Genomic DNA, 144,179 nt, shown 5'->3' on the forward strand with positions numbered 1-144,179 from the left:
CCTCATCCCCACAAACTTCACCACCACGGCCACTGCTGGTACTGCTACTGCTACGTTTAGTGGTTCTCTCTGCCACCAATTGGAACTCAGTTTAGTCGTCCTTCCATAGGCTCAAACCGGGTCCTTCAAATTACAACACCATCAGCAGCAGAGGCGTTCTTTTCCCTTCTTTCTAGCTTAGAGGTAACCATCTTCAAAAGCATGCCTAAACAGTAACACAAAAAACAACGATGAAACATATTAGAAAACAGAAATGGATAGTTTAATTACAATTACAGAGAAAACGTTACAATTACAATTAAGCTCTATAAAGCAAAATAGGATTGCTCAAGTGTGGGAAAGAAGCTGCTAGAATCAAGTGTGGGCAAAACCCCCATTGAAACGTTTATGTCAGGCAAAAAAAAAAGAAAAAAATCAAAGACAATTGCAAATGGCAATTCAACATCAAAGCAGATTATAAAAAAATTTATTTATTCAAAACATTTAAATAAAAGCTAAAGAAAGATGTGTCTTCTTCCCTTAAAGGGTGTAATTATAGGAGCAGAGAGCAGTACCGAGCGTGATGGTCTCTTGTTCTTTGATATTTTCTTCCCTGCTATGTATCCTTTCTTAACAAAAGAAGGAATATCCAGCTACTGCTATCCTCCCACAAAAAGATGCAAAAGAAAACAAAGTTAGACTAAGGATAACCAATATATGTAAGCAGGATTTAGATTAAAGTTTTTTCTCCAGCTAGCTGCTTAGTACTTTATGACCACCATGGTATTATAAAGATAGAGGATAATCTTCTGATTGGCGAGAATAATATACTTGTAACAATAATGGGTCATTCTCGTCGACAAAGTCATAAATATAGCTTGAGTTTGGGAAAATATAATCTTCTGATTGCCAAGAACTAGCTTTGCAAGTATCATGTCATGTACATAGCGCAAATAAATACATAATCATGGAGATAGGAATTAACATTATGTTGCAGCAGTCTATGATGTCATCCACGCATGCAGGAAAAAGTGACAAGCACATTAGATCTGTATTTATGATCTAAATTAAAGTAAGTTTACCAGATAACACAGCAGACTATCCTCACAGGCATTTTATATACATGCATGTATGCATGCATATGTAGTCTTTGTGACCAGAGTAAAGGGAGGGGGTTTCTTTCAGTTGCAGCAGGAATATGGAGGATGAACTTGAGGGGCTGTGGAAACATCTAAACTTAACAGAAGAAGAGAAAGACAGGGTTGTGTCAGAGAAATCAAAAACGGGGGTCATGGCTGAGGCTGAGAGAAATTGGCTAGTAGGGAACTACTTACAAAGCGCTCTGTCAACAAAGAGGCCATGAAGGGACCTTGAAGGTGATATCGAGGCTAGCCCATGCAGTAGAAGTTTTAGATCTAGAGGAAAATCTCTTTCTTTTTAAGATTCAAACGCTGGCAGACAAGAAAAGAATCATTGATGGTTCACCATGGTCTTTTGCTAAAAAGATGATACTGTTTCAAGATTTCAATGGGGATCTAAGACTAGAAGACTAAGTTTTCAATAAAGCATTATTCTCGGTGCGTGTCTATGGCTTACCACTTGGCATGAGAAACCAGGAGAATGCCATACGTATTGGGGAGAAAGTGGATTCTCTTAAAGCCGTAGATGCTAGCCTTGAGACGGGCGGTTGGTCAAGATTCCTGCGTGTGAGGGTCGAGGTTGATATAACAAAACCGCTACGCAGAGCTGTATTAATGGCATCTGGGAATGAGAGAAAAGATGTATGGGGCAGACTGTGCTACGAAAGGTTACCAACTTTCTGCTATGTATGTGGGATGCTATACTGAAGATGAATGTGAAACGTAGGGATCAGAAACCGATAACCAACTGGTAAAGCAATACGGCGACTGGCTGCCGGACAATGGCGGAAAATGAGGTCAAATTATTAATATGGAAAACACGATAACTCATTCTCAAAAGGGTAGTTTCAGCCGTGGAGGCAGCAGGGTGCGACGATCCACGGCAAGGGTAATGCAAGGAAACTGCCTATGGATGACGATATGGATAAGGAAACTATGCTGGAAAAGGGGAAGGAAACAGATTATGGGTCCGGACTATCCATAACAAATTTGATTGAGGCTCAATATATGGCGAGATTACAGGCCAGCTGAATAAGGAAGACAGGATATACCACATCTAAAATCCAGTTATTTTCATGCGGGCATGGGTGCCACTAGAAATAATCTAGAAGGGACAAATCAGCTCATTAAAACTGGTGGTAAGGTGGGATCAGGGGCAATAAGTGAGGTACCAATACAAGGAATATTTGATAAGTTAGTAAGTACTTTAAAGTCAAATCATGGAATGGAAGTGGTGATATGGCCAAGAGTGAGAATGAACTTGGCAGGAAAGATGATACAACAAATCATCTGATAGCGGGGTATGTCATGATAGAAAATTAAGGAGAGGATGAATCAAACGGAAGGAATGGACAAGAGAGGCTAAATGGGAGAGAGAGGATTTAAGGGGAGGGGAAATAATGGGCAGGAGGGTGAACTTGGGAACAAGACAGGTTCAAAAAACAAAATGGAAGAAATTGGCTTGGGAGAATATCGGGGTAACACAAGAAGAGGTGGTGGATTTTTGGAAACGAAAAGCTGGAGCTGGAGATGGATATCACAAGGTGGAAATGAGATCTATACAAAGGCAGTTTTGCAATCAATGTCCTCATATGCAATGTCATGCTTTCTTCTCTCAAAAAGGCTGTGCCATGTGTAGCTATTGGCGGAAACAAAGTGGTGCTAGTAGGGGTATACACTGGATAAGTTGGAAACAAATGTGTAAAGGGAAACGGTATGGAGGTATGGGCTTCAGAGTTATGGAACTGTTTAATAAAGCTCTAATAGCCAAACAGGGATGGAGACTCACGCTGAACACATCCTCCTTAGTCTATAAAGTTCTGAAGGCCAAATACTTCTCGAACAGCACGTTCCTTATTGCATCAAAACTGGGTTCCCAGCCGTCGTACTCGTGGCGTTGCATTTATTCAAGGAAAAAGGTGCTGAAAGAGGGATTGAGATGGAGAGTTACCAATGGTCAACATATAAGGGTGTGGAAAAATAAGTGGATACCAACGTCAGAAAGATTCATACCAGCTCCAAAGGGTACATCACTGACCCTGACCTTAAGGTAAGTGATTTAATGAATGAGCATACGATGCAATGGGACTTGGAGAAGTTAGGACTTTTATTTCCTCCTAAAGTAAGGACATCAGAGCTATACCAATCAGTAGACTCGGCTTACAAGATGTGTTGATATGGCACTATTCCAAGAATAGCTCCTACAGTGTGCGATGTGGTTATCATTCGACAATTAATAGATGGCTGCATGTGGAAAGTGACCAAGATGACAGACTGCATGGAAGCATGTCCACTGGCATAGCATGGAACAGATTATGGAAGGCGAATATTCCCAACAAAGTCAAAGTGTTTGGTTGGAGGCTTTGTCATGATATTCTCTCGGTGTATAAGAATCTGAACAAAAGGAAAATGGTGAAACAAGCTACTTCTCCACGCTGCAAGCAAGAAGACGAATCCTCCTTGCATGCAATAAAGGATTGCATATTTCCAGCAGAAGTACGGAAAAGTGCAAAGCAAAAGAAAGACTGAGAGGGAGACAATCTACAGGATGTTAGGACCTGGATTCACGGTGTGGTCTGTTGATAACAAAACTTTCGAAGAGGGGGTGATAATTTGTTGGGCTATCTGGAATAAGCCGTAATGAGGTGGTAAAAAACAGTGTGCATAAAAGCAGTCAAATGATAGCTTCCTCTGGAAAGGCATACTTGGAGGAATATCACCAGTGTCAAGGGGAGACGGTAAAAAGGAACAACACAGAGAAGATGAAATGGAAAAGGCCTATAGGAAACCATGTGAAAATAAACTTCGATGGCGCTAAATAGTCGAGAGGTGGTAGGAGGAATCGGGATCGTAATTCGGGACAGAACAAGGGCTGTTCGTGGAGAATTTATCTATGAGAGTTAATAGCTATGTGGATCCAGCAAATATTAGAGGCATTAGAAGCAAGCAGGGCTTTAGAATTTGCAGCTGATAGAGGATTTAGCCAGATTGTTTTGAAGGGAGATGCCTTAGGGGTCTTCCAGTAGATACATAATAGGGAAGCAGACCTTTCACCAATAGTCAATCTGACCGAAGAAAAGATTTAGACGAAGTTTCTAAGTAAAATTTGTAAAATTTTTTATTAAAAATATTAAATAAAAATTAAAAAATTTGGTTACATAAATCAAGTATGTAAATTTTGAATAAATTTTAATAAATTTTGATATATATATATTTAAATAAATATTTTTCGTAAAAATATGGAGTTAAATAAATACCGTCAAAATTTAAATTATAAATAATATTATTAAGTTAAAATTATCTTGAAAATGCATATGATTTAAAATCAAATAGTTTTAAAACTTTATAATGCACAGTTACATAATTATGTATAAAAGTGAATTTAATTTTAATATAATTAATAAACTTTATAAAAATTCAAGATTATGTAACAATAATAAAATTTATAAAAAAAAAAAAAACTTTTAGATCATATCTCAAAGATATTGAAGCAACATTTAATAATATCTTTAATTTTAAACAATTTGAATTTACTCCTCTTAAAATCAATCAATTCTATCTACAAACTTTTTTCATTATTCTTCCACGATAGATTATTTTATAATTTTATATATTGTAATTTTTTTTATTTATCTTAAATGAACAAATTAGGCTCTAATATAAAATTCCATATAAAATTTTTTAGTTCCCACAGAGCAGATTGCATGTTTGTCTGTTAATATGACCATTACTTTCCGGACAAACATGCTATCTAATTTTTTTTTTAAATAAGTTGTTCAATTTATCATATCATAATAAAATATATTATATTTAATAATTTAAAATAAATTATCATAAATTATATATGATTTTAACAAACGAATATCGATAAAATTCAAAAATACAATCTTAATTGTACTATAGAATTCATGGATAAATAAACTACAGACAAAGTAACCATTAGATGCTTGATATGATTTATATATTTATATTATATTTATTTTATATTAAATATATATAAGATATAAAAATTATTATATTATAATTTATATTAATATATCAGACACAATTTAATTTTTTTATTTTTTCAAATTTATCTATAATTTATATTAAAATTTTAATTCATATTATACTCATATCATTTTTCACATTATTTTTATATTATATATTTAAAATTTTCAAATCTACCTTATAATGGCTTCTCTCACCAACCACAATGGTAGTCATATTTTTCACTTCTTCCGGCGGATGGCTTGTTAGAAGGGGCCATGTTGCCCCAAAAATTTTTAGAGTCTGGAGCGCGCGCGCGCGCGTGAATATATATATATATATATATATATATATATGTTAATTTTTTTAATTTTAATAAAAATTATAGCATTTAACAAATTAACTATCATTAATTTTTTTTAATTAAAATGAGAGAGTGATAACATGCAAAAAGAGTTCAGAAATTTCTCCTTAATTTATTGAAAGAATACGAAAGTAACAGTAAATTATATATTATTTTTAAATTTATTGATTCCATTTTATGATCTTTTAAAAATTTAATATTGTACCAATGAAACTTTAATTTAGTGGTAAATAAGAGATTTTAGAATCATGTGTTCTAAATTTAAGTATTATTGTGTATAAATTTGTTTTAATTTATGTTGAATTTTTTTTATATTTTAATTTATTAATTGATTTGTTTGTTTGATCATTCAACTACGTAATATTTGTTTATGATTATAACCTATACTTATAATTTCATTAAAAAATCTTAACATCATAAAATGATATTATTTTAATCTTATTATTTATATGATCTATTGTTACGATACGGGATATGTCATGTATATTTTTTTCTTAGTTCATTTTAAACCTAGAATTATGTGATTTTATCGATTTATTTTTGTATTTTTTTACTGCATTCTTTTTTTTATAGAATAAATTCTATTGCATTTACTAATTAAAAAATAAAATTTATTTTATAAAAAAATAATACACTAACATGGCTGCCCTGCTTTTGAATAATTCATCACTTAGGAGAGGCAAAATTTTTTATCTTTTTTTATAACAAATTGGAAGTGTCATAAAATTAAGTGATGCTTATTCAAAAATCCTATAAGATCAGTAAAATATTAAACTTTTAATTTCGATGATCAAAATTTAAATCTTACTAAATTTAAATAAATTATGCTTAAAATTGAAAAATGACACAAAGCATAAATAAACCTTTGTCATGACTTGCAATCCCAATTGTTTTTTTTCTTTTTTTTTTTTGGAAGCAAGCTGAGGAGTACAATGGATACATTGAACTCAACTTGATCAAAGAAAAATAATGAAAATTGTTTTAGTACTCTCAATTCTAACAAATAATACAAAAATGATAACATTTGGAAAGGAACTTGTGTGAAATAGGCTTCATTTATTAAGGCAAAATAGAAGACATGAGATGATGATGTCTCTCTCTCTCTATTGCCATAAACTTTTGCATAATTCAAATAGAGAAAAAAAAAAAAGGAATTAATCATATTATTAACATTCACATGCTTTGCTCTTCCAACTTTAAATGTTTACAATCTTTTTTTTATTCAAAATAAAAAAAAAAGTTAGAAAAATACTCTTTTGACCTTGAATTGCTTTTTAATAGATTTGGTGATTCATATATTTATGTCATATAAAATATTAAAATTTATGTATTTGTATCATATTTTATACGAAAATTGTATATTACAAATTATACCAACACAAAAATATGAAATATATTTTTTAGTTTTGTTAAGTTCATATAATGTTATTATTAAAATTTTAAATCGTATTACTTTTGTATTATATTTTAATATCATATTCATATTATATTTTAAATTGACAGACATACTTTTGAATAAACCAACACTTTAACAAACTTGCCAATATACATAATTGATTACATTGGCAAAATAAACTTATAATCAAATAAAATTTTATATTTAACTTAGTTGGTTCACGTAGATATTTTTAAGATGTAACATCTCAATAAATTTAAAATTTAAATATCAATATTTATAACTTTTTTTCATATTTTCGAGCTTTGTTTTATAAAAATAAAATAAAATTTGTTTAATAGACTACAAAAGAATAAGTCCTTTTCATATACAAAGATAATAAACAAAATTAAAATTGGAGCAATTGGATAGTAGACATGGATAAAACTTTTAGTAACATGAATGGTCACCCTTTGCTATGTAAAGGAAAGACATTGGCTTTTAATAGAAAAAAATGATAAACTTTCTCATGATTTGACAGTCTCTTGTTTAAGTATTGGTTGGCTAAATGCATTGCATGTCATGTGACTCTGATCATGATATTCAAAAAAATATTTATGATTTTTTTCTTTTTATAATTTTGTGATATTGGTTCCATTTCATACATAGATTCAAAAAATATTTGATCATATATTATTTGATACTTTGACCATAAAGTATATACTTTCTCTATCCCATTTTCTTTATCAATCTTTTTTTTTTAGGGTATCTTAAAATTATGTGATATTTTCTTTTTTGATCAACTAAAACTTACTTTTTTATATTTTAAAATTATTTTTACTTATTTATATTTTAAAATTATATTTTAATTTTTTTTACTTTTTAATATTAAAAATCATGAAACGTTAATTTTATAAAAAAATTTTAAATTTTAATATTAAATATATTAAAATTATTATTTTTTTAATTCTACAAAAATCAATACATAATAAACAATATAAGATGAAAGAAGTATATAATTGCAAGTAATATGAATATTCGAGCCGTTAAATTTTAGTATGAACATCTAACTTAAAATAATTGATAATAAAATTAAAAGAATCAGATGAAATGTTTCATTCCAAAGAACACAAAAAGGAAATGTTATCAAAATTCTCATTCAAACATGTAAGCTATGAAAATATGCCTAATTTGAAAAAAAAATCCATTGATGCTTTTTGTTATAAGGGAAAAATATAAAAATAAAAATCTTATACCCTTTTTTGGTGTCCTTTGGAGTAGTCATTGGGATTATAACTTTTGTCACAATCAATCCCATGATATTGATACATGCATGAACCTTGGCATTGATTGTTAAACAGAAGATGTATGGGTCAACAATCAAAATCCAACAAGTAGAATCTGTCAATCAAATACCAATCTTTTTTTTTTTTTTCAAAGTGCCATCACATTCGTAACAATGACGTTTCTCTTTTTAAAATTAATATATACAGATGATAAATTAAATAATATTATTTTATTAATAATAATTTTTTAAAATTTAATATATATTTATTAATAAAATAATAATATATGATTTAGTAACTGTATATAAATTTATACATTAATAATGTATCAAATATAAATTTATATGTTTATATATACGTATTTTTATATTAATTAAAATTTATGAAAACTTTAAGTATGGATTTTAAAATTCAATTCAAAATTTGATTTGAAGATATTACATTAAATAATAATAATATATTATTTAGTTTTAATTATAAAATATATTTAAAAATATTTTTATACTAATATTTTAATAATAAAATATAAAATAAATAGTTGGATTGGATCAAAGTGTGAATAAAAGCTTAAATATTTAAAGTGCCAACTGAGTCTCTTAGTCCATAAACATTTATATTATATGGTACATTCATAAAGTTACTTATTTTAATTATATTTATAATATTATAGGGATTCATAAGACAAAAATGAAAAGAAACACTAATTGAGAAAACAATGACAGCATTTTTATTTTTTAAAATAAATTTAATAATTTATATTATATAAAATATTAATAGTTATATATTCATTCATATTTTATATAAAAATTACGTATTATAATTTATATCGATATAAAAATAAAAAAATATATTTTTATAATTTTATTAAATTTATTTATAATTTTTATTAAAATTTTAAATTATTTTATTTTCGTATATTTCTATACATATATCAATCGTGTTATCTTTTAAATTAGTAAGTCTATTAGAAATCGCCAATGTAATAGCAAGGGGGACGTTTTGATCATATAGATTGCTTGAATGGGACTTGGCCACTGGGGAACGAGGCTTACCGCATCAAAGAAGATTTGGGTTCCAAGTTTTGAGATGAAAAGATGAGATGACGTGGCTTGTTGCAGAGCTTGGAGGGAAATGGTAAATACGTCTGTCCCTGGCATTCCTCAACTACTCGGGAGTTTCGAAGGGAAAAGAGCAGCAAACCTCGCATTGGGAAGCGGACAATATCCTTGGAAACGTGAAAAAACAAAACAAATCCCACCCAGACACCTTGCATCACGACTGTGCAAGAAGACCATGCAAAATCTTGTCACTATCACTTGATCCACACCATTCTCTGCCATGTTTTCATTTCCCCTTACCCCTCCTCCCTTCTCTTCTCTTCCTTCCCTCCTTCACTTCTCTCTTGGTTTAAGAATGGTTCCTCTCATTTCCTTCTCTCATAAGACCCTTTCCACATTTTCATTTGCATTTTAATGTAAAAACTAAGACAAAACACCTTTTAAGTATTTCCTTTTTCTTTTCCAAGATTATATATGTGCTTTGCTAGTGTTTTTAATTCAGCTGCAAATGCAAAATTTTGCATTTTTTTCCTTTGTTTTTTAGTTTTAAGTTAAAGAAAAAAAAAAAAAAAACCTTTTCCTTGAGCCTGAAACAAAAGAAAATCTTCATGTTCTGTTGTTAAGTTTTCCTTTTACTCCTTTGATACTGGAAAGCACAAAAAAAAAAAAGAAGAAAAACCCATGTTTTCTTAGCTCAAGAGGAGCCAAGAAAGCTGTAGAAAAACAAAAGTTCCGTTCTTTTTGGAGAAAGTGAAGGAAAAGAATGGCAGGGAACGAGTGGATAAACGGGTACTTGGAAGCAATATTAGACAGTGGAGCAGCAGCTATCGAGGAGCAAAAGCCAGCAACCGTGAATTTGAGAGACAGAGGTCATTTCAATCCAACAAAGTACTTCGTTGAAGAGGTGGTGACAGGTGTGGATGAGACTGATTTACATAGGACATGGATCAAGGTTGTTGCCACCCGGAATACCAGGGAACGTAGTTCCAGGCTAGAGAACATGTGCTGGCGCATTTGGCACCTTACCCGTAAAAAGAAACAGGTCCTCCTCTATCTTACACTCCTGTATTTTTGTATTTCTATTATGCATTTATACATCCATCATATGTAAACTATGAGCTTGTCTATGTATATGTGAAATTGGGTTAATTGAAATTTTGATAAAACTGATGGCATTTTGGCAATCATTTCTTAGTTTTCAAATTCAAGTGTTCAAGGACATAGTACATTTGGCCTTCGTGGTTCCTGAAGGAAAAAGTATATGTATAAATAAATATTTGAAATGGCCAAAGTATGGATGAATTAATAAGGATCGAATCCTTTTCTGAGGCTTAGATTCGAGTTCTTTAATGAACGATTCGTAAATCTACATGTAAGTCCTTGCGAGGCAATCCATATAATATGAAGAAAACAGTGCTTTGAATCTTTCAATTTCTTGCAGTTCGAGTTTTTCTATTTCTGTCATAATTCATGTTTTAGAACACAATTTATGTTTATAACAAAAGTTAAATTAAGCTTTCTTTGATACTATTTTTCGATAAAAAGTGATGAGTTATTAGTAAAGTTTTCGTTTACATCATTTCCATCTCTTCTTATAATGTAAATAGTTGGAATGGGAAGAACTGCAAAGAATGGCGAAACGGAGATGGGAACGGGAACAAGTGCGCAGGGATGAAACGGAGGACTTGTCCGAAGACTTGTCAGAAGGAGAGAAGGGAGATGCTCTTGGTGAGATGATGCAACCTGAGACCCCAAGGAAAACATTCCAGCGAAACTTTTCCAACTTGGAAGTGTGGTCAGATGACAAGATGGAAAAAAAACTTTACATTGTACTTATCAGGTATCAGTCTCCCTAACATGCTTGAACTCATATTAAAATTTGTATATTAATTTAAGCATTTCTTTTTTCTAAACAGTTTGCATGGTTTAGTCCGAGGGGATAACATGGAGCTTGGCCGAGATTCTGACACTGGTGGACAGGTAAATGCTGTATTCTACCTCAACAAAGTTGTTGCTCACATTTTTTCCTCATTTCATTTATTTTCTGTTTTTATGATATAAAATACTCCTTAGGTCAAATATGTAGTAGAGCTTTCTAGGGCTCTTGCAAAGATGCCGGGAGTGTACAGAGTAGATCTTTTTACTCGACAAATCTCATCACCTGATGTTGATTGGAGCTATGGTGAGCCTACAGAAATGCTAACGACTGCTGTTGAAGATGCAGATGGCAATGATGTTGGAGAGAGTGGTGGTGCATACATTATAAGGATTCCTTTTGGTCCGCGTGATCAGTACCTTCGTAAAGAATTACTATGGCCATATATTCAGGAATTTGTCGATGGTGCTCTTGCTCATATTCTAAATATGTCAAAAGTTCTAGGTGAACAAATTGGTGGGGGCCAACCTGTGTGGCCATATGTTATCCATGGCCATTATGCTGATGCAGGAGACAGTGCTGCTCTTCTTTCAGGTGCTTTAAATGTTCCAATGGTTTTAACAGGACACTCTCTTGGGAGAAACAAGCTTGAGCAGCTGCTTAAACAGGGACGACAGTCAAAGGAAGATATCAATTCAACATACAAGATTATGAGAAGAATTGAAGGAGAAGAACTTTCTCTTGATGCTGCGGAACTAGTAATCACTAGTACCAAGCAGGAGATTGAAGAGCAATGGGGACTTTATGATGGGTTTGATGTGAAGCTTGAAAAAGTTTTACGTGCACGTGCTAGACGTGGGGTAAACTGTCATGGTCGATATATGCCAAGGATGGTGGTAAGTATGTTTCTCTCTTTTTCCTCTCTCTCTTTTCCCCTATTTGGAGCTGTTTTATTGAATTATTCTTCTTAGTCATGGGTGTTAGAGATAAGGTGAAGAGAATTAAGAAAAAGTATATTTGTCCTTGCTTCTTAACCTGAAACATATTTTAAACCATGTCACATTTTGTCTTTTTTCGTATTGTTTTCATGTTGTGTCATCATGCCGTATTTTGAATTGCCAAGTCTTTATATGCTTCATATTATTCCTCCTGTGTTGAGACATATTGTTAACTCTTCTACATACAAGTTGATTTTCTATGTGGACTAACATAAGGATCAAATTAGTTAGGGGCTACTTGAATGAATTCATGTTTTGTGATAAGTTTGAAAAGATAAATAGGAAAATATTTGAATCATATTGTTTGCTCCTATTCTTTTAGCTATGAAGTAAAATTTATTTGCAGGTTATTCCTCCTGGCATGGACTTCAGCAGTGTTGTAGTTCAAGAAGATGCCCCTGAGGTTGATGGAGAACTAACCACACTTATTGGTGGTACTAATGGGTCATCTCCGAAGGCAATTCCTGAAATATGGTCAGAGGTAAGTGTGTCATCTATGTTTTACATTCATTGTTCAGAAGTCCCAATATAGTTGTTATTGATTCTTCCTAATATTTTTGGCAGGTCATGCGGTTTCTTACAAATCCCCACAAGCCTATGATCTTGGCCTTATCTAGACCTGATCCAAAGAAGAACATAACCACTCTTTTGAAAGCCTTTGGAGAGTGTCGTCCTTTACGAGAACTTGCTAATCTTGTAAGTTGGTTTGTGCAACAATTTTGATTTACAATGAAGAAGAAAGAATAATAATGCTAATTGCCTTTTGCGCAGACACTTATAATGGGGAACAGGGATGATATTGATGAAATGTCTAGTGGGAATGCTAGTGTGCTTATAACAGTATTGAAACTCATTGATAAGTATGATCTCTATGGGCTGGTGGCCTATCCAAAGCATCACAAACAATCTGATGTTCCAGATATTTATCGACTTGCAGCAAACACAAAGGTTAATTCGAGTTCATAATTGTTGCAGCTAGCTTTATGTGCTTTTGCTTTTATAATTAACCAACTGGATGTCAATATGGCAGGGAGTTTTCATCAATCCTGCTCTGGTTGAGCCTTTTGGACTTACCTTAATAGAGGTTGGTTCCTAGTGATTGGGATTTGCCTAGATGCCATCTTTTTAAGCGCAATGAAACAAGATTTTAATATCTATGTATTTGATATAATGTAGGCAGCAGCTCATGGACTTCCAATGGTGGCAACAAAAAATGGCGGACCAGTTGACATCCAACAGGTAAGAACAATGAATATATCTCCTGATCATAAGATATTGCAATGTAGACTTTCCAGAGCTTCAAGTATTAACATTGACCTGGAAGGTTGAGTGGCAACCATTTGATGAAAATGTTATTATAAATTCGGAAGATCTCCTTGCTTTCTGTCTATATGTTGACTTATACAAATGTTATAATGGTTCTAATTCTTGATATTTCTTTTTATGAAATTTAGGCACTAAATAATGGCCTTCTTGTGGACCCCCATGATCAACAAGCAATTGCTGATGCCCTGCTTAAGTTGGTATCAGAGAAAAACTTATGGCATGAATGCAGAAAGAATGGTTGGAAGAATATACACCTATACTCATGGCCCGAACACTGCCGTACTTACTTGACCAGGGTGGCGGCTTGTCGAATGAGACATCCTCAGTGGCAAACAGATACACCGGGAGATGACATTGCTGCTGAAGAATCATCTTTAAATGACTCACTTAAAGACGTGCATGACATGTCCCTTAGGCTCTCGGTTGATGGAGACAAATCTTCACTGAATGGATTCCTGGACCCTTCAGCTGCATCTTCTGGTGACCCTGAGCTGCAAGACCAAGTGAAAAGAGTCCTAAGCAAGATAAAAAAGCCAGAAACAAACTCAAAAGACTCTGAAGAAGGGAAGCTTGAAAATGTGGCAAGCAAGTATCCAATTTTGAGGAGGCGGCGTAGATTGATTGTTGTAACACTTGACTGCTATGACAGCCAGGGGGTCCCTGAGAAGAAGATGGCTCAAATTGTACAAGAAATACTTAAGGCTGTTCGGCTGGACACTCAAACTGCAAGAGTCACAGGATTTGCTATGTTAACAGCTATGCCAGTCTCAGAAACAATAGAGTTCTTGAAATCAGCAAAGATTCAAGTAAATGATTTTGATGCTCTGATCTGTAGCAGTGGCAGTGAGGTTTATTACCCTGGAACTTACACAGAAGAAGATGGAAAGCTTTTTCCAGATCCTGATTATGCATCTCATATTGCCTACCGATGGGGCTATGAGGGTCTAAAGAAGACAATTTGGAAGTTGATGAACCCTGAAGGAGAAGAAAAATCCACATGTTCTGCTAGCCCCATTGAGGAAGATGTGACATCGAGCAACGCCCACTGTGTTGCATACTTTGTAAAGGATCTGAGTAAGGTAGATATATCAATTTGACTATTGGTAACAAAATAAGTAATTGCATTTCTTATTTGGATTTTATGCTGGCTTGCTTTTACAGGCTAAGAGAGTGGATGATTTGAGGCAGAAGCTTAGGATGCGAGGTATCCGTTGCCATCCAATGTATTGCAGGAACTCAACTAGACTGCAAGTTGTTCCTTTCCTTGCATCCCGAGTACAGGCACTCAGGTACTGTTCTGTAAAGTTAAGCGAATTGTTACTTTTTATTAAGAAACCTTGATTCTTAGGCAGGAAATGAAACACCCTTCATGTTTAAATGCTTTAAAGATCCTTCTGTTAGCCATCTTTTGAGGTAGTGTTTTTGTGCTTCCACCCTTTTTTCCACTTAATATCATTTGGAAGGAAAGATTTGGGCTTGCTGCTTTTTATGTCATCCCGGGATTTTGATAGGGGAGTCTTTAGATAACAACTTTGAGTAATAACGGTTTTTGTGAGTGTTTCATGGACCAAAAGCATAGGACTAAAGGCTTGGTATCTTTTTTTTTAAAGAACTTTTTAATTAGTTTCTTGCCTGTCATCAATGTCATCTTTTTTATACATGGAGGAATGGTAACATTCATATCTTATAAGATCCTCATTTGGAAGACTGTGTATAAACAAGCAAAGATAAATCTGGACATCTGTAACAGGCACAATGATTTCCATGTCAATCTCAAGACAATTGCATGAATAGCATGCTCGAAGCTAGCAAGAATAAGGATTGTAATTTATTCATTTGATTAACCTGTTGCTTCTGGTAATCAGGTACCTTTTTGTGCGTTGGAGACTGAATGTTGCAAACATGTTTGTCATTGCTGGCGAAAACGGAGACTCTGATTATGAAGAATTGATATCCGGGGCACATAAGACTTTGATCATGAAAGAAGTAGTGACTAAAGGTTCTGAAGGATTGCTCAGAAGAACTGACATGAGAGATGATATTGTTCCTGTCAATAGCCCCTTGATCACCAGTGTTAAAGGTGGAGGAACAGCAGATGACATTGCCAATTCTTTAAAAATATTATCCAAAGCAAGCCTCTAGAAGCTGCTGTTAGAGCATCAGATGGTAGTCTACATTCCTTATTCCAATAAAAATTCTTGTCACAACCCTTTTTTTGAATACAATAGAAGAATGGGAAATTTCCTTTCCTAGAGCACTCTAACGTTTTTGCCAAATGTAGCTAGATAAGTTCCAAACTGATCTACAATGGCCAGTTTCTATCTGATGTAGATACAATTCTACTACCATTACTAAAGTTATCTGCATATATTAATAGCAAGGTGAAAGTATTCAACTATTATTGTACAGAAGAAAAGATTGAAGTATACATGTAGCAAAGTTGGTGGCGATTTTTTTTTTTTTGGGGTATTTGAGACTGTTATCACTGAAACTAAGAGTCCAATATTTTACTAACAGACCGCGTAACTGTTGGCAGTGGTGATGTTATCGGGCTGCTGTACTGAGGTCCAGCTGCCATATTATTCTCCTCAACTTCTCTGCAACTTTTTCATAGGATAAATTCTGTCATATTATGCTAAGTTCTTACCATGGATGAGAACATTCCAATCTTGTTGGAACCAACCAAATCCTTTAAACATGCTGTAGATTGGGACAGCCACTTGACTTTGCAGACATTGATAAAGCCAAAAGCATCAAGCTTCATGCAAGGATTAAAATCTATCAAATGAGATGCATTGTTGAGCACAAAAGCAAGGTAATGTGAAGCTTAAAGGGAAGAAACAGCCAATATTCTTTTGTGCAAGTGACTGATATTTTTATTAGCTATTGCCATTGTGCTCATTGCTCAAGCGTCAAATGCTTGTCAATTGGTTTAGCCTGAGTTGCACGCTGAGTTGTGCTAGCATTTGAATCTTGCCAAGTTGATTAATGAAAGTTCATTTATTCTTTTACAAAGAAAAGAAAGATACCGTATTATTATTTTCACAGTTAATATTATTAGTTAAAAATATACATGTTATTTATTGGGAAAAAATACATTTAAAGTAGCATTTGGTATATTTTTAAAATTGTCACAATGATTTAATTATCATGATGATAAGATCACTAAGTTGATTTGATTACCTTTGATCTTAGATTACTATATTGGATACAATATTATAAATTATTGGTCTTTTTAAATAATTCAATATTATATAAAAAATAAATTATATAATATAAAATATCCAAAATAACTTTATAAAAAAGTAAAATATTTAATATTTATTGAATCAATAATTTATAAAATAATTAAATGTTATTTTATAAAAAATTACACGGTATAAATCAATTTTGATAAAAATAAATTCTAAAAAAATTTATTAAATAAATTCATTATATTTTTTCTAATCCATATAAATTGATAACAAAAAACTTTTTTTAGAATAAATGATTAAAAAATCGATTTTTTTAAAAAAATTTAGTAGCCAATTTTTTGAGATGATGCTAACTATATTTTTGATAAAGGTAAATTAATCAAAAAATAATATTGAAAATTATTTTGTTATAGTTATAAAACATTTCCATTGTTTAAGTTGAAAATCAAATCATTTTTCAAGATATTGATTTTATCACCGTAATGATTTAAGATCATCAAAATATAAAAATTTTAAATTATTATCAAATAAAATAATATAATTATTGAGTACAAATTACTATAATTTTTAAATAAATCACCCCATATAAAATATTTTCTAATAATACATTTGATGTTTATAATTTCAACATATTCGGTTGAATTAAACGTAAAAGACACTTATGATATATTAATACATCGACATTTATATCATTTTTAAGATTAAAAAAAATAAGTTAATCTTAAATCATAAAATCATAATATTTGATTTGGAACGATTTAAATCAAATATTAAATCTTTTAATTCAATTCAGATCGATTTTTTATTTATTAAATTAATCTGATTGATCAATTGTTATTTTGTTAATTTTTAACAAAAATTCATATGATGATATAAATACGGGTTTAATCAGAAAAATTAATTTAATAAAATTTAATTTTTAAGGGAATATTTCATAAATAAATTTTCCTAAATTATTCATAAGTAAAAATTTGAATGTACAAAATAAATGTACACATGTGTTCATAAAATCACTAGGATAAAAAATTAGATTAATGTATAACCTTACTAAAAAAAATTTGATATCAATAAATTTTTGTATATTTTGGTACAACAAAGAAATCTTCTTGACCAAATTTTAATTCATACGTCAAAATATTCGGGAAAAAGGCAATAGAAACATACCCAATCACATATCGCCACGTATACTTGACCTTTTCTGGTCAATCTTAGTCTTTCTTTGCGTGCACCTCAACTACCTGATTCTAATCTCCAGTCACCCTTCATTCTCCCCAGAATTAAAATCTGGTGGCAAAAGTCGTCCCACTGCCTCTCTCTGCTCCCATACTTTCCTTTCTGAAACGTTTCCAGTCGCAAAACGCCAAACGCTGAACGTAAAACGCGAAGTAGAAAAAGCTCGGACTTCAATTCCAAGCGCAACGGCAGTAGCGAAATAGACCAATCAAAGCCAATGGGAGACCCAAGTCAGACGGCTCCGAAGCTACCAGTCCCAGGGAAACGCAACATCCTCATCACCAGCGCGTTACCGTACGTCAACAACGTTCCGCATCTCGGCAACATCATAGGCTGTATGTTCAAACCTTCGTCTCCATTTCTAGATTTCATTTTCTTCTTTTCGCGTTTGTGATGATTTTGAAGCTCTTTTTTTTTTTTTTTTTCTGTTAAAGCTGTCTTAAGCGCCGATGTTTTCGCTCGCTATTGCCGGTTGCGAGGGTACAATGCAATATACATTTGCGGAACCGATGAGTACGGAACGACGACGGAGACTAAAGCCATAGAAGAGAACTGTACTCCTCAAGAGATCTGTGACAAGTAATTCGTTTTTTTATGAAAATTTATTGTGAAAATCTGCTTTTTTATTTGGTTGTTTGTTTCAGTTTATGAATTGATTTTATTTTTTAGGTATCATGTGCTTCATAAGGAAGTTTATGATTGGTTCGATATAAGTTTTGATAAATTTGGAAGAACATCGACTCCAGAACAAACTGAAGTTTGCCAAGCAATTTTCAAGAAGCTATGGGAGAACAATTGGCTTTCGGAGAAACCAATGCAACAGGTATGTAGGCCTTATTTTGCGAAAGACTTCATTTGTGTGTCATATTTTTACTTGGTTTTTTTGTTATTCTTCACAAGTTGATAGTGTAATTGTATAAAGCAGAAGCAAATGTGGAAATCTAATCATAATTGATTGAAAATAAGTCGAAAGTTAAAATATAATATTAATTCTAACATAAATGAACAGGTATGTAGGCTATATTTCGCAAAAGTCTTCTTTTTGTGTGTTGTATTTTTTCCTGGTTTTTTTTGTTATTCTTCAAAAGTTGATAGTGTAATTGTATAAAGCAGAAGCAAATGTGGAAAGCAAATTATAATTGATTGAAAATAAGCTGAAAGTTAAAATATAATTGTAACTGTGTGTTGAAAATAAAATAAGCCGACAGTTAAAATATAAATGCACAGGTATGTAGGCTATATTTTGCAAAAGTCTTCTTTTTGTGTGTTGTATTTTTACTTGGTTTTTTGTTATTCTTCAAAAGTTGATAGTGTAATTGTATAAAGCAGAAGCAAATCTGGAAAGCAAATCATAATCGATTGAAAATAAGCTGACAGTTAAAATATAATATTAATTCAAACATAAATGCAACAGGTATGTAGGCTATATTTCGTGAAAGTCTTCTTTTTGTGTGTTGTATTTTTAACTTTTTTTTGTTGTTCTTCACAAGTTGATATTGTAATTGTGTAAAGCAGAAGCAAATGTGGAAATCAAATCATAATTGATTGAAAATAAGCCGACGGTTAAAATATAATATTAATTCAAACGTAAATGCTTCATGGAAAAGTAAAATCATGTATCTTGTTACAAAATAAAGGTTTTAATTTTAATTCTTGAAAATATTGTTTGCACACTTTTTGCAAATTTCTTCCTTCTAGAAGTGAAAAAATTAGTAGCCTTAGACTTTGTTTTGTTGCTAGTTTTCTTTGTTACTAGCCTAGTTAGATGTTTGTGCCTAGTGTAAACAAATGTAACAAAATATAAAGTCTTGTTTTAGGTGGAATGATCAAGGGAAAAAAAAAGGGGACAAAACATGATAAATGCACATTGAAGTAAAATAATAATTTTGACTATCTGTTAAAAGTGATTTTTTTATTAAAAAAAAATCTATTTTAGGTTTGTGTGTGATGTCTTTGTTTTTCTTTGGGGGTGAGATAAGCAAATTGATAAAGTATCAATAAGTGGAGCTAAAGTTCATTGCTGTGCTAAATATTCTGTTTTTCAGTTTGTCTTTTTTGACTTGAATTCCTCTTGGCATCTAGCTTTTCTGCGACACGTGCCAACGGTTCCTAGCTGATCGACTTGTGGAAGGCAGCTGTCCAAATGAAGGGTGTAACTATGATTCTGCTCGGGGAGATCAATGTGAAAAGTGTGGAAAGCTTTTGAATCCTACTGAACTAAAAGATCCTAGGTGCAAGGTACAGTTAGATTAATAACTAAATTGACTTTTTTTTATCATTTATCAATAATTGGGACTCTTTTTTTTTTTTTTTTTCTGCTCAAGGCATTGTAATGAGTATTGCTTTTCTAATTATGGAAGAGATATTATTTCTGGAGATGTGCATATAGCCTGTTGCTGAGCTTGATTGTTGTTTGATGAGGCTAGCAAATGAAATATCAAAATTTAAGTGCTATCATATTGTATCTTTTTTTTCCCCCCTTTAATCATGAAGTTTGATAAGAGATTTGTGAAGAAATAAAAATTATTGCAACTGATGATGTTGATATTTGGGCTTTGATTACAGGCATGCCAAAATACTCCTCGTATTCGTGACACAAGGCACTTGTTTCTCGAACTGCCATTGTTAAAGGATAAATTAGTTGAGTACATCAACAAAATGTCAGTTGATGGTTCTTGGAGCCAAAATGCTATTAATACAACACAGGCCTGGCTTACTGAAGGACTTAAAGCACGATGTATTACTAGAGATTTGAAGTGGGGAGTTCCTGTACCACATGAGAATTTTAAGGACAAGGTAAGATAAAGTTTCAATAAATGATGGTACTTTTAGTGCTTCTTGTTATTAAAAGTAAGTTTGGAACTTATTTATGTTCAGTCTATAATTAAACCTTGAGGTGATAGGTTTTCTATGTCTGGTTTGATGCACCTATTGGATATGTCTCAATTGCTTCATGCTACACTCCTGATTGGGAGAAATGGTGGAAAAATCCTGAAAATGTGGAGCTATTTCAGTTCATGGGAAAAGATAATGTACCATTTCACACTGTAAGTATAATGCTCAAATTGCCTTCACTATTTTGAATGACAAAGAAAGGATGATACATCATTTTATACTTCTGCATTTCAACTGCAGTTGTGTGTTCCATCCGCATTGTCGCTGATAAATGGATATCTTTTCTCCTTTACCGTCTGGATGAATTCATGCAACATTCACTTGTGCTTCATCTTCATTTTTCTGCTAGTATTTGTGAAACCCTTTTAAATGTCATTGCTTCATGGAAATCCAATTACAATAGTAGTTGAAGATGATTTATGGCTAAGTTGGATTCTGAGTTTGATGGGACACAATTTTACTTATCCATCTTTTTATGCCCTTTATTCATCGTACTTGTGAGCCTTTTTTCCAGTTAAATGAATTATTTATTGTTGGACGTTGGATGCCATTTTTGAAAATTAAGACCATGCTTGGTGTATGTTGTATTAATGTTTTTAACTGTTGCCCTATGACTCAACTTGGTTAGACTTGGCCATGTGAAATTTTTTAATGGCATGCCTGGAATTGAGGTTGATCAACGTTTCTTCAACAAGTATCATCTAGAAGTTTCTTTTTTATTTCATATTTTCCTTGGCACTTTGTTTTTGCTCTCTTTTGCCTAGCCTTAAGATATTGCTACATCTTAATGAATAGTTGTTAGAGCACCATTTGGATAGGATAGAGTACTTTCATTATCTATAAGGCTCAGCTAAGTTACTTTGATACCGCACGTGTAAAGTTTTTTCCAAAGGCAGTGAGTTCAGGGCATGATCTTAGTGCAACACTTTGTAGTCTTCTACGGTTAGGCTCAAGCATAAAATTACGGATGGTTATGGTAGATCCCTTTGATTGTGTTTCTCTCTTCCATTGTTTATTGAAGAAGGAAGCTGTGTGGTGTCAGTGAAAGAAAATGGTTTTTTTATGTTTCCATCCTCATTGATAAGACTTTTGGTTCAAAATGAAAGAAATGGAACGGTGTAACACTGATCAAGGGAATTTTATGGTTATTTTTGCTTTCTGTCCAGTCCATTTAGATGCATTGAGCAATAATCAAACTTTTCAAGTTTAGCTCATATTATTGGCAATTAGGCAAGATTGTATTGGATCAGTGTAGATTTAGGGTCACCCAAATTAAGGTTTTTTAGGTTTTGGGTTGATCAAGTTGCTTTTAATTGTTTCAGTTGTTAAGACATTTTGGTTTGATCACTTTTGGGTTTCTAGTTGCTGTTGATCTTGGTTGAGTTTCATATTCACTCAACAGATTTTATAGATAGTATCATTATTAAAAATAAATCATGGAGATATTTTTATTAGACGCTAAATAAAAACTAAAAAAGTGAGATAAAATTTTTACTCCACTGACGTACACACAGGTTGTTTTTATAATTCTCAATTCACTATGAATGTTTTTGTAAAAAATAGATATAAAATCAATTTGACTCGATTTTTGCTTGCAGTCCAGTCCATTTAGATGCATTGAGCGATAATCAAACTTTTCAAGTTTAGGTCATATGTTGGCTATGGTTTTATTTGTGTCGGTTGTTCTATGACAATTTATTGAATGCTGTAGGTGAAATATTCTTAGAGGTAAATTTTCTCTGACAATTTATGGTATCATTATGTGGTATTGTTTAGTTCATCTATCTTATATTTCCTATTCCAGTGTTGGATGTCAATCAACTACAGCTTGCTTTATTTTCCTTTCACTACACGGTGGTATTGCCTGCTGCACACTCCATAAATTCATTGTCTTACTGGAGAAAGTAGTGAAAGAAATATATTTCAAATGTCTTCATTTTTTTGACTTATGAAATTTTATTCATTTTTTAAGTTTTAAATGAAATATATTTCTATTCAGGTGATGTTTCCGTCAACTCTTCTTGGGACTGGTGAAAACTGGACTTTAATGAAGAGCATCAGTGTCACAGAGTATTTAAATTATGAAGCTGGTCAGTAACCATTTGACTAATTTGGACCATAAACTGGAGACATGAATTTATTTGAGTTGGGATTAGTGAATGCTAGATAAGTGAAATCATGAAATTTCCAATAGCTTGATGTACTTAATATTTTATTTGCTTGGTTTCTGTAGGGAAGTTCTCCAAGAGTAAAGGCATAGGAGTTTTTGGCAATGATGCAAAGGATACAAATATACCTGTAGAAGTTTGGAGATATTATTTGTTAACCAATAGACCTGAGGTATCCTTGCTCACTTAACACCATTTATAACTGTTTTGTTTGGTCTTGGATTGTACTTACTGCTTTCTGGTATTTTATTGTTTACAAAAAACTAGGTTTCTGACACCTTGTTTACATGGGATGACTTGCAAGCAAAACTTAACAACGAGTTACTTAGTAATTTGGGCAACTTCATCAATCGAGTTTTGAGTTTTATTGCAAAACCTCCAGGTTAGTAAGCAGGTTGACTTGAATCCTTTTGTTTTTTAGAGGTTGGCTATTGGCCTTGCATTGAGAGTTACAAATTTGATAATATATTCAAGGTGGGAAAAGAATTATATTGTGTGTGATAGGATGTGGAGGTTTAGTTCATGGCAGTGATGCTTTTAAGTTGACAGGATTTTTCTTCATGATTTTGCTTAAGCTACAGTTTAAGTGTTGATTGATAAAGGGGCAGGTGGCATATATCCCCTAAGTCCTGATATTAAGAAATTGCCCATCAAACTTTGTTTTACATATCATTGGCTGTGAATTCACATGTTACTTGTGGAATAGTCTATATGGTTGAGAACTGGTCTTTAAGCTAGGTACTTCATTGAGTAACTGTAACTTTTTGTTTCCCTTGTCATTTGTTTTGGGAAAAGGATACATATTTAGCAACCTGTTTTTGTCTGCTTCACATAATCAACAATATGCCAACTGGATTTAACTAACGCTTGCTGACTAAAGGTCAAGGATATGGTTCCATTATTCCTGATGCTCCTGCTGCTGAGTCACATCCCTTGACGAATGCTTTGAGTGAGAAAGTTGGTAAACATGTGGAGCAATATATAGAAGCCATGGAGAAGGTTCCTGGTGTTAAACTTTGATAGCATTTTCACATATGACTAGAACCCTGTCACCCTTTGCTTCCTCATATTGTCATAACTGCTTTTTCAAATGTTTGGAATTTGTGCAGGTGAAACTAAAGCAAGGATTAAGAACTGCAATGAGCCTCTCAAGCGAAGGAAATGCATATCTGCAAGTAAGTTGGAAAAACTTCTAGTTCTAGAAATTAACTCTGTTATAGATATGTTACTTGGTCTGGGTAAACTTTCTCTGCTGTGATAATTTCCATTCAGGAAAGCCAATTTTGGAAGCTTTACAAAGAAGACGAACCTTCTTGTTCAATTGTTATTAAAACTACAGTTGGGCTAGTGCATATTCTCGCATGTCTGTTGGAACCTTTTATTCCATCTTTTTCTGTTGAGGTAATCTAATAGGTTTACAGATTTCCTACTGGCGTGATTGGAAATAATTTTGTTACATATAATGCTAGCTTTTTAACTTGATTTCTCACGCTATGAGCCCTTTTTTTTTTTTGGTGTGCTTAAAGGTATTTAAGCAGCTTAATTTGCCTCCACAAGCACAAATTTCACTTTGTGATGAGAAAGAAGATGTTGATAGGGCTAGAAGACCATGGGAGATAATACCTGCTGGTCATAAAATTGGAGATCCAAAACCTTTGTTTGAGGAACTGGTATCATTATCTCTTCAATGCTGTATGCCAATATGTCATATTCTCCTTTATTTGTTTAGTGTTTTTGGTGGCTTTGGGTTGAAGGATTAACAGTGCGCTTCCTTTTCCTCTTCTTTGATACTTATACTGTAAAAATTAATTAATGACAGAAAACTGAAAGAGTTGAAGAACTGAGGCAGCAATATGCCGGAAGTCAAGCTGATAGACGTGCTAGGGCAGAAGCAGATGCTGCGAAGACTGCTGAGCAACTGAAGAAAACAAAAATTTCAGGTTGATTATGTTTCCTTTGTTTAAATCATGCTTCCAATTCCTTCAATGATTTGCGGTTTACTAATGTTTGAGGACGTCTACATAGATGTGTTCTATGGTTTCTTGTGTCGGCTATCTGTTTGTGGACTCATTACTCATATTATACAGCACTAGATTATTTTTTCTAACTTCTATTAATGAGTAATTGAGGGAATGTATGCAAGGGTTGTGTTTACTTTTTGTATGCTATCTGTTTGTGGATTCATTACTTGTATTTTAGAGCACTAGTTTTTTTTTTTTTTTTTAAACTTTTATAAATGACTAATTGAGGGAACGTATACAAGGGATGTGTTTACTTTATGCTTAACTTTCTTAAAATTTTTTTTTATTTTCACTTGAATTAAAAAAAAAAAGTTATAGATACCAACTCCCCAGTTTCTCTCTGGGGTTTTGATAAGTTTTTGCTGCTTTTCTCTGTCTATGTCTCTTTCTCTTCTTCTTCTCTTTTCCCTCTTATTTTTCCACCATAGTTTTGTTAGAATTAGGGTTTTGGAGAACAACACGCTAATCCCTTAGATTAGCCTTTCATTATATAGATAATACTAAGAAAAGAGAACCAATTACAAATTACAAATTAATGCTCCCAATTAATCCCTCTTTCCTAAACCGTTTCTCCCATGGAGCATTCCCATAATATTCCAATTCACACACATACGCTAACACTCCTCCTCAAGCTGGAGCATATATATCAGTAATGCTCAGCTTGTTACATATATAGTCAATTTGAGCTCCTGGAAGTGATTTCATAAGAATATCAGCTACTTGTTCCCCTGTGCACACATGCTTAAATAAAATCGTTCCACTCTGCAGCTTCTCCCTAATTAAATGACAATTAACTTCTATATGCTTGGTTCTTTCATGAAATATTGGATTGGAAGCAATATGAATTGCCACCAAATTATCACACCATAGCTTTGTAGGAGTTCGAACCAGAAAGCCCAATCGCATCTAAGAACTGAACCAACCATAGTACCTCTGTTGTAGCCAAAGTCAGGGCTCTATACTTTGCTTTTGCTCTAAATCTAGCAATTACTTGCTGCTTCTTGCACTTCTAGGACACTAAATTACTCCCAAGTCAGATAGCATAACCCGATGTAGACTTCCTACCTGTGGGAGAGCCTGCCCAATCTGCATCTGCATAGGCTTGAATACCTCCATAACTAGTAGAATTATAGAGTACCCCTTTTTCAAGATTTCTCAACAAATATCGGAGGATGCGCATTGCTGCTCTCTAGTGTCTCTGGGAGCTGCCTTGAACTAACCACACTCACTGGAAACGATATATTAGGTCTTGTCATGGTTAGGAATTCAATTTTCCCACTAGTCTCCTGTAAGGTGTGGGATCATCAAGTAATGTGCCATCTTCTACAGAAAGCTTGATACCTGGATCCATTGGTATGTCACTTGGCTTGGCATGGAACAAGCCTACATCTCTCAAAATATCCAGCACATACTTCCTCTGAGTTACAAAGATTCTTTTTCTACACCTTGCCACTTCAATACCCAGAAAATATTTTAAATGACCGAGATCCTTGTTTCCAAACTGGGACTTAAGATACATCTTAAGTCTGTCTATCCCTGCACTGTCATTGCCAATGATGATGATATCATCTATATACACTCCCAACAATATAAGGCCACTACTCTGAGATATATAAAATACTAAATAATCCTTATCACTTTGCTGCATGCCATATTGAACAAGAGCTGCACTAAATTTGCCAAACCATGAGTGTGGAGATTGCTTCAGGCCATACAAACACCTACGCAAATGGCACTCCTTCCCAGACTCGCCCTAAGTAACAAACCATGGTGGATGCTCTATATATACCTCCTCAGCCAAGTCACCATGTAAAAAGGCATTCTTCACATCCAACTGATGTAATGCCCATCTATGTAAAGCAGCAAAACTAAGAAATAGGTGAATTAGTGCGACCCAGACGTTTGTCACGAACAAAACATGTGCACCCAGACACCTTGAGTGAGATTGGAAATAAGGGACGATCAGGACACAATACTTGAAGAGATTTTTCCTTCAAGGATTGAGGACTGCAAACGATTTGTAAGATAGCATGTCATGAGGACAGCTTCACTCTAGAATACCTTAGAGACCTTCATTTGAAACAAAAGAGTCTAGCCACTTCCAACAAATAACGATTCTTCTTGGTATCTAAACACGAGGACTGATGAGCAATACCTTTTGCATTTAGGAATCGAACAAACTCTGTAGAAAAATAATCTCCCCCATTATCACTCTGTAAAATTTTGATAGACTTACCAAATTGATTCTCTATTACTGCATGAAATGTAGTGAAGAAAGAATAATTTGGAACAGCTCTGCAACAAGTACAACCAACAAACTCGTGAATAATCATCAACAAATGTCACAAAGTATATATAACCAGATTTCAAAATAATAAGGCAAGGCCCTTTAATGTCAGAATGACTCATAGCAAAAGGAAACTTTTCTCTTTTATTAAGTCAAGGTTGATAGGACACTCTGTGCAATTTGGCAACTTGCACGATTCACAATCAAAACTAAAAGACGATAAATGGGAACCCATTGCTCATAAAGTTGACATGGATGGATGACCAAAATGACAGTGAGACTTATAAGCTGTTGATAGTTCCCTTGAGTATGCCATTAGTCTAGATTGTATCTTCAGTATGTCTTCAAGCACACAAAGGCCTCCTTCGATCCTTCCCCTGCCAATAGTCTACTTCGTCAACCGATCCTGAAATGTACAATAAGTAGAAAAAATAAGACCCTACAATTCAAATTCCTTGTAATCTAACTGACTGGAAGTAAATTAAAAACAGAAAAAGGTACATGCAATACAGAATGTAAAGGTAACGTAGATATAGGTTGAGCCTGCCACTTCCCATAATATCTATAGAGTTCCCGTTCCCATCAGCAACCAAAACAGATTGTTTCCCCATCATATGAGCTTATGAATAAAGAGTACCTGCAATACCTGTCATGTGATCTGGAGCTCCTGAATCAATCACCCAAGTCCTAGAAAGGGACAACTAGGTATGTAGTAAATGTACCTTGCATAAAAGTTGCTATCTAGGAAGAGGTTAAAGTCTGATTTTGAAGCATCTGAATAAGTTTGTCATACTCATCCTGGGATAACTGGACTCTCTTCTCTTTCTGTTGGGGTTGAAACGCAGCATCAGTCACATGCTGCCAGTGGGCTAGAATGTCCCGTAGTTGCAGACAAAAATTTCATAAGTGTCCTGGCTTTCCATAATGATAGCAGGACCATGGGTCTTCTCTACCACCCCCACGTCCTCTACCTCATCCACCATGTCTTCCACATGGTTCTCACCCTTCACGTTGTGAACACAAAAATACTGCCTTTTCTTTCTGTGGATGATCATGCTAGGTGACCCCCGCTTAAGCACTTATAAGCATCCAGTAAAGAAAGAAAGAAAGTGAACTTCCACTTGCTAACATCTAAGTATTAGCATTGACATACTCCTTTCTCAATCCTGCGACAAAAAACACTATAGCTAGAGCCTCTCGTGGCTCTTGGTTCGTTTTCAAATCAGTAGACAAGGGCATGAGTTCATTAAACTCGTTATAGATCTCCTTGAGTGCTGCAAAATATTCCCTCATGCTCTTATTGGACTATTCCATTCTAGTCCATGCCCTGGTAACATTTGAGATCCTCTGCCAATTCTCAGAATTTGCATAAACAAGTTTTAAAGCATCGCAAAGTTCCTTGTGAGGTATTGATTGAACATCACCTTGACTCGTTGTTCCATCGAGTTTAACAATTGTCTAAGTATTCAGTTGTCCTCCTGCTCCCACACTGGATACTCTGAGTTATCCTTTGCTGGCAGCTCACTTTTTAGAAACTGAGCTTTTCCAAGACCTCACAAGGTCACCAATATAGTCTTGCTCCATGGCAAGTAGTTGGAGCCATCAAGTTTCTCATCTGACAACTGTGAGCCCATGATAATCTCTTGAGCTATCACTTTCGATGCGGTTGCCTCTTCCTTGGCCATGGCCATAGAACCTTCTTCCTCTGGAACACAACTGGTAATCCTTCAATCAAGGAACACAAAACCTAATCAACAACAAGGAACTTCGTCCTAGTTCTGCAAGCATGCTCTATACTGGGAAGAACCTATCTCCCTTAATCTATCATTCATGAAAAGGTTGCAACCACTTCTTCTTGCCGCCTTTGAAAACAAGTGGGCGGCCGCCTTCCAACTGATGACGGACTGCTAAAAGGGAATGAAAGGCTTTAATTACTCAGCTCTAGGATTGTGAGATCAAAGTTTGCTGTAGGCTTGGGCGACGGCACAGTGGCTATCGCAGAGGGGTGTGGATAGAGAAAGAGGGGGATGGTAGCGGCTAGGGTTGTGTTGCCAGCTCTAATACCATGTTAGAATTAGGGTTTTGGAGAACAACATGCTAATTCTTAAGATTAGCCTTTCATTATAAAGACAATACTAAGGAAAGAGAATTAATTGCAAATTAATACTCCTAATTAGACCCTCTTTCCTAAACCGTTTCTTCCATCGAATATTCTCATAATATTCCAACTCACACACACATACACTAACAAGTTTGTTTTCTCCCCTTTATTAAACCTACCTTTCTTTCCATAAATCTAACCAAGAACTTTACCCTCCTCTCATCTCAAGTCAAAAGGATCAAACTCTAAAGTCTTATTTCATAAATGTTATCTATTAATATTTCGGTGGTATAAAATCTTGGAGAATAGATTATCTCTCCTTCCCTTCTTTCAATGGTCCGTGCTTGCTCAGGCCCTAACTGCGAAGGCTCAATGAGGTCCTTGAGTTTGTTTTTTTTTCAACTTGTCGAGGATCAAGGGTCCTTGTTTCCTTTTCATATATGATATGTCTCAATCGATGTTTGACTTGGCGTAGTTGTTCAACAAAAAAGCTTTGACTTTAGTATATTTGATATTATTATTTTAAAATCTTTTCATAATATTGATGTTTTTAAAGTTTTTACTGCCAAAAAGTTTTTAAAAAAAAGTTAATACAGAATATAGAAAAAAAGTGAGAGTTTTTGGTGTTCATAGAAGGAAAGTGAGCATAGTTTTTGGACAGCCCCAAATGGGAAAGTGAACATTTCCTAAAATAAATAAATAATTTTAGATTGAAATTACTTGAAATAACTAAAGTTGTTTTGTACATTCTAAATTTTTATTAAATCTATAAATCAGCTTATTACTGCTGCTCTTCCCAGAAATACTTTTTGGACCTTTAACTTTTGGTCTGTAGAAACTCATTTTGAGCTTTTATCTGAGCCAAAAGATGTTCTGTAAGCAATGGGCTAACAATTCTTGGTTCTTCATTGCTTTTTGTTAGATATGTTTAAACCTGTTATGTGGTGGAGGTTTTAAATGTGTTTGCTTAGGAAGTAAGCTGTTATTTATGACAGATGGCAAGAAAGAAAAGCCAACAAAATCTGCAGCTGACTCTAAAGCAAAGCCTACTACTGAACCAGAAATTTCCATTACAAGACTTGATATCCGGGTTGGCAAAATTATAAAAGCTCAGAAGCATCCTGATGCTGATTCATTGTATGTTGAAGAGATTGATGTTGGTGAAGCCCAGCCTCGAACTGTTGTTAGTGGACTTGTCAAATATATTCCTCTGGAAGAGATGCAGGTGTTTGTTTTCTGCCTTGTAAATTATTCAAGATATTGGTATTTCCTTTCTGGAGAAGATGGGGTGCTTGATATATACAACTTTTATATTTGGGTTAATGTCTTAGAACAGCCCCTAAACTATAGTGAACTGTTCAGTATGATTTCCGAACTTTCAAAATATCCAATGTGATACCTAAATTATGAATTATTTAACTAATGTGGTATTTACCCTTGATGTAGCTAGCCCCAAATGATGATACGTGACTGAAAAAGATCCCTCTAAGTACCTCATTAGTTAATAAATTCATAATTTAGATGCTACATTAGAGATTTTTAATATTCAAGATCACATTAAATATTTCATTATATTTTAAAGACCGTTCAAGACATTAACCTTTTATATTTCTAATCAAGGTTTTTCTACCACTAATCTCTTACCTGGATTTATATTGGGCAGGACCGGCTGGTTTGTGTTCTTTGTAATTTGAAGCCAGCAACCATGCGGGGTATAAAATCACATGCAATGGTTCTTACTGCTTCGAACAGTGACGGCACCGAGGTAAGCAAATACCTCTTATTATTGGCATCAACCCATGCACCAATAATACCGTCATTAGTTGCTATACCTATTATTTTGTGCTGTTGAGTAAAGCTACCGGGTGATTTAACAGTTGCATAATAGACCATTCTAGGCTTGTATACTGGAACCATTCTAGGCTTGTATAGTGGAACCTTCTTTCAGCAAATGTTGACATAATTTTCATGCCATTAAACTTCAGTGGTCATGCTAAACATGTAACAGTTATGGGATGGTTCTATGACTTCTATGTTTTTGCTGTTAATTATGGTTGCACTCTTAGGTGGAACTGGTCGAACCACCAAAGTCGGCCAAGATTGGAGAGCGAGTTACCTTTCCGGGTTTCACAGGCGAGCCTGATGATGTCTTAAACCCGAAGAAGAAGGTTTGGGAGACACTACAAGTGGATCTTCACAGCGATGGAAATCTGGTGGCCTGCTACAAAGATATTCCTTTGATCACATCCGCCGGTGTTTGCAAAGTTTCATCCATCAGCAATGGGTCAATAAGTTAGATAAATGCTTAGATCACTGAAAAGCATCAAACTTTCCTCACCTCTCTAAAGAAAAAAAATATATAGGAAAATTGTCATTTCGATTTTTATAACTATTATTTTCATTTTTGTGCTTACTTTTTCTTTTCCCTCAAATTTTGGCCAATACAAACATTTTTCTTTTATACGAAGTAGTAAATTAGTAATAACTAGAAGAGTAGTGAGGGAGGAATTTTAGTGTAAATTAATTCATAATTACAGGGGTAGGATAGAAGGAAAACTAGTTGATATTTGATAATACTAGCAGCTCTCATGTTAAAACCAAAAAGCTTGGGTTTGTTGGACAAAAAGAGGGAAAAATAATATATGGGAGTAGTTTTTAGTAGCTATTAAAATATGAATTTGGAGTTTAATTCTTTTGGCTTATTGGATTGTAACAGGATGACGTAAGTTTTTGTTTGATTCGATTCTCTAATATTCACATTTGATTCTGTCTTGATATTAAATATTATTTTTTATTTGATTTTAGTTATATATTTATAAATCGTAATTGATTTCATTTAAATAAATTTAATAATTTTAATTTAATAAAATATTTATAAAATATTATTTTTATATATATTATAATTTAATTATTTACAAATATAATATTTTAAATTAAAATATTAAATAATAATTTTATTAATATAATATATTATATAAATAATAAATAATAAAAAAATATTTTTAGAAAACCTATAATTTAACTCTGATTTGAATCTGATTTTATAAAAAAAGCTTGATCCACCACCAATTCGACCTCTTATTTAGAAAAAAGTCGGTTCCATCGGATCTGAGCAAGTTGGAACTCGTTATATAAGGTTATTTTATTATCATTATATGTAACTAATCTTAAAAAAGGTATTAATTTTAATATTTATATATTTTTATAGATCTAATGACTTTTATATTTATGTCGTAAAAAATATTAAAATTTATATATTTATATTATATTTTATATAAAAATTATGTCAAAATTTATATTAACATAAAAACATAAAATATATTTTTTTGATTTATTACTCATATAATTATATTTTAAATTTTAAATTATATTATTTTTGTATATTTTATTTATATTGTATTCTATTATGTCATTGAATATTTTAAATTGTTAAGTTTAATTTTTATTTTTTAGTAATGCAATTTTCTATATAAAAAAGAAATTGTTCGAAGACAAATATGGTTTCCTTTTTTAATGTTATACAAGAGATTCGGAATGTAGACTTAATTCCAATGCAATCCTTTTAGTTTTAATAATTATGATTTTTTTTTTGAGATTTTCGGGATTGAATTCTTTTACTAAATAGAATTTTATTAATGGATGATATGATTGTTGGTAATATTAGTGAATTATAATGAAATTATTTATTTTTAAAAAATTACATTTTCACTCATTAACATGGATATGATTTGCAATTGGAAATTATGGAGTAGTTAGATTATTCGACCTACTTTTAATAAATAGCTTTAATTTATTCAAATTTATAAGATCTTTCAAGTTTTATTTGTAAGGCAAAATTGCAAATGCCTATCTCAACAATACTAAATGCAAATATGATAGAATATTACGTTAGAAGAAAAACAAAAAATTTATATGTGATAGTCTAATAATCATTTTATTTTTTAAATATCTAAATTTGCACTAATTTTAATTTTTTTTCTGTATTGGATAAATATTTTGAATTAAAAATAATAGATTTCATAATACAAAATTTTAAGTATTGTTATTAGAGAAATTTTCATATTTATTGATAATGAAAATTTTAAATTTTACTGTCAAAATTAGTAGATCAAATATACTTATTAAAAATATAAAAAGATTAAAAAATAAAATATATAATAATTTTTTAATTTTACTTATAAAATTAAAAATTTCGTATCTATCTATAAAATTTAATTTCTATTAAATCTTAATTAATTTATAAATATGATAATTAGTATATTTAAATTATGTAATATATTAAAATTTATATATTTATATCATATTTTATAAAAAAATTACATATTAAAATTTATATCGATACGAAAATATAAAATATATATATTTATTTTATTAAATTTATTTATAATTATTATTAAAATTTAAATCATGTTATTTTGATATTTTTTATTTATAGTATCATTATATGCCATTTTAAATTATTAAATTTAAAATTTTATTTGTACCATCAGACATAATCAATCAAATCTAGCGGCCATATAATTTCACTTCCAAAATAAAATCTCAACCGTGAAACATCCTAATCCAACGTCCACAAAATGCCTTCCCTCTTAAATATTCTTGCCTCCTTCCATTTCCTCCCGCAGCTTCCTATCACAAATCTTTCTATTTTTTCCTCTTTATTCTTTTCCTTTTTCGAAAAGCAGAACCCAAAAAAAAAAAAAAAGACTGTAAAAGAAAGAAGTTTAGTTTTTTTTTTTTTTTTTGCAACACCAGATCTGAATTGTTAAAGGGTTGGTTTCCATTTCACTTTTATCTTTTTCATATTTTGTTTTTCTTAGTAAAATGTGGGCAATTTTGGTATTAAAATGCGTTTTGTTTTGCATTTTGAGGAATGGTTTTTAATGGGTAAGGCTAAATTTGCATGAGATGCTTCTTTGGGTTTAGGGTTTTGGAGGGTAGTGCATTATGAATTATGGGTAGTTGAAAGATATTTCTTTGTTTTAATTTTCTACCCAAGTTTTGATTTTTGTAATGGTAGAAAAATAGAATAGAAAGAAATTTGATTGATTGGCAATGCTATGGTGTTTGAAGATGGGATTTATCTACTAGAATTGTAGGGTATCTTTCCTGGGAATTAGCTTGGATTTGGGGACCTTCTGATGAGATACTCAGTGGGCTGAGGATGTTTTTAAGGTAGCAAATTAGGCTCATGGCTTTGGTTAAAGGGTGGATGGAATTTTAAAGTGGTAAAGAGTAGCTGGATCTTAAGAACATGGTTTCAGTTGGATTCTTTAGGTAAAATGGGGTTTGGGGAGGCTTTAAGGTTATCAAAATGGAATTTCAGTGGTTTATTGGGTGAACTAGTTAATCAAAGAGCAGTGAAATGTTGGTCATTTAGTAGAGGTTGAGTGCCTTCTTTGAGTTAAAATTTTTGAATCGACAGATTCAAATAGGCATAGTACTAATGTGTACCTTGATCTCTGCATTCACATTGGAAGACTGGAGCTAAAGTAAGATGCAGTTGCAATTGCTGTTGTAGTATCTAAAGATTATCGGAATTTGGTAAGATTGGGCTCATTGCAGGCTTATAGGAGTCTGATTATGGGATGAATTGTGTAGACTGTCTGGTATGTGCTATGTAGCTTATTTCGGCATGACATCACTGTTTCTGTATTGGATGACGATGGCAGACTTACTGGAGGTAGAATGATTTTGTAGGTCATCCCATCTTAATAAAAGAAATTCTATAGGAGAATAAGCTATTTTACTTTTAGTTCATCTTTTGTATGAGAACTGTTCTGGAGTATGAAGTTGTCTTTTCTTGCATAGAGATGAGTGGAACTTAATATGGGTGGCAAGGCTAGAAACTAAGTTCAAAAATTTTCTTATTGAAACTCACAATTTGGCAAGCACGTGGTACATACATTCTAGGTAGTAATTTTGGGGTTGTTGTTTTTTACTTATTCTCTGAATCTACACTTATCATGGGTGCCCAGTCTATGTTTGTGATTTCTTTAAGACCAAAAGAGATTGCTGTTGAATAAGTTGAAAAGGAGTTGAAAGGCTAGAATAACTTAAAAATTGCATCAGATAGGTGCAGGGAATCCTGGATACAGCTGGCATGAAGGACTTTACAAGTTCCTTAATGTGGACTTCTGCAGAAGCTGATGTTAAAAGATTTTTACCTTATATTGAGAGTTATGTGAGAACACTTTGCTCTCATGAAACTAAATGCTTGAATATCAATTGCTTTGATTAACCCTTATGCTATGCCTAATGGGTCTTGGTCATTTGACCAAGTAGTAAAAAGGTTGTTTTATGTACATGTCTGAATTGGTGTACATATGCTGTAGTTTAATGTGTTAAGGCATTTGTTTTTAGTTAATTTGTTTATTTCTCTCTTCCTGATGAAAGAATATTTAGTCAGCTAAACATGGTACTTTTTGTTTAATAGGTTGTCATTGTTTATGTGATCTTATGATCTTATAATCTCAACCCTTTATGGACACTGGTTGGAGGTTTTATGACATTTACAACAGTATAGAAAACAGTGCCTCAGTTGAACAATCATACTTTTTTGGTATATTCAGTATAGAATGGAAGATGGATTGTCAAGCTTCTGGGGTCCTGTCACAACCGCTGAATGGTGTGAGAAAAACTATATTCACTCATCTTACATTGCAGAGTTTTTCAACACAATATCCAATGTCCCAGGCATTCTTTTGGCACTCATTGGCCTTATAAATGGCTTAAGACAACGATTTGAGAAGAGTTTTAGTGTTCTTCACATATCTAACATGATACTTGCCATTGGAAGCATGCTGTACCACACCACACTGCATTGCATGTAAGTATTCTTTTCACTTCTTACATTTGCATTGCCGTTCCTCCAAATGCTTTAGATGTTAGATGAATGTCTCACCAACAGAGATCTAATGTTAGAAACTATTGTTTTTGTATGATTGGAAGATCATTTTTCCTTGTTTGATTGGTTTAAGGAGTTTCTCAGTTTACTTGAATAGTGGAGTCACACCACAACTAGCAAATACTACTGATAGCTGAAGGTTTTTATTTTTCTTCCTACTTTTCAAAATGAACATTCCTTCTGTTATTAAACTTCAATAAATACATCTGGAATTGGCAAGAAAAATGCTTCACTCATGTTTTAGGTTCAAAAGCTTTTTCAGAGGAACTAGTGAAAAAAGTTATGCCTAAAGCACCTTTTTGATCTGCTTGCTCCTCTGTGTATGGCTCCCTTTGTCCCATGGTTCTTCTAGAGCATCTTTTCAAGGAGATGTGTTGGACTAATGTCTAGATTTTGACTGTTCCCTCATTATTTTTTACTGCTCAAGGTGACATGAAATTTTGAAAGGTTCCAGAGGTAATGTTTTCAATATCTTATGGAAACTTATCTCTTTCTCTTCTACCATATTTCTTTCTGCCTTTTACATCTTTTCTTAAGCATCATTAGTGTATTGAATATTTTTGCTTAAAGTCCTTTAATTTCATCAGGCCACTTTTGAATATTTGTTATGAATTCATTCCCTTCTTTGTGACATTTTAAATGCATTTATTACTTGAAAGAGATGTTTTATGTCTTTTATTTGGTCTTTTTTTTGAAGACTTACAACTATCTTTAGTTCACATTTGCTTCCATCATTGACAAGTAATCCTGCTTTGTCTATGCTTTGGTGTATGGTGTTGATTTGCTGTCCTAGGAACTTAGACTGTTTGTTGTTCTTGTTAAGACTTTCTGCACCTGAGCATTTGGTTTAATGGTTAGTGCATGTTTGCAGTGCTCAAAGAGCTAGGTTGGATCCCCTGCCTCCCAATATATATGTGTGCGTGTGTGTATATTAAATAAAAGGCTTTCTGGTTTTGGGACTATTTTATAGTACTAGATCTTTGTTTCTAACGCATGGACTTTTTTTAGTGCTTAACTTCCATTTTGCCTCTGCTGTTCAGCTATAACTTCTTTTGGCAATGTCAACATGTTCGTCTTTTTTCCCTCCAGAATAAGAACAATGAAACACTAAAACGGAAAGAGAAATAAAAGGTGCTGTGTACCCATATTAGTTTGATATGTAGATAAGGGCATTCGAAGGTGTTGATAACTTGAATGTAACCAAATGGAAGGTGTTCATTAATTATGCTAACCTTTTTCCTTTGCTAGTAGTCGTATGTTAAGTCACAAAATGGAGGGTCTCTTGTACAAGGGCGCTGACTATATCAATCCTATAGACATATTATATTATTGTCTTCTAAAGTTCATTGCAGGTTCATGGATGACCGTTGCTAGGCAACTAGGCCAGTAAACATTCGTGGCATGAAATTCTGTCAACAGTTGATTAGTTTCTTTTCTTTTCCTCATTGCTTAGCAGAAACAATGACTAAAAATTGAGGATTTATTTGATAATACTTCACTGGTCCTGGTATCTTTTCCTTTTGATGAAAATGGGCACCTATGGGAAATGAACTTGAAAAACCATTGTTCATGTTATGTAGCTTTAAGAATTAAGAGCTTAAAAAACTTTAATCAGTTATTTGCCAAGTTGATTGGAGCTGTGAAAATTTCAATTTATTTTCAGGCAGCAGCAAGGTGATGAAACACCAATGGTGCGGCAAATGCTTCTGTACTTTTACATCCTCTACTCCCCAGATTGGCACTATCAAAGTACAATGCCTACTTGCCTGTTCTTTTACGGAGTTGGATTTGCAGTAGTCCATGCTCTCTTCTGCTTCGGAATCGGCTTCAAGGTGCATCATGTCATTCTCTGCCTTCTCTGCATCCCTTGCATGTACGAATACTACATCTACACTAATGATGTATCCGCAAAGTGACATGCAAAGTTATATGTAGCAACTTTGTTCCTGGGGAGTACTTGTTGGCTTTCTGACAGGGTATTCTGTGAGAAGATCTCTGGTTGGTACTTTAACCCTCAGGGTCATGCTCTATGGCATGTCTTGATGGGATTCAATTCATATTTTGCCAACACATTCCTGATGTTTTGTCGCTCCCAGCAGCGAGGATGGCATCCGAAAGTAGTCCACTTCTTGGGTTTTTTCCCTTATTTCAAGATTCAAAAACCAAAGAGGCAGTGAAAACTTGCTGCACAAGTTATTTCTCTTTCCCCTTTCTACTCCTGATTTTGGCACTAGGTGTTGTTTTGACAGGTCACAGGCATAGGAATCACAATTTTTTTTTACCTTAGTGTCTTGAAAAATATGTAAATGATAATTTAATGTTGATATTATTGATGGGACATTAGCCATTTTTTACTGTAACACTAGTGTTTTTGCCCTGCAAAGGAGAATAGAAAGTAGTTTATTTCTCCTTTCTCTTTAAATCATGTATGGGTTTCGCAGAGATATCATGGATTTTGACAAGTAGTATTACAGAATTTAATTTACTGTATTTGTGATAGAAATAGGAAAAAGAACTTTGATTTTTTTTTTTTTTTTGTATTCGAACGTTCTAAATTTTGAATTATATGTTAATGATTTAATTTATTCTTTTTTGTTTTTATCAATCTTCGGTCATACAAATTTCTATAATCCTAATATTAGCAAAACCTTAATATGAGCCAAAAAGAATACAAAAATGTTTTATGTATTCGGTGTTTAAACACAAATTGTGACACGAAAATTTTATATTTTGCATATGTTTTATGCAAAACAAAAATGATATGAATACACAAGTTAATATAACTCTATTACATTGGTTACATGCTCCACTACATGCATGTAGATGGAAATACTTCAAAACAGTTATTTTCCAAACAAAGCATGCCTTTCCTCACAGAAAAGTTGGATGATTTTAGAGATCAGAAGTTAAAGAAATGATATCATGAATTGAGCAGCAGTGATTAGAAGCAAGAGCTGCAAGAAAGGAAATGAGAGCCCAAGCAGTGTTAATGTAGCCATATCCATTCGTTCCAGGGTTCCTGGCAATGCTTGTGCACACCAATATATATCTCCTGGTAATAAGATTCCCTGAAGATCTTAAAATGTTGGAAAAGCCTGTTGAACATTTTGCCTGCAACTTCCATGGTCCCCTACAAGCTATGTACTGATTGGTCGGGTTATTCATTGGTTTGTAGATGTAATAATTTGTTGTATATATTGAGGATTGTGCGATTATGATTGTAATTTCTACTTTCAGATGTTAAATTTTGGAAAAAGAAAAAGCTTTGGTAACGGTTGTCATGACTGAATGAGCTTCTAAACCAAGAGTCACTTTTTGTTCTTCATTTTGCAACCATTGTCCTCCTTGAGTTTGATACTGGCGTAAGTGAAATGCACGCTGAACAATGGGCCAGTAAATGAGTGTCTCTGCTGAAGATGAAGCAGTGGAAGTAGTAACAAAAGTGGGTCAGTGTGGGTCAGTGTGGCTTCCTTCAATCATAGTTATATCATGCATTCATGCAGAATCCATTCATAGTAATTTTTTTTAATGCTATTTATTAGTTTAAGTATGAAAAAACTATATAATTCTTGCATGTTAAGAAGTTTTGCTTTAGGGTATAAAAGATTCGAATATGCAAGAATTTTGTTAAATTTATAGTCTGTTTGTTTAATTAATGAATACTAAAATATTATTCATGATTATTTTTTAAGTTTAATCAACGACATAAATAAACTGAAATAAAAAATATTCACGAATTATTTATAAAATGTTCTATTAATTTTCATTTTACGATATAAATAGATAGAATATAAATAAATTTTATTATATTCATAATTTATTTATTTAACAAATATTAAAATATTATTCATTATCATTTATTAAACTTAATAAACGAATAAAAATAAAATATAATCACAAATAATTCTTCGAATAAAGTATTTATCCATTTACATTCTTAATTTTGTTACCATGGATCATGTGTTTCTCCATTTGACATCTTGTTAGTTGAATCCCTGATGCCATCTGCATTTATTATACGGTGTCATTGAGAAATCAGAACTATGAGTATCCATCTGATTACAGTGTTGGGACCATGGAATTGCTTGTGATGCCGTATCATAATTTAATCGGAGTCAAGATGTTTCTGAAGCTCTACAGGAGGTGCCTAATAGTAGGAGAAGGCTCAGCATCCTCTCCCCTAGAGCAGGGCATTTGGTGAAATGTTACTTGACCTGGTCCTCTCTGGGAATTCAATGATGGTGGGGTTCCAAAACAATGATTTCGTTTGAAAACTTGTATACTTGCAAGATATTGACAATGGGTTGATAAAGACTAAGCCTATGGTAGTTGTGGCAATTATTGTTTTGCACTTCTTTCATACAGGGCCATGCTAAAAGTAGAGGTTGAGAGCTTCTTACTTATCAACGTGGGCATGATGGCATGATGATGATGCTCCGGTCCTCCTTCGAAGGCTGTTAGTTGGTTAGCCTCCAACTCTTGTCCACCATTGTGGTCAAAGCAAAATGCTGGAAACCAGATTTGCAGTAAAAGCAAGAAAAATAAAAGCTTAGGTTTACTTCTTCTGTCTTTCATACTCTCATTATTGCATTTTGACAATCTGTGTTGCTTTCGTTTCATATCGTTGTCATATTTAAAATTATCATTTCGTATCATTTTCCGGTTCTGTTTCTTTTTTAGTCATATTTAAAATTATCGATTCTACTTACACGATGTTCAGTATTATTATTATTATTATTTCAGCAAGCATAGCTTGTGCAGCTACATATGTTAGGCCTATGAAATCCTACCCCATTATCAAAGTAGTCATAGATCCACTCATAAACACTCACAATTCTAAAAACCGAAGCACACAGACAAAAAAGGAAGAAAACCAGTCAACCAAACCCAGGAATGAATGAAATCAATCAAAGTGAAGAACACACTTTCAAAACACAACCAATACACACCAAACTCTACAAATTCTACAATGAGAAATAACAGTTTTTGTCACCTGCACCGGGAGAAATGCACTGATCCGGACGTAACAATGTAGTCACTGATTAAAATAAACCATGAGAGACCTCTGAAATCAAGTGTTTGTTGTTAATTCTTTCGAGGATCGAGCAGTTCCAAAGGATTGCTGCACATCAAATAGGCACTTCTGTTGCTGCTTGTAAGGTAACCTGGTTAATGGTAATTGCTGTGGGAAGAGTTCTATGTATCTACATGATTTCAGTGGCAAGGTTAGAAAATTGCCATGGCTTCATGTACAAAGCACTTTAAGGAAAGTTAAATGAAGCCCCCTTTTGCTTCGTTGGATGTTACTGCCCATCCTTTCAATGCAGAATACTTGATTAGCTTGCTTTTTCTCCCACTCTGACCCAATGTGAGTTGCATTATTGGTATGAAGTATGAACAACACGGAGTCAGCTGCCCTTTACAAGTTGATGTTACTCTGGTAGTCCCTCAGCTAAGCTGGAAGCACATTATATTCACATTTCAGACTTTCATTTATGTAGCTTGTTATGGTGTCTTCCACTAAATCTTTAAGGATGGCTTCACCCATCTCAAAACCAACACAACCAGTGTCGACTCGAAGGTCCATCCATGTTCCTGTCTTAGCCAAGTCTTTTCTAACTATCTGGTCCAAAGTACGAGGCAGCGGCATTTGGAGCAAATGCCAATAAACTCCTTGCCAGACCTCTTGAAGGGTATTTTTCATGTTAGGGATAGGACGGATATTGGGTTTAACGAATGAAACGCCAGGGGAACCAAAATAGTACCCACAAACCTCCATGAGAACTTCATTAATGCAATCAAAGAGCAGTTTCTGGTCATGACAAAGCTGGTTGGGCAAGTATTCTACCTCATCAAGCAACAATGGGTCAAGAAGCAAGTCTGAAGAAAGTGACCTGATGTAGATTTCATCCCAGCTGAAACTAGAGGCTTGCAGCACTGCCTTTATGTGCTCAAATATTAACTCCTTATCATCCATACAAGTTTTAATACGATTACTCTGATTTGTGGCCAATGAGCCATGTCCTTTGAATTGAATTCTTAGTGGTTGTATGGATGTTTCACCTGAAGATTGGTAAACAAATTGGCATTAGACAAAATGTGGCACAACAAAGTTGAAAACAAATGTAGAATGTGAAATAAACAAAAGACTTTCTCATATGCCTACCAAAATTAGATCTGATGTTTGCAGGGCTGATAACATCCTCAGCAAATATTGGCTCAAGAACAGATACAGGACTTGGCCGCTCCTGTATATCAGTAACACTCTCTAGACATTCAACCTTTTTGGTGACTGATGAGTTTGATGGAGAAGCTAATGGAGAAAAAGGCTGTTGATCCTCATCAGATGAATCCTGGAGAGAAAAAACAATTAGTTGGATGAGATAAAATATAGACAACAAAATGGAAAAATAGCATGATATGTAGAAGAGCCTCTATTTTTCTTTTGGGGATTTTAGCTCCTACTTCAACATAATAATACAACATCAAGACAATATTAAATATGCCATATCATTTTCCATCTTCTTGGTGGAAGATGGGAGATTAATTGAAGGGCATAAGCAGCCTGTATTCATCATTCTGAGGTTCTTCTTAATCACTTCACAATCTATATACTGGTATGTGGCATCATCATACCTGTTTCAAGCACTGAGGATATTGTTTTTCATCAGGAACTTCACATTTATCAACATTTTTGTCTTCTTTAGTAATTGAAGAGTCACTTGTCTCAGAAGAAGCATCCGGGAGCTTGCTTTCTTCCTGAACCATCATTTCAGTTTCTTTAACAACACTCACAGCACCTGCATAAATTTTATGAAGGTTAAACATTAATAAAAAAACCTGGATATTCATGATTGTCGTTATAAATTGGACAAATGCAACACATACCTTTGGAACTCATTTCATCTTTAGTAGAAAAAAAATTTTGGTCATCTTTGTCATTATTAACACAAGGGTCAAGGTTCTTTGAAATTGCATTATCACCTTGGATTTCATTACTGGTTTTGTTATCAGATATGCAAAGCTGGCTCTCTGTCTTCTCTGCCACTTGACTAAGATTGCTGACAAGGTTGAGTTGATTGTTTTCACTCACCTTCTGAAATTTTTCAGAGCCTGCAAATCTCGTCTGTGCAGTTATAAAACTAGGCTCCGAGTTCCTACCAGGGCTGCAAACAGGGGATGAGTTATACTCAGGAAGAGACAGAACCCTACCTAAGGTTTTCGGGACCTGTCTGCTTGAAAGATCCACATTTTCATCTCCATTTGTTAGCATCTCAGAGAGATGTTTCTTTGCCTCAATATAGATGTTTGAAACCCTTTGCCTGGAAAAATCAGTAGTCTCATACCCGGTGCCTAGTTCAGAGCCTTTGAGCTTGCTTGTCTTTTCTCCTTTTTTAATACCAATAGAAGGTGTGGCAATTCTTTCAATAAAGAAGTGATCTTTAGTTGGAGAACTCATCCCAATATATTCCTTAACTCCACTGTCCCGTGAATTTTGCCGCTCACCAGGAAATCTTTTCGATATACCATCAGTGGGGATTTTATGTTGCTCTCTTCCCATAGCATGCTTCAATTTTCTTTTTATTTCAGCAAGAAAAAAGTGGGAACTAACTTTCTCATTCAGCTCCCTTTGTCGGATGATGTACTGAGATTCTGGAGATGAACCAAGGCTGCTTCCAGTTTCAGGAGTTTGCAAGCATGTTGGCCCAGGCTTCAAAATTACAATTTTATTTGAAGCTTGAGAAACCTTATTTCCATCCGGTAGGTCTCTTTCCTGAGACTTGGACCTTCTTCTAAAGAAATTACGCTGTTTTCTATTAACAGGCTCATTGGATTGTCTCAAACCAACAGGCTCCTGCTCTGAAAAAATGGATCCAGCAAGAGGCTTAGACTCTTCATCCTTTAATCGAGCATCTGGCAAGTCTTGAACATATTTCACTAACAATGAGTTTGGATCTCGTAGAAGTTTCAAAAACAATTCCTCATCTAAACTCAAAATCTGAAGTGCGTCCATGACTTCTTTTGAGGCTTGGAGTTCACCATCTTTTGTAAGTTGATTCCCGTTAAGAAGCTTCTGACTCACTAAGAACTTGATTGCCTCACTCAATCTTTCTTCAAAAGCAGAGCTTTTCTGTTTTAGCTGCACATGACCTTCAGCAGGCTGGTCATGATTCACACAATTGATTCTTTTCTGATGGATTTGCCGACAAAACTCTTCCATTAGATTGTCTATATCGAGATTGCTTGTAGTTTGTTGCTCTGATTTATTCAGACAAGATCCTTCTGATACCAAGTTCTCCGCAGCATCCATATCAAGACTGTTACCAGAACTTTTCTTGCGATTTTTCTTTTGTCTTTTCCGGTTCTTCCTTCCATTGTCTCCTTGCCCAGAACCAAACTGTTTTGCTTCAACTTCAGTATCATTTGCCTTTTTCTTTGCAACCTTCTCTCCAGACATTTCTTCTTCTAGGAGTTTCTTCACACTTGGCTTCCATGCATCAGGCACTGTTGTCTTCTCTTCACTATCCTGAAAAATACAAAAAGAAATGGTAACATCAATAACAAATGAACAGCTTTCTCCATTGATGATTTATCTTACGCTCACAATAATTCTGCCCTTCTAATGAATATACAGCAATTTTCAAAATTATGTTGGATTTGGGTTAAGTTTCCAAAGCTTACAAGAGTTCCTGGACGATTGTCGCCAGAACTAGTCAACATGTCGCATTTATTTCCTGCATTTCCCACACCTGCAAAGTTGAAATTGCAGCATTAAGGAATTAGCAGGTTTCTGCTTTCATGGATAAATGAAGTATAGCTTAAAAATATACTAAGAAAAAACAAATTTCAGATTTAACGACACAAACAAACCAAATTATCTCTTAATGCTAAAAGGACAATCCAAAAAGACCATTTATAATCGCTTCACGACTTTAAATAGAGTTCAATCACATGCATGCAAATGCTTCAAAGTTTCTTAGAGAACTTACCAACTGCATTTCTGTTCCCGCGTCTTCTATCAGAAAGCAGTCTCTGAGTTGATCGACCATGGCGGAAGTCAAACATACTAATCAAGCCCCACATACAGCCCAACTGATCCTTTTCATGTCGCACAGGACGTTTATTTGATCTTTTGGCCATGATTAATGGGTTTTTATTTGAGATTATAACGCTTTGGCAATCGAAAATTTTTTGTTGAAAGGTGACTTCGAATCTGATAAACAGATAGAATCACTAGTTAGAAGGATATAATAAAGAAATATAAGACCTCAAATCTTCACCTATTTTCAAATTATAAGATAAGAACAGGGAAGACAAAGGCATCTTCATCATAGAGTTGCTGAGAGCTGTTTTGAAGAAATAGAAAAGACAGTGATATGTTGATACAAGTGCAAATAGACTGTCAGAAATCATGTAATTGTAGAAATATTTAACATTCACTGATTCACAACAGATGAACATCAAGCAAAACAGGAGGATAATTATCAAATAAAACAAAAAGTCTCTCTTGAATTGTCAGCCTCAGCTCTTTGCACAGTTTCCTATGATAAAATCTACTTAACTGAATATTTCACACAAGCAAACAAACAGGTAAAGAATCATGACTGTCGGCAAGAAACTGGAAAGAGACAGGCCCTACAATTAGATCAGCCCAAATTTCATATGGTCATGAGAGACTCTTGACATTGATGATTATGCAGAACCAGACAATTCCTATGACAGATCAGCTTTTAGATTCATCAGCTCTTAATTTTCCTACAACATTCCTAAACCCTTTCCATAATAAGCCTTTTTGATACAAACATGGCTCTTATCTCCCTCATGCAGCACCTAAATCCTAGTCCAGCAGTGTCACATAAGCTTTTTTCTTTTTCTTTCTCTTAATTTGATTTGCAAGGCAGCATTCTATGGAAAAGGAAGGGATTGCAAGTGCTAGGATTCAAATCAGAACCTGCTGGATTGCACATAATAGTGATTCTATGAATCATCTGAGCTAAGGGTTATCAAGCACCTCATCCCTTTAAATAAAAAAAAAAAAAGTTGCAAAACTAGAAAATTGATTGATTTGATGAGAGAAGAAGAAGAAATGCATGGACCTGAAATAAAGAGTTTCTCAAAATTCGATACCACCAAGAACAAGGAGAGAGCAGAAGTCAAAATGTAGCTGTATATGTTACCACAAAGGTAAAAATAACAACGTTCCAATTTCGACAACTCAAGTTTCCCAAGCAGCGTAAACCACAAGGGAGGTCCAAAGCCAAAGCTGTCTTTCGATGCCAAGGTATCAAAGCTTTCTTTTTGCCTCCGCAAGCCTTAATCAGGGCCTCAAATTCCTCACTAAGGAACTCAGAGATTTTTTTTTTTTGGCGCTTTTTCTTGGATCTTCATTTCAATGAAAAGATCAATTGCAATTCAAGGTTACAGATTGATGACACCTCAAGAATTCCTTTCCCAACTCTTCAATCAACGAAGAACATGCAAAGCCTTGACACTCCTCGAAGCCGTGCCTTTGCATGGCCTAAAGCCTTGACAGAATTATGCTATTTCTGTGCGACAGAATTGAAGTCCTGAAAAGACTGAACAGTTTCTTCTTGCCATTTTCAGTACAAGGCTCACCTTGAATGCCATATCTGCAACAACTTGAAACAACCAAATTCCCACTTCTTCCACAGATAGCAACAAAGAATCAAACTTTCTATAAACACCTAAATCAGTTCTCTTGAAAATTCTGATGGAAAACAAACCAAAACAGATTTTTTTTCTTTTTTTACTTCAATCTAAGAAGCCAGCTCCAAGCTCCCATCAATAAAAAAACAAAGGGAAAGCTAAAGAAACAGAACAAAAACTCAGGAAAATCTATGGGAAATAACAGTGCTAACAGGAGAGAAAACAAGGACTTATTCTTGGTGGTGGCATCTTTTGACAACCAAAAAGAAAAGAGGTGGCAAAGAAAATGCTTTATCTGGCACCGACCCTTGATTTTTTATGAAGAAAACTGAAATGGGCAGGCATTATAGACGGGGAAAAAGTCGGGAAAAAGAAAGAGTTGAGGATAAAAGAGAGAGAAAAATGGGAAAGAAAACGAAAGAAAAAGAAAAGACAGCTTTAACATTACAATGTTGTTGGCCAAAGACAAGAGAAGTGATAGAGTAGAACAAGTAGAGTACAGTTGGAAGAGAATACGTGACAGTTGTGGTCATGTTTGATGGAATCGTACCCCACTTTCAAAGCAAAAGTCAGAGAGAGAGAGCGCTTTAGCCTTAATGTTGAAGAAAAGTCTGCTCTCTCTCTCTCTGCTTGCCTGTTTTATTTGTGTCCTTGTAAATATATATATATAGTTTTTGTTAGGATAGAAATAAATCGAACGAACTTTATTATTTTGTAACAGTAGATTAAGTTCAATAAATAAAAATAAAATATTTCAAAATTATTTGTTAAATGTTATGTTATTTTATATTTTTGGATATAAATAAATAAATAAATTTTATTATATTTATAAATATGTTTTTCAAATAATAAATTAAAATATAATTCATGATAATTTATTAAATTTAATATATAAATATAAAAAAATTAAATTATTTTTAAACTATTCTACAAATCATTATTATTTTTTCTCCCAGGACGATTGTTTCTTCCGCTTTCAACATCGTCACACTAACAATTTGAATCGAATTTAATTAAATTTATATTTTAAAATAATATATTATATTATAAATTTTAAAATTTTGATTTGAATTTAAATAAATATTTTTTAAAATTAATTTAATTTGATTTGAATCAAATTTATTGATTCAATTCGGTTTAATTTATAAATTTTTAAAATTTGATTTTTTATTTTTATATATTATTTAATAAAATTTTTAATATATTTAAAATAATTATTTTTTATTTTATAAAAAATAAAAATATATATAAATAAATAAAAATATATAATTTAATTTAATTTTTTTTATAGTTTTTTACATTTCAATTCAAAATATAATTTAAATTTAATATATACATTTAATATCCAATTTTACTTTAAATCAAATCAAAAATTATAATTTAAAATTAATTTTTAATTTTTTTTTCCTTACCCTACTCTCATATCATCTCCAATAACTTTCTCTTTCTGGTAAAAATGCCTTATTTTTTGTGTATTTTTTCTTCCTCTTATATCTCTTCCAGGCAACTTGGCTGCAGTATCCCAGAAATTGTGTACATTGGCATGAGTAGGAGTGGGTTGGTGCGTCTACTTTTTCTTGGTCTCTAGAGAGAGAAAGGCTAAGACCTGCCTGGCCTGGCCGGCCCTGGTGTGCTGTTGGGAAACGCGAAATGCAAATGCTTTTCCAAGCTTTGACAGGGAAATGTAAGGGTGAAAATGTACAAAATGGATGTCACCCATTGACTGTATTCAGATCTGACATCAGCTGCTACAACTTTATGTAAACTTTGTTATATAATTCTCATTTTTCTTTTAAATTTCAGCGAGATATGTAATATTTAGTTTAATAATTTTATATATGATACAATGATATAATATAAAAATATATAAATTTGATATAATTAAAAAAATTTTTAAAAATTACATATAAATTTGATAAAAAATAAATATATATTTTATATTTAATATATCGATATAAATTATGATACGATAATTTTTATAATTTATATGTATTTGATATTAAATAAATTAATATAAATATACGAATTATCAAATTTATCAAATTTTAAAATTAGTAAATAGTAGTGAGACAATTTTTTTATTATTTCATAAGGATTATCAATTTATAATAAAATTGATTTTTTCATTATATATGAAAATCCATTCATCATTTAAAAATGGAAATTATAAGTACAAATAAGTTTATCATAGTCCCAAACTAAACCAATATCTTCAATTTATAAAGTAACCTGTTTTTTCTATACTTAACTATAACTCCAATTTAATCTTTAATATATTAATTATTTTGAATCAAAATGTTTAGGTGTCTTGAAACGCTATTATCAAAAATAGAATAAATAGAATGTTCTCAACAGAAATAATTTAGATTAAATTTTTTAAGTGAAATTTATGAAATTTTGTACTAAAAATGATTAAGTAAAAATAAAAATTAATAGATTAAAATATCTGGTTACGTAAATTAAATGTGTAAAATTTTAAAAATTTTGAAAACAATTTTATATTTTTTTAAATAAATATTTTTAATAAAAATTTTAACAAAATTTTTATTGTTTAATAAATATCGATAAAATTTAAATTATAAATAATTTTTTTAATAAATTTTTTTACATGTTATTGATTTTTCATATTAAACTCTATCAATTTATAAATTTAAATTTTTTATTAAATTATTTTTTTTAATTTCACAAACTTTTCCTAAAAATTTTATATAAATTTTATTCTGTGTTTACACAGAAAAAAATTAATTTTTGGGTGAACCAAAAAAATTATTAAAAGATATAAAAGTTGGAAAAAAAATGAATAATAAATATACAATAATGAAGGAGTACAAGTAAAAAACCCACAAAAAATGGAAATGAAAGTATACTCATGAGTGACTTCTACGTTATACCTTTTGCTTTTAAAAATTATAGTTAGTCCCATAAATAAAATAAAAAATTATATTTAGTGCTGATAATGTAATTCTAGGTTTGATAAAGAGTAGATTCCTTGGAAACTAAATTGATGAGTTTGTCAAATGAGAATGGTTAGTGGTTCCATAGTTAAAATTTCGGAACGTATTTTAATATTCAAGTTAATTAAATATATAAAAAATAAAAAAAAGTATAAAGAGTAATGAAAATAGTTGCATATCTAATTTTATTTTTTAAAAATAATTATTCAATATATTTTTATCAAAAAAATATCTTAAATAATCTATAAAAAAATTGAATGAGATTATGTTTTATTAAAATTTTTAATAAAATATAATGAAAAATTAATATCATATATATAAAAAAAAATTATGATAATTATTCAAAAATTATTATACGTGAATTTTCTTTAACTAAATTAATGAATCTAAAACTAAAAAATATATATCAAATATCTATTTTTTTTTCAAAATTTATAATTTCATGAATCAAATATCTTTTAAAAGTAAACTTTAATAACGTGATAGATAACATGGACACCAAGCTGTAACAAATGCTTTATTATTATTCTTTTTAAAAGTATAATAATAATAATAATAATTTATTATTATTATTATTATTATTAAAGTCATATTTTGTCCTTGCATGCAATTCTTCGAAGGAGGAGGTGCATGTTATGTATAATACAAGTAGAATATTACAGCAAAATAAATGATGAAGTTTGTGGTGGTGGAAGCCACCATATGGCCTTTTTGTTTCTTGATTTTGACTCAATAGCTATTATGGTGGTAATGATACTTTGTTTTTGAATTCAAATATGCCTCTAATTTTATCAAATTATTATTATTATTTATTATTAAAAATTTTGAAAATCCTTCTTTTGGCCGCCATTTGCATACAAATTCACTGAGAAAAAAATAGTACCAAAATTTTAATGGAGGGAAAATGGCCCAAAAAAATAAATATATGAAGATGAAAGGGAGCCATGGTTGTTTTTCTTGAAAGAAAAATAATTTATTGATAAAAGAAAAAATTACAAACAAATATCCACTTTAAAATAAATATATAAAAAATTAATATTTTTTAAAATTTTATTTATTAATAAAATAATATCATTTCTATTTATTTTATTAATAAAATAGCATTATTCAATTTTTTGAGATTGTGTAAAATTTATGTTTTAACAATAAAATATTTTTTAAATATAAACGCTTAATGTTTATTTATGGGAGGGAGGCTGACGGCTGCCATGTTCGTTTCGCATGAGGCTTGACTAGAAAGGGTTATGTTATTTGGTCCGAAATTAGTTTTTTAGAAGTTGTTTGACATTCGTAATACCAAATTGTTTAAAAAAAAAATTGAACTTGAAAGTCATCGTAGTGTTATTTCCATTCAATTAACTCTGTTACTCTAGCATTTCTCGACAAAAAAAAAAAAAAAAACGGTAATGCTATATAATATGCCTTTGTTGGATGAAAAAAAAAAATCTTCAAGTTTAGTCATTGTTATTTTGAACCAGGGTAATAAATAATATATCAATATTTTTATTATTCGAGTTTAATTTAAATAAAATTTAAATTTAATTTAATTATTTTTTAATTAACTTTATCGAGTAAAGTAAATTCAAATATTTTAATATATAATTTGAATAACTCATAAATTTAATCGAACATTTAAATTTTAATATATTTTTATTATTTTATTTGAAATTATTATTTTATTATATATATAAATTTGAACTCAAACTTGAGTTTGAATACATAATCGAACTTGAAATCCAACATGAAAATTTAGTTCATTTTTTATTAGATAAACTTAATTGAACAGAATTTGGATAACTTAATTTTTATTTCAAGTCGAACTCGAATTTAAAAATTAAAATTCAATTAAACTTGAATTGAGTTTAGTATAATAAATTTAAAATTGAGTTTGAATTTAAATTTATTACTGTATTTATTCAATTTGACTCAATTGTATTTCTAATTGCAATTAGATTTGAAGCCAAATAATGACAAATAAATCTCAAATTTAACTCAATTAATTCATATATTAATTATTAAAAAAATTTAATGTTCAAATCCATATACTTATAACCTATTTTTTTATTTTCATATTACAATCTTTTTGTTGTAAAAAAATTTTTACAAACAGTTGGAAAGTATATGCTCCAAATTTTCCTAAATTTTCTAAAAAAAAGACAAAGAGAAAGAACAATCTGACCCCTTTTTATTTGTTAATTCATTATTAAAATTAAATGACCTGAAGTAACTTTTACTACATGTTTATTCTGAATTAAGTGTCAAAATTACTACTTTTAGAAGTCTCCTATTGCATTAAAAAAAAAAAAAAAAAAGAAGGAAAATCAACCCTGACATAATTTTACTTCGAAAAATCCTTTGGGGAAACATTGGTCTGATTCTATTGTCCAAAGGTGAGACAGCTTTGTCATGAAAAAAAAAAAGAAACAAATTTCTTTTTTTTTTTTTTCATTATATAAAAAGCAGAAGACAGCTTTGTCCAAAGGCAAGGGGACTGGCTGTGGGGAAACCAAGGCATGCAAATGCAAAATTATTATGAAAGCAATGGGTTTTTATGTTTGTACAATGCGCGTGCATGTGAGGAGAAGCAGCCGGACCGGGCCACTCCTCCACCCTCGCTCTATGTAATGAATTAAAAACAAACATGATCATTTTTATAGTATCACATAAAATATTAATAATTTATATAAAAATTATATATTATTATTTATATCTATATAAAAATATAAAATATATTTTTTTTATTTTATCAAATTTATATAATTTTTATTTTATATACATATATATATATTATCGTATGATATTTTAAATTAAAATGTTCCATTTGTTATTTACCAACTCCGACGGTGACTTGACTCTTCAAGCCATATGAGACAACAAGCTGCCACAAACAACATATACTCGTAATTTTTTTTTATTGTTAAAATTTAAATATAATAGTTATTTTTTTGTTAGTTAAGTTTTTTCGCTTTTTAAACTTTTGACTTAATACGGTAATAAAATGAAAGCTTGATTTTTAATTTTAATAATTAAAATTTAATTTTTGATAACTTTAATTATTAAAAAACTAAAAATCTTAAATTCAATTCACAAAATTCATGAAATTATTTTTTATTTATTATTATAAATCATCTTTCTTTCATTTGTTACGTACATAAATATATTCGTTCGAACTTCAATATAATAGCTAAATAATTTTCTATCAATATAAACTTTTGATATAATCAATCATCTAATTTAACAAATACTAACAAGAATAAGAAAACATTTATAAAGAAAAGAAAAAAAATGATATGTTGAATTTATGATTATAGCAATAATAGATATGATAATCTAAATAATAAGGTTATCAAAAGTATGCATTATTATTATTATTATTATTATTATTTGGAGTGGTCAATAGTAGTGGTTGGCCAAATGCACTAATGCTTTCCAACTCCAAACCTTTGGAATCTATTGGCATCATCTCAATTGTTTTTGTTTTGGAGTGAACTTTTTGTGTTTAAGTGAAGAAGAAAGTTTTGTTGTGATGCTTTGTGGGGGGGACCCTTGATCGCTATGGAATATATACCATCAAAATCTATCACCAAAACCCATTGTTAATCACTTACATTGGATGCAATTCAACATGATAGTGACATATAGAGAGTGACTGGTTAACACCATTTATGTATTTATTTCTTTTCATAGCACATTTAAGAGATTGTTGAAAATAACACCCCAAAATAAAAATTGTTTTTTTCTTTATATTATTCATTTTTTTTTTTTGCATGCAAGAATTGTGGCAACTTTTTTATTGCTTGGTTTTAAAGATATTCAAGAAGCTGTGTTCTTGGCTAGTAGACTTGATAATTTTTATATTTATATATATAAAATATTAATAATTTATGAATTTATATCATATTTTATATGATAATTAAGTATTATAGTTTGTATTAACATAAAAATATGAAATATGTTTTTTTTTTTATTTTGTTAAATTTATTTATAATTTTTGTTAAAATTTTAAATTATATCATTTTCATATTTTTTATTTATATTATTTTCGTGTTGTGTTACTTTATTATGTTTAAAATTATCAGCTCTATTAGATAAAATAAGATTAAGAGGACCAAGAAAAAAAAAAAACCTATATGTTCTTACTTTCAATTATTTTATTATGTTCCAATTTCAAAGCAAAAATCATGTATGACTTGGTTGGAAAATGTCAGTCCAAAGTTTTATTGACTATTTTTTTTTATTAAACCAAACTTGATAATTTAGATTAGTTTTGGTGGAAGTAAGTAAGTTCACCCAATAATTATTTCATTTTAGATACTAATATTATTATAAAAATGAAAAATGGGATGTAACCCAAAAATCCAGCATAGAGTTAGTTGAGGGTTAGATAACCAGATTAGGTCATTACATTACAATATTCAATTTGGAACTATGCTTTTATGTCAGGACCGATCACTAGGTTGGTGGCTGTCATGTAAGAAGTGACATCAACTTGCTAAAGCATTTTTGTCTTAACACTCCCTCCCTTTCTTTTACTTAAACATTTTTTTATTATATATAGCTAATCCATTTTTGCTTTAGATTTTAGCATTAGGAGGTTATGCAATATCCATCTCATTTGCATGTCATTTTAACCATTTTTGGATCAAATTGTTTTGTTAAGTTGGTGGAAATAATTATCAAATTTATTTTCTAATTTTTTATTATGGATGTTTGACTAATAACCCAAGTTCTTATAAATAACAAAGAGTGTGTAAATCTTGATTTAGATTTGCTTAGCATAATTAAATAAGATAGAAAGAGAGGCAATTTGAATATTAAATTTTTTTTTTCTTTTGATTATAATAGATTTGATTCATGGGTCGAATGATTTATCAATTTTACGCGTTTGATTAAGTTTAGAGAAAAATTTTCAAACTTAGATTTAGCTCATAAAAATATTTTATTATTAGATAATTTATTTTAATTTAAAATATATATTTATAAATATTATTATACAATATTTTTTAATAATTTAATAACACATTTAAATAAAATGAACATAAATGGTTTTTAATGGATGAATTGAATTTTGGGAAAATATTTTGAAGTGTGGATCGGGTCTAATCCAATATGTGGATACCTCTTTTTTAATACAAGTGAGAATAAAATTAAAAAAAAAATTATATATACAAGAAATTAAATTTCAACCTTACAAGAATTCACGTTAAAAAAAAATCGAATAAATTGTTAAATCTTGTATTCAAGTACGTTTCCATTGGCAATGTAAATTTTGTGTATCCAAATGGATTCACACCTCATATCATACCTCAAATCTAAGAGAAAGAAAGCAAAAATCCCCATCAAGTAGCATATTGTCAACAAAGAAAATAATGAAACTTAATGACGTTGAAATATACTTGTGCTTTAACTTTATTATGCATGAATGCTTATGAGTTGGCTAGTGGGAGAGAGAGAAAAAAACAAGTAGAACCATGACTCATCGAAACTTAATGTCATAAATTTTTCTTATGATACGATAATACGATATAAAAATAAAATATAAAAATGATATAATTAAAATTTTAATAATAATTATATATAAATTTAATAAAATTAAAAAAATTATATTTTATTATTTTATATCGATTCGAATTATAATATATAATTTTTATATAAAATATAAAATAAATATATGATTCATCAAATAAAATATAGACAATCATCGACCCACATTTTCAAATGCTTGAAATTTTGGTTTCAACAAATCCAATTATTAACCTAAAATCATCTAGAACTTGATGTGGTGTGGGTTGTGTTGGTGGTCACCATTGTTCAAGTTAATTTTGTTTTGTTCAATCATGAAATTTTGACGTGATTTAATTAAAGTTACAATATTTATTTAAAAATTTTATAATAATTTAACGTGATCCGATATTTATAATGATAATAATTAATTAATAGTTGGATTATTTCGGATTTACTAAATTTCAAGATTTTAACGTTTTTATTAAGAATAATAGTTTGTTAATGTAGATGCTTCATCTAGGCCCCAACATCATTAAGAAGAAAAGAAAGGGTTAGTGATATGTCTTGATCTTCCTTATAAGACAAGGTAGCTATATGGTTAGAGGAATAAGTAAAGGGATTGTGAAGGAAGCAAACAATTTCTACCAATCTGATGATCATTGTTGGAAGAATAGAAAAAAAAAAAATTAAGGAGAATTTTTCGTTAAAGTATTTATTAAGACTTGATTATTTGTATATTTATAAAATATAAAATTTTATATATTTACATCATATTTTATACGAAAATTATATATTACAAATTTATGTTGATATAAAAATATAAAATATATTTTTTAATTTTATTAAATTTATATATAATTATTATTAAAATTTTAAATTATATATATATATTTTTGTATTATATTTATATTGTGTTAGAATAGCCATGTAAACAGACCCTTTGAAAAAGCAGGTCAAAGGGTTATAAATGGTTTGTGGACTTTAGAGAAAATCCAGGATCAGGAATTGCCCCTTGGTGCTTTGAGGGCCCATATCTTTTACACTACTTGCTTTGCTTTTTAATTCTAAGATAACATTGATGGATTATAATAAACCAAAGGTTAGGCAGTTCTTGATTGGATATTAGATTTGATAATTTATATATTTATATTTATTTATTTTATATTAATGTTTAAAACATGAAAAATTAAATAATTTTGGGGTGTAAACAAACGAATTGCTCATGAATATATTCAATTTCTGTTCATTTATATTCGTTTATTAAATTTAACAAACGATTTTGAACAATATTTTTATATTCGTTTATTAAACAAATTGAATATAAATAAAAGTCTATTTGATTCATTTATATTTGTGAATAAACTCATTTAAAGTTTGTTTAAAACTTATTCGTGTATTATTCATTTGTTATTCGTTTATTGTTTGTTTATAATAATATTAATAAAACCATATTTTTATCCTTTACCTTAATCCTATTTTAAGTTCGTTTATGTTTATTTGAGTTTATTTATATTTGTTTAAAATTTATTTGTCTAAATTTGTTTGATTATAATTTATTTATTATTTATGAATATATTTATTTATATATGTTAATGAACGTGTTCGTTTAATGTTCACGAATGAACTTATTTAACTTATTAAATGAATACAAATTAAATGCAAATAATCTATTATTTAAATGAATATACATAAACTAACAGAATAATTTTCTTAACAAACACAAATAGAATTGAACCTTTAAAAATAAATAAACAAATAAAATACACATGTTCGTTCGTTCAGTTCGTGTGTAACCCTAAATAATTTTAATTTTAAATTCAATACTTAAGACAAAAAATATTTCGAATTCAGTTATCCAAACGATTGTAAACAGGTGTCAAACCAAAAGACTCAAATCTGAAATAATCCAAACCCTAAAAGACTCGAACTCTCCAGGCGAGACAGATAAAGCAATTCACTTGAACAGTAAAACTGCATTCAGCCAATAAAGTACTACAGTAAATTACATATGCTTGAACACTAGTTCCAGAGCATCCTACTATAAGTCTTCAATGATGCAATTACCAATAAAGCTGCATACAAGCCAGTTTTAACAAAGAAAGAGAACACAAACATTTCCATTAGTCACTAGATCCCAGTAAAATGGACAAAATCCTGCTTATTTTTCAGTTCTTTAAAGGACAAAATCAGTTACAAACTTGGTAGTGATGGGAAGGTCACAGGGGTGTGGTATCAACCATGGCTTCCAGGATCTTCCTCTCCAAATCATTTTCTTCAATCCACATGGAACTTTGTCTATGCAGTAGCTCATTCGCCTCTTTCTTTTTATCCTCGTGTTTCTTTAGTTTCATTCTCCAATTTTCAAGCTTTTCTGCTCTTTCTTTCAACTGAATTCATAGAAATAGAATCTTGAGCATAAGATAGAGAGATTAAAAATGCAGTATTAAGCAACTTATTTTCAAAAAAATGTTTTTGGCAAATACTTATTTTCAGATTAAAAATAAAAAATAAGGCCATAAATATAAGGTCTGACAAAGTTCAGGCATACATATATATATACATATTAGATATAAGTGAGCTGATAGCAGACGATGTGTCCTTAACATGTAATCGAATTTCACTTCCATGCATCTAAATGGTAAGGTATTGTTCTGCAAATCAAGCAACCAATTACATAAGTCATGAAAAGAACTTCAGCATGACAAGGTTGAGATTGAAAAATGCTTCAAAAAGCCAGTTCCTACCCATCTCCACGCACAATTAACCATATGCCAATTATTAATAAGCCCTAAACAAGGATTGCATTTTGAAAAGATTTTTGCTATTTGTACCAGATGTTTACAATTCTCCTCTCTATCTGTTTCCGTTTTGCCAGCAAGTTTCTTTAAGCTGAAATGTCATCTTTCATCAAATAAATTAAGTAAATCCTTCTGATCACATTACCGCATTCAGTTGGCTACAGATTATATAAACAAAAAAATCCGATAAGGGGCTGGATCTATGATCTAATTTCTACATCGACAGAGAAAATCTTCAGACAGCAATTGGAATTTATTATTATTATTTTTTATTTAAAGGTAAGGGGTTCCTGAGCTTTGTCCGGTACAACCCCTTCCCGGGCCTATCCAAGCAAGCTTATCTACGCCGAGCCTAGCAAATTCGTGGGGAATCTACTATTTGAAACTACTTGTTGACTAGCATAAATCTACAAGTGCAGCTTTAAGAATTCTATTATAACTTGAAAGGTTGAATTTGGTAGTATTATTTTTAGATCTCACTGGCTAGAGTGTTCTAAGGCTGGCTAATCCCGACGCAACTCATGGTCTTTTGGTTATATGTTAACACCCTTCCATTGAATACAAATTGCAATAGCAGTAAGCAAAAGCAATGTCCTCAAAGGCTCAAACGTCTAGTGTTTACCATTAGGGTCACCATATTTTTTTCACCTAGCCATGGTATACCAAGAATCAACCATATCTACCATGGTATTCAAGGGAAATAAGCATTACATGCATAAACCCCAATTCCATTTCCTTTCTCCATTGTCACGACATTCAAAGTGTAAGAAAAATAAGCTCAGCATCACTCAACTTTTTATTTTTATTTTTTTATGGAGTCTCTTACTCAACTTAAAAAATAAACTAATAAATAAGGGGAAAAATAAGTTTTAATTTCCCAAATAAATATAAAATCTATTATCTACAAGCTGCCATTATACCTAACAATCCTAGTATTCATATTTATTTATTTCATATCTAATACGTGTAAAAAAAAAATTATCACGTCACAATTTGTGTATATATGCTAAATATAAAACACATTTTTTATGGTTTATTTCTAAATTATAAACCATTTCGATTTACCCTTTCTTATTTTATTATTAAAATTCATCATAAAATTCAGATAATAGAAGTATTGGGTGGTAAAAGAGTACCAGGATCTGTCGAAACTCTTGTTCAGCAACCATACGCTCTTGGGCTCTAACCTTAGCAGCCTCAGCCTTAAGCCTTTGCCGCTCCTCATTAGCAACTCTAATAGCCTCTTTCCTAGCCTCTTCTTTCCTCAGCTTCTCAAGACGCAACAACTCCATCTCGTGGATGTATTCCTTGCGGACATGTTTGACTTGCTTGGCATAGTCTCGTCGCAACTGGGCGAGTTTCTTCTCGGCTTCTTTGGGGTCGTTGGGGCTCTTCCAGCTGCCTAAGAAGGAGTTGGGATCCAAAAATTTGTGGGTTTGTTGGTGGTTGTTATGGTTTGATGACTTCGTGGAGAAGGAGCGGAGGAGGGTTTTGGAGAGGGTTTTGAAAGAGGAAGTACCAGAGGCTGCCATGGATGCCTTTTGGGACGCTGATTGAGAGAGGGGATGAGGGTTTTGTTTGGGTTTGGCTTTGGATTAAAGGGCTGGGCCTATATTTTTGGAAATTTTTTATTTTGTTTAACAAAAACTCTCTTACTCAAAATGGTGAAATTTTTTAATCATGTTTTTCAAATCAAAGCATTTTAATTTTTAAGCCACACCATTGCCAAATTATAATTTTAGTAGACTGACAATTTATGTATAGCTATCGTTTGTTTTATTTTTAAGTAAAAAAAATTATCGTGTTATTATTTGCCTATTAAATATAATATAATTTTTAAATTTTGTCTAACACATAAATTTTATTAAAATATTAAATCTTATTATTTTCATATAATTATGTCTCTTGTCATGACTTGACTGTATTTTATGTTAATCGTCGTCTTATCATAATCCATCTTTTATTTGAACTTGAGATCGATAATGTGATAACATAGGTTTATTTGTGCATTAATTACAAGAAATGAAATTTTAGATTAAGGTGAAATTAATATATTTAAAAATAAATCACAAAATATATAGATGTAAGTAATAAAGAATAATAAAAAATTATTTTTAATAAAAATAAATGATGTAAAAAAATTTAAAATTATTATTTAATATGATTCTATTTTTGATTTTATATATAAACGATCCATAATTATAAAATATAAAATTTAATTTATTGTTATTTGTCATTTTCCTATTTTTTTTGTATATCATTAAAATTACTCAAAAAAAAAAAAATCAGCCACTAAGATTTCCGTCACACCATTTTGACAAAAAAATAAACTTAATTTTGTGAAAAAGAAAAGTTACTTGAGAGGTCTCAGAAGACAGAACCAGAGCACTTGGTTTCAGACAGCTGAACAGATTTGGAGACAGTTTCTGACCAACCAATTCCAAAGGAACCTGCAAAAATATATGCACCCAAATTCTTCATCTTTTGTTAGCTTCAAAATCATGGAAGACAGCAGATTCAGGAGCACAAATAGTTTAACTAAAATCTCAATAAAAAGCTTTTTAATATAAAAATTAATCATGTTTCTTTATGTCAAAGCATTCAACAATGAATACGACTATATACATCTTACAGGAAACTATAAATTCTTGAATGTGGATCATGTATACATTCTATGTCCTATGGTACAACATTTTGAAGTACATTAATGCCTTAAATTATCATCTTGAATTCTGGCAATGTTGTCATTAAATCCCATTCAGGAGCTTCTCAGAAATGTGGATTTAGTCTTCAAGGGGATACCATGTTCTCTTGAAAAATCATACCAGACACCAGAAAAAATGTACCTTAAAATGTATTAGCATACAACTCAGCTGTGTCAGATTATTTCATAGCAGGGGCCTTGAGCTTGCATGCAGTCTGCTCGGGCCCAAATATGAGACATAACTTTGGTGATTCCAGCATTCAAGCAACAGATTCTTTCGCATCAAAAGTAGCCAAGGGACATTCCAGCAGGTAATTCCAAAGATCAATTTGTTAATTTAATCCACAAAATCACATATAAAACATGGCACCAGTTAGGACACGATTACTGAATCCTTCTGCTGCCTTGGCATCAAAATGACCAATTGCAGCTTGCCAAGCTGGCAAAGTTTAATAGGATTTGTGTATACCGAGACCTTGGCCTCCTTATCACTTAATAAAAGGACATGAGCAATGCTGAAAGACTCACCTTTTTCAGCAGCAAATTGCCACTCTCTTGTTGATATATTGAACCAGTCTTTCCTTGCAGATTTGGTGGCTTTAACTTCAATGTATTCAATATGACCTTCATCATTTACCACTAAATCATAGGGTAACCCAGTTTCATTATCCTTATTGACCCACGTGACTGTCTTACCCAAGGTGCCAGTAAAGTATTTGAAAGCAGCGAGCTCACCCAGTTTCCCAGTTAGCAAAGCTTGTGCTGCACTGGGTGTGCCAGTATGAAGCTGATCTCTCCGGCTAAATTCAGATGAAACAAATCCGGTATTAAGCTGATTTCTCTCGCTAAATTCAAATGAAACCAGCTGACGGTTATCCGACACTAGACTTAAATCAACGGGATCAAATGCGATTCTCACAACGGACTCAGCTGGATTGCAAGTGTTGCCATGATGGCGATCCATACTTCCAGAGTCAGGCAAAATTAGAACTGTTGAGGTTGTTGCAATATTTTCTCCCATGGACATATTGGTGTCCATCTCAACTGGAACATCACTGCAGGTATGTGAATCAATGTGCTCAGAACCATTATCCGTGTGCTTTTCTGAGCCATCATTAGGTTGTGAGATAGGTGCATGTCTCTTACTGAGACCAGGTGCCGTTTTCCAATCCACAGGTGGCCAGTTTGAGTAGATCCCTGTTTTTTTCTTGGATTTTGAAGTGGATTGCTCATTTTCTGCTGTTGTGGCAGAATTGGTCCCAAGAGATTCATTATTCTCCAACTCGTAAGGTGCAGAAGAAAGGGACCAAACAGGTTCTTCATCAGGAAGTTTTGGCACCTTTTGGCTGTTCAAGATAAAAAACTGTGTCTGTTCTTCATTAGAACCAGATTTTGCCATAGTTGTGACCATGTGAAGGAAATTTGCCAAGTGCAAATCAGGAGTTCCATCAAAAAACAAACGAGAAAACTCCATATATAAGGCATGAGAATCTGATTCAGGAGTGGCGTACAAAATATTATCCTGTAAAAAAAAAAAAGTTTTAATATTTACTATATAAATGGAGATAATACCTATATCCCCATGTAATCAGAAATCCCAATATAGCCTGACTACTGAAATTTACTCATTTATTTTATAAACATTACGGAACTAAAAGATGTTAATGAATGGACAAATTAGATATTTCACAATTTAATTTATCCCATAAGAAAACTAGAGTGTAGACATAACTACTCATTGATTATGCTACAGATAAGCAATTTTATAACCGAAGAGAGGGAGATACCATGTTGTGCCGTGCATTTGCATTATGCATGTTAACACATGACATGTAGCAAGCCCAGATGAGCAAAATAAAATAATACCTTTAGACTTTAGCATTACAGTTAGCGTCAATGCTACTTCCATGTGCAGTGCCAAATTTCAAGTTCTTATACATTTAAAAAAGAAGATAATTTATCCAATAAAAAGGTTTAAGAATAAAACAATAAAAACAGCATGGACTACACACAAATTTCATTATCAGTTATGCAAGGAATTTGATTTCGGTAGGCTCTATAGATCACATAAACAAAAAATCCACTCCATACCTGTAGAAGACAGCTGCATTCAAACTGCTTATTGGAAACAATGCCACAGCTCTTTATAACATTCCTGTAGTACAGCTTATCAACGACAACAATTTGTAAATGATTTATATTCTCAAATCCAGATTGCTTGTGTTGAAAATAACTATCGGGATGAACACTATATAAGTAGCGTTGTGCAAAAGGAAGAGCCCAGTTCATGAGGGAAGCTTTGAATCTACAATCTGCTCGCCCATCACAAATTGCTTCACGAGTAACAACCTATGTAAAAGCAAACACATGAGGGGTGGACAAAGGCAGTATACATACCGAAGGTCAATTTTCAGCATGGATACAAAGGTAACTGCCCTTGAAGTGATATTACTACTGACTTCTAACTTTCCAGTAATAACCTGCGCTAACTCCTTATTTTCCAATTAATGATGGTTTTAAGTAACTAGATGTGTCTCTGGCCATATTTGGGTTTACTGATATTAATTTAGCATCTAAAGGTTCATAAGTAACCACGAATAATCCTCTGTATTAATAAGAATACATTGGAGAAAAAAGAAAGGGCATAGACAAATAAACAAAAACCATAGTAGATCACAACAAAACTGCATTAGTTGAAGAAAATCATAACTTTTGAACTTTAAAAAACTTAAGAAAGGAGTATGCCAACTATGCAAATGCCAGCATGTACTACAAATTGAATGAAGTTCATCGTTATCAGCATGAATGAAATGTTGATCTATGGTGAAGCTTCCATGGGTTCAATCAGACACATCAACAAACTTATAAAAAGGTGTATCCAAAAGGGAAAAAAAATTCTAATAATATTTAGAATGAAATCACAAGAATTCCAAATATACCAAGAAAAAATTTCAGATGAATTGTTTTTAAAAACAAAAAGTGAAACAGACAAAATGCTAAAGCCATATGATTGAGTTTCTGGATGCTTAAATGGTACAAATTTCAACATCCTAACTACTTGCTTCTTACCTCAGAAAGAACAGGAATCCCAAAGGTACGCATTAGAACAGACACTTTAGTCTGAAGTAACTCTTTCTCATTATCATTGAGAGTGCCAAAGTACAGAAAATCAATATTATCCAGGTGCTTAAACCTCTTCCTTAATTTCTCATCATCACACCAGCACACTAAACCAAAAGAAGGGTGCAAGGAAACCCACTTATCTAGTACAGTAGGCAGCAAAGTATACTCTGATTTATTAAGACATTCTTTCATGTGACTGATATCTTCAGTACTCAGTAATCCAGACTTCAGTTCATCAGCCCACTTCAGAAAGACTTGGAAAACCTAACCATGAAAGAAATATATTAGATTATAGCATGGCTCCAGTGAGGGACAAGATAAACTCTGTTAAGTTTGGTCACTTACAGCATTAGCAGCTTGTGAAGGTAAAGTAAGTGCTGATAACTGTAGCAAAATATCCAGGTAACCACAGAAAGAAGGTTTCTCAGGCACTTGGCATTCATTAACAAAAAAGTCATGGAGACCTGGATAAACATTGGACAATGTTCTCTTTAAGGGGCGCTGGTTCTCAACAAATACACCAGACTGAGAATGATTATACATTTGGTCCATGGTTCCAGTTGAATCATGCCAATTCACTTCTTTAGAAGACAAGAATATGCCAGATACCAAATCGTCAGGCTTCGAAGCTAACTTGTATGGAACAAATATAGAGGATGCTGAATGGAATTCCACAGACATTTTCTGACTTGAATTATGCACTTCATTCCAAATAAATGTGTATAGTCTGGACATTTGTGCTATGCTGGCATGCAAATAAGTGAATTGAATTCAAATGAGAATTGGTAAATGGAAAATCAAACAGTTGGAGACACAGAACAAAATAAAAAAAGTAAAATGCAAATACAATAAATGTTCACAGCCCTACATTAATAGCATGAGAAAAGTGATTTATGTTACCATAAAGAAAATTCTTTACAATTGTGAATCATATCACAACAGTCAGCAACAAATTTCTGAAACAGGGAAAAACTAATTGTGCAACCGAAAGAGAAAACAAAAAGAAATCAGTTTCTTTCCCTGAAAGAAACAAACATTTACACAAAAACAAAAATATTTCCTAAACAAGAAAAAATTTGCAAATGAAAACTTCTAATCCTTTCCCAAGGTTACCTAAACAAAATTTAAAGACAGCTGTATCTGTGAAGGTTTTCCTCTCACTTTTCAGCTTTACAAGACTTGTAAAAATCAGGGATTATCATTTTGAGAAAATTAGTACATCAATTAAAAGAAACTAATGGATATCTTCTGATTATGCTAGAATTAAAAGAAGAAAAACTATATTCCCAACAATTAGTAGCATCATAACTTACAGCTCTGTAATGCCACCAATTGGTTAGATGTTCAGGGATCAGTGAAACATCATCCACCATCCAACCATAAACATATAAATTTATAAATCTAGAAAATTCCATGACACTTTAGATGTCTTGGAAGTAGCCAAACTTCTTTCATCAAACAATATGCATCCATAACAAAGACTCAAACCTAGCAGAATGGCAGTAATACCTGGCCGTGAAAGAGCTCTCAGATCTCCATAATTTTAGAACCTTGAGAACATCATCAAGGGTAACTTCAGTTTTAAAACCAATATCCTTTACTAACTTTCCACTTCTCACCTAAAAAGAAGCACAGAACATTAAACTCAAAGTTAGCAAAATTATTATGTTGAAGGGAAAAAGTAAAGTTTCAAACTGTTAAAACTCTAAAAATTAATTTGAATAATTTTAAAATTTAGGTCATCTGTTTGCATTATGAAGAGACCAAAATTTACTTACTATGCCATAGAAAGCAAAACAAACAAGGACATTGAGTCGCCTCTTTGTTTTCTTGGCTCATTCTATGAAAATTTTCACATTAAATATCAATTCAAGAAAAAGGTGGATATCATGCTTTGAACTGCCTGCTTAAAAATTCTAACTTTTTTTCCACATTACACTCACAACCTCCAGAACTCTCAGAGAAAGATTCAATGAGAAGAAACAATTTCATGACATCATCAAATTATAATATCAGTATCAAACAAACCTTTGGAACAGCATATGGAGCAAATGCACCTAGGATTGAACGCACTGGATCACAGTCATGGAACAACTCTTCTGGATAGTAAAGCTTATCATCCATGCTAGAAACCACCCACTGGATATCACAGATCTTGCACAAAAATGAGGATCTGAAGGGTCTAACACCACCACCACATTTAGAATTGCAGCAACCGGAAGCTTTTTCACTAAAACAATCATCCCAAAGTTCATCAAGAACCTCCAACAAGTACTTACAGCCTTCATGATTGCCACTTGTGGACAATATGGATAACAACTGAACTAACTCATAAGATTCCCAATCCTTAAAAACTGATCCAGGAGAAATTAAGTCCCAATCTGACAAATTCTGAAGAACAGTATGAGATATATCAGCAAAGCTTTTATCAAGTTGTACCACTTGCACAAAATCTGTGACACCAATTTCCAGGAAAAATTCCCTCCACTTCTTAAGTCCAGATGAGAGCAATCTGGAAGCAGGATGCTTCAAATATGTGATATCAACCTCATGCCATTTCAGATCCATATCATTAATCAATCTATTTATATTGACAGGGCTATCGAATTCTTTGCTAAAATGAACTGCTACTTCAAATGGTCTTTTAAAGCCATAATTTGTTAATATAAAAGCTTTATTTCGCAACTCTGAGATAATGTAATCCCTCTCAACACGACAACCTGGACAGCTAGATTGTAAGTGAATCATCACAAAGCAGAGGTAATCTATCGTCAAATTCTTGTCTCTAATTTTGATTTTTTCATCAGATAGATCTGGCAAAATATGTACCCTTATGATTTCATGCGCAGAGAGCTGTTGAACACCAATATTATGAAGCACACTAGTAATGTTTCCGACTAGAGTTGTATCTACGTGTGAGATACTGACAGCAGATGCAGAAAAAAGGGCAGGACTGACAAACCGAAGTTTAGCATATAATGTAGGAAAAGCTTCAAGTCCAAGCTCCCCTTCAAACCCAATGTTAATGGCATCAGAATATAACCAAATTGTACCTTCGCAAACAGAGCTGAAGGTACCATCAGAAAGAGGAATAAATGGAATTTTTCTAAGATTATCTATGAGGACTGTTTCTATTTCACAATTCATTGAGGCCTGTCCAGAAGAATGGAATGAGATTGTATAAAACTCATTCAACCAAGACGATATCCAAGCTAGGCCCATCGGTTTAAGGCCATTTTCTCTTTGACACAAAGAGGATATAATTTGGACTAGAACTTTGGGACCATAGTCCTGTATACCTAATGCCCTTGCCAATGCATCAGAGAAAATTATATCCTTGTCCAAATAACCAAGTCCAAGGTGCTCACGGAGCAAGGGATCAGGAAAAAGCTGACAAGCTGATTCAGTCCAGCCTCTTAGAACTTTGCAGGGTGGTACCCACTGATTTTTGTCTCCTTCCAAAATTAAGCAGTTTGACATTCTTAACTTAGAAATGATCATTCGAGGAAGGCTAGAAAAAAATCCATGCACTTCCCCAACAAGTGGAACAAAGCTCATGTAAACTGTAACAGCTTTTCCAGGATTTTCCCGGAAACAAGGGAGAGAACAAAATGATCTCTCTGCAGAAACAAACAAACTGGGATACTCTGACAATAACCACTGGTTCCAGGGGCTATCTACATCAACTTCCTCTCTAGATGAAGGAAGAACAAAATCACCTTGAAGAATAAATTTCAGACCATATGTCCTCAAAGGAAGAAAAGCAAAAACAGGTTGTTGGTCCAGAAATGGTATGTAACAGCCACTATCAGACTCCTGCAGTGTAAATGCTATAGAAATTTCTGTTATTTGCACATCACGATGAATAATATCTGCCTGCAATTTCTGGGATGCTACAAACCATGTCATGTTATCTGTCCCACATGAAACCTTTACAATACCATTTCCCACAATTTCTTTTCTCATAACAACAAATGAATTATTGAGCATGTTCCGTAACACAATGCACTGAAGCCTGTGGAGAAAGAGTAGTAGGGAAGGATGAAGATCTGCAAACATGGAGACAATATTGTTCATATCATTTCCTTTAGATGTAACTGATCGGAAAGGAAGTATAATGCAAGTGTTCCAACACTTATTATCCAGCTGATTAGTATCTCCACTCAACAACATTTTAAAAGAGTCGACATTACAAGGAGGTAGTAGAGTTGGCAAAACAAAACCTATCTGACCATCACTTATATCAAACTTGACATGAAACCCATTCGAATGAATCTCAGGAGCATCTGTAACCTGCAAAATCACCCAAATAAAAAAAAATTAAAAAAAAACCTCATTGAAGCCATTCATTAATACAATCACCATGTAAGTACCTTTCAATTGAGATTCTTGTATCAAACAGTGCAAGAAAGGGTTTCAAGCGAGTAGTAGATTGGCATACTAAACACAATGATTTAATGGAAGAAGAAAATGCAATTCAAATCTAATAACCCTATTAAAAACGCAAGAAAATGTCTGGCTTGAGCAGATAAACTGGTAAACTTAAACCGCACATAAGGAAAAAGGGTGGCTTCACATCCATTGAGGACAATGCAAAAACCATAGTTCAAGTAGTTTGGACGTATAAAGAGAAGACTTACTAATTCCCCCTGAGAAAATGTAACTGAATGGAGGATAGTCATATCAAATGAAGGAGAGAAACACCAAATAAGAAATGAATGGAAACTATTAAAGAAGACCTCAATTTGAGTAAGCTTCCTACATATATGGTGTGGCATGATGCGCAGTGATGCAGATTGATCCATATAATCAAATAGGTTTAGTCTGTTGTTGTATTTGGAAACCATTTTTAGGCTACTCAAATTATCGGGTAAGTGTCAACGGTGGATAGAATTAACATAAGGGGACGAATAATCAACAAAGCAGGTATCGGTTAATATAGAGCAGAGCAAAAGAGGAATAGTAACTAATAAGTTTGATATATTAGACAAGGGCTAATGGAGTGCAAATTTCTTCCTATTGATACAATTATTATACTACCAAAATAAAGTCCTTTTTTTTTATTTCCTCTTGAGGACTTTTATGCATTCTCATAGGAATAGCAATGTTGGCAAAATACCAAAAACTTCACACCGAACCTTCTGGCTTCAAAGAAAAGACACTAAGCAAATCACAATTTTGCTTGGCCATGCCACCAGAAAGTTCAAGTCCAAAATAAAACTATTACTCACAGGAAATTAACACCTTTACTAACAAATGGCAACTATAACTTCATGTAATGTATTATCTATCAAATGAAACAACACCTAACATCTACCATTAAGAAAGTTAAACAATAAAGGGCTCCTTTGGAAGTGCTGTGGCAACAATTCCCAACCGTGCTTCCAAATGCAGTGTCAGCAAATAATTTATCAGCACAACAAATGGTATATTCAACCTTAATGCAGGAAGAAAATCATTATGTCCATAACCATCTACTTCCAATCTAGTGGCCATTTTTAGATTTTGAAGAATGAAGTAACTGAAATTATGGCCATAAAGAAAATTACATTCTACTTTTGGATATGAAAGACAAAAATGGACAAGATTAATTCTGAAAGAAGCATAAAGTTTTGCTGTTTAAAGAAGCTAGGTGCTAAACATTGATTTTAACAAAAGCATAGGAACCGCAATATTAGTCATGTTTAACACCTATTGCTATCTATCCTCTTCACCCTACTGTTGCTCAATGGACCATTTAACTCTTATTCATACACCTTTAGATGTCTTTTACTCTAGATACGGAAGCAAGGTAACATATTACTTGAACAGGATATATCAAAGAACAAAAGATAACATAAAATAAAAAACTGAAAAATAAGTTTTTGTACCCGAAACACAGATTTGAAGCCAATGCCCTTCTTCCCTATGTAACCAGAATATCCTTTTTTTGTCGAGCTTCCAACATCACAAAGTGCTCTGATATTCTGAGCAGAAAAGCCTTGTTCATTATTTAAAACAATTATACCCGACTCTTGAAGAATAAAAGTTAGAGTTGGTTCCACATTGTCAGAATAGACATTATCATCAGCATTTTGAACCTGAATAAACACGAAGTTAGTTAGAGCAGTTAAACGCTTCACCATTTAGTGGCAGCAGTTCAGCAAAATTTAATACTCCCTCTATCTCATAATAAGAGTCACAATAAAAAGTCAAATTATCTAACTTCCAGCAACACCCTTCAATAATTTTTACCAACTTGGGGCAAAGAAAACCAAAAAACTACCCTAGTTAGGATAGAAAAAGTGTCAACTATAATTAGTATGTGTTCTAACGCTTCCTAAACTTTTTCAAAGAGAACAGTTATAGTAGGATGGAGTTCCAAAATCAAGCATACAAACATTGCATTTACTAATATACTAAACATCACATGGCATACAAAAAATTACCAAGCACCCTTTAAAAAAAAAAAAAGAAAAAGAAAGGATAAAGAACCAAGCAAATTTTGCAAGTTCAACAACCTTAAGTATTGAAAAACATTCACAAAAATATGATGATGCTCCAGTGGGCCAACAGTAACAGTAAGGAAGATCACAGGAGGAATGTGCACAAGTTAATCAACCAAGGGAAAAAGAAAAACCGCCTTTCCATCTAAAAAACACAAAAAACAACTTCCTTGGTTGGCCTCATGGAACTTATCAACAAAGACCTTCAGGAAAACAGATACGTCAGATGAAATATCTGAACATAAATTTGTCTTCTAAGCAACTATGGAGAAGAATTGTTCTTTCGTTGTAATTTAGAAATTAAGTTTCACAACCAACTGCGAGCCAAAAACTTAATCCATTTAAGCAACATTTGTGCAGTCCTACCAAGCACAATTAAAAACGAAAATTAGACTTACAAGCTCTAGAAGAAAATGCGAGTCCTGAGAGTATAACTCCTGAGAAAGACAATGGAGTGCTCTCCCCAAGCGAGCATGTTGCTTTTTCAACATGCTACTCTCCACATCTGAAAGATTTGGATCCAGACCAAACTCATCTCGCCTGATTGACTCAATAACCAAGGATGCATCTGCCTGTTCATCAACTTCAGATGGTTGTTCTCTGTTCTTGATGCCCAATCTCTCAGCAGAAATTTCTTCATCACTAATCATGTCACAAACTTTGGGTTGCTTGTCTGTCCTATCAGATGCCATTATTTCTTTCCCAGCATAGGAAAGCCTATCTATTGCATTTTGCATATAGTTTGACCTTGTTTTTATCTCAGATGTACCAGTTTTCATCCCTAATCCCTCATAGGAAAGAAGCATGTCATTCATATCAATGGAACAAAATAAGTGGTAATCCTGTATCCACTCCACAATGCCAAGTGAAAAGCCCATTTCATGTAGCATAACACGCTGTCTCAGTTCATTGCATTCACTCAAAATAGCTGAAGGGCAATCTTTAATCACTGGTCGCATCCCATGAAGTAATATGTCAGCTGCACAACTACGAAATTCTGAAGGTAGATAACATAGACAATCAAGGAAAAATCTCGAAGCATGAGATGCAGCTTTCTTCATTTTGATCAAGTTCATTTGTAATCCACTACCCAAATTGTCAATAGAAACATCTTCCAGCAATTTTGGCCCAAATAATGCTTTTCTATTCATGATAAAATTCTGATCATCAGCTACTTCAATTTTCTCAATATGGTTCTTTGAAAGGACTTCAAAAGCCATGTGTGCATGGCGCTTTAGAAGGGCTAAAGGAAGGTGCTTCATTCCCCCAGTTAGAGAACACAAAGACAGCAGCTTCAAAGCTGTTTCAAAGGCAGATCCCTTAAGAGCAGCTTCCAAAAATGAATCCATAGTGGCTGAATGATCAATCCGAATAACTTTACCATCCTTAGTCACCAAGCACAACAACTCTTTTGCACTAACTTCATTCAACAACCACAATGTAAGGGAACCAAGAGAAGGAGAAAATAAAACATCCCAGTGTGACCATGAATTTAAATCTGACAACATTGGGGCCCTAAGCAAAACAGCCATTGCATCCTTTGAAGCAACTGATTTAACCATACTAACATTTTCTGATGAATAGTTCTCATCATAGACCGATGAATCACCATTATGGCACATTCCCAGCAATGATGCTGAAAATATGACACATTTGGAACTTATATCATTCTTAGACTTCTCCACGACTTCTAGAAAATCTTCCATAGAACCATTTTCCTTAACTTTGAAATTAAATAAAGGAAATTGCTTCATGAGCAGTGCATTAATAACCTCCTTGGTAATAATTTGATTGTCCTGTAAATTGTATGAAGCTTGAGATATGAAAACAATCAACAGATGCTGGAGAATGCAAACCTCCAAAGGAGACTTTTCGCATATTTCAGCAGCCAAGAGTTTCTGCAATTCAATAGGTAATAAAGAAGCATGTCTTTCTAGAAACATTAAGAACTCCCCATGACCAAGGGACTTGAAGTCTTTAACATAAAATTGCCCAGCCAACCAAGACTCACAGTTAAACAGCTTCCTCAGCAAAATTAACCTTTGCTCTTTAAGTGATTTACCACCATGAATTTCATGATTAAGCTCAAAATAAGCAATAATTTTCTTGATAACATCTTCCTTTGTCACACCTGTGAATAGAGTAAACTGAGTCAGTTACATCAAATTAAGCGACTGATACATTTCTAAAGAGAAGGACCAAAAAACTGAGGAATAATAAATGCAACAAACTATTTTTGTATAAAAACAAGTGGTTGTAAAAATGATAACACATTTGAGTACCATATGATGCTTGCATCATAATGGTACAACTCATACACACACAAACTAAACCTTGGCAGGTCAAATGAAAGTTATGCAGAGGGAGAAACCTTGCAATTTTTGGGGATTGATCATCTGGTTATTTCATTCTCTCTTAATAAGCCACATCAATAATTTGGTATTTACTCTACAAATTACCCACAAAAAAATGGCACAAAGCTTTAATCCTCCCCAAGTTCCATGTCTCCAAAACTTCCTTTTATTTATGTAACAAACCAACCAATCAACCCAGAATCAACCATGCTACCCTAACAAATTAAATACAGGTGACCACAAAATCTCAAGCTATAAACAATGATTCACTGAAGCTGGTTACAGCATTCTTACAGAAGCAAAACTGACAATTAGAAGAAGAAAAGGGAATCCACAATGCTACTGAAGAGTTTCCCAACCCACAGGCACCAAGATCAAAACCAGGCTCTGATGCCAACTGTCACGCTTGACGTGGCCACCACCCGATTATTTATCGGCAGTCTACCCTGCCTACTCTGTTGAGCACTCAGCATAATCACTTACCCTGCCTACTACTCTCTGAGTGCTTGGCATAACAAGATACCCATCCAACTTGGTCGGGTGCTTGGCATAAAGAGCACTTGGAATAGAATAAAGTTATGTGGGCAATAGAGGGTACCTATCAGAGCACTCCCACACTAAGAAGCCCTGGGGGAAGAGCCATGCTTTGCCACTGTTAACATACCAGAGTTCCCAGGGATAAGGGTCATTCCTTTGCTCTGATAACACTTGATGTAGAACAAATACTCCAGAATAACAATATTCAATAATTCTTAATATCAAAGTTGTTCAACAATCAAAATCTAACCTCCAAACATAATAAAACCTATAAATAAGCTTCTTTATCCTGGTATTAAGCCCATGGGAAAATAAAGCCCACCTAACCCAAATAAAGAGTAATACAAATAAACCAAACAAACAGGTCCACTAGAAAATTAAATCCTACTCCCTAAATTTACGTCTAGAATAGAAATTCTTTGAAAACAAGCCTGTTCTCATCAGCTACTATCTAAACAAGGAAAGAGATGATATAATGAACTCTAATAAACATCAAACTACAAGAAAACATCTGAAGGCATAGATTTACTAATCCTAATTTGAGTATGATTCCCAAAACTTATCTTTTAGAATAAGATCCAACCCAAAAAAAAAAAAAAAAATCAAAAAGAGCCAATAATTACATATACAATCCAATCATCAATTATGCCCATTTCTAGAAAATGAAAATCATTAAATACTGCTACCAAAAAAAAAAGTTATAAATAATGATAATGACTCAAGAATCACCAAGGAACTCATCCACCCAGCCCAATCCACAGACAAACACAAACAAAAAGGACCACTTTTCAGAAGAAATCATGGAGAAAAAAATTCTTGAACTATTTAATCATATTTCATAAAGAAGGAAGAAATTAAAACCGTGAAAGCATACTAGAATTTTTTCACAATAGCATCAGTAGAGCAAATACTACTTACAATGTACGTGTGTGGGGATCGATGCATCCTTCTCACTTGGTTCAACTTCAATGCTCTCATGTTCAGAATAATTATCAGATGTGTTAGTTAATTCAAATTGTCTGACAGCTTGAATAGTATCATAGATGCTATCCCACATTCCTTTTCTGATAGATGTCACCTGTAATAGTGAAAAAAAAGTTCTATCATAATTCTAGGTCTCAAAATGACTTGTCAATAAGTATACCTAACAGTAGGAATCCACAAATAGACTTAAAAGCCAGTGCTGTCTTTGGAACACTGAAGGTGCTAGGACAGTTGTATCTCCTAAGAAGCAAGGCAAAAAGAAGGGACTCACCCAAGGTAGCATTTGGTATGGGGTGATCTTTCTAAAATTGATAGTGATCTAGTCACTGTGATTAGATTATTGTGCTTAATAGTAACTTGGTAATCCTACATGGCAGTGATCTTAGATCACTGAGATTAGATCATTGCCATGCGGGATTTGAATCCCATCAAAATGGTGGGAAAGTTTTCACCAAGGGAGAGTGATCTTCAAAAATCATTTTAGGACAAATTTAACCTCGAAGTGATGCCTGCCAAGATATATTTCTCTCCTAAATTTTAGCTTTTATAAGCAAATCTCCACTTTTTAATCACTTTGTCAAAGACAACTTATGTGACCCTTATATGTGAACATGTCGATAACTTTGAATTATAGTGATCAGAACTGGTTCATATCAATAAAAATTGAAATTGTTGCCTTTTTTAAATAACCTAATTATAATAAGGTTATTTTGGGTGTTTTATATTTCGAGGTCTTTTTTCTATACAATACCAAATTACAGTGATTTAAGATCACCAGTGATTTATAATATTGCACCAAACATGGTAATCTAAGATGGTTAGTGATCAAATGACCTAGGTGATCTAACGACCTTGGTAATTAGATCACTACAGTGGTCTTAAAAGTGATAGGAAACACTACCAAAGTGAATATATCATAAATACAACCCGTATCAAAAGCAAGGAACCTAAGAAATTGGTTTATATAAGAAAAACCTAAAGTATATACGTTTTAGAAAACTGACACAGTTCTATTAACTAATATATCATAAAGCTAAATCATTATCATAATTAACTAAAAGTCCCCACCCAATTAAACTCTAGCTACGAGGTCCCTATCCTTCCACCTCCAACAAGAAGTTACATATGGACCAAGATTATCCTTTTCTTATTCTTGTAAGAAACACATATATTGACCTTGAAAATACAGCTCATTCAATTAAAGAAAAATGATGTCACTTAATTGAGGCACACTTTTATACCTTTTATGGTACAATCAAGATTATTACAGATCAATCCTAAGAGTTCTACCGAAACCCACTGCACCCTTACCACTTGAGCCTTCTTGTGCCTACTACATTTCAAGGTACACAACCTAGGCATTAAAGGTAAGTGTCTCAATAAAGGTGCCTCAACTGAAGGGGTTGAAGGAGCTTTTGCTTAGTTCTAATGCAACTTAGCACCTAGTTGAATGCCTCAACTGTACCAAAAAAAGAGATTTTGCCCAGGAAAAGGTAAAAACAGGAGTATGATTTATCATGTAATTGAAAGTAAACAATAGTATGCAATATGTGCATGCTCTTCAAGTTAACAAATGCAACAAAAAAAATAAAAATAAAAAGAATATAACTGTAAAGATGGGAGAATCTTTCACTAGATTCTGCAGCAATTTAGCAAACAACTTATCGTAACCAGTTCAGCTCAACAGACTTACAGCAACATTTAGTAACCCAATAAATGGATAAGAGGAAAGCATTGACTTCATTTTCTTCCTCTTTTGAGCTTTTGACTTGTAAAAGCAAAGCATTCTTTGCAGAACCTATGAATGAAAAAAGAAGTCCACAAAATCCATATCATATTACAGTGATTAAAACAAAAAGAAAAAACTCAATGTCCAGCCTCATGTGGGTAACATTCACAAAAAGACACAAGTACTCGTACTAATTGAAAATGCGGCTATCCTCAAACATGTACAGTGTAAAATCAAAAGATATGAAACTAAAATCGGAATTCAGTGTAAGTGTCAGATCTAAGTCTGTAACTCTTCCATTCTCTATGTTAATCAGAAATATGTGCAAGTGTTAATGTATGTACATATTGCTCTCTCTTTATATCTTCTACTTGTCTATGTTGATCAGAACTATGTGCAAGTGTCAATGCATGTATGTATCTATGTAACTCTCTACTACTATCTATGTGTGCATGTGACAGAAAGTAAAACAAATAAGAAGTAGACCAAGCTTGTCCCCCTCCCTCTCCTCTCCCTCTCACCATGTATGCACACATCAAATGCACGGCTAAGCTTTTCTACAAATCCTGTTTCAATTTAAAACTGTAACAATTACTCCCAATCAGTAAGTTTATACGAACAATTATATCATTTGAATATATTGTTGAAATCTTAACGTCCTGCATGCATAGAGGTGTTAGAGAGGAAGTAGTAAGGAAATACAAATAAGAAGTAGACAGAGCTTAAATCTATAATGACACTAAAGTTTGCAATTTACCAGATAATTTTCAAGAAATATTTTCTGAATGTTTGCACAGCTCCCTCCCTTCCACATCCCCCACGCCCCCTCTCCAATTTGTGCTACTTCCACATCTAAGCTATTAGGCATCCCATTTCAGTTAGAATTACAAAATCTACTCCCAATTATTAAAAATCCCGATCCTGAATTCATGTATTTCAATATATTTGAAATCCTAAGGTTATTTATTTAAGTGAAAGCAGTGAGGAAAGGTTCCATGTATTAGACGACCACTACGACGCAAGTCAATCAAACATAAAGGAGAGGTCATATAGAGGCCCTCTTCAAACAATCACATTGCTCATTCTTCAACATCAAAAAATCGCCCAAGTTAAGCTTCAAATTCATTTTAGCAATTCTTTGAGATCCACTCTCATGAGTTTTAAACCCTACCTATTACATATCCCTAAACCTACAATCCATAACTTTATAATCCTAGCCCACCATAAATCTGGGCAGATTCTTGTGAAATATTACAGATTCCACACGATGAGCCAACTAATTGCATTGGGATGGGAAAACAAAAATAAACCATTAATCTTTTTTGAAATATTGAACTAACCTCTGCCATGGTGTGCTCCCTACATGCCTCCTTCCAGGTTGTGATGAATGTCTTCATTGAGTTATCAGAGAGTGAAATATCAGCTTCATCTAAATTATTTAACTCTTTGGCCTCATTTCCACTTTCATTTGGAATAACATCTTGCTTGACCCCATCTCTTCTCCTCAACTTAGGTAGTCTAGAGATGGAAGGACTAGGAGTCTCAGTTTTTCTTTTCCTTTTGTATGGCCCACAACAGTCATTATGCCTTGAGCTACCAGTAGCGGGAGAAGGTTTATTCATTCCATCTTTCAACCCAAGCCTTGTCAACTCTTCTGTTGCAGAGGGGTAAGGACAACTACCAACCCGATCAGAGCTACTAATAACTTGTGATGGAAACTTGAAGTCATTGCCTTCATCATTGTCATTCCTTTCGTCTTCATGAGGAGAGTCATTGCTATCTTCCTCCTCTGAGCTTGATAAATCAAATCGTATATGCTTGCCACAAAAATCCTTGTGTACTGAGATAAATGACTCAACTTGCTGTGAAATGTTAATATAACGTTCTTTTAGCTTCAGTCCTTTTTGGCATTTCTTTACCTCAAAATCTTTTTCTCTCTCAGCCTTCTTAATAAAACTAGTATGCATCCTATGATCGCAACAGTAACAATTTCAATATAATATAATATCAGATTTGTTGTCAAATTAGGATGTGGTCACTGAATATATTGATTCCTTCAATTAGATACCAAACCTATACAAGTATGTATTACTACCAATCTAACACTATAAGAAGAAGCAATAGGCAGTCAAAAGTTGACTTCATAAGATAATGTGTTCACATGCACGGTGTCAATACCCAATTAAGCCTTAGAACCAAATTACAGGATATGAGATCGAAAGTCCAAAGAAACAAACCATGTAACATATCACCAAAAGGATATCATACAGAGAGTGACAAAAAAATCAACCATGTATTATATAACCAAATTATAGGACATCATATGGAAAGCGCAAAGAAAACAAACCATGTAAGTATGCAACACATAAATATATACCTTTTAATGCCAAAAGAAGAAACTTCGCAAAGTGTAATAGATTTCCTAGCCTATGATAATAAAAGGCCAATTCCATTACTGTTAAGGACTAATAGTTATAAATTATTTTATACTGTATTAATGAACGTTTTACCAGGTCATAATACCTACAATGTGCCTTTGAACCAACAACCAAGACATTGGAGGTTGTAATCTATAAGCAGTATATACTGATTTGTGACAAAACCACAAAACATCCCCGTAAAGCAAATACCAAAATCAAAATAAGCCATGTTTTGTAAAACAGTTTTATGTAGCCCTCGCAGCATTGGTTTCTATCAGTGCATGAGACTTTTCCTACTTAAAGTCAGTGGAAAGATATGGAATACATACTTCAAGCTCCGAATACGCACGCCAAGCTTTTCCTTGCTTGTGGTAGCTTGCTTGTCAGCAACAAAATCCAGAAATTCATCAATAAGAATTTCTTGACTTTTATGACTGTCCATGTATTCATGGAGGTGAGCAATTATGTCCTCACTTGTTATTTTACACACTTCCATGGTATTGATGTTTAGCGAAAAGTAACGCAAGACAAGAGGATGACGAAGCAAAGGGCCAAGCTCCAGCTTTTTAAATGTCCTAACACCCTCGTTCTCACATATTGCCATCTCCAATTCATACAACGTTGTAATCCTCCGTACTCCAACAAAACATTGAATAAATGCATTTACCTAAACAATAGACAGAGAAGAAGGTGAGAAATTAAAAAAAAAAAAAAGGAAATGAATGAAATAATCACTATGTTTCAAACTATAATTTGGTCTTTCATTTGGCATCCTAAATTGATATAAAATGGACAGTAGAAAATTTCAATTTGTCTGCAACAGGTGAAGAGCTCCTTTCAATGTGGCTAGAGAGATATGTAATCCCACAAGAGGAAAACCAACAAACTTTTTGTTATCAAAGTTAATAATTCCATGCAATTCCAACTTTCTGTAATAAAATACCTTCAACTCTCAGAATTTAAAAAATAAATCTTATTCTTCCCTTAAGGCTTTGGTTAAAAAAGAATCAAGTAGCAAAAACAGCAACCCTCATCTTCTAAAAAAATCTATAAACAACAATAAATCAAGCTTTTTTGAGCAAAAATTAACCCAAAAGAGAGAGAGAGAGAGAGGCATCCAATTGTCTCTAGTCTACCTCAAGGATTTCAACATCATATAGACACTAAATTGCTACAAAATATATCAACAGAAACAACCTAAGCCTTATATTCTATAACTCTGGAGTCGGCTATATGAAAGGCCAAAAAAGGAATCATGTTAGGCCCTTCTTTTGAATCTTCTTGCGTCAATCATTTCTAAAACAACCTTTTCATATCCTAAATTGCTAATATACAAAAATAAATAATCAGTGTACTGTAATTACCCTTCCTTCAATGGTCATTAGCTTTTTCAGAGATGGAATCCCGTGCATATCCAATCCCAACGAGCTCCATGAATCAGCCTGCAGCGCCACCAGGGCTGCCTCTGAAACTTTCCATGTCGTAACACTCTTCCCAGATGCAATAAGCTCACGCCAAGCCTGCTTCACCGCCTGGTCCGCTCTTTCCCAAACCTCCTTCGGGACTTGGCCAGAGGCGGCGATGCTTATCTGGTTCTGAGGCTGACTTTGGCTACTGCTGGGGCTATTGAATACCTGATGTTGTGGTTGTTGTTGGAAAGGGATGTTAGGGTTTTGGAAGAAGAAATTACTTGGGTTTTGTTGCAAAGGAAAGTTCGGTTGGATTGGGGTTGTAAGGGCTTGGAGGAATTGGAGAACGTTGGCGTCTTGGAGGGCAAGATTGGGATTTAGAGGTTCAGATGGTGGCTGAGATGGAGGACGGCCACCAGGGAGTCGGAAGGGACGGTGGCCATGGTGGCGACCGCTCATCTTCAATGCAGAGAAGAAAGTAGGGCTTAACGGAGGGTTTAATATTGTTGTCTTTGGGTATGCATTGGAGGCTTTATTTGGATTTTTCATATTTTCCTTTTTATATTTTTAATCAATTTCCTTTTTTTTTAATTTTTTATCATTTTTTTCATGGCAAAACAAAAAAAAAAAAATCCCTTTTTAGAGTTTATTAATTTATAGCTTTAAAAAATAAATATATATAATTGAGGATTGATGAAACGACAGTATAATTTTGCCTTCTGAGATTCCCAACTGAAAATAAATAGAAACCCTTTTGTAAGTCCCAAACGCCATTAGGTATACTCTTGACTGCTGCTACCCTCACCACCGTCACAGATTGGCAACTCGTTAGTGCGTTCATAATTCGATTTTAATTAAATTAAATGGTTGAATTTAATTAATTAATTAATTATTAAATTAATTTTAATCAATTAACAAAAATATTTTTAAAAAATTTATTTTTAATTAATTTGATTTGAAAATTGAATTAACTAAAATTTTAATTAAAATATAATATAATTCAAATATAAAATAAAAAATATATAAAATTAATTATTTTATTTTATAAGTTGTTAGAGTTTTTAACATAGTACTTTAATATTTAAATATTTTATTAGATAATTTTATTTAATTTATTTAAGATAACAAAAATTAAGAGTTTAAAATATATTTAATTTTAATGTATTTATTATTCGATTAATAAAAAAAATTAATATAATTAAATTTGATCGGTAAATTTTTAAAATTAATAAATTTGATTCAATTAATAAAAATAAAATAATATAATTTAGTTAGTTCGATTTTAGATAATTCGATTTGAAATTAACTAAATTAATTGAATGAACATCTCTAATTTTATTTAAATTTTTTTACTAAATATTTTATTATTTTAATTATAGATCTTGAGTTTCGCTTTATTATTTGCATTAAATTTGTCAGTTTTATTCAAATATGATGAATTAACACATAAATTTATTTATTATTCTTATTATTGTTTAGAAGGTTAACTTGATATTAAAGATGGATTTTTTTTTATTGATAGTGTATATTAAAAATATGACACGATACGATTAACACAATTATATATGAATAATACAATTATATATGATTAATTTATTTATTTGAACAAAAAATATCATTTAAATTAATATTTAAACAAAAAATTATTTAAAAATTAAATATTTATAATATATTTAAATACTTAAATAATATCATAAATACTATTATTAATTTATTTTTTAAATAAATTAAAATAATTTAATTTTTTTATATATTATAAATAATATTTATCTTAAACGTGTAATTACTATTTGATACAAATGCAACATAAATAATATATTATATCAACCATACTGATATGACTAAAACATAAAATATGATTACACTAAATTTATACATAATTTTTTTCATGTTATTTTTGTGTTATATCATCATATCGTGTGTAAAATTATCAGATTTATCTTGAATTGTTTCAAAGTATAATATATAAACCATGGTACCTGATCTTGTTAGTTTCTTTTTCCCTTTGATTGCTGAATGGAGTTTCTCGCTTCTAATGATCTTTTGACTCCTTGTTTTGATTTTGCATGTCGTTAAATACGTCAATCCCATTACCAAACTTTGTGTCATAAGAGCTTCAATAGAGGAGTACCAAAAAGTTTGGCCTGCAATAAGCATGGTTAGGAGCATCGGGAATTGCCCTCTGCTACTATTTAACTTGCTGGATCTTAGTGGTAAGTGCTGTAAATACGAAGCCAAATTGTCGTTTCAGTGATATTTTAGTTGCTTATTGGAAAGAAGATGCTTTTATTTAAGTCTTCTAAGCTCGAAGTTCATTGTTGCTAAACTACTTGGGTTTTGTTGCAAAGGAAAGTTTGGTTGGATTGGGGTTGTAAGGGCTTGGAGGAATTGGAGAACGTTGGGGTCTTGGAGCGCAAGATTGGGATTTAGAGGTTCAGATAGTGGCTGAGATGGAGGACGGCCGCCAGGGAGTCGGAAGGGACGGTGGCCATGGTGGCGACCGCGCATCTTCGAGGGAGAGAAGAAAGTAGGGCTTAACGGAGGGTTTAATATTGTTGTCTTTGGGTATGCATTGGAGGCTTTATTTGGATTTTTCATATTTTCCTTTTTATATTTTTAATCAATTTCTTCTTTTTTTTAATTTTTTTATCATTATTTTCATGGAAAAACAAAAAAAAAATTCCTTTTTAGAGTTTATTAATTTATATCTTTAAAAAATAAATATATATAATTCAGGATCGATGAAACGACAGTATAATTTTACGTTCTGAGATTCCCAACTGAAAATAAATAGAAACCCTTTTATAAGTCCCAAACGCCATTAGATGTACTCTTGACTGCTGCTACCGCCACCACCGTCACAGATTGGCAACTGGTTAGTGCGTTCATAATTTGATTTTAATTGAATTAAATGGTTGAATTTAATTAATTAATTAATTATTAAATTAATTTTAATCAATTAACAAAAATGATTTTTAAAAAAATTGATTTTTAATTAATTTGATTTGAAAATTGAATTAACTAAAATTTTAATTAAAATATAATATAATTCAAATAAAAAATAAAAAAAATATAAAATTAATTATTTTATTTTATAAATTGTTAGAGTTTTTAATATAATACTTTAATATTTAAATATTTTATTAAATAATTTTATTTAATTTGTTTAAGATAACAAAAATTAAGAGTTCAAAATAAATTTAATTTTAACGTATTTATTATTCGATTAATCAAAAAAATTAATATAATTAAATTTGATCGATAAATTTTTAAAATTAATAAATTCAATTCAATTAATAAAAATAAAATAATTTAATTTAATTAGTTTGATTTTAGATAATTCGTTTGAAATTAACTAAATTGATTGAATGAACATCTCTAATTTTATTTAAATTTTTTTACTAAATATTTTATTATTTTAATTCTAAATTTTGAGTTTCGCATTATTAGTTGCATTAAATTCATGAGTTTTATTCAAATACGTTGAATTAACACATAAATATAATAATAATTATTATTATTATTATTATTATTATTATTATTATTGTTTAGCAGGTTAACTTGAGATTAGAGATGGTTTTTTTTCTTTTTTATTGATAGTGTATATTGAAAATATGATACGATACGATTAACATAATTATATACGAATAATATAATTACACATGATTAATTTATTTATTTGAACAAAAAATATCATTTAAATTAATATTTAAACAAAAAATTATTTAAAAATTAAATATTTATAATCTATTTAAATACTAAAATAATATGATAAAACTATTATTAATTTATTTTTTAAATAAATTAAAATAATTTTAAAATTTTTTATATTATGAATAATACTTATCTTAAACGTGTAATTACTATTTAACACAAATACAACATGAATAATATATTATATCAACCATACTGACATAATTAAAACATAAAATATGATTACACTAAATTTATACATAATTTTTTTCGTGTTGTTTTTGTGTCATATCATCGTATCGTGTATAAAATTATCAGGTTTAGCTTGAATTGTTGCAAAGTATAATATATAAACCATGGTACCTGATCTTGTTAGTTTCCTTTTCCCTTTGATTGCTGAAAGGAGTTTCTCGCTTCTAATGATCTTTTGACTTCTTGTTTTGATTTTGCATGTCGTTAAATACGTCTATCCCATTACCAAACTTTGTGCTATAAGAGCTTCAATAGAGGAGTACCAAAAAGTTTGGTCTGCGATAAGCATGGTTAGGAGCATCGGGAATTGCCCTCTGCTACTATTTAACTTGCTGGATCTTAGTGGTAAGTGCTGTAAATTTGAAGCCAAATTGTCGTTTTAGTGATATTTTTGTTGCTTATTGGAAAGAAGATGCTTTTATTTAAGTCTTCCAAGCTCGAAGTTCATTGTTGCTAAACTACAAGGGCAATGATGAACAACCGTTACAGAAAAATTTTTAGAATTGGAAGATTTTTACGAGTATCGATTGTAGAATGTTGAGAATGATTAAGCATCTTGTTTTACCACTCCTCTTTTTACATGACGTGGATGTTGAAATATTTTGTGTGATTCTAAGCAAAGCTAAGACTTCAACAATGGTGCATAATTTGGTATGAAATTCTTGAAATGTCTAAAAAAGATCAATTTTTTTTTTTTAATTTCTAGTTTATTTCTTTCTTCTAGGAAGTATAAAGGCCTGTAAAATTGCTGCCTTGAAGTGTGATGTTACCCAGCACATGCAGAACTGTCTCGAGAAGATCAAAAATTTGGAACACTAAAAGTGCTCCGCATGCAGCGGCTGACTGCCCAATGATGCTGGTATGCTAGTGTGCACCTGAGATCAAATTTTTTGCATTCTGAGTTGGCATACATTTTTTCACAATATTTGGAGTATCATCTTAGAGGGCAAGCAACGGTAAGGTTGTTATGTGTAATCGAAAGATCATGGATTCGAGTCTTGAAAACAGTGTATTTGCAAAATATAAAGGGAATGCTACATCTTGTGGATCGCAATTTTTTTTTTATTCGGAGTATTATTTTATCTTTATTTTTAATTGGTTCTCTTATAATATCATCTTATTTCTATTTTTAATGGATTCTCTTGTATTACCTTAAATTTAGTCGGATAAATTTAATTAGTTTAATTGATTCTTTTGCATTACAATAAAATGATATTTCACAAAATGAATTCGAGTTTTGAAAACAGTCTTTTTATAAAATATAAAAAGAAGGCTGCATATTATGAACTCTCACTTAAACACCCACGAAACGGAGAGTCTTGTGAATTGAAATTTGCCCCTTTATTTGGAGTATCATCTTACCTTTATGTCAAGTTGATTTTTTTGCATTACCTTAAATCTAGTGGGATAAGTTTACTCAGCATTACCTTAAATCTAGTGGGATAAGTTTACTCAGTTACGATGTGGCTGAAGGAAGTAATTATGAAACTCGCGTTCATATTTGATGCTTTAATGCCTGGTTGTAACAGTTATGGACCCAGGCTAAACGTGGCTGTTGCAAATTGATATGGTTCACATCTTGATTCTTGGAGTTTGATTAAGTTCATCACTGTCTTAATAATGAAGAAAAGAAAGCAACTGACCAAGTACTTGTTTAGAGGTGAAACAGAATTTGCTATGGTTAGAGGTAATCAATGTCACTATCCCAAAGAAAAAGGCCACTGAACATTGACCACTCTCATGTGTCCAAGTGATGCTTCTGCATCTTATGGAAATTTTATCTCTGTTAAAATAGAAGAAGTGTAAACGATGTGATCAACTAAGCAAGTCCTTTATTATATTATAACTGCATGTTTAATGAGAAAAACTAGTTACTTTTGGACAAGTGAAAAACTCAAGATGAAATAATACGAAATTTATACAAAAAAAAAATGATAAGAATGAGTTAAGCAAAAACAAATATATATATTTTGTGTTGTGCGCAATGATAGTAACATGTAAAATAATATTGTGTTAAATATGAAATAAATAAACATGAGAATAGCCAAATCTACCTTTAGGCATGGCCTGCTTATAGATGGTCCTCATTGTTTTGCAATTTCCAGCCCAAGGGAAATGGCATTTTTCATTGGCTCCCATGGGAGATTGGCCATCTTGCTTTGTAATCCCACAAGGCACATAAAATGATACTATCTATTGGTGAATGAATGGAGAATGCACAAAAAAAGTAATTATTCTTATGCCATCAAATTTAGTCCAAAGTCAGCAATAAAAAAGGTACAACTTTTACTACTCCCGTTGGATACAAAGATGATAACAGCTCAGACTCTAAATCATGCAGGCACACGTTGTCAACAAATACCACAACCTGTATACGATGCAACACAAAGGCTTTTAACATCATCGCAGAATCCTACGCCTGTGGCGTGGTGTCTCTCGTCTTACATACATTTTCTCCATTTCATTGAGTGGTCGACTTGATCCATCAGGTAAACTTACAAACTTCCACCCGCCACCATCTCCACGCTTTCCTTTTGGTCCCAGTTTCTCTACTGTGAAGTTCCAACCATCGGAGGGGCGCCTCCTGCTATACTTGTGGCGCTTTACCTTGCCAGCTATCTGTATAAAAGCAAGAACACATTGGCATTAATGAAAAATATAAAATAGAATTAAATATATACTAGACAATTGGATTTTAGCTTGTTAAGTAAACATGATAGAGGAGAAAAGGCCACAATGGGACTTTTAATTTAATGCCAAGCAAAATGTAACTTGAGAAATGCCCATAACCACAACAAGAATCTTTGTTCCATTGATTAACTTGGATAGAGTTAAAAAAAGAACAAGGCTGACTTCCGAAATTAAATAAAAGCAAACTTTGCTCCCTAGTCATCAGAAACTTCAGTTTCTTACTTGACAGGAGATTATCAGCCTTTATCACTCATGTCGACAAACAACATTAAACTCCATTCTATTAATTTGTCAACATCTGATCACTATCCTCTTCTTCTCTCCATATTTCAATATGGACCTGTTTCCCATATAAATTAATCACTTAGCCTATTCGAAAGTAAATCAAGCCAAACTAGAGCAGTCTGTGAAGAAACACCAGAGAGAGACAGAGACAAAGAAAGAGGGAGAGAATGTGAGAGTGACAAAAGCTGCAAAAGCAAAAGTTACAATGTAGAAATGGTACTGATGACAAATTTATATCAGCAAATCTAATTCTTGGTTCTTCTACGAGAGGCAGGGAGTGAAGCAGCATACCTTCATTTTGTTAAAGTTCATCCTTTGAACAAATTCTTGATACATCATTTCATCCTCTTTCTTGGAGATCTCATAATGAACTTCATCTAGATCCTTGATCGTGCCATCCCAACCCTCAGGCATAACCTTGAACTCAGGTTTGTATGGAAGGGATGCTACATGGAATTCTCGGTCATGGGAATTAAAAAATCTGCAGCAGGAAACAAGATAGCCATTCACCACTAAGCTATAACCAACTTTTAGTTATTTATGTACTTTTTATATCTATAAACACTGTTTTCAAGTGCAAATATTCACATTTTTGCATACAACATATGATACAATTTATTACTGAAAGTGAAATGAGGAGATACCCAAGTACTTGAATAGCATGCAACAAAGCTCACTAGGAGAAAAATGATTAGCAAGGAGAGAACAACAGTGTCTGTGTGTGCGATGCACAGGATGAAAGCACCTAAAACTAGCAATTCAAGAGCATTAGCAAGTAAAGGAAGACATCAATACAAAAAGGTAGTGGTGTCATGAAACAGAGTCCTTTAATCCTTTAAAAGTTCAATTATTTCTCTCCCTTTATCCAAATTATCAAACATGAATATACGACTCTAAGTAATTTCAACAACCAAAATATTAACCACCAAGGTAGAGTGGACAAAACGCAGTAACACTCAACACCTATCAAGATTAGCTTAACAACTGAAAAGAAAAAAATGAAAGAAAGATAACAAAAAAAACCCAGACACCCATAAGTAATAATAAAAGCACTAAAGCTGCATTTCAATAATTTTTTTGTACAATAAAGTTTAAGGTGAGGGTAGGCTTCTATGTTCCAAGACCAAGACATACAGTATGGCTCCGTTAAGACATACATTGCTGGTGCGAATCAAACCTAGGCCATAAGCAAAGTATTCGATCCTTACCAACTCAGCCATTCCACCATTTCTATCATTTTCGATACCAGCAATACCACTAAACATTCCAACTGCATCTAGTTTAGATAATTGTAGCCATAAAAAGTTTTTACAATTCAATGCATCAAACAACCATTTTCAATGCAGAAATAAATCAGCATCACCTAAAACTCATCAAACACACACTTTCGATTGCGAAAAAAGTTTTAAATGTTCCAACACTGATAAAAACAATACAATAACAAGCAACTCAAACCAAAAAGAGGAATAAAAGAAAGGAGTAAATTACTCAGGGCAAGTGTCAAGAAGGCGCTCAACAGAGTCGTCAAGAGGATGACCAAGCTTTTTCTCCATTTCCTCCTCATCTTGCTTAAGCCAAAGAATAGCTTCCACTCTCTGTCTCATGACCCTAAAATCCTTAGCCAATTTCTCAACAGTATAAACCTCTGGGTTCTGTTTATGCAAACGGTACATTTCAGCCTTTTCAGAGTCTTTAAGATAAGACCCTCTGGCACCAGGCTCACGCACTTGCTTCAACAACACGCTCATGTCATGCATTCGCTGTTCCCATCCATCCACGAAAGCCTTGAACTTCTTGTTGTCATCATTCAACTGTTTCAACGCATCAGCTTCGTTTTGAAGATCCCAAATCAGGGAAGATTGGTAGGCGTCTCCACCACCCGCCTTGGGATTCATGGTTCCATCGAAATGGTCCTTGGTCAAGCGATTGGACCACGAGGAAGCAGTGTCCCAGCCCAGATCATTGGAACCACGTGAGTTTGCAGAAAAAGCACGTGACCCAATGGCTCGAAATGGTTCGTTTCGAAGGGATATTGGTTTCTTTGTGGATGAGAGACGGGATATCAGGTGACGAAGATTGTGCATTTTCGCATCAGTTTTTGAACAATCTTAGCTGCACCCAAAGAACCAATAAGCAAACATTAGTGCCCTAAATTTGTTCTTTGATTTGCAAACCTAAAACAATTAGAAGAGTAGAAGGAGATAGTAACTGAAATTACCCAGAGGAAATCGACGGCAGATGAAGGCTTAAAATAAGAAAAAGAAATAATGAAAAATTGGATGAAAAAGAAAAAAGCCCCTCCAAAACCCTATAGACCTTTGGCAGTCACGAGTCTGCCACACGACGTCGTTTTGTTTACCAGGGCTTCCAATTTTTTGTTTTTTCTTTCCTCTTCTCTAGCATTTTATAAATTTGTTCTGTTTTATCTTTTTATCCTGAAACTTTTAAATTAAAATCTTAAGTGTTGAAATATCTCATGAAATATGAATTTTCTTTAAATGATTAATCCCTAAAATGCATTTGGTAACAGGGTATGAATCAAAAGAACATAAAAATTTTTTATTATGTTTGTAATTTATTTATTTAACTAACCAATTTTCTAATATTATTTGTTGCCTTATATTAAATTTAATAAATTTAATAAATGAATAAAAATTGAATTTATTCACGATATTTTTATTGAATTTTTTTTTATGAATGTTATTTTTGCTCACATTTTACTAAATGAATTAAATATAAATAAATTTTATTATATTCATAATTTATTTGTTTAATTAATGAATTCTAAAATATTATTCATTTTTATTTGTTAAATTTAATAAATGAATATGAATAAAAAAAATGAATCTGTTCATAAACAGTAAATCAAACATTTTATTAATTTATATTCTTATTTGATAACATGTATAAAACAGCAAATTTTTTTTAATCCTTAGACATTATTGTTAATTGAGAAATTATTTTATTAACTAATCTTGATTGTGAAGTTTAAATATTTTAGTAGATGAAATAAATTTTTTATTTTAAATTGAAAATATACATTTTACTTAGTTTTCTCGGAAATAAGAAACTCAACTTACAAAAATTTCGGTCCGTTGGTTTTATGCTTTTAAAAATTATACAGTTCGTTAGTTCACTAATAAGTGTATATATGAACATAAAACTACACAAACAATGAAGAGATTTGTCTTGTTTGATCAAATAGACTTGAAAACGGCTAGTGATCAATGAAGGATCACAATCTTAGCTGAGACATCCAAGTGCAGCTCATCGACAAAATCATGGACAGCGGTATCTTCCTGTTTTAAAGGATTTGCCGGAGACAAGTTCATTTAGATGTAATAACCTTCAAGATGTTAGACGAATTGCTTCAAAAACTCTGTAGCCACCAACCTCCCTCGTGTATTCACAGACATTTTCAATTCGCTTATCTCTTTATCGATATCCTGAGATTGTAAGAAGAAATTGTTTCAAGGGTTATCAATATAAAAATGATAGAGTTTAAAATTTTAACAAAAACCCTATATGGGTTTGACAAAATCCAAAAAATGTGTTATGTTTGGTATGTCAACGGGAATTGTGATATGATAATTTTCGTATTTTACATATATTAGACATAAAATATATAGACACGATACAAGAATTGTTGGGTCTAGATATCAGTAGAATGGTGATAGACTGATAGGCCAAGAATCAATTATAAACTGATCCAGCGAAATCAGGCCCTGTGTGGAGCGGAATGGCAATAAAAGATTCATGAATGATGAAACCAGCATTTTGGTTCTAAGGTTAGTTCTAACATAAAGAAGGTTAAATTCAGTTTTGGATGGCAAAATAGTGTCCATAAATCAGAAGATAAGTACAAGAGCTAAGGGTACAGATTACAGTTTGTTTCCTAAGAGAAGATGTAAGGGGGTTATAGAGGATTTACCATGAATACGGTTTTGCTGAAAGTGAGTTTTAGAATTGAGGGATGAAGAATCAGATCTAATATCTTCAAAATACGTTGGCAATACAGAGGAAGGAAGGAAACATTGAAGAATCAACAAAATATTCAACTAGAATTTTAGGAACACTAAATACATAAATTCCAGAATCAAAATGAGTAGAGCAAGTAGAATGCATGGTAGAGAGCATAAGCGAACATAGTCAAAAGCATTAGAATAATTACACATATCCCTTGATATAATTGTTCTTAGATCCTTTAAAGTTTTCATACTAACAAATTTTCATAGAATGCATATATGCGTGCGCAAATGATAATGCAGTTGTATGCTCTTGAACACAAACCTTAAAACTATTTGGAAATTTTAGGAAGGAAAAGAAGTCATGAGTTTATCAATATTTTTATGTTTGATTATGTAAGATTAAATAGAGATTCACAATCTATAATTGGGAGAAAAGGATAACGGATAAGGTTCAGAAAATTCTTGCCTCCATGAATTGCACAATAAAATCAATGAGCTTCTGTTTCTGCATTTCTTCACAGTGGTAATTTGTGATAAGAAAACTGATGTCATAACCCTGCTTGATGAAGCAGCAATTGAAAATTAAAAAACAATAGTCTAGATTATAATCTAGAAAATTCACAAGCATAATGAAGAGACAAAAGCAATTTCTGTATTACATTTACAATAAACCTATATCATAGTCCATAAACATGCTTTATAAACTTAACATTTAATGACTTGAACAAAGGGGAAAGAACGAATTAGATAATGACAGACAAAACCAATCTCATCATGATAACATTTTCTCTCCTTGCTACTTCAGTCAATTAGTAAATGCTAAATATAATCGAATATAAAGTTTTACCAGAATAAGTATCAAAATAGAAAAGGGGAAATCAAGGTATACATAAGGTAGCTTCAGTTCATGAAAGATTTCAAAATCTAAGAGCCATGTGCAGTCTATTTCATTACTAAAACAGATATATAGCCATGTGTAGTCTATTTCATTACTGAAACAGATATATGGTAAAATAATCAGCCAAATGGATAGAAAAAAGATGGAGACAAATTTGCCAATCAGGTTTAAAAGGTTACAGTGTGTAGAACAAGGAAATATTTAAAAGTCTTCACCTACAATTGGCAAAAATGTACTGATTGTTATGACCACTTTTGCAAAATGTTGGACAAACAATCATTTCTCAAGGCAAGTTGATCGGTAATCATGTAAGTTTGTCAAGCAACAATAATTTCGAAGGTAAATCAAGTGTCAATAATGAGATGAAAATAAATGTACCTGTACTGGTTTTCTTCTCAAAACTTGAAATGCTTCTGCCCTCATTGACAAAAATCTGAGAAACTTTTTAGTTAGTATGTTTTCAAGTTCATCCGCCTGTTTTACCTGTGCAAGAAGAAAAGAGTATGCATATAAGGACAATATGGGAGAAAGATTGCAAATTTATCCTGATCTTAGTTTAGGACTTAAGATCAAAATTCTGTGAGAAGCATAGGTTAAATATAAGCTTTTAAAGAAATAAAATCAAATGAAAATTATATAAAATGATACACTATTCTAGGGAGGTTAGTGCTGCTGTCTATAAGCTGAGATTGATATCAACAATGAAACATTAAAACCAAAATTTGCATTATCAAAAACACACATTCTTTTATTAACTTCTGGCAAGCACCCATGAAACGATGAAAGATTATGCTCGAAGCTCCTTTCAAATTTAATAAGTCCAACAGCCAACAAATGTTGAGCCAATTAAGTCCATTTTCTATGTTTCAGTTGTTTCATTGGTTGCAAAGTTGTTACCTGACAACTCAACTAAAGCTAATTTCCATCCAAATGAGTTTAGTACAACAACATGATGTATGATACAGATAGATACCAAAAAAAAAAAAGAATTATAATTTATTCCCTCATTTTTCAAGTTTACAATATTAACATGATTATTTATCTAGAATCCCAACAAATTTAAATAGAAGAGAAGACATAATCCTACGACATGACCAGTTCAGATTATCAAACAACAAAGTCTGTGCTTCATATTAGATGAGTAGGAGAAGAAAATAGGAGACATTTCCAAACAAAGGAGAATTTTCTCTGTGGTGGTACAACACATAGATTTCAAGGGTCAACATATAGTAGACTGACAACCAAGGGCAATAGATCATTCCAATTAATTTGGGGAAAAAGAAGGAAAAAGAGGCCAGATGATTTATCTTTCAAAAATTATTTATCATCATTTTAAATAGAAATAGTCATCAGCATCATGTATGTGGTGCTGTTTATTTAATCTAAAAGCAAGAAAACATTCAAAACTCAAAAGATCCTCTTTGCAGCAATTACCTCAGCCAGACAAAAGAAACATACAGGGAAAGAGTATTTATATTCACCTTGAGGCTTATCCGTAGTGAATTGATAGATGTTTCTACTAAGCATTTTTCAGCCTCATTTCGACATATCAAAACCTGCAATGGCAAATGGTCATATTAAAAAAACCTATAACCAGAAATATAAAAAATTTAACAGGGGAGAACTAAAAAATTAACTAGCCATTTCTAATCCAACAAATTAAATCACAAAAATTCACATTTTTAGTGGCATATATGCATATATATGGATGATATACCCCATTATTGGATTGCATAATGAAAGGTGTATGACATGGTTGTTTGAGAGGTGACAAATGTCCAGTGTCCAATGTAAAACTCCTATGGCTTCATAATTTCAAAAATGAAAAGGTAAAATCCAGGCTCGCCAGGCTTAGTTTGTCAAAGTTACAATTTTCAGTCCTCCAAACTCAAAAACAACTAGTTAAAGTGACTAAACAAATTAAGTGATTGATAGAAAACACACAAATTCCATACTAGGTGGATTCATTTATCATACCTTCTGCATGCAGAATCCACAGTAGCCTAAAAATTTAACAGTGAAAATATGCAGAAAACACAAAATAAGGCTCCATTTCACGTTGCTTTTGCTACTGGACTTGTTCTGTCCCTTTGCTTCCATAAAATTGTTAATTTGTTAAAAGCAAAAGCAAATGGCAAAAAAGAGGATCATCTTGGACTAAAGATGAAAAAGAACCAATTGAAATTAAACACCAAATAGGATATAGTTATTATTTCATATAAAAGTAAAAGCCTATATTTTGTTGTCCAAAGATTAAAAATTTTTAATTTGTCATTCCTCAAAATGTATATATATATATATATAAGACATAACAAATTAAGGTTTAAAAAAACAAAAAGAAACTAGGAAAAATATGCCTATGTCTCATGAGTCAAGAAGATGGTTCTTACAGGATTTAGCAGAAGTTCTGGGCTTGTCCTGCACAATATGAAAAAGAAAAATATTAAAAGTTTGTTCTGAAGCATAGGATGCAGTGCTGCAGGACATGAAAGTTTTCACAGTTAGATCAGAAAGGTAATTTTTCCATTTTGATTGTTGGTATAAGAAAAAAAAACACTACTTGATTTTAAAATCTTTCAAAAAAATTGTAAAGTTTTTCACTATATTTCTTTTGGCAGTTATCATTCATTACACTTGTAAATTAGTCATCAAAATGGAGAACAGTATCATATGAATTACTACCAAACATGCATAAAAAGAGCATATTATGAGTTTCAAATGCTTAAAATATCTTGTAAAATAAACAAATAAACAAAGATGAGGAGTGGAAACTATTAACATGCTTGATAAATGTCCATATAGCCCCTTGCTGACAATCTTGTTTCGGAAAAGAAGAAACTAGAATTTTCAGAATTGGCCAGTGTCTTGGGGAATGGAGGGAAGACTGAAATCTAAAGAAAATGATGAGATAAGAGAGTTACAAGAACGAAACAACATAATAAAAGGCTTGTATACATGAATGGCCCCAAAGATTTAAGATAATGCCAGCATCTCAGTATCTGAAAATCATTTCAAAAGGACTAGGGAGCATATTTAGCTTGTATGAATAAAAAATTAACTGGTGATCCTACACCATGACGTTAGTACTATTTAAAAAAGAAAGAAGAAAAAAAATCTACACATAGCAAATTTAAACAAGACCTTGTCAATTCGAGGAAGAACTTGCAAATTAAATCTAAGAGCTTAACTAAAAAGTCAAATCAGTTAAACCTGGTCTATGATCTGCATAAGATAAGTAGCATAATAATTATAGAATGATAACACAATTCCACAACAAGGCAATGCAGGAAGCAACGTTTATTTATGTTCCTTATTAATTTTTCCACAGCTTGTTAGTACTTTGATCACTTTCTTTACATATAGCTTATCCAATCAGAATATGTCAAATTCTAAACTAAGAAATTAACGATGAAACTGAAATGATTATACATACTTTAGTTCAACTTCTGGCTTATTGTGCCTCTCAACTTCTTGACAAGGAAAATTCTGCAACCAGCATGTGAATAAGAGAGTAAGACTTAATGGACACATATATCTTGTAAAAAAAATTGAAAACAACAATCTTTGCCAGGCCAACACATTTAATTGAAGTACGTCTTTCATGATGCATATTGTTGTTCAAAGGAACACCACAGTCAGTTTATAAGATTAATAAGGCCTAGCAACTAAAGTCAAGAATCAAGAATAATTATCAGCATAGGCACAAAAGACATATCCAAAAGCACCGTAACAACAAAAGATCTTCAAATTTTTAGCCAAAAATAATCTAGAATATACATATAGTTGGCATAGCTTTAAATTTTGTGAAGATGTAGAAACTCAGCACAAGCACTGAAAATCCTAGGGCAAACCAAAGATAATTTAGAAGGACTTCAAAGTTCTGGTACTTGCAAATCATAAGAGCTCCCAAAGGAGCATATTAGTCAGTGGCAGCAACCTACCGTATCCATCATTTTCTAAACTAAAACTCGGAAACATGACAAACATCTTATACATTTCTAACCATTCCCAATTCTGATTACATCAAATCCTCAACCCTTAACCATGGAGCATTATGTCAAACGAAAAACTGATGACTACATCTCCTCTTCCAAGCCATTCTAACAACCAAAAATACAAAATCTAACACAAAAATCATGTGACTCTTCAAATTCAATCAGATAATAGTCACAAAAGCTACTCATACAAATTCCAAACATAAAGAAGCCAATACAATACCTCTCTCTATACTCAGTAGCAATTAATTTATAGTAAAATTATAATTTTGATTCGCATACCTGGAGACACATGGCAGCCTCAAGAGTGTTCCTAATGCAAGTCAAATACAACCTCAACGTGTTGGCCTAAAATTTTTTGTAACAATCAATGAGAAGAATTACAAAAAGGAACTAAACAAGTTAGAAATCAAGCAATTGGATCCAAAAACAATAGAGAAAAATTCAAGGAAAACAAAGGGTTAATAAAGAAAACAATGCATCAAGTTACTACTTACTGAGATCGGTAACTTAGATATTGGTTTTTGTTCAATTTCTAATCACTTTCTAGGAAACCAAACAGAGTGAAGTGGAGAAAGGGAAAATTCGGTGTTCTTACCATTTTTTTCCTTTTTTCGTGGATTTAAGCAACTGATGGTAAAACGAAACGATTTTTGAACTGGTTGTACTGTATTTGGATTCGGTGTTGCTTCTTTGATTGAACGCTTGCTTTGCTGCTATTGAAATCTTCGTTCTCTTTCGACAAAACGATAAAACCAAAAACTGAAAAAGAATTTGAACAAAAATAAAATAAAAAAATAAAAAAAATGAAAAAGTTGAAAAAAATTGATTCCGACCTGCCGGATTCGAACCAGCGACCTAAGGATTGGCTGTGGGCCATAGCCAACTACAGTCCTCCGCTCTACCAACTGAGCTAAGGTCGGCTTGCTTGAGAAAACTCTTGGAGGTTAGACATTTCATTCAATGTTTCAATTAATTTTGAGCTAAAATTACTTAAAATTAAATTAACCGAATTATATTATTTAAATTCTATTAATCGAATCAAATTTTTTTAATTTCGAAAATTAATTGATCAAAATTAATTCAATCAATTTAAAAAATAAAATATATTAAAATATATTATATTTTAAATTTTAAATTTTTTATATTCAAAATAAATTAAATAAAATCATTTAATAAAAATATTTAAATACTAAAATATTAAATTAAAAACTCTAATAACATGAAATAAAATGGATTATTTTATATATTTTTGTGTTGTATATAAATTTTATAATATTTTAATTAAAATGTCGGTTAATTTGGTAAATTTGATTTTCAATTAAATTAACAAAAAATAAAAAATTTTTAAAATTATTTTTTATAACCAATCAATATTAATTCAATAGCCAATTAATTAATTTAATTTAATTAATTAAATTAATTACTTCAATTAAAATCGAATTCTAAACATCATTTTTTAAGGATAATTTATGATTTGTAAAACTTATATTAATAATTTAATTTTTTTCTTAGTTTATCATTGTAAAACTTATATTAATAATTAAAATTTTTTTTCATAGCTCATAAGTATTAAGGTCGGTAATTCAACTTGTCTCGTTTCCGACGGGTTTCCACCTAATCTGATCTCATAAGGTCAAGTTTTTTTTTTTAAAATCGAATTTCGAATCGAATCAGATTAAATAAAACTAAAAAAAATCGAAGTTGGATTAAATTTGTATAAAAATTATTTTTTAATTAATTATTTAATTTTTTATTTATATATATTTATATAATTATATATTTAAATATTTATATTTAAAAAAAATAATATTTTATATTAAAAAATAATATTTTATTAATTTTAAGTAAAATTAAATCAAATACTATATATATAATATCAAATCAGATCAAATTTAAATATAAAAAATTTAAAAAAATTTTAAATCAAACCAAATTTAAATTTAATAATATAAAATTAAATTAAATTCGAAATAAATAAAAATTCATTCTAACCCAATTGGAACCTAATAAATATATCTTATGATTTACTCCATGTATTTATCTCAATCTTTTTTTATTTTGTATAAATTGGCATCGTTAAAAAAAAGTTTTGCACGAAAGAAACCACACCACCCATTGAAAAAGGCGCTGGAACAGGTACTCGCTTCCTCACCATTTCAAGATTGGAATCGACTTCTTTTTTTTTTTTTTTCGTTGAAAGGGAAGGTGAAATGAAAGATAGAGTTAGAGTACAGTGAGAGAGACGAGGTCAAGGACCAATGAATATTTTAATTAGTATTAAAATGATTTAACCTGCCACAAAGATAATTGTAGGCAGAGAATAGCCTATCAGTCTCAACAAGGAAAAATCCTCCGTTTACCAGCGCCTGTGATTCTCCGTCAAACCGTTGACTTTCCACTGACAAAAGCACCCAAAATTCCTATTCTTGTTTTACCCCTGCAATTTCCGGTGAAAGTGATCCCTGGAAAATAATTTTTCCCGAGAATATGATTCGATTGTCATGAAACTAAAACAAAAAAAAAAAAACAACTCTAATCCGGCGAGACGTTGTACGATGAGGTCGACCTATGGCTTCTTCTTAAACTCCCAAAATCGAGAGCTTTCCTCTTCAATTCTTTCATGGAAAATCCAGAACAACGAGACCGAGACAAAACCCTAATTACCGACCTGAAGGAAATCAATGCAGCAGAAGAAGATGTGTTAGTAATTGAATGGGAAGATTTCGAGCATAAGCTTGCTAGATTGCGGAGTTTAACTTCTGCCCTTAAAGAATCTAATGATAAGAAGAAAAGTCTTCAAGAAAAACTCCAGTCACTTATTCAGGTAAGGCGTTTTCTGATTAAAATTTGGTTAAAAAATATATTATTTGGGAGAATTATGTTGTTTTTAGTGCATCAGTTTCGAATTTTTTGTTTGTAACCTGAATTTGAAGAGAGAAATAGGGGTTTTAATGGGAAAGGAAATTTGGGATTTTGTTTGTTGACTGGTAGTGGATTGTGTGAAAGATAAATGCGCATTGCTGAATTTGTAGAACTTTGGAGTAGTAATTCAGTTTTTATGTTAATTGTTTTCCTAAGGAAAAAGAAAAAGAATAGAAGAAGAAAAGTTTCTAAAGCAGTGGGATCAACTAGAGAAATAAAAATTTAGAGGTTTTATGGATTCTAGATGTAGTAATGTGCAGTAAATTTTCTAAGGAGTTTTAGGTGGGAAAGGAACCATAATGTGGAATAATTTTAGTTTTATGCTCAATGTTGTTATTCTGAAAGATGGTAGGATGAAGTTATAGTTTTCTGTATATATAATTTTTTTTCCCACTGGACTTTTATGTGTTTGACAGCTGATAGGCTCTTAGTCCTAGAGCAGCGAAGAAAATAGATTTCTGGGGTCTTCTCTTCTGGTGTCTTCACTTAAATTGTTAACTTGGTTGGACAGTGTAGATGGTGAAATTGGTAGAGCCACTAATTTTAGTTTGGAGTACTATGATTTCTGTTGGGTTGTATAAATGTTTCACCAAGAATAGGAGAAAGAAGAATTATCACTTAAGCTTTATCGGAAGAAAGGGGAAGAGAATTGCCTTGGATAATGGAACTTTTTCCTTAACAAAATCTTAAATATTGAATTTGGCTGGATGCCTTCACTTAATTGGCCCAAAGCCCTTTTATTCCTAGGTTTGTTGCCATTTGTACCAGATTTATATATTGCTTCTATTTAATTTCTTTTCTTCCCTTTTATCTTTTCTTTCCACTTCTCTGTTTTTTAGGACCCTTAAATTGTTTTATATTGTAATTTAAACATGCCATTGAAAAGTGGTTTACGCATTGCATTTGCATTTTTCTTTTTTCATTTAATTTTAGGAGATCTAAAAAGTTGAATTAAGAAAGACATACAACAGTTGAAGGAACAGCTGGAGTTTGTAATTTGATATTGTTTTGTCTGCACATAATTTTTTAGCATCTTCTCTCAATCTCTTTTGGTGGGATGTATTGGACCTAATTAATTGGCCTGCTGATTAGCGCATGGGAAAATGCTGTGCAGGTCAAAACTGAGTCATTGAATCAACTGAATGAGCTGGAGGTAATGTGTGAAAGACTTGATGCAAGAAAATTAGTTATGGGAAACATGTCAACTCGTTGCATGGTTGCAACAGAGGATGCTAAAAAACAGGAGGAAATGCTTAGTGCTGAAGTGAGATCACTGTTGGTTGCTGGTATCTCTCTTTCTGTAGCAAAGAAGCAATTGCAGGTGAAATATTTTTGTTCTTACTTGAAATGTCAGTTATCTTCGGAATTTCATTTGATGTTTTGAGGAAGGTTTAATATATGATAATTTAGAAGTTATTTGCTTATTCAGCTTTAGATGTTAGATATTCTCCCCTCTAATGCAAGAAATCCTCTCTCTTTTCCCCCCTTACACCCTGGGTAGAGGTGGATGGGGGGGATTAGATGGGAAGGATTCTCATTCTATAACTTCCTTGAAATAGTCAGGGATTATTCCCTTGTTGTGCTCTTATTTCTTTCCCTCCTTTTTCATATATTCAGTACTATTTCATAAATTGCATGATTGATTGTCTGACGATTTTATTACAGGAATCAAATGGATTACTCACTGAAGAAAGGGGTTATATTAAGCTAAAAAATGTGCACAGGAAGCTTCGAGCAAGGCAACAATATATGGAATCACAAGTTTCATTGCTCTATCCCGTAAAAATCTTGGTTGGATCCACACAAGAGCAAGAACTTGAATCCTATCCAAGCAGTAGTACACTAAGTAATGTGCTAATAGTTTCGGGTTTTGGATATTATGGAGTTGATATCTTGTACTTACATTATATTTAATTGAATATTCTGTATCTAAGTTCCTTTTGTTGATGCTAATGCCAAGTTCCTTTTGTTGTTGTCTTCACCAGGGAATTCTTCTGTATCTAAGCCCATTAACCAAGGATCCTTGATGATTTTAGGTCTGAATCTCACCATGCTTCCTTTTACAAAGATGAGTTTTTTCACTGGCAAAAAGGAGGTTCAGAGATCTGCAACTGCCTTAGGATATGTTGCACATGTGAGTTCTATTCCTTTGGTTAATATAAAGTTATCCTTTATTACTGAATCTGTTTTCTGATAATATCAAGCTATAGGCATCAAGTTTTGTATATACCACCTACAATCCCTTGTTGCTCAAGGATAATGCTGTTATTTTATATTGCTTAAATGGAAATATAGTATCTTGGGCACAGTCTTGATAGCTTGTGTCTCTTGCTGAGGCAATAATTTTAATTATACCTAATTATTCTTTCTTGTTTCTCGCTAATTCTTCATTTAGAGGCTGTTTCACTAATTGCATCCTATTTACAAGTTCCCTTACGTTATCCTCTGCGCTTGGGTGGTTCCCACTCATACATTAACAACCATGCGCCTTCAGTAGAGCCTACATCTTCTGATTTGTCATGGAATACATCACTTTCTGCAAATGTAAAGCCTGCAGAATTTCCATTGTTTTTAGAAGGTCAAGACACAACAAAAGCAGCATATGCAGTATTCTTGTTGAACAAGGTGAGTTTTCAAATGCTATCATTTTTTTGGTGAATTATTCTCCTTTTGCATTTTTTTATGTATGTTATTGGATTCAAACCTCTTCAAAGTTTGCTTGTCCTTTACAGTTACTATAAGATGCTGTTCATCCACAGCTTTGAAAAAGAGTGCTTGTTTGTTTTCGGCCTTTACAAGTCATATTATGTTGTTGGCAGTGGCTAATCAAGATTCATCATCATGGTTGAAAAGTCCGTAGATTTTGTATTTAATTTCATCCAGTTTCATGGAATAGGCTCTTAAGACAATCTATAAATGTCACCAGCCCTATCAGAATGTAACATGAAATCCTTATTTTTGACTATGAGATGAGATGAAGGATTATCAACAGATTTGAAAAATGTGATAATAGCCACACCTTACGTCTAAAAGAGGTCTGGCACTCAAATCCCATTCCCAATAACTCAGCTAAACATCTAAATGGGAAAGGTAATGACCAAACTTTTGTTTTTCCAGTTTCTGGCCCTTTCTCTTCCTCTTCCCTTGTTTCCCTACTTTGAAAATTCTTTCCAGATGTTTATTCTTTTCTTCTCTTTTGTTTATAATGCCTTAGTTGCAAATTCCTTAAGGAGAAATGCTCACTTGTAATCCACTTACATTATTGTAATAAGTTTACACTGCTTCTAACTTTCTATGTGGTTTATCTTTTACTAAGTTTACTGTTTGTTCTAGTAATCTAATTCTTGCACATCAATGAATTTTAATTTGCTCAGTCCTTATTCTTAAATGTCTGATATAGGATTATTCACTAAATAGGAAAAACCATGATGATGGTCAGACCTTACATCCAATAGCACTCAAAATCTCCTGTCTCCTAAATTATCAAAAGGCTAATTGGGAAACATGCAAATTATTTGAGTTTCCAATTTTGGTCCCTTCTCTTTCTCCTCTTATGTCCCCTTCTCTTTAAAATTTTAATCTTTGTTTTGTCATATAAAATAATTCTATTCCCAACTCCTTAATCGGAAATACTTTCCCAATCCACTTGTAATTGTTACATTAGTATATCAAGTGTAAACCACTATGTAACATTCTGCTTGTTTACTTGTTTTACCATTGTGTATCTTCTAGCTGTTCTGATATTTGTAACATTTTAATGAAAGAAATTGCCATTTTATGGTAACTAACTATTGAAGATTTTATGATGTTGTTAATCAATTTCAAATATAGCAAGCATTAAACCTGAACACTTATATAGAAGGGAGTTCAGTCAATCATTGGTAGACCAGATTAAGTTGCTTGTCTCCATGGTCTAATTATATTTTACTGAATATGGTTAAGGCCAAATATCATTTTAGGTTAAAAGGGGTTTGTAAGGAAGAACAAAAGTAGAGAAAGAGTGGATACTTCTCAAATGAGACTAACACATACTAACCTTATAATTATCTGTTAAGGAATCTTGAAATATTAATGTTAAATTTTGTTATCTGAGCATAGAAGGCCAACATACTGCAAATGGGTTAGAAATGTATATTTGTGACCAACTTCATATTCATATGAATGTATGGGTGCGTGACAAATCTCAATGGGTCAAGCTAGCATTCATCCTTGTCTTAATTTGTTGTACTAATGTTTTAAGAATTAGTCAATGTTCCTTTTTGCAAAATGTTTCTTGAGTTAAATCAATTGGTTTATGCAGTCATAAGTGACATTTAACAGATATGAGATTCAAAATTTAGTACCTACAAGTTCTTTCTCTATTTTTAGGCTACAGGTTTTTTTTTTTTTTGTACAAAAAAATGTTTGTTGAGATGCATGACATTTTAATTATATATATATTTTCAAATATTCATTTTGAAATGAATTCACAATAGTCTTCCCTGTGCTTGCAGGATATAGAGCAACTTTTGAATTTCATCGGCATCAAGAGCTTAGGACCGCGACGTGTGCTCGCAAATTTGAAGGAGCTTATGAGGACTGTCCAATCTTCAGAATTTATGAATTCATGAATTTTGATTTACTAAGGTAAACTTAATTAGTTAATTACAGTGTAAATGGACAACTTATAATTCTTCACACACGACCCGGGTGCAAATTTTTGACCAAGCACCTTTCATAAAGCCTTAAAAAAGAATCGCAGTTTGGTTGTTACAAAATCAAGCCTAGAGTTGATTTCTAAGGAGCAGATTGTTTGATGTTACAGTAAAAATTCAGGTTCGGATGGTTCCCCTTCTGGATTTGTTTTAATATATGTTTTTTTTGGTGAGAATATAAGTTGAGAAGATAGGGAAATTAGATTGTTGTGTATAAATGTTACATGACAAAGAAGTTCTAAAAACCGAACTAAACTTTGCAAGATAAACCTTTTGGTATAAAATGATAGTTTAATGTCTAATCGAATTTCATTGGAGCTGGATTTTAAGGGTCAGGTTTTACTTGACTTGATCTGGATTTTTTTTTTTGGGCAACAATGGATTATTTTTACGGTAATAAATATTTTTTATTTAAATTTAAAATTCAAATATTTTAGAACATATTAAAATTATTAATATAAAAATAATTTTTAATATTTTTAAACAGTAAAAATGATTGATTAGGATATAAAAAGATGGGTCAGATGGATCCTAAACTTAAAAGTAAATTTGTCATTTTAAAATACGATACAACAAAAAGATATAAAAATAATATAATTTAAAATTTTTTAAAAAATTATAAATAAATTTAATAAAATTAAAAAATTATAATTTTATGTTTTCGTAAATCTGTAATATGTTATATTCATATAAAATACGATATGAATATAATATTTTACACAATATAATAACATGAATTATCAATTCTACTTAAAAATATCAATCGAATTTTATTTTATTTGATCCAACTTATTCATGCACAACTCTATTTGTAAGAGAATGTTATATTTGTAAAAAATAGCCTCTTTTCGTAAGGTATTGTTATTTTTGTAAAAAATGGATCAAATCGATTGTATTGAGAAGGGGAAAGGCTAGAATACCACTGAAACCCAAATCTTTTGGAATGTTCAACTCAATATTCATCACTTACCTGAGTTTGGTTCTCAAAACCATCTCTTGGAAAGTGCCACTGTTGGATTTTGCAAACTCCCCTCTTCCCCAATTCCATTCCAATCGACCCAGCAATTGACCAAGGGTCTGCAAAACTTAGTTGAGAGAGTTGAGACACCATCACGCAAGCCTCGCAACTGAAAATACAGATCACAACTTGAAGTTGTTATCACTACATTATTCTTTTGCAGTAGTGTGCTCGGCTTATGACCTGTCGATGTTGGTGGATATCCACGTTGCAACACCATATATACAGGCATTTCAGGTTAAATGATTTCCAAAACCTGTAACATACATGTAATGACCATATTATTCTCAACTGAATTCTCTTTTACCAACTGGACAACATAAAAAGAATATCAATAACATAACTGGCTTTTCCTTTTTCCCTTTTCTTTTAACTAACAGAAAAAAGAACATAAGACATGAGTTGAACTTCAACCCAATTTAAAATTAATAGACTACAAGGATAGCATACCGTGTTGGTAAAGTTCATACCGCCTACTTTCAACTACGGTCAATAATTAAAAAATTATTATTATTATTATTACAAAGTACAATTACCCTAAGCTAAACGGTAGAGGGATCAAGATAAATGCCAGCCAGCTTATCAACAATCATTTACATTGATACCAAATAAAAAAAAAATAAAAACAGACCCTGAAAAAGGATAAAGGAAGAAGGTAATAATTCATCATTGACGATCAAGCACACATAACAAAGGCTAAAAGGTTTAGAATAAACACAGCCACAGGTGAATTTTTGCATTCATAGTGGTAAGCTCACTCCTCTCATTTTTTATTCTACCTCATTCTTCTAAGCTGCTTTGCCTCTATCACCTCAAGTTTTAGAAGGTTTTAGAAAATAACCTTGCCATTCTAAGCAAACAAAATAATTGAGTTCCCTATTTAGCTTAGTCACCACATTAGGAGAGCAATGTTGAAAGACTTCAGTTAGCACGGCCAAGTAATACTTCACCAGAAGAGTTCAATTCTGGGAAGTGCCACACGGATTTTATCACTTCTAAATGCAGGGAGGGAAGGACGGGGGATTCAGAGAGCCATATTATAATTGGATAGTCCAATTGCAATAAGCCTCTTATCCTAGCATCATGGTACCACTTTGGAATTGGATCCTCCAGAAAAACCAAAGGTAAACCATGACGATAGGAGAATAATTAATGACACCAAAATAGATTGATGCTTTAAATGGGAAAAAGGATCCACTGAAGTAGGCGTGGATGAGGGGTATTAAAGTAATTTTGATTAAATATAATAACGAGTATTTTTGTAATTATAATAGCATGACATAATAGTAATTTTGGTATTTCTGTAATTATGGTAGAAGGGCATTGTCATAATTTTGACTAATTATAAGAAAAAAGGTCTTTTCTTAATATAATGTAAAAGCATTATAATAAATTTAGATACATATCAAAATCACATCAAATAAACAAAGCGGTGTTATAACAATTTTTACGAAAATTATTTTAATATGTTATTTAATATTTAATAAGAATTTAATAGGGTTATTATAGTGAATTTAAAACAAAATTTCACATGTCAAATTTTTATTAACCAACGGCCAAGGTATTTTAGTAATTTAGTATGTAGTTAATTTTATATAATGTTAAAATTTCATATGTAATTTAATAATGATATTATAGTAATTTTTAAATAAAATATCACATGTCAAATTTTTATAAACCAATTGTTATGATATTTTAATACTTTAATATGTGATTAATTTTATGTTATGTTAAAAATTAATATATAATTTAATAGATGTGTTATAGTAATTTTGAAACAAAATTCCACATGTTAACTTCTTATGAAGTACTCATAAAAGCATTTCCATTTGAAAGGCATTATAGTAATTTTATGCCATTTGTGGTAGGGGTATTTTTGTAATTTTATTAAGAACCATTCTTTAGTAATTTTAGTCAATTATACTATGAGAGGTATTTTTGTAATTATTGTAAGAGAGTATTATAATAATTTTAATTAATTATAAAAAGATAAGTATTTTTGTAATTATGATATAAATGTATTATAGTAAATTTAGATACATATCGATATCATATCAAATAAACAAAGGGTTGTTATACTAATTATCAAAAAGATTGTTTTAATATATGTTATTAATTTTGAAACAAAGTATCACATGTCAACTTTCTATTAAGTATTCATAAAAACATTTTTGTAATTATGGTGGAAGAGTATTATAATAATTTTGATCAATTATGAGAAATGTATTTTTATAATTATGTCAGGAAGGTATTATAATAATTTGAGTCAATAATAAGAGAATTGATATTTTTGTAATTTAATAATAAAAAGAATATTTTTATAATTATGGTACGAGGATATTATAATAAATAATTATAAGAGAATGTGTATTTTCTTTATTATGATATGAGAGTATAATAATTAATTTAAGAGAAGAATATTTCTATAATTATGATATGGAGTATTATAGTAAATAATTATAAAAGAAAAAGATATTTTTTAATTATGGTATGAAGGCAAAATAATCAATTTGGTTATATATCAAATTCTTATCAAACCAAGAGAGGGGTAGTTTGATCATTTTTTAGGGGTTTATTTTCAATATATGAATAGATTTTTAAGTTAAATATTAAAAACTAAATATTTGAATTTTAAAATTTTTTAATAATTTAAATTATAAATTTATTAATTAATTTGATATTTACTTTTAATCTTATAAGTTTTAAATAATGACATGTGATTAATAAATAGCATATCATATTAATTAAAAAAATTATAATTCAAATATCCAATTAAAATTTTTTTAAATCAAATCACATAAAACATTTTAATCTTCCTCTTTTACTACTAAATTATTTTCATTAAAAATTAAAATAAGACTTTTGTAAAAAAAACACATCAAAATTATCAAATCAATGTGAAAGAATATATTTTTAAAATTATCTAAAAATAAATCCAATTAAAATTTTGAAAATATTTTTGATTATTTTAAAAGAATAAAATAAAATAAGTTTAAACTATATTCTTTGTTAATAAATAAGTAAATCTATTTTCACTAAATTTAATGGTAAAAGTTTTACATTTAACAAATTTTAAGTTATAAAAAAAAAGTAGTACTATAAATAAAAATTAACCATGCAAAGCAGGAATTAAAAAATTTTAATTATTTTTTAAAAATTTTTATAGTAATAATCAAGTATTATATCATATAATTAATTAAATAATTAATTATTACATCATAATCAAATTACAAACATAAAATAATTAATTAACAAACTATACTAAGTCCTTGTCCCAGTAGCTAACACCCTATATTTATTATTGCTTTGAAAGATTATGCATTTAATTTATTTATTTGATGGGATTTTCTTGCGTATGAGATATATCAACTTATTATTATTATTTTTATTTTGGAATATTTTGTAACCCTATAAAAAATAAATGCATTTTGCGATCATTTTCATCGATCAATGCTGAATTGGCTCATTTTGTAAAGTAATACTAATTTCCAAAAGACAGTGCTTCCTTCCAAACAAAACAAATACCAAAAACAGAGTTCCAACGGAGACAAAAAGCTCTGTTGAAAGTGCAAAATCATCAAAGTACTCTTTCTAAGCAATCTGAGTAACCAAATCCACAACTCTTTCTACAACCATTTTAACAGAATAATCAGCTAAAAGAAATCCCTCAATTAAAAGATCAAATCACCAAATTTCTTTTGACAACAAAAATAAACTTTATCCAAATCTTCACTACAATCAAACTAAAGGCAAATCATAAGATCTCCTATGACACCTAAACACATCTTTTGAAGATGTATAACTCAAGAAAATTGCCTGCAACTGAGTAGCGACAAGTTGTGATGCAACTCTCAATGAAAGAAAACCATGCTTGTCGCCAATATGGATTTATGTATAGAACAACAAAAATTACCAATAAAACAATTACATATGAAACCAGAAAGCTCACACAAAAAACATATGTGTCCATGAAACTACCTTCTCCTTCATCATCTGCTGTAGTTGGTACTGTTGTTGGTGAGTCAATTTTAGAGCAGTTATTTTGCAGTGGAGGCCTACAAAGAAGAGGGTTTCCCTCGTAACTGCTTTTATCAAAGGTCCCAAACTGAGCTTTTGGTTCTGGAGTACTACCTGACAAGTTGTTGTGTGCCACACTGAAAACCTCTAGAAAGTTCAACTCAACCAACTGTATAGGGATTCTCCCACTCAAGTTGTTGTAAGAAAGGTCTAAACTCTCAATTTGCTTAAGTTGTGAAAATGATGAAGGTATAACTCCGACTAAGTTATTGTGTGATAAGTTTAACGAACGGATTTCACTCAGGTTTCCCAATTCCACCGGGATTTGCCCAGCTAACCTGTTACAAGATAAATCAATCCCAGACATGTACTTAAGAATGTCACCACCGTATGAGTAGGACACACTCTTTGTTGTAAACTCTATCCATTCTTCCATGTAGCTACTAGGATAACCATTTGATAAATCAATCCGAATGTCCATTGGTACTAGTAGATCCTGTATTAGTTCTGCTATATACAAAAAATCATTTACGTAAGACTTCTCCCTTTTCATTGCCAGAGTTAAATTGCCCAAACAAGAAGGTATAGGACCAGAAAACATATTTTCAGAAAGATCTATGATGCTCAATGAATACAACTTGCATAATTGAACTGGAATTTCACCGTTTAAATGATTATCTTTCAAAAGAAGGACGCTTAAAGCAGAAAATGTGCCAATCCTTTTTGGAATATTACCGGTCAAATTATTCCCTCTAAGATCTAATGTCACTAATGCAGAGCTATTAAAAACAAGTGTCAATGGACCACTTAGTCTGTTTCTCTTCACGTGGACATGTCTCAAATATGGTGGATTGAAACAAGAAGGAATAGAGCCAGATAAATTGTTTTGAGAAAGCTCCAAAAATTCAAGCTCATACAAGTTGCACAATTCCATTGGAATAGAACCTTCGAAATGATTGTTGGACAAAGCCAATCTCTTCAAATGCGGTACATTCCCTATCCATCTTGGGAGCTTTCCATTAAAACTGTTATTACTGAGATCAATATCCTCTAGTGATGAATATGACAAATCAGAAGCAGAGACATCAATATCAGGAATCTCTCCGGCAAAATTATTGCCATCCAAATACAAATTTGACAACTTGCTTGTGTTGAACATCATAGGAACAATCTTTCCACTTAGGTTGTTATTTGATAGCCTAAGAATATCTAATGAACTTCCCATGATCAACTCTTCTGGTAATCTTCCAGACAAATGATTGTCCGATAGGTCTAAAAATGATAAAGTGTCCATGCCACTTAAACAAGGAAGGATATTACCTTCAAAGGCATTCTTAGATAACAATAACCATTCCAAATTTGGAAAAGTTGAACATATATTTGTCGAAATTTGGCCTTGTAATTTGTTATTAGATATGTCAATTACAAACACATTAGGATTAGGAAGTTGTGGTAACAAGAGAGGACCGGTGAAAGAATTGCCCAACAAGAAGAGATTTTCTAATTTTGTGTTATTTTCTAACAACCATAACGGGACTGTTCCACTGAAATAGTTATATGAAATATCAACATATCTCAAGTCATATTGGTAATAAAGGAACTTAGGAGGTTGTAGGCTAAGTCCTTTATCTGTTGTACACTTTGAAAAGCTGAAAAAATTTAGTTGGAACTTTGGAATTGAAGTATGAAAGGAATTAGGTTCCATTACTATCTTGTTTTCATCAGCCAAGAGAAACTTGAGATTTGGAAGGTTTGCAAGTGATAGGAATGGCATTGAAATTTGAAAACGATTTCTTGAAAGGGAGACAGATCTAAGTGATGAAAAATTTGCTAAAGGAGTCAAATTTCCAGTAAATTGATTGTAGGAGATATCTAACTCAAGAAGAGATGTCAAGTTACCCAAACAATAAGGAAGTATCCCCTTAAATGCATTCCATCTGATGTTCAACTTTTCAAGGTTCTTTAAATCACACCAACCTGAAAATTTTATAAATTCATGGAAGAAATTCTAATTAAATTTTAATTTCCATATCAAATTATATAGGAGATATTAGATAAAAGAAATAGAATAAAGGATTATTAGAAAGAGATGTATTCCGTAAGTTATATTGGAGAAATTATGGAGTCTTTAATTTACCTTGATTAGGCAAGGAACCCATAAGTCCACAGCCAGATAAAGACAAAGTTTTAAGAGAAGTGAATACTCCAATGCTTTGCAAAATGTTGTTGTTGAGATAAGAATAGTCTAGAAATATTTCCTCCACATTGCTCCACACATGCAATTCTGAGTAATTATAGCGTAGGAGGTATTATTAGATGTTAATCAACAAACAACTACTAATTTACATCCATTTGGAATAAATTAATGACTTACCTTGATCCTGAGCAGCCATAGTCTTGTTTAAGTAATTATCTCTTAGATAGAAGGTCTTAACTGATGGGAATGCCTCTACTAATTTTAGTAGTGGAATGCTTCCATTGGTGAAAACCCCATTTAGACCAAAAACTTTTAACTTTTTCAAACTCTTACATTCTGTAAATGGGAAAAATAAATAAGTGTAAATTTTTATTTTTGTAGATAAGATTATAAATCCAAGATTTATGCAAGATGAATTTTTAATAGAGAAGAATACTGAAACGTTAACAATTTTTAATAAAAATTTTAATAAGAAACAATCAAGAAGATGAAAATCAAACAAAACTATAATGTGAAAAGGCAAAATTTTTTTAAAGGGAATAAGAACGAGTAGTAGTCTAAAACAAAATAGCAAAAAGCAAACATGCCCAACTCTAAAACAAAACAAGCTAATACAAATAAAAAAGGAAATATTTGGTATGCAGCTGCAACACTTCTTAAAGAATGCAATTAACTATTGCAAATATATATCATTTCTAATTAGTAATCAAATTATAATGAATTTCTTCCTTCAAAAAATTGGGCATTAATTTTAATGAGAGCATTTCACCTACAATCATTGTAATATGATTAAGCAATCACAATTTAAATTTGCATGAGGTCTAACAAAATTTTATGTGGAGGTCACACTTATAAATTGTGAATTCTTACATAATTCTTTATTATAATTAGAGAATAATAGTATTGTTGTAAAAAGTATATAATAAAAAAATAATTTCTTCCTTTAAAAAATTGAGATTAAATTTTAATATGCTAAATTTGTTGATCAGTAAAACATCTACATCATTATAAACCTCACAAATTAAAATAGAAAATTTATTTAAATCCATACCTTTGCAGGCCACAAATTCATTCAAATCATTATAGCTCATATCCAGTTCCTCTAAGTTGGTAAAAGTACTCAAGTCTGGAAAAAAAAAGTAATAAATAAACTTCATTAAATCATCTGAAAACATGAATTGTGTTTTTTTTTTAAGTATTTATAATAGAGTTGAAAGTTTGGTTGAAAAGTAATAATTAATTAGATTATGACTTAAATCAAGCATTTAGAAATTGGTCAATTTTAATTGTCTCCCAGTATCTATAAATAATTTACATAATTTCATCATTAAAGGAAACAAATAGATGAACTTATTTGTTATATCATTTTGAAACATGAGTTAAGATTTTTGTTAACAAATTCACAATTTTTGCAAAAAAAAATAATTTTACCTTTCATATCTATTGATCCATTTAACTGATTAGAGCTTACATCCAAAGACTTCAAATTTGAAAGCCCGCTAAGTGAAACAAATATGTTGTCATTAATGAGATTATCACTCAAATCAAATTCTTCTAAGTGGGTCAAGTTCAGCTGTCTCCCACTATTTGCATAAGGTTTGCTTAATTTCATCACTAAAAAAAGATATTCATAATATTTAATTATATATAACAACTTAACTAATTGAGCAAATATAAATGCATAGCTTGTAAGGAATGAAGGTTTTTAATTTTGTTGGAGTATAAATACAACTTCTTCAAATTCATCAAATTATTCAATTCTATGTCCAAGTTCAATTCAAATAATCATTATGTTAGCCCGGTTACTCAAATAATCTTTTACTGAATATTTTTAATGACTTTATAATGAAGTAAACGGCAAAACAAATCTAAAGCTTTAAGTGAAGAGGAAAAATCCCCAAATGTGATATGAGATTTTACCTATTTGATGAGCAAAAGGGTTATGAAACAGAATTAAAAAAAAAAAAAAAACTGTAATAGCTTTACCTTGAATATCTATTGAGCCTTGCAATTGGTTGTCCCCCATATACAGGGACTTTAGACTCGGAAGGCCAGAAAGGAATGCAAAAGTGTCGTTCTTGAAGAGATTATTACTTAAATCAAGAACCTCCAAATTGGTCATCCTTAGTTGTATCTCCTTTCCTGTAGAAAAATATTTCTGTTATATGCCATTGTTAATGGAAAATTTTATACATTGATCACATAATTAAAAACTTAGTTGAGTGAATTGAAATATATATTTATACCTTGCTTCGATGGTCTGAAGCTTTTAATTTTATTGTAGCTTAGATCCAAGTTCTTCAAATTTGTAAGATTATTCAATCCTATTCAATGCCAATAAGTAATTAATATTACATATAAGAGCAAACGATATGCAACACCTTTTCCTGAAACAACAATTGATTTGAACGTAAAAGAAAGATAAAGCAAGTTTATCGTGAATATAAATAATTCCCTTCAAGTAATTTCTCATCAAACTTAAAGTCCTTAAAATAAAAGACTATTAATAAGAAACAATATGTTATTTTTCAAAGAGTTGTATCCTAAATCAAGAGTTTCTAAATTATTGAGTCTTGAAAGCCATTGGCAGCCCGTAATAAAAAAAGATTAATATTTCAATTATTATATATCATTCATAATCACTATTAGATTAATTTTAACTCTATTGTTTGCATGACTTGATCCATTAACACAAATACTTAGGAAACTTCAGAAAACAAAAATAAAAAGAAAAACCACAAAATGGTTTCTCAACTGTTTCTAATTCAGTCATGTGTCGATTTTCCCACTTAAATAAGTATCACACTTGAGCACTTGGTTTGGTTGTCTTTATCTTACATAGAGTTGGATTCGAATTTCTTATCCCAATCAAAAATTTGAAATGACTGACAGTATAATAAGTGACATCCTCCTTCTTAAGTAGGTGTAGCTTGATTTTTTTTTTTGGCCAATAAGTGTAGCTTGATTCTTAAGCTAATAGCTTTTGTTCTACCAGATAGTATGAACAAGAAATGTTATTTTGCAACCAAAAGTTTTCATATTAGCAACTGCAACTATCCAAGAGACAAAAGGTACAATTAGAATCTTAACTGGGTTTCATTTCACATTTTGAAAATAATATAATATTTGTTAAGTTAATATTAATGTAATTATATAATCAAACATAAAAATATGAAGAATTATGGTATTATAATTAACACAATAAGAATTACAATGTGAGGATTGTAATTAAAATGCCTCCATCACGTAACATGTGCTATGTGGAAATCATTGGTAAGGACAGCCCGCGTAGGGAAAGGCTAGAATTGGTTGCCTAACCAACTACGATCTCGAGGACGCCACAAGGATAGAGTTGGCAACCTCCTGTACTAGATATTTTAAAGCTCGTTGTGGATGCAATGTATAGGTTCAGAGAACAAAAAGCTGGGCTAGGTGCTGTTCTTAGAGATTCAAAAAGTAACGTGGTTTTTTCAGCAGTGACTTGGGTAGACTGGAGTGAAAGTTCCCTTCATACAGTGGTAAGAGCGATCCTTTGGGGACTGCAGCTAGCTTTTGAACAGGGTACAGAGCAGGTGATAGTGGAGAGTGATTCTATGCCGACAATACAAGAAATTGAAAGCACACATGGCTCGCTTTTGTCGGGGGGTTAATTGGCTTATGGGTGAGGTGGTGTAACTTTTAGGTGTTTTGTCTTCAGTTATATGCTTTGGGTGGTGTTTTGTCAGTTTGGTTTGAATGCATACATCTATTTGCTCTGCTGAATTAACTTTATGCTGGCTTTGTAACCTTTTGATTAATTAATAAATACCTTTGACTTAGCAAAAAATTTTTTTTTTATGAGTTTAAGGCTTCTAAAAGGAATTTAAAAAAAAAAACAAAGGTTGTAAAAGCTTTACCTTTAACAGCTATTGAGCCTTGCAATTGGTTCCGCCTCATGTATAAGGACTTTAGACTTGAAAACCCCCACAGGAAGGAAAATATGCTGTTCCTTAAGAGATTACTGCTTAAATCAAGTTCTTTCAAATTAGTCAACCTCAGTTGTGTCTTTTTTCCTGTACAAAAATATATAATTCTATTATATGCTATTGTCAATTAAAAATTTTATACGTTAATCACGTAATTAAGATTTTAGTTGAGTGAATTGAAATATATATTTATACCTTGCTGTGATGGTTGGAAGCTTTCAATTCTGTTGTAGCTTAAATCTAAGCTCTTCAAGTTCGTCAAATTATTCAATTCTATTCAACCTCAACAAGTAATTAATTATATTCTATATATAAAATCAAATAATTAATGCAAGAGCTTTTCTTGAAACAATAATTGACTTTAACATAAATTAGAGGTAAAACGAGTTTACCGTGAATATGAAGGGTTGCTTCCAGGTGATTTTCACTTAAACTTAAAGTCCTTAAAGATGAAAGACCATTCATATAAAACAATATGTTATTTTTCAATGCGTTGCAACCTAAATCAAGAGTTTCCAAATAACTAAGTCTTGAAAGCCACTGGAAACCTGTAACGAAGACAGATTAATATTTTAATTACTGTATATCATTCATAATAATTATTAGATTAATTTTAACTCTACCGTTTGCATGAGTTGATCCTGTGAACAAGTTTCCTGCTAGATTTAAATCCTTGAGAGATGAAAGCCGACTCAAAGATAATAAAATTGTATCATTGAAGTAATTGTCACTTAAATCAAGGATCTCCAAATTTAGCTTTGCAAAACCTGCAAGAGAGTTCTTTTAAATATATAATAAGGACTTAATGGCTTTTCATCAATAAAACAATAATAGAATTAAATATGAAATTGTAAAAATATAAAAGTTACGATTGAATTTTCATATTGCAAATTAACAATGAAAGGGCAAAATGGACCTCCACTTTCAACAAAACCAGCGATGTTATTATCTGGCAAATAAAGACGCTTCAATTCCTTGAAAGGAAGAAACAAAGAGGCATTGAGATACCATCTTTCTTTGTAGGACCATGTTGTATAATTAAGAGAGAGTCCTATGACTCGCCTGGAGGAGGAGGAGGAGGCGTTACACTCGACCCTTTCCCATTGGCAGCAATCTGAACCCTTTACCTCCTCTTCCCAGCTGTTCAGATAATTTAAACGATTGAAGAAAGGTTTGAGTTGCAAGAGAGCAATCCTCTCATCCTCCCAACAAGCATCAGTACCATGCCATCCGTACCCTCCTAACAACAACAACAACACACTCAACCACAACCATTTGGGTTCCATCATCTCTTTCTCTATTATATCTCTATATTTTCAATTCTCTCTCAACTGCTACTTATAAATTTATAACAATAAGCCTTGCATTGGGCTTAATATATATAGCCAATCAAGGAGTTACCCAATAATAGCCATCTCTAAAAAATGACTTTTGAATATAAGGCGATGAAATTAATGAAAGTTTGTCATTTTCATACTGATATATTCAAAATCAACATTAATTGACAGTGCATTGAGCAGATTTGTCGTTTGCATAGATAAATTATTTCGTGAATTATTTCAATTTCTTCATTTTTGTTAAAAAATTACCTAAATTAAAAGTATTGTGACAAAATTCAACGAATTAAATTTTAAGGAAAAAATTAAATATTAATCCATAGTACAATGTCTAATTTGTTTCGGTGTTTAATGTTCTATCCATTTCAATTAATTTGTTTTTAGTGACTTTTTTTATTAAATGAACTCAACTTTAACTATTATTTTTCAGTAGATTATAATGCTATATATTTTTAAAAACTAAGACTTGAAATTTTGAATTCCAAAGTTTTCAAATTATATATTTTTGAAAATTTATTATTACATTATATTTTCAAAATTAATGGTTAAAGTTGAGTTAATTTGATAAAAAGAAAAATCAATGAGAGAAAAAAAATTCTTTCCACACTTAATGTTCCATGTAGCTTCCTGGTACATACTATTTCTTCATGGAAAGAAGAAAATCTTACTGCAAGTTCCGGTCAATATATATACTTTTCTATTTTTTTTTTAAGTCTAAAAGACTATAACATCAAATATTGACAATGGCGTCAACCTTGAAATTGACATTGCCTTCATATCCACTATAATCAGTTGGAATATATATATATATATATATATATATATATAAATATTTGTATACTTAGATTCTTAAGGTATGAACACAAAATATTTTGATTTGTCAACTAAGAGTTTTTTTTTCTTTTCATATTTCTTTATAAATTCGAGCTTTTAACGTATTAAAAAAATTGGTTCATAAATGAATAATGATATTATAAGTTCTACCATAATAAAAGTTTACAATTTTACTTTTATGTTTTTGTTGGTTTCATCAAATTCTTTTATTTTACTATAAGTAATTTCATTTTGGGTTTATATTTAATGCATTAGTATATAGATTCTATATATTGTAACTGAATAAGATGATATCAATTTATTAATGAATAAATATCAGTCCATAAAATAAAATATACAAAAATTAATATATATTTTTAAAAATTTATTCATTAATGAGGTGGTATTGTCCTATTCACCTTACAACATTGCATCCAATATATATGATCATATTCATAATATATAAGATACTGACTCAAAGACAACATATTTAACTTGAAAGTCTCAAATTTAAATTTTAGAAAGAAAATATTAAGAGTAATACCTAAAATGAGAGTAAATTACTTAGATTTTGTAAGTCAAATGCTATAGGCTTGCATAAACACCAAAAGAAAAATGTAAGACCACTTTGTTAATTCCATTTTTTATACATTTCTAGAAGTTTGAAGGGGAGAGAAAATCTTGAATATATTAGGTACTTTCATTGGGTTAATGTTATTTGCTTTATAAGATTTTACTATTCTATATTTATCTATACTATATTAAAAACTATAAACTTTAAAAGTGCCAATATATAGCAAACGATATATGTGTGTGTGTGTGTGTGCCTTTGATAGTTCATTAACTTAAATATTTCTTCCTTAATTAATAATGTTAGCCTTAAATCGGTTGATGTTTTGAAATGATAAAAATTTTAAGTATGTATTTTAAATCGAATTTGCTTAAAATTGTTATTTACAATTTCTCAAAAAATATCTATATATTCTTTTAAAGATTATTTACTTGAATTTTAGTGCAAATTTATTTTTTGTTTTAAAGAAAATTTATTTTGCTTTCAATATAATTTGATATTTAATACTTCCTTCGTCCCAAAATGTTTGTTATCTATTGACTTTTATGGAGTTTAAGAAATAAGTTTTGATTTTAATGTATTTAATATTAAATTTTAAATTATTTTATAAAATTAAAGTTTCATGATGTGTAATATCAAAAAGTAAAATAAAAAATAAAAAATAATTTTAAAATATAAAAAGTAAGTGTTTTAGATGTTCAAAAAATAAAATAAAACATAATTTTAGAACATTCCAAACAGAAAAAGATGAATAAAAAACAATAGACAATGGAAGTAATAAATATAATCAAAACGGACAAATTGGCTAAGGCTCCAACTGCTGCTTGGGTTTTCATTTTGTTATTTTGTAATTAATACTTTAGCTCAAAGTGTGACTTTACATAAGATCGTGGAGTTTGGGTTAAAAAATTCTTTCCGCCCTTTCCATGTAGCTTCTTGCTACATTCTATTTCTTCATAGAAAGAAGAAACTTTTATTGCGAGTTCCAATCGATGTCTAATTTTAAGTCTACGAGACTATATAACATCAAATATTTCATTAGTTGAGGGAATCTTGACATTGACATTACCTACATATCCCCGTTAATTAAATGGAATATATATGTATATATAAATTCTTAAACTATGAATACCAAAAGTTTGGATTTGTCTATCAATAACATAGTGATAAATTATAAAATTTTAATTCTAAAAAATTAATTGAGATATCAATTAAGGAAAAGAATTTAAACTTTAATATATCACTAGAATGATGCCCTCAGGTTGCATGGGACATTTTTTAAAAAAGTTATTTATGAAAAATAATTTTAAAGTGAATAATATGGTAATTAACTTTAATAATACTTATAAAACATAATAACAGCAATAATAAAACAAAATACTAATTCTAAAATATAAATTTTTAAAAGAATAAGAATAATAATAAATCCAAAACAATAAATATAAAATATTGAATTTTAAAAAAATGAAATAAAATAAATTTTCACTATTCAATTTATTATTTTCGTTATTTTTTTATTTTTATTCAATGCATTATTTTATGTTTTAAAAATAATAAATTTAATTCATGTTGGTAATTAGAAATTAAATAGCATAAAATTTTAAAAAATAAAATAGTAAAATGGAAGCCAATTAGTAAAAGCCCAATTCGATGATGAGCTAGCTCCTTTCCGCACCGAAATTGGGTTTGGGGTCAAAACATGCAATTCAAGTCATGCATTTAATGATGTTGGGTGGCCCTTATAGAAAGTAATTGGTGAAATTAACTCAAATTTGCTTGACAATGAGTTTCTATTATCTAGTTTGTAGCGTGAACAATGGTTTTAGTTTTGTGGAAAATAAGTTCTTCTCTGCTTGTTTTTGCACGCTAAAGAAAATATTACTTGTTTTATTGCAAATTTTTTCTATAACGTTTCGGCTACGTTCGAGAGAGAGTGATGTTAATCATTAGTTCATTCAAATGTCAATTCGAAAAATAGTGAAATTTATCAACGATGAGAGAAAGACGATCTTGACAGGACCTTGCCAAAGATAATTTCCTTCAATTTGCAATTTAATTAATTACGACTGATGTTGATGCATTTGCTTTTCTCAAATGTAATCCGTCTTTATACCTTGGAGATTTAATTCCTGATATTTTGCCAATGCCAAAACTTTTCTCCTGATAGCCATATAGGAACCATTTCAGCATAGCCATGAGGATTTCATCATCATTCCTCATAAAAGAACAGAAAGAAGCCAACTTGTACGATGAGATAAAAATTAAAAAATAAAAAATTGATTCAAAAATATAATATTGGATTAGGATCAATTTTTTTCTTATTGATTTAGTTTAAATTTGGATATTCAGATATTTAAAAATTTCTAATAACACAACTACATTGAGTATGTAGCATGAAGAAAGTTTTAGTTTTGTGGAAAATAAGGTCTTATGCTTGGTTTTACACGCTAAACAAAATACTAATTGTCTAATTGCATAATTTTTCTCTCACGTTATAGAAAAATAGGGAAGTGTGATGTTAAGGACTAGTTTTTCCAAGTGTCATTTCGAAGAATATATTCTAACAAAATGCATTTTTATCACTAAAAATATAAAATTGTCAATATATAGTAGAATTTACAAATAATGAGATTGAGAAAGAAAGAGAAATAGAAGGCCTTGACTTCGCTTGCCAAAGTTTCCTTCAATTTGCAATTTAATTAATTACAATTGATAGATGCTGATGCATTTACTTTTCTCTTGTCCTACAAATCTTGATCATTGGAGTAAATGAATGGTCTTTTTTTTTTTTGAGCAATGTATTTGATTGTAATGAAATAATTTGTTTTTATTATTTGTCACCGTAAGGGCATTGTCTTATAAAATAGCGTAAATGATTCTATGATACCTAGTTATTAGACCTGTCTATATATCAGATCATCTACTAATCTCTATTTAATTGAATATTGAATAAAATTTTTAAAGTTTCTATCAAGGTTGATTGCTTATTATGTTTTAATTAAATAATATTTGTTAATTTATTTTAAAATATATTTAAAAATATTACATTATTAATATTAAAATCTTTTAATATTTTAATAATAAATAAAAAATGAAATTGATGATTTGTTTGAACATAAGTTTTAAGGTGTTAACCATGTTCGATTTTTTTCGATGAAAATGTGAGAAAACGATTTAAGTTTTCCTAATTTCTTTTTAATTTTATTTCATTAATTATTTTTAAATAAGTTAACTAGCATTAAGATTTAAAATTAGAATTGGTTTGATGTTGGTAAGTTTATAATATTCATAAAAAGCTTCTAAATAATTATGTGTGGCATGTTTCTAGTTGATGCCTAAAAACTCAATTTTTAGGATCATCAGTTTAAACTTTTTTTTTTTATTTGAAGGTGTCCATGATTAAATTAGAAATTAAGATTTCATTGCTCTACCAATAGATTTATTGACATATTTTATATAATTCAACAGTGGATAATTAAATTATTTTCGTTTTAAAGAATATAAAAGACAAACACCCAAATGTTAGGAGTAATACTTAAAATGTGAGTAAATTACTTTGATTTTGTAAGTCAAACGTTATAGGCTTAGATAAATACCAAAAGAAAAATGTAAGACCACTTTGTTAATTCCATTTTTTGATACATTTCAAGAAGTTTTAAGGGAAGAGAAAATGTTGAATATATTAGGTACTTTCATTGGGTTAATGTTATTTGCTTTATAAGATTTTACTATATCTATATTTACCTATACTATATTAAAAACTATAAACTTTAAAGCTGCAAATATGTAGTAAACGACATATATATATATATATATATGTATGTATATATATATATGCCTTTGATAATTTATTAATTTAAATATTTCAATCCTTAATTAATAATGTTAACTTTAAATTGGTTGATGTTTTGAAATGATAAAAATTTTAAGTGTGTATTTTAAATTGAATTTGCTTAAAATTGTTATGTACTATCTCTCAAAAAATATATATTTTTAAATATTATTTATTTGAATTTATATGCAAATTTATTTTTTGTTTTAAAGAAAATTTATTTTGCTTTCAATATAATTTTGATATTTTAATACTCCCTCCATCTCAAAATATTTGTTATTTATTGACTTTTACAGAGTTTAAAAAAAATTTTGACTTTAATGTATTTAATATTAAAATTTAAATTTTTTTTATAAAATTGAAGTTTCATAATTTTTAATATTAAAAAATAAAAAAATCTTAACAATAATTTTAAAATATAAAAAATTAAATGTTTTAGATGTTTAAAAAGAAAATATATAATTTTAGGACATTATAAAAAAATAAAAAAAAAAAGAGACAGAGAGAGTAATAAATATAATCAAAACGGACAAATTGGCGGCTCCAACTGCTATTGGGTTTTCATTTTGTTATTTTGTAATTAATACTTTAATCCAAAGTGTGAGTAATAAAATCATGGAGTGTGGGATAAAAAATTCTTTCCACACTTTCCATGTGGCTTTCTGCTACATTTTATTCTCCGTGGAAAGAAAAAAAAAACTTTTATTGTGAGTTCCGGTCCATAACTATTTTTAAGTCTACGAGATTATATAATACCAAATATTTTATTGTTTGGGGGGATCTTGACATTGACTTTGCCTTCATATTCACGTTAATTAAATGAAATACATATAGGTATATGTATACACAGATTCTTAAACTATGAATACCAAATGTTTAGATTTGTCTATCAATAACATAGTGCTAAATTACATAGTTTTAATTGTAAAAAATTATATGAGCTATTAATTAAGGAAACAAATTTATACTTTAATATATCACTAGAATGATGCCCCCATGCTGCATGGTACATTTTTTAAAAAAGTTATTTATGAAAAATAATTTTAAATTGAATAATATGGTAATTAATTTTAATAATACTTATAAAACATAATAAAGGCAATAATAAAACAAAATACTAATTCTAAAATATAAACTTTTAAAAGAATAAGAATAATAATAAATCCAAAACAATATATATAAAATATTGAATTTTATAAAAATTAAAATAAAATAAATTTTCACCTATTCAATTTATTATTTTTGTTATTTTTTATTTTTATTCAATGCATTATTTTATGTTTTAAAAATAATAAATTTAATTCATGTTGGTAATTAGAAATTAAATGGCATAAAATTTTAAAAAATAAAATAGTAAAATGGAAGCCAATTAGTAAAAACCCAATATGAGCTAGCTCCTCTTCGCACCGAAATTGGGTTTGGGGTCAAAACATCACTGGCAATTTAGGTCATGCATTTAATGATGTTGGATGGCCCTGATAGAAAATAATTGGAAAAATTAACTCAAATTTGCTTGACAATGAGTTTCTATTGTCTAGTTCATAGCGTGAACAAAGGTTTTAGTTTTGTGGAAAATAAGTTCTGGTTTTGTGGAAAATAAGTTCTTCTCTGCTTGCTTTTACAGGCTAAAGAAAATATTACTTGTTTTATTGCAAATTTTTTCTATAACGTTTTAGCTACGTTCGAGAGAGATTGATGTTAATGACTAATTCATTCAAATGTCAATTTGAAAAATAGTAAAATTTATCAATGATGAGAGAAATATGATATTGAGAGGACTTGCCAAAGTTAATTTCCTTCAATTTACAATTTAATTAATTACCACTGATGTTGATGCATTTACTTTTCTCAATTTTAGTTCGTCTTTATACCTTTGAGATTCAATTTTTGATATTTTGCCAATGCCAAAACCCTTCTCCTGATAGCCATATAGGAACCATTTCAGCATGGCCATGAGGATTTCTTCATTATTCCTCATAAAAGAATATAAAAAAGCAAACCTGTAGAATAAGATAAAAATTAAAAAAATAAAAAATCGATTCAAAAATATAATATTTGATTGGGATCAATTTTTTTCTTATTTCATTTTGTTTTAAATTCAGATATTCAGATATTTAAAAATTTCTAATAACGCAACTGCATTGAGTATATAGCATGAAGAAAGTTTTAGTTTTACAGAAAATAAAATCTTATGTTTGGTTTTACACGCTAAGCAAAATACTAATTGTCTTATTGCATAATTTTCCTATAACGTTTTCACCACGTTATAGAAAAATAAGGGAGTATGATGTTAATGACTAATATTTTCAAGTGTCATTTTGAAGAATATATTCTAACAAAATGCATTTTTATTACTAAAAATATAAAATTGTCATTATATAGTAGAATTTACAACTACTGAGATTGAGAAAGATAGAGAAATAGAAGACCTTGACTTCACTTGCCAAAGTTTCCTTCAATTTGCAATTTAATTAATTATAAATGATAGATGTTGATGCATTTGCTTTTCTCTTGTCCTACAAATCTTGATCATTGGAGTAAATGAATGGTCTTTTTTTTTTTTCTTTTTAATTTTTTGAGCAACATATTCGATTGCAATGAAATACTTTGTTTTTATTATTTGCCACCGTAAAAACTTTGTCCGATCAAATAACATAAATGATTCTATGATATCTTGTTATTAGATTTGTCTGTGCATCAAACTATTTGTTGGTCTCCACTTAATCGAATATTGAATAAAATTTTTAAAGTTTCTATCAAGGTTGATTGCTTATTATGTTTTAATTAAATAATATTTGTTAATATAATTTAAAATATATTTAAAAAAATTAAATTATTAATATTAAAATCTTTTTAATATTTTAATAATAAATAAAAAATTACATTGACGATTTGCCCGAACATAAAATTTTAAGATGCTAGCCATATCCAATTTTTTTAGATAAAAATGTGAGAACACGATTTAAGTTTTCCTAATTTTTTAAAATTTTATTTAATTAATTATTTTTAAATAAGTTAACTAGTATTAAGATTTCAAATGAGAATTGATTTGATATTGGTAAGTGTATAATATTCATACTTCTAAATAATTATGTGTGGCATGTTCTAGTTGATGCCTAAAAACTCATTTTTTAGTATCATCGGAATATAATTAAATTTTTTTTTTTTTGTATGTGAAAGTGTCAATGATTGAATTAGAAATTAAGATTCCATTGCTCTACCAACAAATTTATTGACATTTTTTATATAATTCAATAGTATATAAATAGATTATTTTTATTTTAAAGAATATAAAAAGAATATAAGAGATAAACACCTGAATATTAATTTAACCCAATCAAATATTTTTTCCTTCAAATCTAAAATATAAATAAAAAAATAAAATATAACTTATCCCATTATTTTTTAAAAAAATTGAATAATATTACTTTTTAATTGCATCTTTAGATATAGTTGTTTTTTACTTTCCATTTATATAATTAGACAATTATTATAGTTTAATATGCTTGAAATTTTTTAGTCATCTATTTGTATTTTGTTATATGAAAAATAGATAAAATTTAATTTATGATTTTTTAAATTTTTATTTAAAAATTTTATATTCCATTAATATAAATGATAAAATTAAATATATTTTATCTCATGAAAATATGTGATTAAGCTGAGTAAAATAAACAACAATAACAAACTAAATTTTATATCTCATAATTCTTAAAAAAAAAAGTTATTCTCTACTTGATTTTACACACTAAAAAAAATATTACTCGTATCGTCATAAACTTTTTCTATAACGTTTCGATCATGTTCGGGAGAATGTAATATTAATGATTATTTCATTCAAATGTCAATTCGAAAAATAGTACAATTTACCAACAATATGAGAAAGACAACTTTTACAGAACTTGCCAAAAGATAATTTTCTCTCGCAATTTGATTAATTACTACTTATGGTGATGCATCTGCTTTTCTTAAATGTAATCCATTTTTATACATTAGAGAGTCAATTCTGGATATTTTACTAATGTCAGAACTCTTTTCCTGATAGTAACAAGGATTTCATCATCATTCTTCGTAACAGAGTATAGAAAAGCTAACTAGTATGACAGGAAAAAAAATTAAAAAATTAAAAATCAATTTAAAAATGTAATATTCAATTCGGACCAATTTATTTTCTTCAATTCAATTTAATTTCAAATATTAAATATTTTTATTAAATTTGAATTAAATTTCAAATCGAAAAATAAAAATCCAAAAACATATTAAAGATAATCATTTGGGGTAACTACCAGCAATCGTTGCCTTTTTTACTTACTGATACACTACAAATCTACGCCCGAAATCATTCATCAAAAGCTCAAAATTAAACTCAAAACTAACAACGAAAAAAATAGCTAATTCGAATAATAAATTGGAAAAGATAATGACACCAAACTTGGACAAAGATGAAGAATAAAGACTTTAATATTTGTATACAAATATAAAATAAAAGAAAAAAAAAACACAAGGCTTCCTTCTAAACAGAGCAAATACAATAATCAAAAATAGAGTTCTGACGGAAAACAAAGAGCTTTGTTGAAAATAAAAAATCAACAAAGTACTCTCTATACAATCTGAGTAGTCAAATCCACAACTTGTTCCTTAACCATATTAACTAAACAGTCAACTAAACAAAATTTTCTCATTTAAAAGATCAACAAACTTATTTTCTCTGGGGCAACAAAAATCAACTTCATCCAAATCTTCACCACATTCATGCGAAAGAAAAATCTTCACTGTACCTTAAAGCACAATTGAGTAATGAAAGGTAAAAATGCAACCCTCAATTAAAGAAAACCATGATTATTGTCGCCAATATGGTTGTAAAGAACAAAAAAGAAAAAAATTTTCTATTAACACAACCACATATGAAACCAAAAAAATCCAACTCAAGTCGATTGTGTTAATATAAAATAAAAAAAAAGTTTAATTTTATTTAGAATATATTTTAAAATATTAAAATATTAAACCAATTTAAAGATTTCAAGGTTTTAACCATGCTTGGCTCCTGTTAGTTCATGGACACATCTATTTCTTATTTTCAGACAATATATTCTTGGCAAAATTAAGGAAGCCAACTGTTGTTGCAGTTATAATAAAATTCTCCACAGCTACACATCCCTTGTAAATAACATGATTAGGATGTTTATTTTCAATAATTATTTTCCCTATTAACAAATTATTACATTATTTAATTAGAGAGCCACAACATACGAAGAAGACATTAAATCAGCCAATTGTATAGTTACCTTGGATCTTGTTTTTGTTGGCACTCCCACTAACTTTTCCATAAGTTCAAATGCCCTGAGAACCATACTTCATTTCATTTCTTTTTTTTTTTTTTCCATAGCTGTTCAACATCTTTGGATTTCTCAAATGCATTTTTGCATCTTGCACCGTCATCCTCAACCCCATCAACAGATGAAGTCTCACAGCCAGGTGTTGATCTATCAGTTTCATCTCTCAAACCAATGGACTTCTCTTTACGTAATTCATCAAATGCCACACAGATTTCCTTCACAGCTTGGACAAAGTACTTGGTTTTAACAACTTGATACTTAACCCAACAATTTACTCTGTCTCAAAGGTAAACGCTTGAATATTGCCAGGTGCAACAAAAGCTCTTTAAAAGAAGAAAAACATGGGGGGAAAAAAACAACTAGAACACAAGTGAATTGAAGTTCAAAGAGTAGCGTAAGAAAAAATAACGATCCATGCATGCATCTCTTCGCTCGGATGAAAAGCATTGCTCCTTTTTACACTAAAAATGCAGAGTCAAAAACTTCAAAAATATGAAAATCTGATTACATAAACACTATCTTTAAGGGAAAAAAAAAGATGCAGATGTTTAAATTTATCAACTTGCTCACATGTGCATGAACATGATGCCCTAAAGGAATATGAGAAAATATATAACCAACTATTAAAAAATAAACAAAAGACAGGAAGAACAGATTCTATTTTCAACAAACTAAAATGTCTTCTACATAATTCAGGAGCAGAAGCATCATCGTCCAGTCATTATGATCCAAAAGGGAATAAAGTTTTACATCCAAGGTTTAAGGATTAAGCATCACAGCTTAACCATGATTATAAATATGCAAATATGGATAGAACAAAATGTCTAAGAATTTAGAAGAAAAAAATCCCAAAAGAAGCTCTGAACAGATGAAAGTTTCCAGAAAACAAAATATTCCCAAAACCACTTCAATGGTTCCACATAAATAAATGACTTATGCAAATGTTTCTAAGGAAAACTCCACCTGTACTCATTTTCAGGGCATTTAAAATACCAGTACTCAAGGCTTCCGAGCATACCATATCTAAACCACCACATGTTGACTCTTAACAAACTTCAGCTAAAATCTCAATCCGCTCAACTATAACATATAGAATATAACCAGAACCAGAAATGCTCCTCTAATTCATGGTTAGAATTTGGGAGGCTACTGAGACACAACTTAAGTAATTTATTCATGCAAACATTGACATGATAGTAAAACTGAAAAACCTTTTATTTCCAAATATATACAAGATTCATTTGAACTTTATTTCTTTTAAAGATACTTGTAGCTGCAAAAACTGTCCAATCAACATTCAAGAAGATCCATTATACAAACATAAAAGTTCCATTGTACAAAATAAAGATCCATTATTGCACCCTAAATGTGTTACAGCCATATACTACGAATAAATCCTCCATCAAGATTGGTCATTATCAACAATAAATTTTAAAAAATAATTCTAAGTTCTATGTTAATGTAAATGTGAGAATAAATCTAACATAGAATACAAAAATAACTAAATCACAAATCCATTTAACACCAACAATAAAAAAAAAAAAAAGTAAATTTGCAATGCCATTCAATTCAAACACCAAAAAAGCTACACCAAATTTCAAATTCAGCACAGTTACGATTTAGTGGTAAAGAAAGGATCATGCCTACTAATTAGGCTAAACACATTGCTTTGTTGAACAATATGACTTCAACATTCACTACAACCCACAAATACACATGTATTAAGAGCCTAAGCATTGTTAGCCAACAACAACCACAAAATGGAGGAAAGATATCTCTAACTACTCCAAAAGAAATAATAACTCAAATGTTAAAATTACATTAAAAAAGATTAATTAAGGCAACATAAGATGCACATTCTATATCAAGAACCTGTAGAAGTAGAAAAATATTGCACCATTTGTCATTGTATCAATATTTGATTTTCTGCATCCTAGATTGAAAAGGTCGGTTACCTAAAGGACATCTCACCATTTCTCAAATTATCATATGAAAAAAACTATAAGACATAAAATTCCCAGATAATCTGCATGACTATCACATCTGCGAAAGAGTACTCCCTGAACATTAAAATGGTGAGCTTCCGTGAGTTTATATCATGCAACCTAAAGCTAAATGACAGAGCTGCCTAGGGTTCAGTACTGTAACACATAGAGGACTCAGCATAGAGCCCTACCTATTACAATTTTCCCCTTGTTGATATTACAATGTGCATCCTACAATTTCTTGATCACAGGAGCTGGATGGAAAGAAAAGCAATGATGTATACAGACAGCACAGAGATAGAATAAATCAAGTCAGTTTCAATGTATCCTCTAGTCAGCAAGCACCCTATGTGAACAACATTGACAGGAAATGAAAAAGTGTACGTCAAGGTTTGTCTGCTTGGATTGACATAGATAACAAGTTATTTGGAATACAAAAAAATTAATATTTTTTTAAAGAAATTATGCAGTAACACCTTTCATGTATTTACCTCATGTTCCATCTTATGGGAAATGTGGTTTCTCTCCTACCTGAAAACAGATGCAAACCCTAAAACAGAGACATCACATATCTTTATTCATCATGTTGCCATCTCCGTCATTCACCAAACATGTACAAATTGAACACAAAAATACTTAATTTCTTGTGTTCCAAAGAATTGGACAAAATATTTCCTATGGTCAGGTTCTTGCTCCCAATCTTCAGGCCGGCTAATCTGAAATTTATAGCCCATAGAATCTACCTCAAAAACCAACCATAAACCAAAATCACAACAAACCAACTGAGTTCTAAGTAACAAAATAATAAAAACAAAAAAATAAATTGAAAATTCCTCACTAAATTTCTGATGACACTTTCTAGGATAAAAAATCTAGCATGCAGCCAAAAAAAAAACACACACATTTGTCCGACTTGTTTTCAGTCCAAAAAAAAAAAAGAACTTGCATAGTTGCATTAAGTAACCCAATTGATAAACAGGCAAAGTACCAAACCTGAAACACTAAAAACACAATAAGCTAACATAAGCATGGCAAAACTTTGAACTCCAAAAATAGGCCTTTCACAAAATAAAACAAAATTTACTAAAGGAAACAAATTGAGTATAAAAGCAACAAATAAAACACAAAGTATGACAATGTAAGCATAAAATAAACTTAACAACATCATGCAAAACTTTAAAAAAAAAAAAATCCCAAACTCATCATGGATTTATTCAAATAAGCATATAAGAAATTAAAAATTCAATCATCAAAATATAAAGTACCCATAACTCAGGATGAAAGAAAGTAACAATAATAATAAAATAAAAGGGAAGAGAAAAAGGAAGAGACCTTGGCAGGCCAAGCAGGGAAACCCTTGACTGGCAAGAACAAGATCTCCTAAACTTAAATTCTTAACTTTTGATTTATTCCCTCCCCTTTTACGAGTCCCAGCCATCAAGATTAAAACCCTAACAAATCCTCGACGCCGTCATTTTCGATTTTTTTGCGTAATCAAATCCAAATTCAAAGATAATTCCAGAATCCAATAGAAAAAAGACAAACCAAACGGGAAGTTTAGTGCCACAGATATCGCCGGCGGTACGACGCGCCCCGTGGAGTTCCGGTGAGGGAAGGTGGCTAGGGCATCGAGAGAGATAGTGAGAGATATTAGAAAAATAAGTAAAGAAAAGTCTTTTTTTGTTCAAAATAGAGCAGAATAAAGGAAAATAGAGACGTTTGAGGAGACGAGCGAAAGAGAGAAGAGTTTTTTTTGGGGGGTAAAATTTTGGTTGAGGAATGCGTTTATTTGGAGCTCGATACTGAGCCGAGAGAAAACGGTGGGGGCGGTGGCGGAGGGAAGAAATTTTGCCGGTTGCGTTTGGTATTGTCGGCGTTTTTAATTTAAATATTAGAAGGTAATATTCGAATTAAATTTTTTTTTTATATAATTTTAAATTATATATTTATTAATTAATCTATATTTACTTCTAATTTTGTAAATTTTAAATAAAGACAGTTGACAAAAAAACGTATCATATTAATTAATAAAATTATAATTTTAAATATTTTATTAAAATATTTTAAAATTTAAATATTACATAAAATATTTTAATCCTATTCTTTCACTGTCACATTATTTTTATTAAAAATTAAAATAAAACTTCTGTAAAAAACATTTCAAAATTATCAAATAATATGAAAGAATATATTTTTAAAATTACTTAAAAAATAAATCCAAGTAAATTTTTAAAAATATTTTTAATTATCTTAAAAGAATAAAATATGTTTAAATTATATTCTTTGTAGATAAATAAATAAATTTATGTATTTTTACAAAATTTAATGGTAAAGGTTTTATATTACAAGTTTTAAGTTAAAAAAAAGAAAAAGAAGTATTATAATTTTTTTTTCTAATGGCACCGGTATGAAAAATAAAAACAATTCATGCATCCATTAAGTTTGGTTTTTACTTATAAAAGAAGTATTCCTATAGTGCCAAGTAAAAAATCCCTTCTATTAATTTTATCAATTATTAGTTGATAATCATTGATCATCATCTTAATTCTTAACTTTCTTTTGGTGATTTTTTGTATTTATCTAACATCATATACATTTAACCTTATTTTCTTTTTTATAAACATATAACCCTATTTTTCTAGCATACACTTAAAAAAATTCAAGAATTTTATGTGAATGTTATATGTGTACTTTTTTAAAAGCAAGTTATGTGTAATTTCATTAGTCATAATAGTAGACAAGCAAATATATAGCAATTAGTTGGGTGAATTGGGAAAAAAAATTATTATAAAAAATTTAAATAAAAGATACAAATATGTTTTCACTTTTAAAAAATTACTCATCTTTTTTTACATATTGTTTTTTTCATAACACAATTTTTTGTTCAAAACATTTTTTTCACTATGTTAAAAGTCCAGTGTTAATATAAAATTTTTTGTTAAAATTCATGTTATGATTCAAATGACACAAGTTTAGTTGGGAAAATTGATAAAAAAAAAATAAAATAAAATATTATAAAAAATTTAAAATTAAAAGATACATGCATATATCCACTTTTAAAAAAATCTACCTACATACACTTTTTTACATTTATATTTTTTGAAACACAACTTTTTTTCAATACATTATTCTTTTCACCCACATATTTGGATGTTTCAAATTCTAATAAATCAAAATGGAAATACTAAAGGTAATTTTTTTTACGAAAAAATTTATTTCCTTTAACAAATATAAGTTTATTTTTAATGATACAAGCTCATCAGAAAACAAATTTTTACAAAAAAACAAAAATGAAAAGAGAGCAAAATAGGAAAAAGAAAAAGAAAGGCAATCCAAATTATTTTGGGGCTTTCTAAGCCCAAATTAAACAAAAATGGCAATCCAAAATTTGTGAAAAAATAGAAAAAAGGAAAAGAAGAAAAAAAAAAGTATTGGTTGTTTTCTTTATTTGCCATGAAGGATGCATTAGGTGACACTCTCAATTCCTCACGAAATGTCCATTTTTCTTAGCAATGGCTCGAAAAGAAATCCCTTCTTAAATCAAAGACATTTTCCCACATAAATTATGCCATAGCTAATTTTTTTTTTTTAAGAAGTCATATAATATTTAATTATATGTAAAAAATTTATACTGTATATTTTTTTGGGTTTCACTAACATCATAACGATCCTAAAAGTAAATTTTTAAAAATCAATAATAAAATACCACATTATAATTTTTTAAAAGATTGAAACTAATATCACACTTCTATACATGAGAGCGAAACCAAATTAATCCTTAATAACCTTTACTCCTTAATTAACCTGTTTATATATGAAAGTGAAACCAAACTCATCCATAATAACCTTTCTCCTTAATTAACATATTTAACAAGTAATAACTAACAATTAATTGAAAAAAAAAATGAATTAGGGCTCTAATGAGAAAATGAAGAAGCTCTAGCAAGTTTCTCTTCTCTCTTTTCTCATTTTCTCAAATTTCTCATTAATTTTGATTAAAAATTACCTCTTTTAGATTAGGCTGTAATTTTTTAATAAAAAATAGATTGAAAACTTCTATTCATTTAACCACATCTTTAATTTCTATTGGCTCTGATATCTCTTCCATAAATATTTATCATTTTTTGTTAGAAGTTACAGGCATAGCAAAGAACAAAATAGAATGGAATCAAATCTTCATTGGGAATTTTTTTTAATTAATTATTTTTAAATAAGTTAATTAGTGTTAAGATTTAAAATCATTATTGATTTGGTGTTGGTAAGTGTATAACACTTATCAGTGATCATTCTAATATAAATTTAAACTCTTAATTTTTTGATATTTGAATATGTCAAGAATAAAATTATGATCATAAAAATTAGGAGTTTAATGCTCTATTAACTACCAAATAACTACAAGATTATTAGCACTTTTTATATAATTCAACAATATATACATAGACTATATTTTTAAAAAAATTATAAATGATAAACCCCTCTAGCATTAATTTAACCCAACCTAATCTCCTTTCCCCAAATCTAAAATATAAACTATAAATTTAAATATATCTTCCCCCTTTATTAGAAAAAAAATTGAATAACATTATTTTATAATTGCTAACCTCTATATATAATTGTTTGAGTGTATCCATGTACATAATTGGACAACTATTATAGTATAATAAATTTGACTTTTTTTTTTAGTCATTCACTTGTATTTTGTTTTATAAAATAGAGAAATTTTTTTAAATTTTTATTATTATTTAAATTTAGTGGAATCAATGTAGAAAAAAAAAACCAAAAATTTCTATGAATATATATAGTTTTTATTTTTTATTTTTTATATTTTTATTTAAATTTAGTTGGATCAATGTGGAAAAAAAAACCAAAAGGTTCTATGAATATATATATATATATATATAGTCATATCTACGCCCCTGACTATAGCCGTAGTCTCCAATCGATACTTCATAGATGCAAACCTTATATAATTTTTTAGGACAAGTGTCATTAAATGAAATTAAGTAATTCAATTTACAAATGTGAAGTTGATGTTCTGGATCCTTAGTTGTAAGGTATAGATTAATTTTAATCTTTTCTCATTCTCCATTAATCAATGATTTAAAAATAAATATTTAAAAAAATAATATAATCAATTTTATTAGAAATAATAAAATGTGTTTAATTTTTTGTAATCTTTGTATACCAATTATTAATTATTTGTAGACCTGGTGTACTTATTTTATGATTATTTATTGGTTTATATGTGATCAAATTTACACATAAGTTCTTTGCGGTGAAAGAGGATGAGGGTGTTAGTCATGATCTCATTAACTAACACCCTATATAACATAACTACTAAGTCATGATCTCATTGGCTAATACCCTATATTCATCGTTCCTTTAAAAGATTCTGCATGTAATTTATTTAGTTGATGGTATTTGCATGTGTATGAGATATATATACCTGATTTTTTATTTTGAAATAATTTGTAACCTTATAAAAGAAAATATTTGCATTTTGCCATCAAAATAATATTTTCAACGATCAATGTTTATTTGGCCCCATTTTATAAACTAATACTAATTTTCGAAAGACAACAAATATTAAGTAATTTTAAATAAAAATAAAACCTCTATAAAAGAGCAAGAAATGAGAAATTGATAAATAAATAAAAAAAACACATTATTAACTATTTCATATTAATAAAATTTCTTTTAAAAATTTTGTATATTCTTAATTATTGACTTATTGTGATGTATTTCATTTAAAATTCAAATTCTTACTAATACAATTAGTATTGTTTTTGTTTAAAATCTAATTTTTTAAGCATAAAAAAAAATTGAAAAAGCTTTTTACGATTGATATAAAATCTAGTTAAAACAAATGAATCCAACCAATACAACTTTAGAAATGTTCTTGGTAGGCCATAGCCAGCAATCTTTGCCTTCGCTACAATTTATGCCAGAAATCATTTACTAGAAGCTCAAAAGAAAGTAAAAACTTAGGAGGAAAAATTTGCCTATTTGAATAATAACTTGGAAAAGATATTAATAATAAGTTGTAGATGATGGAGAATAGAGAACCAAATATTTGTATACAAAATAAAATCAACAAGACACAAAGCCACAGGCTTCCTTCAAAATAAAACAAATACCAAAAACAGAGTTTTGACAGAGACAAAAAGCTCTGTTGAAAGTGCAAAATCATTAAAGTACTCTTTCTAAGCAATCTGAGTAACCAAATCCACAACTCTTCCCACAACTATCTTAATAGAACAGTCAGCTAAAAGAAATCCCTCATTTAAAAGATCAAATCACCAAACTTCTTCTGACAACAAAAATCAACTTTATGCAAGTCTTCACCACATTCAAACAAAAGGCAAATCATAAGAGCTCCCATGACACCTAAGCACATCTTTTGAAGATGTAAAACTCAAGAAAATTGCCCACAATTGAGTAGCAACAGGTAGTGATGCAACTCTCAATGAAAGAAAACCATGCTTGTCGCCAATATGGATTTATGTATAGAACAACAAAAATTCCCAATAAAACAATTACATATGAAACCAGAAAGCTCACACAAAAAACATATGTGGCCATGAAACTACCTTCTCCTTCATTGTCTGTTGCAGTCGATACTGTTGGTGGTGACTCAGTTTTAGAATAGTTATTTTGCAATGGAGGCCCACAGAGAAGAGGGTTTCCCTCGTAGCTGCTTTCATCAAAGGTCCTAAACTGAGCTTTTCGTTCTGGAGTACTACCTGACAAGTTATTGTGTGCCACGTTGAAAACCTCCAGGAAGTTCAACTCAACCAACTGTATAGGGACTCTACCACTCAAGTTGTTGTAAGAAAGGTCCAAACTCTCAATTTGCTTAAGTTGTGAAAATGATGAAGGTATAACTCCGACCAAGTTATTGTGAGATAAGTTTAACGAAAGGATTTCACTCAAGTTTCCTAGTTCGAGTGGGATTTTCCCAGTTAACCTGTTACAAGATAAATCAATCCCAGACATGTACTCAAGAATGTCACCACTGTATGTATAGGACACGTTCTTTGTTGTAAACTTTATCATTTCTTCCATGTAGCTATTAGGATAATGATATAAATAAATTGGAGCGTATATTGGTAGACCCTTTCTTGAATTTGGTATATACCAAGAAACATGTATGGAAGACTTCTCCTTCTTCTTTGCCAGAGTTAAATTACCCAAACAAGAAGGTATAGGACCGGAAAACATATTTTCAGAAAGATCTATGATGCTCAATGAATACAACTTGCACAATTGAACTAGAATTCCACCGTCTAGATGATTATCTTTCAAAAGAAGGACGCTTAAAGCAAAAAATGTGCCAATCCATTTTGGAATATTACTGGTCAAATTATTCCCTCTAAGATCTAATGTCACTAATGAAGAGCTATTAAAAGCAAGTGTCAATGGACCACTTAGTTTGTTTCTCTACACGTGGACATGTCTCAAATATGGTGGATTGAAACAAGAAGGAATAGAGCCAGATAAATTGTTTTCAGAAAGCTCCAAAAATTCAAGTTCATACAAGTTGCACAATTCCATTGGAATAGAACCTTCGAAATGGTTGTTGGACAATGCCAATCTCTTCAAATGCGATAAATTCCCTATCCATCTTGGGAGCTTTCCATTAAAACTGTTATTACTGAAATCAATATCCTCTAGTGATGAATGTGAAAAATCAATAGCAGAGACATCAATATCAGGAATCTCTCCAGCAAAATTATTGTCATCCAAATACAAATTTGACAACTTGCTTGTGTTGAACATCATAGGAACAATTTTTCCACTTAGGTTGTTATTTGATAGCCTAAGAATATCTAATGAGCTTCTCTTGATCAACTCTTCTGGTACTCTTCCAGACAAATGATTGCCCGATAGGTCTAAAATTAATAAAATGTTCATGCCACTTAAACAAGGAGGGATATTACCTTTAAAGGCATTCTTAGATATGAATAACCATTCCAAGTTTGGAAAAGTTGAACATATATTTGTTGGAATTTGACCTTGTAATTTGTTATTAGATATGTCAATTACAGACATATTAAGATTAGGAAGTTGTGGTAACAAGAGAGGACCGATGAAAGAATTGCCCAACAAGAAGAGTTCTTCTAATTTTGTGTTATTTTCCAACAACCACAACGGGACTGTTCCACTGAAATTGTTATGGGAAAGATCAACATATCTCAAGTCATATTGGTAATAAAGGAACTTAGGAGGTTGTAGACTAAGTCCTTTGTCTGTTATACATTCTGACAAACTGATGATGTTTAGTTGGAACTTCGGAATTGAAGTATGAAAGGAATTATGTTCCATTACTATCTTGTTTTCATCAGCCAAAAGAAACTTGAGATTTGGAAGGTTTGCAAGTGACAAGAACGGCATTGAAATTTGCAAATGATTTCTTAAAATGGAGACAAATCTAAGTGATGAAAGATTTGCTAAAGGAGTCAAATTTCCAATAAATTGATTGTCGGAGATATCTAACTCAAGAAAAGATGTCAAGTTACCCAAACAATAAGGAAGTATCCCCTCAAGTGCATTCCAACTGATATCCAAACTCTTAAGGTTCCTTAGATCACACCAACCTGAAAATTTTATAAATTCATGGAAGAAATTTTAATTAAATTTTGATTTTCAAAACAGAATATATATAAAAGATATTAGATGAAAGAAATAGAATAAAGGATTATTGGAAATAGATGTATTCCATGAGTTATATTGGAGAAATTATAGAGTCTTTAATTTACCTTGATTAGGTAAGGAACCCATAAGTCCACAGTTACGTAAAGACAAAGTTTTAAAAGAAGTGAATACTCCAATGCTTTGCAAAATGTTGTTGTTGAGATAAGAACCGTCTAGAAATATTTCTTCCACATTGCTCCACACATGCAATTCTAAGTAATCATAGCATAGGAGGTATTATTAGATGTTAATCAACAAACATCTACTAAGTTTTAGTCCTTTTGGAATAAATTAATGACTTAACTTGATCTTGAGTAGCCATAGTCTTGTTTAAGTAATTCCTTTGTAGATAGAAGGTCTTAACCGATGGGAATGCCTTTACTAATTTTAGCAATAATGGAATGCTTCCATTGGTGAAAACCCCATTTAGACGAAGAACTTTTATCTTTTTCAATCTCTTATATTCTGTAAATAGAAAAAATAAATAATAGTAAATTTTTATTTTAATTGATAAGATTGTATTTCCAAGATTTATGCAAGATGAATTTTTAATAGAGAAGAATATTGAAATGTTAACAATTTTTAATATAAATTTTAATATACGAAACAATCAAAAAGGGGAAAATCAAACAAAACTGTAACATGAAAAGGCAAACAAGTCCAACTCTAAGACACAACAAGCTAATACAAATAAAAAAGGAAATATTTGGTATGCAGCGGCAACACTTCTTAAAGAATGCACTTATCTAATGCAAATATATATAATTTCTTATTAGTAATCAAATTATAATGTATTTCTTCCTTTAAAAAATTGGGTTTAATGAGAGCATTTCACTTAAAATCATTGTAATACAATTAAGTAATCACAATTCAAAATTACGTGAGGTCTAGCAAAATTTTATGTGAAGGTCACATGGTGAATTTTTATGTAATTCTTTATTATAATTAGAGAATTGTAATATTGTAGTAAAAAACATATAATAAATAATTAATTTCTTCCTTTAAAAAATTGAGTATTAAATTTTAATATGCTAAATTTGTTGATCATTAAAACATCTACATCATTATAAAACCCACAAATAAAAATAGAAAATTTACTTATATCCATACCTTTACAGGTCACAAATTCATTCAGATCATTATAGCTCATATCCAGTTCCCTTAACTTGGTAAAAGCACCTAAGTCTGGGAAAAAAAAGTAATAGATCGACTTTGTTAAATCCTATCCAAGCAGTGGTACACTAGGTAACGTGCTAATAGTTTCGGGTTTTGGATATCTTGTACTTACATTATATTTAATTGCATATTCTGTATCTAAGTTCCTTTTGTTGATGCTGATGCCAAGTTCCTTTTGTTGTTGTCTTCACCAGGGAATTCTTCTGTATCTAAGCCCATTAACCAAGGATCCTTGATAATTTTAGGTCTGAATCTCCCCATGCTTCCTTTTACAAAGATGAGTTTTTTCACTGGCAAAAAGGAGGTTCAGAGATCTGCAACTGCCTTAGGATATGTTGCACATGTGAGTTCTATTCCTTTGGTTAATATAAAGTTATCCTTTATTACTGAATTTGTTTTCTGATAATATCAAGCTATAGGCATCAAGTTTTGTATATACCACCTACAATCCCTTGTTGCTCAAGGATAATGCTGTTATTTTATATTGCTTAAATGGAAATATAGTATCTTGGGCACAGTCTTGATAGCTTGTTTCTCTTGCTGAGGCAATAATTTTAATTATACCTAATTATTCTTTCTTGTTTCTCGCTAATTCTTCATTTACAGGCTGTTTCACTAATTGCATCCTATTTACAAGTTCCCTTACGTTATCCTCTGCACTTGGGTGGTTCTTACTCATACATTAACAACCATGCGCCTTCAGTAGAGCCTACATCTTCTGATTTGTCATGGAATACATCACTTTCTGCAAATGTAAAGCCTGCAGAATTTCCATTGTTTTTAGAAGGTCAAGACACAACAAAAGCAGCATATGCAGTATTCTTGTTGAACAAGGTGAGTTTTCAAATGCTATCATTTTTTTGGTGAATTATTCTCCTTTTTGCATTTTTTTATGTATGTTATTGGATTCAAACCTCTTCAAAGTTTGCTTGTCCTTTACAGTTACTATAAGATGCTGTTCATCCACAGCTTTGAAAAAGAGTGCTTGTTTGTTTTCGGCCTTTACAAGTCATATTATGTTGTTGGCGGTGGCTAATAAGATTCATCATCATGGTTGAAAAGTCCGTAGATTTTGTATTTAATTTCATCCAGTTTCATGGAATAGGCTCTTAAGACAATCTATAAATGTCACCAGCCATATCAGAGTGTAACATGAAATCCTTATTTTTAACTATGAGATGAGATGAAGGATTATCAACAGATTTGAAAAATGTGATAATAGCCACACCTTACGTCTAAAAGAGGTCTGGCACTCAAATCCCATTCCCCATAACTCAGCTAAACATCTAAATGGGAAAGGTAATGACCAAACTTTTGTTTTTCCAGTTTCTGGCCCTTTCTCTTCCTCGTCCCTTGTTTCCCTACTTTGAAAATTCTTTCCAGAAGTTTATTCTTTTCTTCTCTTTTGTTTATAATGCCTTAGTAGCAAATTCCTTAAGGAGAAATGCTCACTTATAATCCACTTACATTATTGTAATAAGTTTACACTGCTTCTAACTTTCTATGTGGTTTATCTTTTACTAAGTTTCTGTTTGTTCTAATAATCTAATTCTTGCACATCAATGAATTTTAATTTGCTCAGTCCTTATTCTTAAATGTCTGATATAGAATTATTCACTAAATAGGAAAAACCGTGATGATGGTCAGACCTTACATCCAATAGCACTCAAAATCTCCTGTCTCCTAAATTATCAAAAGGCTAATTGGGAAACATGCAAATTATTTGAGTTTCCAATTTTGGTCCCTTCTCTTTCTCCTCTTATGTCCCCTTCTCTTTAAAATTTTAATCTTTGTTTGTCATATAAAATAATTCTATTCCCAACTCCTTAATCGGAAATAGTTTCCCAATCCACTTGTAATTGTTACATTAGTGTATCAAGTGTAAACCACTATGTAACATTCTGCTTGTTTACTTGTTTTACCATTGTATATCTTCTAGCTGTTCTGATATTTGTAACATTTTAATGAAAGAAATTGCCATTTTATGGTAACTAACTATTGAAGTTTTTATGATGTTGTTAATCAATTTCAAATATGGCAAGCATTAAACCTGAACACTTATATAGAAGGGAGTTCAGTCAATCATTGGTAGACCAGATTAAGTTGCTTGTCTCCATGGTCTATTTATATTTTACTGAATATGGTTAAGGCCAAATATCATTTTAGGTTAAAAGGGGTTTGTAAGGAAGAACAAAAGTAGAGAAAGAGTGGATACTTCTCAAATGAGACTAACACATACTAACCTTATAATTATCTGTTAAGGAATCTTGAAATATTAATGTTAAATTTTCTTATCTGAGCATAGAAGGCCAACATACTGCAAATGGGTTAGAAATGTATATTTGTGACCAACTTCATATTCATATGAATGTATGGGTGCGTGACAAATCTCAATGGGTCAAGCTAGCATTCATCCTCGTCTTAATTTGTTGTACTAATGTTTTTAAGAGTTAGTCAATGTTCCTTTTTGCAAAATGTTTCTTGAGTTAAATCAATTGTTTATGCAATCATAAGCGAGATTTAACAGATATAAGATTCAAATTTTAGTACCTACAAGTTCTTTCTCTATTTTTGGGCTACAGCTTTTTTTTTTTTTTGTACAAAAAAATGTTTGTTGAGATGCATGACATTTTAATTATATATATATTTTTTCAAATATTCATTTTGAAATGAATTCACAAAAGTCTTCCCTGTGTTTGCAGGATATAGAGCAACTTTTGAATTTCATCGGCATCAAGAGCTTAGGACCGCGACATGTGCTTGCAAATTTGAAGGAGCTTATGAGGACTGTCCAATCTTCAGAATTTATGGATTCATGAAATTTGATTTACTAAGGTAAACTTAATTAGTTAATTACAGTGTAAATGGACAACTTATAATTCTTCACACACGATCCGGGTGCAAATTTTTGACCAAGCACCTTTCATAAAGCCTTAAAAAAGGATCACAGTTTGGTTGTTACAAAATCAAGCCTAGAGTTGATTTCTAAGGAGCAGATTGTTTGATGTTACAGTAAAAATTCAGGTTCGGATGGTTCCCTTTCTGGATTCGTTTTAATATATGTTTTTTTGGTGAGAATATAAGTTGAGAAGATAGGGAAATTAGATTGTTGTGTATAAATGTTACGTGAGAAAGAAGTTCTAAAAACCGAACTAAACTTTGCAAGATAAACCTTTTGGTATAAAATGATAGTTTAATGTCTAATCGAATTTCATTGGAGTTGGATTTTAAGGGTCAGGTTTTACTTGACTTGATCTGGATTTTTTTTTTGGGCAACAATGGATTATTTTTACGGTAATAAATATTTTTTTATCTAAATTTAAAATTCAAATATTTTAGAACATATTAATATTATTAATATAAAAATAATTTTTAATATTTTTAAACAGTAAAAATGATTGATTTGGATATAAATAGATGGGTCAAATGGATCCTAAACTTAAAATTAAATTTGTCATTTTAAAATATGATACAACAAAAAGATATAAAAATAATATAATTTAAATTTTTTAAAAAAATTAAAAAATTAAATTTTATGTTTTTCTAAAATTGTAATATATTATTTTAATATAAAATATGATATAAATATAATATTTTACACAATACAATAATATGAATTATCAATTCTATTTAAAAGTATCAATCGAATTTTATTTTATTTGTAAGAGAATGTTATACTTGTAAAAAATAGCCTCTTCGTAAAGTATTGTTATTTTTGTAAAAAATGGATCAAATAGATTGTATTGAGAAGAGGAAAGGCTAGAACACCGCTGAAACCCAAATCTAATGGAATGTTCAACCCAATAGCCATCACTTACCTGAGTTTGGTTCTCAAAACCATCTCTTGGAAAGTGCCAGTGTTGGAATTTGCAAACTCCCCTCTTGCCCAATTCCATTCCAATCGACCCAGCAATTGACTAAGGGTCTGCAAAACTTAGTTGAGAGAGTTGAGACACCATCACGCAAGCCTCGCAACTGAAAACACAGATCACAACTTGAAGTTGTTATCACTACATTATTCTTTTGCAGTAGTTTGCTCGGCTTAGGACCTGTCGATGTTGGTGGATATCCACGTTGCAACACCATATATACAGGCATTTCAGGTTAAATGATTTCCAAAACCTGTAACATACATGTAATGACCATATTATTCTCAACTGAATTCTCTTTTACCAACTGGACAACATAAAAAGAATATCAATAACATAACTGGCTTTTCCTTTTTCCCTTTTCTTTTAACCAACAGAAAAAAGAACATAAGACATAAGTTGAACTTCAACCCAATTTAAAATTCAGACTAAAAGGATAGCATACCGTGTTGGTAAAGTTCATACCGCCTACTTTTCAACTACGGTCAAAAATTAAAAAAATTAATATTATTATTACAAAGTATAATTACCCCAAGCTAAACGGTAAAGGAATCAAGATAAATGCCAGCCAGCTTATCAACAATCATTTACATTGATACCAAACAAAAAAAAAGGACCCTGAAAATGAAAAACGAAGAAGGTAATAACTCATCATTGACAATCAAGCACACATAACAAAAGCTAAAAGGTGTAGAATACACACAGCCAGAGGAAAATTTTTATATTCATAGTGGCAAGCTCTCTCTTCTCCCATTTTTTTATTCTATGTCAATCTTCTAAGTTGTTTTGCCTCTATCACCTCAATTTTTTAGAAGGTTTTAGAAAATAACCTTAACATTCTAAGCAAACAAAATAATTGAGTTCCCTATTTAGCTTAGTTACCTTATAAGGAGAGCAATGTTAGAAGACTTCAGTTAGCACGGCTAAGTAATACTTCACCAGAAGAGTTCAATTCTGGGAGGTGCTACATGGATTTTATCACTTCTAAATCCAGGGAGGCAAGGACGGGGGATTCAGAGAGCCACATTATAATACGATAGTCTAATTGCAATAAGCCTCTTATCCTAGCACCATGGTACCACTTTGGAATTGGATCCTCCAGAAAAACCAAAGGTAAACCATGACGATAAGATGATAATTAATGACACCAAAATAGATTGATGCTTTAAATGGGAAAAAGGATCCAATGAAGTAGGCGTGGATGAAGTAAGAGACTCGTTTAATCTGTAGAAAATATGGAACAAACCATATTGAAATATGATATATCAGTACTCAAAGCAACACCTGGATGTTGCATTTTAGCTAGTTCCAACACACAGACAGAGTGATCCATAGTGAACTCTAAGATGATTTCCAACTTGAAATATCCAATTATTGGCTTTCAGTCTGACTACTCATTTATAATCCACTAAAATTAAATCCAAGTCCATCCAGGGAACTATTTCTTGTATGTACGAAGAGATATCAGTCAAGGCTTATCTAAGCAAAAATTAAGAAAAACCATAACACTCTCATTTTGTCTTAGATATGGATGCTTTCTTAATTACCAAGTGATTTCTTCATTGACTCATAGCTATAAGGTGGACCATTTAATATAAGATATAGAAGGGACACTGACCTCCGGGTAAGAGTGCAGGTAGAGCCAGTGAAAGAAGCTAACATGAACAGACATCGAATATCAGCCATCAGCACAAAATGATTACTTTTAGTTTCCCCTACCTAGCAATCAAAAGGAAAAGAATCTTTAGAATTATATGGGTTAAGGGTGATTTACCAGTTTCCCGCTTTACTGAAAATTCAAGAAGTCAAGAGTCTTATTTTATGTCTTTTATGTTATCAGGTTTCCTTTAGTCTATCAGATTCACAGCAACTTTGAAACATATAACTACCCTGGATTTGCTTGCTTAAACCTCACAAGATCTTCTTTAAGACCCTAATCAACAATTCAATTTCTACCTAAAGGTCAAATTCATTGTTCATGCTACTCATAGAAACATTCAAAGTACCAAGCAGTATACGTATGTTGCTTTGCACATATTAAAGCCCCATGGTTCCCTACCCTTTCACCTATTTGAATGTCCCCTTGTCTATAATTTTAGAACTACCATGTCCAGCAAACATT

The 144,179-nt window shown here is 31.0% G+C and overlaps 10 protein-coding genes, 1 long non-coding RNA gene, 1 other non-coding gene and 2 pseudogenes across 23 annotated transcripts; 5 read left to right on the forward strand and 9 right to left on the reverse strand.

Annotated features, from left to right (window-relative positions):
• Positions 1-9,274: 9,274 nt before the first annotated feature.
• On the forward strand, positions 9,275-15,769 carry LOC111279832 (putative sucrose-phosphate synthase 3). The gene is made up of 12 exons (XM_022866886.2): positions 9,275-10,212; positions 10,778-11,010; positions 11,087-11,150; positions 11,244-11,942; positions 12,391-12,525; positions 12,609-12,740; positions 12,816-12,992; positions 13,075-13,128; positions 13,221-13,283; positions 13,499-14,449; positions 14,532-14,659; positions 15,236-15,769. Exons 1-12 carry the CDS (start codon positions 9,934-9,936, stop codon positions 15,510-15,512), a joined length of 3,192 nt encoding a protein of 1,063 aa, XP_022722621.2. The 5' UTR covers positions 9,275-9,933; the 3' UTR covers positions 15,513-15,769.
• A 2,102-nt stretch (positions 15,770-17,871) lies between these two features.
• Positions 17,872-31,730, forward strand: LOC111279833 (methionine--tRNA ligase, cytoplasmic-like). 2 transcript variants are annotated; one of them, XM_022866887.2, is made up of 17 exons: positions 17,872-18,132; positions 18,232-18,376; positions 18,467-18,620; positions 19,880-20,035; positions 20,363-20,593; positions 20,701-20,844; positions 22,692-22,782; positions 22,926-23,032; positions 23,128-23,242; positions 23,741-23,859; positions 23,970-24,035; positions 24,133-24,261; positions 24,387-24,530; positions 24,680-24,800; positions 30,265-30,494; positions 30,933-31,034; positions 31,336-31,730. In XM_022866887.2, the coding sequence occupies exons 1-17, from the start codon at positions 18,015-18,017 to the stop codon at positions 31,564-31,566; spliced, it is 2,403 nt and encodes an 800-aa protein (XP_022722622.2). In that variant the 5' UTR covers positions 17,872-18,014; the 3' UTR covers positions 31,567-31,730. The 2 variants fall into 2 exon arrangements, with proteins under 2 accessions (XP_022722622.2, XP_022722623.2); XM_022866888.2 differs by lacking the exon at positions 20,701-20,844.
• A 2,160-nt stretch (positions 31,731-33,890) lies between these two features.
• On the forward strand, positions 33,891-38,583 carry LOC111280133 (alkaline ceramidase-like; annotated as a pseudogene). The gene is made up of 3 exons (XR_016334797.1): positions 33,891-34,041; positions 35,706-36,098; positions 37,840-38,583. The product of XR_016334797.1 is annotated as an alkaline ceramidase-like (transcript).
• A 2,470-nt stretch (positions 38,584-41,053) lies between these two features.
• LOC111279836 (uncharacterized) lies at positions 41,054-47,305 on the reverse strand. Of its 2 annotated transcripts, none has more exons than XM_022866891.2 (7): positions 46,274-47,305; positions 45,167-45,390; positions 44,859-44,926; positions 43,161-44,703; positions 42,813-42,976; positions 42,343-42,529; positions 41,054-42,239 (listed from the first exon to the last, which is right to left on the reverse strand). In XM_022866891.2, exons 2-7 carry the CDS (start codon positions 45,315-45,317, stop codon positions 41,629-41,631), a joined length of 2,724 nt encoding a protein of 907 aa, XP_022722626.2. In that variant the 5' UTR covers positions 45,318-45,390; positions 46,274-47,305; the 3' UTR covers positions 41,054-41,628. The 2 variants fall into 2 exon arrangements, with proteins under 2 accessions (XP_022722626.2, XP_022722625.2); XM_022866890.2 differs by having other exon boundaries at positions 43,065-44,703.
• A 9,951-nt stretch (positions 47,306-57,256) lies between these two features.
• Positions 57,257-59,722, reverse strand: LOC111280149 (stress response NST1-like protein). The gene is made up of 2 exons (XM_022867333.2): positions 59,238-59,722; positions 57,257-57,690 (listed from the first exon to the last, which is right to left on the reverse strand). Exons 1-2 carry the CDS (start codon positions 59,631-59,633, stop codon positions 57,520-57,522), a joined length of 567 nt encoding a protein of 188 aa, XP_022723068.2. The 5' UTR covers positions 59,634-59,722; the 3' UTR covers positions 57,257-57,519.
• Positions 59,723-59,860: 138 nt separating this feature from the next.
• Positions 59,861-80,416, reverse strand: NOV (Histidine kinase-, DNA gyrase B-, and HSP90-like ATPase family protein). Of its 5 annotated transcripts, XM_022866895.2 has the most exons (14): positions 79,802-80,416; positions 78,767-79,104; positions 77,358-77,985; positions 75,982-76,086; positions 74,223-74,382; positions 70,812-72,544; positions 69,799-70,008; positions 65,957-68,221; positions 65,438-65,547; positions 64,274-64,673; positions 63,875-64,192; positions 62,897-63,154; positions 61,334-62,327; positions 59,861-60,551 (listed from the first exon to the last, which is right to left on the reverse strand). In XM_022866895.2, the coding sequence occupies exons 1-14, from the start codon at positions 80,393-80,395 to the stop codon at positions 60,469-60,471; spliced, it is 8,196 nt and encodes a 2,731-aa protein (XP_022722630.2). In that variant the 5' UTR covers positions 80,396-80,416; the 3' UTR covers positions 59,861-60,468. The 5 variants fall into 5 exon arrangements, with proteins under 5 accessions (XP_022722630.2, XP_022722629.2, XP_022722631.2 ...); XM_022866894.2 differs by lacking the exon at positions 59,861-60,551 and having other exon boundaries at positions 60,635-62,327; positions 79,802-80,408; XM_022866896.2 differs by lacking the exons at positions 59,861-60,551; positions 75,982-76,086 and having other exon boundaries at positions 60,635-62,327; positions 79,802-80,408.
• A 5,590-nt stretch (positions 80,417-86,006) lies between these two features.
• Positions 86,007-89,089, reverse strand: GCD1 (ribosomal protein L20). 2 transcript variants are annotated; one of them, XM_022867192.2, is made up of 4 exons: positions 88,986-89,089; positions 88,256-88,879; positions 87,059-87,248; positions 86,007-86,410 (listed from the first exon to the last, which is right to left on the reverse strand). In XM_022867192.2, the coding sequence occupies exons 2-4, from the start codon at positions 88,849-88,851 to the stop codon at positions 86,192-86,194; spliced, it is 1,005 nt and encodes a 334-aa protein (XP_022722927.2). In that variant the 5' UTR covers positions 88,852-88,879; positions 88,986-89,089; the 3' UTR covers positions 86,007-86,191. The 2 variants fall into 2 exon arrangements, with proteins under 2 accessions (XP_022722927.2, XP_022722928.2); XM_022867193.2 differs by lacking the exon at positions 88,986-89,089 and having other exon boundaries at positions 88,256-88,979.
• Positions 89,090-89,843: 754 nt separating this feature from the next.
• Positions 89,844-96,408, reverse strand: LOC111280071 (actin-related protein 2/3 complex subunit 4). The gene is made up of 8 exons (XM_022867224.2): positions 96,227-96,408; positions 95,911-95,976; positions 95,067-95,119; positions 94,024-94,051; positions 93,115-93,189; positions 92,012-92,116; positions 91,202-91,291; positions 89,844-90,213 (listed from the first exon to the last, which is right to left on the reverse strand). Exons 1-8 carry the CDS (start codon positions 96,227-96,229, stop codon positions 90,124-90,126), a joined length of 510 nt encoding a protein of 169 aa, XP_022722959.2. The 5' UTR covers positions 96,230-96,408; the 3' UTR covers positions 89,844-90,123.
• Positions 96,409-96,458: 50 nt separating this feature from the next.
• TRNAY-GUA (transfer RNA tyrosine (anticodon GUA)) lies at positions 96,459-96,551 on the reverse strand. Its single transcript has 2 exons — positions 96,515-96,551; positions 96,459-96,494 (listed from the first exon to the last, which is right to left on the reverse strand). It is a non-coding gene; the product is annotated as a tRNA-Tyr (tRNA).
• Positions 96,552-97,736: 1,185 nt separating this feature from the next.
• On the forward strand, positions 97,737-103,380 carry LOC111279971 (vacuolar protein sorting 38-like). 2 transcript variants are annotated; one of them, XM_022867059.2, is made up of 6 exons: positions 97,737-98,455; positions 99,668-99,874; positions 100,219-100,399; positions 100,539-100,687; positions 100,951-101,178; positions 103,047-103,380. In XM_022867059.2, exons 1-6 carry the CDS (start codon positions 98,252-98,254, stop codon positions 103,161-103,163), a joined length of 1,086 nt encoding a protein of 361 aa, XP_022722794.2. In that variant the 5' UTR covers positions 97,737-98,251; the 3' UTR covers positions 103,164-103,380. The 2 variants fall into 2 exon arrangements, with proteins under 2 accessions (XP_022722794.2, XP_022722795.2); XM_022867060.2 differs by lacking the exon at positions 103,047-103,380 and adding an exon at positions 101,286-101,423.
• A 4,321-nt stretch (positions 103,381-107,701) lies between these two features.
• On the reverse strand, positions 107,702-115,819 carry LOC111279532 (cuscuta receptor 1-like). The gene is made up of 11 exons (XM_089756697.1): positions 115,361-115,819; positions 115,068-115,211; positions 114,837-114,992; positions 114,640-114,717; positions 114,376-114,531; positions 112,726-112,803; positions 111,911-112,063; positions 111,531-111,605; positions 110,657-110,815; positions 110,420-110,566; positions 107,702-110,259 (listed from the first exon to the last, which is right to left on the reverse strand). The coding sequence occupies exons 1-11, from the start codon at positions 115,731-115,733 to the stop codon at positions 108,041-108,043; spliced, it is 3,738 nt and encodes a 1,245-aa protein (XP_089612823.1). The 5' UTR covers positions 115,734-115,819; the 3' UTR covers positions 107,702-108,040.
• Positions 115,820-125,504: 9,685 nt separating this feature from the next.
• Positions 125,505-130,187, reverse strand: LOC149511056 (uncharacterized). Of its 3 annotated transcripts, XR_016334772.1 has the most exons (3): positions 129,651-130,187; positions 126,283-129,034; positions 125,505-125,775 (listed from the first exon to the last, which is right to left on the reverse strand). It is a non-coding gene; the product is annotated as an uncharacterized LOC149511056 (long non-coding RNA). The 3 variants fall into 3 exon arrangements; XR_016334771.1 differs by having other exon boundaries at positions 126,283-130,187; XR_016334773.1 differs by having other exon boundaries at positions 125,505-126,201; positions 126,283-130,187.
• Positions 130,188-134,601: 4,414 nt separating this feature from the next.
• On the reverse strand, positions 134,602-135,554 carry LOC149511057 (cuscuta receptor 1 pseudogene; annotated as a pseudogene).
• A 2,569-nt stretch (positions 135,555-138,123) lies between these two features.
• Positions 138,124-141,262, forward strand: LOC111279535 (vacuolar protein sorting 38-like). Its single transcript, XM_022866481.2, has 3 exons — positions 138,124-138,531; positions 138,795-139,022; positions 140,891-141,262. The coding sequence occupies exons 1-3, from the start codon at positions 138,448-138,450 to the stop codon at positions 141,005-141,007; spliced, it is 429 nt and encodes a 142-aa protein (XP_022722216.2). The 5' UTR covers positions 138,124-138,447; the 3' UTR covers positions 141,008-141,262.
• The last annotated feature ends 2,917 nt before the right edge of the window (positions 141,263-144,179 follow it).

Source organism: Durio zibethinus, chromosome 27 (assembly GCF_047325235.1).
Source record: "Durio zibethinus cultivar Kanyao isolate XHJ-2024 chromosome 27, ASM4732523v1, whole genome shotgun sequence".
NCBI classification, from domain to species: domain Eukaryota; kingdom Viridiplantae; phylum Streptophyta; class Magnoliopsida; order Malvales; family Malvaceae; genus Durio; species Durio zibethinus.

Coding starts and splice junctions, on each gene's coding strand:
- LOC111279832 (XM_022866886.2), top strand. CDS start 9,934: ATGGCAGGGAACGAGTGGATAAACGGGTACTTGGAAGCAATATTAGAC. Junction 11,011..11,086: donor CTTTACATTGTACTTATCAG/GTATCAGTCTCC, acceptor TTTTCTAAACAG/TTTGCATGGTTTAGTCCGAG. Junction 14,450..14,531: donor TTGTAAAGGATCTGAGTAAG/GTAGATATATCA, acceptor TTGCTTTTACAG/GCTAAGAGAGTGGATGATTT.
- GCD1 (XM_022867192.2), bottom strand. CDS start 88,851: ATGCACAATCTTCGTCACCTGATATCCCGTCTCTCATCCACAAAGAAA. Junction 87,249..88,255: donor CTTCTTGACACTTGCCCTGA/GTAATTTACTCC, acceptor TTCCTGCTGCAG/ATTTTTTAATTCCCATGACC. Junction 86,411..87,058: donor TGAACTTTAACAAAATGAAG/GTATGCTGCTTC, acceptor GCTTTTATACAG/ATAGCTGGCAAGGTAAAGCG.
- LOC111279971 (XM_022867059.2), top strand. CDS start 98,252: ATGGAAAATCCAGAACAACGAGACCGAGACAAAACCCTAATTACCGAC. Junction 99,875..100,218: donor TAGCAAAGAAGCAATTGCAG/GTGAAATATTTT, acceptor ATTTTATTACAG/GAATCAAATGGATTACTCAC. Junction 100,688..100,950: donor CCTTAGGATATGTTGCACAT/GTGAGTTCTATT, acceptor CTTCATTTAGAG/GCTGTTTCACTAATTGCATC.
- LOC111279535 (XM_022866481.2), top strand. CDS start 138,448: ATGCTTCCTTTTACAAAGATGAGTTTTTTCACTGGCAAAAAGGAGGTT. Junction 138,532..138,794: donor CCTTAGGATATGTTGCACAT/GTGAGTTCTATT, acceptor CTTCATTTACAG/GCTGTTTCACTAATTGCATC. Junction 139,023..140,890: donor CAGTATTCTTGTTGAACAAG/GTGAGTTTTCAA, acceptor CTGTGTTTGCAG/GATATAGAGCAACTTTTGAA.
- LOC111280071 (XM_022867224.2), bottom strand. Junction 94,052..95,066: donor AAGCCAGAAGTTGAACTAAA/GTATGTATAATC, acceptor CATATTGTGCAG/GACAAGCCCAGAACTTCTGC. Junction 93,190..94,023: donor CAGAACTTCTGCTAAATCCT/GTAAGAACCATC, acceptor TTGCCATTGCAG/GTTTTGATATGTCGAAATGA.
- LOC111279532 (XM_089756697.1), bottom strand. CDS start 115,733: ATGATGGAACCCAAATGGTTGTGGTTGAGTGTGTTGTTGTTGTTGTTA. Junction 111,606..111,910: donor TGGATCAATAGATATGAAAG/GTAAAATTATTT, acceptor TTTTTTTTCCAG/ACTTGAGTACTTTTACCAAC. Junction 110,567..110,656: donor TATGGCTGCTCAGGATCAAG/GTAAGTCATTAA, acceptor ATAATTACTCAG/AATTGCATGTGTGGAGCAAT.
- LOC111279836 (XM_022866890.2), bottom strand. CDS start 45,317: ATGGCCAAAAGATCAAATAAACGTCCTGTGCGACATGAAAAGGATCAG. Junction 44,704..44,858: donor ACAATCGTCCAGGAACTCTT/GTAAGCTTTGGA, acceptor TGTATTTTTCAG/GATAGTGAAGAGAAGACAAC. Junction 42,530..42,812: donor ATCCTCAGTGCTTGAAACAG/GTATGATGATGC, acceptor TTTTCTCTCCAG/GATTCATCTGATGAGGATCA.
- NOV (XM_022866894.2), bottom strand. CDS start 80,395: ATGAAAAATCCAAATAAAGCCTCCAATGCATACCCAAAGACAACAATA. Junction 79,105..79,801: donor TAATGACCATTGAAGGAAGG/GTAATTACAGTA, acceptor TCTATTGTTTAG/GTAAATGCATTTATTCAATG. Junction 76,087..77,357: donor GGGAGCACACCATGGCAGAG/GTTAGTTCAATA, acceptor TTTCATTCATAG/GTTCTGCAAAGAATGCTTTG.
- LOC111279833 (XM_022866887.2), top strand. CDS start 18,015: ATGGGAGACCCAAGTCAGACGGCTCCGAAGCTACCAGTCCCAGGGAAA. Junction 24,801..30,264: donor GAAGAAAACAAAAATTTCAG/GTTGATTATGTT, acceptor TATTTATGACAG/ATGGCAAGAAAGAAAAGCCA. Junction 30,495..30,932: donor TTCCTCTGGAAGAGATGCAG/GTGTTTGTTTTC, acceptor TATATTGGGCAG/GACCGGCTGGTTTGTGTTCT.
- LOC111280149 (XM_022867333.2), bottom strand. CDS start 59,633: ATGGCAGCCTCTGGTACTTCCTCTTTCAAAACCCTCTCCAAAACCCTC. Junction 57,691..59,237: donor AAGAGTTTCGACAGATCCTG/GTACTCTTTTAC, acceptor CTATGAATTCAG/TTGAAAGAAAGAGCAGAAAA.